Source organism: Equus przewalskii, chromosome 25 (genome assembly GCF_037783145.1).
Source record: "Equus przewalskii isolate Varuska chromosome 25, EquPr2, whole genome shotgun sequence".
Taxonomy (NCBI): domain Eukaryota; kingdom Metazoa; phylum Chordata; class Mammalia; order Perissodactyla; family Equidae; genus Equus; species Equus przewalskii.
The window spans coordinates 22,010,727-22,151,258 of record NC_091855.1 but is presented as its reverse complement, the minus strand read 5'-3'; the positions used below and the strand labels follow the sequence as shown (position 1 = coordinate 22,151,258).

The 140,532-nt window shown below is 50.5% G+C and overlaps 3 protein-coding genes across 33 annotated transcripts in view; 2 read left to right on the top strand and 1 right to left on the bottom strand.

Moving 5' to 3' along the window:
* The window catches only part of POMT2 (protein O-mannosyltransferase 2), a 43,417-nt gene extending 8,828 nt beyond the window's left edge, over positions 1 to 34,589 (top strand). Inside the window, exons 3-21 of one of the 2 annotated variants that reach the window (XM_070593274.1) lie at positions 3,890 to 3,994; positions 5,975 to 6,083; positions 7,843 to 7,951; positions 9,503 to 9,662; positions 11,007 to 11,113; positions 11,827 to 11,909; positions 14,458 to 14,567; positions 18,490 to 18,556; positions 20,801 to 20,870; positions 22,944 to 23,022; positions 24,173 to 24,324; positions 24,766 to 24,857; positions 25,934 to 26,010; positions 29,050 to 29,121; positions 29,427 to 29,486; positions 29,575 to 29,680; positions 30,663 to 30,803; positions 30,988 to 31,102; positions 31,956 to 34,589. In XM_070593274.1, coding sequence (XP_070449375.1) covers positions 3,890 to 3,994; positions 5,975 to 6,083; positions 7,843 to 7,951; positions 9,503 to 9,662; positions 11,007 to 11,113; positions 11,827 to 11,909; positions 14,458 to 14,567; positions 18,490 to 18,556; positions 20,801 to 20,870; positions 22,944 to 23,022; positions 24,173 to 24,324; positions 24,766 to 24,857; positions 25,934 to 26,010; positions 29,050 to 29,121; positions 29,427 to 29,486; positions 29,575 to 29,680; positions 30,663 to 30,803; positions 30,988 to 31,102; positions 31,956 to 32,061 — 1,920 coding nt within the window. In that variant the 3' untranslated portion in view covers positions 32,062 to 34,589. The remainder of the gene's footprint in view (positions 1 to 3,889; positions 3,995 to 5,974; positions 6,084 to 7,842; positions 7,952 to 9,502; positions 9,663 to 11,006; positions 11,114 to 11,826; positions 11,910 to 14,457; positions 14,568 to 18,489; positions 18,557 to 20,800; positions 20,871 to 22,943; positions 23,023 to 24,172; positions 24,325 to 24,765; positions 24,858 to 25,933; positions 26,011 to 29,049; positions 29,122 to 29,426; positions 29,487 to 29,574; positions 29,681 to 30,662; positions 30,804 to 30,987; positions 31,103 to 31,955) is intronic. The other variant, XM_070593275.1, reaches the window with a different exon arrangement.
* A 3,280-nt stretch (positions 34,590 to 37,869) lies between these two features.
* NGB (neuroglobin) lies at positions 37,870 to 43,321 on the top strand. The gene is made up of 4 exons (XM_008536432.2): positions 37,870 to 38,203; positions 39,709 to 39,820; positions 40,439 to 40,558; positions 41,976 to 43,321. Exons 1-4 carry the CDS (start codon positions 38,115 to 38,117, stop codon positions 42,108 to 42,110), a joined length of 456 nt encoding a protein of 151 aa, XP_008534654.1. The 5' UTR covers positions 37,870 to 38,114; the 3' UTR covers positions 42,111 to 43,321.
* A 6,486-nt stretch (positions 43,322 to 49,807) lies between these two features.
* On the bottom strand, positions 49,808 to 127,742 carry TMEM63C (transmembrane protein 63C). Of its 30 annotated transcripts, none has more exons than XM_070594309.1 (26): positions 122,322 to 122,829; positions 109,801 to 109,941; positions 91,714 to 91,774; positions 88,078 to 88,227; positions 87,334 to 87,496; positions 86,724 to 86,803; positions 86,185 to 86,266; positions 81,361 to 81,398; positions 75,449 to 75,591; positions 73,989 to 74,037; positions 71,681 to 71,789; positions 69,768 to 69,841; positions 69,065 to 69,145; positions 68,829 to 68,952; positions 67,904 to 68,037; positions 66,327 to 66,449; positions 65,712 to 65,865; positions 64,404 to 64,510; positions 63,066 to 63,152; positions 62,446 to 62,511; positions 60,214 to 60,376; positions 59,856 to 59,961; positions 59,254 to 59,421; positions 57,159 to 57,268; positions 55,628 to 55,696; positions 49,808 to 52,766 (listed from the first exon to the last, which is right to left on the bottom strand). In XM_070594309.1, the coding sequence occupies exons 4-26, from the start codon at positions 88,140 to 88,142 to the stop codon at positions 52,566 to 52,568; spliced, it is 2,496 nt and encodes an 831-aa protein (XP_070450410.1). In that variant the 5' UTR covers positions 88,143 to 88,227; positions 91,714 to 91,774; positions 109,801 to 109,941; positions 122,322 to 122,829; the 3' UTR covers positions 49,808 to 52,565. The 30 variants fall into 30 exon arrangements, with proteins under 30 accessions (XP_070450410.1, XP_070450411.1, XP_070450431.1 ...); XM_070594310.1 differs by having other exon boundaries at positions 122,337 to 122,494; XM_070594330.1 differs by lacking the exons at positions 88,078 to 88,227; positions 122,322 to 122,829 and adding an exon at positions 127,570 to 127,742 and having other exon boundaries at positions 91,714 to 91,771.
* Between the last annotated feature and the right edge of the window lie 12,790 nt (positions 127,743 to 140,532).

The window sequence follows — 140,532 nt, the reverse complement described above, 5'->3', positions numbered from 1 at the left end:
CAGAAGGCCACATATTATATGATTCCGTTTATATGAAATGTCCAGACTTGGCAAATCCATAGAGACAGAAACTAGATTAGTAGTTGCCAGGATCTGGGGGGAGGGAGGATTGGGGAGTGACTGCAAATGGATATGGGGTTTCTTTTTGGGGTGATGAAATGTTCTGGAATTAGGTAGTTGTGATGGTTGCACAACCTTGTGAAAATACTAAAAACCACTGAATTGTACACTTTAAAAATGGTGACTTTTATGGTATATGAATTTTATCTCAATTGAAAAAAGAAATGAGAGAAGGAATATGTTGCATAACGCAGAAATAGCTTGGGGAGCTGATAGTCTGCACCTCCTTTCCCCTCCCCGCTCCCAGCATGCACGCTGTTTGCCTGGTACCTCTCACATGTTTTACAATTAGAAATTCTGCCAGTCAGAGTTCATTTTACTCTTTTAAAAACAAACTCCTCTGAGAAGGCTAGTGGATTAGCTGTGGTGTTCTCCCAGTCCTTTCTTCCTAACTGTAGGCTGAGATCTTTGGCATCAAGGGGATGAGAATTTGCCTGTTATGAAGTGGGGGAGGGATCTGGAGGATGGAGGAATTAGGGATGAAGGCAGGGGTGGTAATCTGTGACAGATGGACCTAGAGATGCACAAGAGCATGGGATAGGGACAGGGAGAAGGCCCTGCAAGTGGGAGGGATGGAGAGGGATGTGGGATGGGTAGCCTATTTCAAAATTAGCTCTGGGCCCAGAGAAGGAGTAGAAAATGTTATGCCTCTACCTGTCTCCTTTAGAAGATAACAACAATAAAACTAAGAGCAATTGAACACTTAGTCTATTCTGGTCACTTTAAATACATTGTCTTATGTAATCCTCAGAACAACCCTATGAAGTAGGTACAGTTGTAACCCCATTTTGCAGATGGGGAAACTGGGGCACGGAGAGGATAAGTAGTTTGCAGTGGGAGGAAAGCTAATAAGCAGCAGAGTCAAGGTTCAGACTGGCTTAGAGTTTGCCCCCTTAGCCATTGCACACACCGCCTTGTGAACTTGCCTTGCCCCGTATGCGGACTACATCTTTTACTACTACAGGATTAAGCTACAGAACTTGAGGAACGTTTGCATTGGGCTAGCCTGGGAACCAGATCTCTGATGGAGGAGAGTTTTCATAGGAAGCCAGCCTTGTCTTTCAGCTGGGGACTCCCTGTCCGCCTTTGGGGTCCCCTAGTGCTGAGCACAGAGCAGACATGCATGTGGGAAACACTCGCTGATTGGTTTTTACTGAAGCCTGCCCATCCTCACACCCGGCCCCTGTGTGGAGGGAGAAATGGACGCTTCTTTCTAAGACTGCACTCCGGGAGTGTTCTGCCTGTGTGCCCACCTGACTTATTTAGTGAGGGTCCCGTGCTCTACCTGGTTGAAGGAGAGTGATGAGCAAAGTAGCTGTTATAGGTTCTGAGGCGAACCCAGTCAAAGAATCAAAAAGCCCCTTGCAGTGGCGAGTAGGAAGTTTTCTCCTGCAGAACTGAGGCCAGCACCTGCTGCTTCTCTCTGGCCCCCAGTCCTGGCCACCTGGGGGCCCCAGTCACATGGGTGCTTTGAAAAGAAAGAAAAATACGTGCACATTGTAAGAAATGTGATCAGTACAGAAGGAAGTAGAAGGCCAAAAACTACCTTTCCCCACATTTCTGTTCCTCAGAGGTAACCATGGTCACCACCTTCGTTAACAGTTTCCGATATATCCTCTCAGAAATTTTTTGTGCAAATATAAGTGTGTATGTATTTATATACGTACACATGAACAATTTGTATATACAAATGGGATCAGACTAAACTTGTTCAGCAACTTTTGTTTTAAACATGGTATATCTTAAATTCTTTCCACATTAGCACATAAAAATGTACCCCAGTCTTTTTAATGGCTGTTTTCCATCATACAGATGTGCCATAAATTCTTTTACCCCTCTTCAATTGGCTTTTATGTTATTTCCAGTTTTTAGCCATTACCAAAGACATTGCATTGACCATCCTTGTATGTCTATCTTTTCATAGTTGTGCAGGTGTATCTAAAAGGTTCTCAGCAGCCAAACTAAAGAGTCAGAGGATATGCACATTGAAATTTCTATTAGATATTGCAAAGTTTTCCTGCAAAAATATTGTAATCATATATACTCCTACCAACAGACTATGAGGGGGCTTGCTTCCCCCACACCATTGCCAGCACTGGTGTGATCATACTTTCCAAACTTTGTCAATTTGAGAGTAAAAAATGATCTATCACAGTTTTTATTTGCACGTCTTGATGAGTTAGGTTGAACATTTTCTTCATGTGTTTATTAGCCATTTCTCTTTTTTCTATGAATTCGCCCATTTTTCTAGTAGATTGTTCTTTTTTTAATTGATTTCAATGAGTCATTTAGTTAGGAAATTAGTTCAGGGCTACTTTTAACTTTAAGGGAACTGCCTTTTAGTGCCTGTTAAGTGCTTGGCATAGTACCAGGTGTTACCTACAGCCTCACCTCTAACCCTCACAGCCCTCTGGGAGGAGGGTTTTATTGCCTGTAGTTCAGAGACAGTAAGTGTCATCCACAACCAGAGAGCTAGTTATGGGGCACTGAGATCCAAACCATCTGTGCATTTCTTCCTACAGCCCAGCCCAGCAGCCTGGGAATTTATGCTAGCACCAGGTGGGTTTGTCCTCTGAGATCCCAGGTGGGAAGGGGCATCCATTTGATTGTCACATGTCAGTTTTAGTTCATCTAGCTATTTGGATGGCTCTGTCTTTTCAATATCTTATATTACTTTATATTAAATTAATTAAATTAACTTCTGAACCCTGGGATTCTTCTTCTAAAACAAGGCTTTATAATTTTTTGCTGCTGGAGTTTGGCTTCTATACCTTGACTTGGAACTATAGAGAGTGACCCTGTTTAGAACTACTTAAAGAAAAAAGTGGGCTGGTTAGTGGTCCAAATCCAGGCCCCCACAAGCAGTGTTGCTGGGAGGGCCTTTCCTTCCCCAGCCAGTGTATTCTGTCCTTCCACGCAGCCTAACCTGAGCCCAGGGGTCAGGCTGGGGCAGCCTGGACTGGTACAGATGCTTCCTATTTGCTGACAGTTTTTATATTTTAGCTGCTTCTGATTGCTTGTGTGGAACAGAGTATTTTACACTGTTGATGGCCAAGGAAAGACAGAAAGGAAGAAGCTGGGCCTCAAGAACGTCTTGAAGGATGCATGGCTCGCAGTCTCGGTGTATAGCTGATTTGTTCTGGTTTGGGACATTCCAAGGCTGCCCTCCTTTGCAATATTGGAAATGGGAGAAACCAGTGCCTTTTGGCATTTTTTCCATTGGGACTGTTTTCTTCCCCTCTGGGGAAATGTGTCTGTCTTTGTGCATTTCTCTTTCCCATTTTCTTCCCTTCTCCTCTTCCTGGTGTTTAGCTCCTTGGCCGCTTTTCTCCCTCCTCATTCTGACTTGTAACCCCAATTCCCTTTCAGTGGGCCCGTCTCCCAGGAATCAGCCCCTGCCCATGGCCTCCGCCATGAGCTGTCATGTTTTATTTCATAGCAAATGAAATAAGGCTGAAGGAGAGAGCCGGCCCTTCACTGGCCCTGCCCTTCCAGTTGTGGGATTTTTTCTTCCTAAGTGTTCAGTCTGCACTGTTCCCAAGAACTTGGCCTTGATACAAGGGAGGATTTGTTCCAAGCAGTGAGCTCTGTAGACAGAAGATTCTTTGCTCTGCAACAGCTGCAGGAGGAAATGTCACATTGGCAGCTCCTTCCGTGGACAGTTGTCAAGAGAAGCCAAAGTCTGGGTGCAGCTGTGGGGAAGTTCAGGGGACAGAGGAATCTCCTTACAGGTCTCTCATCTTTTTGTTCGTTCTCCTTTTCTCCTCAGATGCTGATAGGTCTTGCTGGCTACCTGAGTGGATATGATGGTACCTTTTCATTCCAGAAGCCTGGGGACAAATATGAGCATCACAACTACATGGGAATGAGAGGAGTAAGGCTTCCTGACTTGATATAGATTGACTCAACCCTGGGGCCACACTGAGTCAGAAATGTTACAGTTGGAAGCCCTGGAGTGGTGGCAGGTGTAGATAAAGGGACTTTGGGGTGGTGGGGGAGGGGAGGAAGATTGGAGCCCCATCCTGTAGTAGAGATTCAAGTGTGGAGATTCAGAACTGGGGTGGGTAAGAAGGGAAGGGAGGCCACAGATACTACAGAGATTAGATAGATAGGAGCGAGCACACACTGTCACCTGTTACCTGCCCCCGTGAGGCATCAGACTTCAGGTTGGAGAGCAGCCTGAGACCCAGGCAGCCAGGAGTCTCCTACAGCCCTGACTTTGGCAAGCTACCCATTCTTCCTCTCTGCGGCCAGAACTGCTTGAGCATTGCCTACCTCTAGGGCCTTTTTTTTTTTTTTTCCTGAGATTTCAGTATCCTACACCCCTGTCACCAGGTTCTCGCTTCTTTCCCCATGAAGGTTTCAGGCACACACAAGGGGTTTTCCAGTCGTTTAAGGGAGGCCTTGTATTTGCTTTGAGTCCCACTACCAGCCTTGATGGAGGGTGGCGGGGCCTAAACACCCCGCTCTATTGAGACCCCATACTTGTAGCTAATGAAACCTGCAGAAACTGACTCCAACGTGGAGCTCTCAGAGAAGGCGGCATTTGCAAGCTCTTTTCCTTGAGGAGCTCAGAGCACTTGAGATAAATGCTGTGTGCTTATTTGGGCTATCATTGGATGATTTGCATGGTTGTATCATACCGTATTAAACAGGGAATGTCCCCTACCCTCAAGTTCATGTTCTTAAGTGATTCTGTGTCTTCCTAATGACTTTTTAACACCACATAGCATACATAATTGGATATAGCCTGACTCACTGTGGGCTTGCTTTGGAAACTGAGACAGCAAACGTAACAGCCTTGTTCCCTTTCACACTAGGACGCATTGCTTTCTGTTGACAGAAAGTGACAACAGAAATGTGAGAATTTCCATTCCCCTGGGCTTGTTTGTTTACTTTTGATGAGCAGGTAGGGAGGTAGAGATATGGCTGGTGGTTCAAAACAAAACAAAACAAAAAAACAGCCCTCCAGCTGCTAAGTGTCAAACAGTCCTTTTTTTCCAAAATCAAAATACAACCTGTAGATTAAAAAGTGGTTTCTGGTGTGATTGAAGAAAAGAGCCAAGGGAGAAATGACATTAGAACTCTCTAAAATATCAAGACACCTTCAAGGAGGTCTTTTTCAACTTGTACCCACAGTTTTGGAATGGAAGGTAATGTTTATGGAACACTATCCACCTGTTAATGAAACTTTGGCTCATTTAATCTTCAGAGGAAAGCCTATGCGGTAGGAACTCTTATTTTTCACATTACATAGATGAGGAGGCTGAGATTCAGAGATGTGACTTTCTCGAGGTCACAGCTAGCAGTGATGGGGCAGTCCAACCCTGGAGTCCCCCAGTTGAAACCACTGTGCCATCCTGCCCACACCTTGCTGAACTTTGCTGATTTCATGTCAGTGCACAAGATGGTGCTCAACGGAATATAAGTGTTGTTGATTTGATGCTTTAAGAGGCACTACCCCTTTCTTATATATAAATGGTCCAGGTGATTTTCAATCAGCAAGTCATGCCTTCATCAGGGTCCTCCATCCTTTTTTTTTTTTCCAGAGATTTTATTTTTCCTTTTTCTCCCCGAAGCCCCTTGGTACATAGTTGTATATTTTTAGTTGTGGGTCCTTCCAGTTGTGGCACGTAGGACGCTGCCTCAGCATGGCTTGATGAGTGGTGCCATGTCCGCGCCCAGGATCCGAAATGGCAAAACCCCAGGCCACCGAAGCGGAGCGCACGAACTCAACCACTCAGCCACGGGGCGCCAGGATCTTACATCTTAAACATTAGTTTGTACTAAGTCAAGTAGGTCCCTGATGCTTAGTTTAGCAGGTTACTTGACTGCATCTCTTTTCCTTCTGTAGTTCTGTGCTTCCCTTGGTTCATTGCTGGTCCCCTTTGCCTACCTCACTGTACTGGAGCTGTCCAAGTCCCTCCCGGCAGCACTCCTCACGGCTGCCCTTCTCACCTTTGGTAAGTTGTCCTGTACCACCTTTCTTGGGAAATTGACTGCCACACTATAAATATAGCTGGAAATCAATATGTTCAAGGGGCCCATCTATGGGCCTGGTTCTTAAGTAACTTTAGGATTGGGTGAATGTGCTACAAATCTCATTTTATTCACTGGTTATACTTACACATATAAGTACTTGTATGTAGCAAGCCTTTATGTTATTGGAGGGGAGCGTTGGCATGGGTAATCCCAAGGAATAGATGATCTCCCACTTATCCACATTTGAGTTTGGAATGGACAACAAGATAAATTTGTGTTTGTGTTTGAAGGAGGCTTACAACTCTAATTCTGCTTCTCTTAGGTTACCGTCAAGATTAGTTTGCATTCCTTAAAGTAATTTCAACTGAATGCAAGGCAAATGCCTCAGAAGTAGCTGGGCGGCAGGGGATAGCAAAATGGGAACTTAAAATATTTTCTGTGGGTAATCCTCACATGGATAAATGAGAGATGAGCCCTAGAAATTGATCCTGTTGCTATTCTTGTTCTTATGAAAGCGAATTCATGACCTCATAGAGCTTAACATTTAAAGAAGTCCGGACCAATTTAAGTGGGTATTTTAGGGGCAGTTCTGGCTTTGTTTTGACAGATATCTTGTGAGATTATAGGGTCTCCCTGTCGAGGACTGGTGGCTTTTTCCTCATGTGTTTAATTTCCCTTTTCAGTTATTTATCCATTCAGCATTTATTCATTTTTCATTCAACAGCTATTTTTCAAGCATCTACCCTGTGCCAGACCACTTTTTTTGGTACCAATGAGGTGCTTTGCCATCATGTAGCTTACCCACTAGTGGGGCGGACAGTAAATAAGCAAGTAAATTAATGTCTGTAATGTGGCATCCTCAGCAGTAGATGCAATGTAGGAAACAGTGTGGGGTAAAAGAGAGAGTAGTGGGGATGATTCCATTCTATGTAGGAAACAGTGTGGGGTAAAAGAGAGAGTAGTGGGGATGATTCCATTCTATGTCGGGTGCTTGGTGAAGAGCTTCCTGAGGAGGTGGCCTTAAGTGGAGACCTGAGTGGAGCGAAAGATTAAGCCACACAGGGAACTGAGGGAAGAGTGTTCAGGCAGAGGGAGCGGCTTATGCGGTGTTCCTGGTGAAGGCAGCATGTGATGGATTTAAGGAGCAGCAAGAAGGCCAGTGTGGCCAGAGTGGAGGGAGGGAGGCAGCGGGTGGTGGGTAGGGGGACCATGCAGGCTCTGGTGACCGTCACAAGGAGTTTCTTAGTCTGAGTGAGACGCGAAGACATTGGAGGCTTTAAGCAGGGGCATGATGTAATGAAATTTGTTTAAAAAAAGTCACTTTGGCCTCTGTATGGTGAAGAAACTCCCAACAGAGACTCCGTGTAAAATGGTGAGGCCCTATCCCAGTGTAGGCAGTCTGTGGCAGAACTCCCTTTCTGACGGTGGAAACAAGGAGGAGCCCTCATCTCGGGACTGCTCTCTCTGACTGAATGACGTGATCCTTTCTTGGGTCAAGGGCCTGAAAGCAGTGTGAGATGCTGTTTCATATCGTTGGGCTTTGGTGTGCTCCAAAGCTGTGGCCTTCCACCTACCCCCCCAATGACTCAGTGATGACTCAGTGGCCCATCTGGTCTTGACTGCACAAATGATTACATGCAATTAGTTCAGGGGGCACCATTTCTTATTGCTGGGGTGTTTGGTTCTCAGGGGGACCCCTCTCTGGTTCCACTTTTTGACCACTGAGCTCATGTTTTTCAGACACAGGATGCCTCACTTTGTCCCAGTACATCCTCCTTGATCCCATCTTGATGTTCTTCATCATGGCTGCCATGCTGAGCATGGTCAAGTACAACTCCTGTGCCGACAGGTTAGAAACACCATTTTTGGGAAGGGGGGTCAGAAGCTGTGGCAGCTCCAGAATTTCTGTAATGGACAGGGACAGGGTGGGTGCCTCGAGGACTTGTCTTGAAGCTGAGTTTAAGGCAAGCACACTTTTTTTTTTTTAACTTAGATTGCCCATTTTAGATCATAAAAATAGATTTTAAAAAGTTTTCTATGCTTTTTTTTTTTGCTTTATATAAGACTAAGAAAATGTCAGTTGTCTTTTTCAAGAATATTATTATTATTTTTACAGAAGGGGTGGATTTGGGTAGGGGTTTGTAGATAGTATGGAGGGGTCCTAATGCCTTCCCCCTGCCCCATCTTATAAGCCACCCCTTGACACCAGTGCTAATTAGGAGATCCCAGAACAACCTTATCCTTCATGTTGTCTGTCCTGGAGGGGAGGGCACCAGGATTGGTACTGCCTGGGAACTCTTTGTCTCCCTGCCCTTGGTGGTTGCAGCCAGTCCTGACCTAATGATGGGAATAATGTCTATATCGCTTGGCTTGAATGGTCCATACCAATCAAGAGGGTCCCTGCAGGCCCTGGTTGTTCTAAAGCTGTTCTGGAGGGCCTGATCGTCCTCCAGAATGGTCTTTTCCGGATCGTCCTCTGCCTCGGAGAGAGTAGAATAGGTCATTCAGTCTATTCAGACCAAAACAGCTGGCTCTGCCCAGGGTTTTCCAGAAGTTGGCTTTGTTTTACCATGGCCAAACTCATTATGTTATGCTAATAAAGCCTGATGCGTGACCACCAGCCCTCTCTGGCTTTGGGTTATCTTCTACCGCATCCACTTCTGCCTGCCATTTCTTGAATACCTACTATGTGCCAGGTGCTGTGCTGAGAGCTGGAGGTACACAGGTACATAGGTCTTGGCTAGTGAGGAGCCGGGTGATCAGAGAATTGCAGCACAGAGTTCTGGGTGCTATAGGTATAGCAAACCTTGGAACCAACTCCTGGGGTTAGAGCCATGCTCCTCTGCTTGCTAGCTATATTACTTAACCTCTCTGTTCTTCAATCTCCTCATGTGTAAAAAGAGGGTAATAATAGGACCTACCTCATGGGGTTGTAGTGAAGGTCAAAGAGTCAGTATGTGTAGAGTTCTTGGAACAGTGCCTGACACGTAGTAAGTACTCAGTAAATGCTGGCTTTTACCAGGCCAGAGGTGACACAAAGGAGAGGGCTGACTGAATCCAGCGGGCTTCCCTGGATTTTCCTTTTACTTCTATGTGATTGGTCACTTCTGGAGAATGAACCTCTTGCTTACTTTAAGCCCTGTGCTTAGCCAGGAAAGCTGTGGCCCCTCTCCCCAGAAGAAGGTCCTGCTCACTCCCACACTGTGCTTCCTGCAGTTTCAGGGGCTTCACTGACCACCCCCTTGGAGCCGTGCTGTGGTCCCCTGGGGTTGGGAGCCCTTGAGATGGAGGGCTCAGCCCCGCCTCTCAGAGTCAGAGAACCTCTGCCCATTCCCACTGCTGCCCTTGCTTTGGGGTTTGATTCCAGCTGCGAACTGCTCTCTATCTTGTTGGTTTGCAGGCCCTTCTCTGCCCCCTGGTGGTTCTGGCTCAGCCTGACTGGCATTAATCTGGCTGGTGCTTTAGGGGTCAAGTTTGTTGGCCTCTTTATCATCGTGCAAGTGGGGTGGAACACCATTTCAGACCTTTGGCACCTGTTTGGAGACCTCAGTCTTTCACTGGTGAGAACCCAAGTGTTTGTAGAAATGTCTTTCCTCCCTAGTATTGCTCACAGAGCTGGTGGCCTTTCTCCGCCTGTGCTGTAGGCAGTGGAGTGGCTGTGTTCGGGGCCTGAGGTGGGCTGGATCCTGCCGCCCTCTGTAGGCAGCACAAGAGCAGGAAGCGGGCCATTGCTGAGAGGCTGGAGAGGTGTAAAAAAGGGAGAGGATGGACTGACATCCTTGGAATTCTCTTGTAGTGTTCGTTTCTGTGTTGTTTTTAAAATGCTCTACAAACTACCCAGTCAGGGAATTCTGTCCACCTGGGTTCATGCCAAATATATGGCAGATACTGACTGCATGGGACCTTAGGTAAAATGGTGGGATGACTTTCTGAATTTACAACTTTCTTTTCCTGATCCAGGGTCTCCAGATTTGGAGGCCAGTAAGGGCCTTTAGGGGTTATTACACTATTGTTTATTAAGAGCTGATTTTATGCCAGGCACTATGCACAATGCTTTACCTTCATATGTCATTTACTTCTCATAACAGTCCTGTGAGGTAGGTAGTTATTACCCTTTCTTTACAAATGAGGAAACTGAGACCTCAAGAGGTAATAGCTTTCCCAGGGTCATATAAATAATAAAAGGTAGATCTAGGATTCAGGCTTAAGGGAGGCTGACTCCAGGCCTGAACTTCTTTGCTATAATGCATCTCCATCACCTCTGAACCAGAGTCCCAGCAAGTTCATTTTTTCATTCAGAAGATATAGACAGACCATCCACTGAGTGTGAAACACAGAATATGCAGATGAATAAAACAAAGATTCCTGCCCACTAGAGACAATGGAGAGGGAGAAATAAGTAAACAGGCAATTACAACCCAGCCAGCAAGTGCTGTGAGAGCAGAGGACGGCACCAGACCAGTCTCAGGTGATCCAGGAGGGCTTCTGGGAGGCAGCTGAGGCCTGAAGTTAAGATAAGGAGCAGTTGTCCATGTGATGAGTGGGGCTGGCACAGTACAGGGAGCATGGGAAAGTACAAGGATTTCAGTGGGACTGGGATGTAGAGGGGACTAATGAGTGATGATGCTGGAGATGCAGGCAACGCTTTGTCAGCAGCACAGTGACAGCCTGGGGTCCTGGGTGAGGGCCTAAACAGGCAGCAGAGGGCTGGCCCAAGTTCAGTCCCCTGGAGTGCTTGGGTGGTAGGGTGTTATGGAAAGGCTTAGGTTTTCCACATATTCTTCTTTCTTGTTGGCCATTAGTGTTTTAATTTTTTATGATATGACTTATTTATAAAAACTTACATATTATGCACATATAAGGTATAAGGAATGCCCAGCACCCCACCCTGGCTCTGTTTGCAGGTGACTGTGGGAAAACACCTGACTGCTCGCATCCTGTGCCTCATAGTGCTACCCCTGGCTCTCTACACGGCCACTTATGCTGTTCATTTCATGGTGCTGAATAAAAGGTACAGCAGCGTCTTCCCCGCCTCTCGCGGCTGGTCTTTTCTTATCTCTAAGCCCGTGGATGAGCCATGTGATTTCCTGGGTCTGTGGTTGGGATGATAGGAGGGAGACCCAGGTTCTTATTCCTGTTTATTTCTTCCTATGTTCTATCTTTTGGGTATCCAGAGGACTCAGAAAGGCCAGCACGCCGACCTGAAGGAAGAGGAGAATTTCCTAATAGCCAAATTGCCCCTTACCCCTAAACAAAGTTCCCTGTGCTGAGCAGGGATGGGCCGCCGTGAGGCTGTGCAGTTGGAGCGAGGATAAGAACGCCAGCAGCAGCTCCCACTTCACAAGTGGCTACTAAGTGTCAGGAACTGTGTTCAGCATTTTGTGCTCATTATCTCATTTAATCATAACCATTTTGATTTAAAAAATTTTTTTTTAAAAAATCTTTCAAAAAATCTTCTTTTGATTTTTTTTAAATCCTCAATGTATAAATGAGGAACTGAGGTTAAACAGAGTTAGGTACTTCTGAAGGTCACCTGGCTAGTAAGTGGCTGAGCTGGGATTTGGACCCCAGTTTCTCTGACTCCATCACTCGTGTCTGTCCCCCGATACCACAGTACCACTCTGCTTGTACCTCTTTTAAACTAACTGCACAGAGCAGGGTTTCTAGGAAATCACAGGTTCACTCCATTAACTTGGCTCTCTTCTGCTCTTCCTTTCCCCACAGTGGTCCTGGTGATGGCTTCTTCAGTTCTGCCTTCCAGGCCCGGCTTTCAGGAAACAACCTTCACAATGCTTCCATCCCTGAACGTGAGTGTCTCTTGGCCTTTACGGAGGTAGAAAGGCAGAAGGGTTTCCTGGGAGTTCAGTTGGAAAGCATGTGTATGATAGCTTGAGTTTTTTTAGCCTGTAGATAACAAAGTGGGAGAAAGATCCAGTTTGAGTGGTATGAGCACTCAAGAGAGGAAGTCGGGACACAGGGAGTGCAGAGGAAGACGTCCTGAGCTACAACCTCTTTGACCCTGAAGAAGAACTCTCCATTGTGGCTGTGGAAGCATCCAGGCCTGCTCTGTGGGAAGGCCAACCAGAGAGAATCTGGTGAAAGAGCAAGGCCCTTCAAGGCTCATAGTCAATTTCTACCACAGTATTCTATGACTCACATCCATTCACTTATTCACAAATAGTAACTGAGCAAGTGTTAGCCACATTGGAGGCTGTGGATGGATGCCTTCCAGAGTATGGAGTCCGGTTTAGAGGATGTCTACCTGATATGACCATGTGTGTTAAGTACATAAGGAGGGGACACAGAGCTATGAGAACCGAAGGATGTGAGAGATCACTTCTGTCAGGAGGTTGGAGGGATCAAGGGACATAGAGTAAGTTGCCTTGGACTCAGGCCCTGGAAGAATGGGTAGATTTCAGCAGATGGAGAGGGAGGAGAGGGCGTATTGAGCAGCAGGGACAGCATGATCAAAGCCAAGAACAGGGCAAAACCTAAGGCACAGTGTATATACAGAGAAGTGCTGGAAATAAGGTTGAAAAGATAGGTTGGGCCCAGGTTATGAGTGTTTGAAAAGTTTGGATGAGGTGTTTGACTACATTAAACAGACAGTAGAGACCCATTGGAGGTCTTTGAGCTGGGAGGAGGCCAGAAAAGCTGTGCTGTAGGGAGATGACACTGGTCGCAAAGTATAAGATGGCTAGGGCTGGGTGGGATTGGAGGCTGGGGTGTCCTCTGGGAGGCTACTGCAGGGACTTGAGTTGGGCATGGTGGTAGCAGCCACAGGGAAAAGGAAACTGGCACATACAAGGAGATTGGACATGGAAAGAGAGGAAGAAAGATGTCACTGAGGACTTGAGCCCAGTCGCTGAAGGCTTGCCTTTCCTGGAGGCAAGCACTATGTATTTTAGCCTCCCTACTACCTTCCATGGTGACTAGAACACAGTGGGCCTTCCAAGACCATGGAAAGAATGAGAAATAGGAAAGCCGGTGAGAAATTTGGTTTTGAAAGGCAGATACTGAGTTCTGCATTTGAGAGGTTGACTTTCGGATGCTTGGGGAAATCTGTGTAATGGAGCCAATAGGCTTGTGGCTGATGCTTTCAAAGGAGGAACCAGCTGAGTAAAGTGGTAATTAATGCTGTGGCAGTGGCTGTGATCTGTAAGGAAACTGTAGAAAGAGAAAGAGGACAGGGCTGAGGTGAGGTCACTGGGGAATGCAGGAGGAAGGGGGTAGAGGAGGAACAGTCCATGAGGCAGTGTGGAGTTGAGAAAGGGGAACAGAGAGCCTTTCAAGAAGCAAAGGTGGTCAGCAGTGTGCAGGGCTGCATATGTTGGCCTGCGTGAGAACTTAGAAGAATGGAGCTGTGGAGTTTAGCAAATTCCTACTCGTTATTTAAAATGCCTGGCTCAGCTCTGATCTCTCCCGTCAAGCCATCCTCTTCTTACTCTTTGGGCGAGAATTCATCTTACCCTGCTCTGGGCTCCCACCATGTCACACATTGTCACACCTTTGCTGGAGCGTTTGCCCACTGTGCTGTGCTCATGAGTGTGTGAAGCCGTCTTCCCCAAGACTGGGCTCTGCTGGGGCTCTAACCAGGCCTCCTCCACCTTTGGATCCACTGTGTAATTGATACAGTGTGTTGACCAAATGAATGAACAGAGGAAGACAGAAGAAGATCGCTGGTGGACCTGTTTCAGTGGAGTCGGGGATGGCTGGGCAGTCAGTTTATGGGGGCTTGAGAAGAGGGGCAGTAATAAGGAACAGAGGCTTCTCAGTAACCCAGGGCCTGCAGGAGGAGGGGATGCTCTTGGGTAAGCTATTTGCTCGGGTGGTTTTGTTTTTTTAAATTTCATGTAAAAAAAAAAACCCAAACACCATTGAATAGTTACTTCATATGGTGCTAGATTCAAAAGGCACAAAAGGATGTATAGTCAAAAATTTATAGTCTGTTATAACATTACATCTTGGAGAGTATTCCAGATGAAGACATAAAATGCTTCTTCCTTCTTTATTCCATTGAGTGTACATATAGACTTTGGCTGAAGGACAAGTTGTTTCTAATCTTTTGCTGTTATAAACAATGCTTTGATAATAACATTGTTAGTACCCAGCTTCTTCTGAAGTCCTTGGGAGGGAGGGGGGCGCAGGGCATAAGTGAGACCCTGTAGTGGACTCCCTCTTGAGTAGGCTCCTTTGGAGTGAGAAGGCCACTGTGCCTGTTGCTTTAGGATCCCTGGGCCCAGTGAAGTCTGTTGGAGCGTTAGTGAGTCCTGTGGCTTCCGAGGCCCCTACCAGGCAGGGGCAGCCTCTAGCACTGTGCCAGCTCCCACCCTCCACTGTCTTCCTTCCCCCCAGACCTGGCCTATGGCTCTGTGATCACTGTGAAGAACCTGCGGATGGCCATCGGCTATCTCCACTCCCACAGGCACCTCTACCCCGAGGGCGTTGGTGCCCGCCAGCAGCAGGTCAGTGAACCTCTGTGCACTTGTACTGGAGCAGCACCAGACTGGTCGCCGTGACGGAACTCACCATTCTCTTTCCTGCCTCCTGTCCTTTGCCCGCACTGTTTCTGCTGCTTGAAACATTCTTCCTCCTCCTGTGCGCTTCTCTTTCTTCTGGCTAACTCCTGCTTCTTTAGACTTCAGCTTAGGTGTCCCCTGTGACCACCATGACTCACCTCTACCTAGTGCCGGGTTAGGTGTCTCGTATGAGGGGCTTCCCCGGCACCCTTTGCAAGCCTGTGTGGCAACCCTTTTCACATCAAGTTGTGAGTGCTTCCCTCCTCCTGTCTCTTTGCTATTTGATTGCTAGCTCCTGGAAGGCTCCGCTGCCTAGCACAGTGCCTTGCATGAAGGGGATGATGAGTAGAGTGTAGTGGTTATAAACACAGACCTGACAACCAGACTAGACTGTCTGATTCCATTAGAGTATGACTCCTTAAACTTTCTGTACTTCAGTATTCTCATCTTTAAATTGGGGAAAATAAATAGTACCTCTCTCGATCCTAGGGTGGTTGTGAGAATTAAATGAGATAATACATGTAAAGTGGACATTGAAAGGTTAGCCGTGAGTGTTATCTGAATGAGTGAGCGACGCTGTATCAGTGTGCATGTTAAGGAGCTTTAGGTGTGGCTGTGGTAGATGGTACCTGAGAGGAAGAAACAGGATGTTGGAGAGGTTGGTGGGGCCAGATTGTGGAGTGGCCTCACATGTTACAGTAGATTTGACTTCATTCTGTAGATACTGGGGAGGCATTGAAGGTTATTAAGGAACGGCAAGATGTGATTAGATTTCTAGTTTGGAAAGATAGCTCCAGTAGGAGTGTGATGGATTGACAAGAGAAACAGACTGGAGGCAAGGACCCAGATAGGAGGCAATAATCATGACAGAGGATGGTGAATGGAGGCAAAGACCATGGGGATAGAGGTGGGAATTGATTCAGGAAACACTGCACAGGTCGCATGTCAGGGCCTGAGAACTGATAGATGTCAGGGATGAGCTAAGTCCAGGTGTATAGTTTGGAGGTCAAGGTGTATGTGTGATAATGCTGTGTCACCATAATCAGAAATGGAGGAGGCAGAATGGCTCTGGAGATGAGAGAGTTTCCTTTGCGTATTTTAGGTCTGGGGCTTCTCTCAGGGGAGAGGTGTGTGTGTAGCATATGGGTGTTAGTGACACAGTGGGATGGTGACATTGCCCAGAAAGGGTGTGCAGGGGGAGGAGGGCCAGTGAAGGAACCCTGAGGAGGAGCAACATGAAAGGCAGTGTTAAAGGCGCTCAGAGTGGTGCTGTAGAAGAGGCTGAGAAGGAGGGCGTGAACAGGGAGGCTGGAGGAGAGCTGGAGGGGAGTCTCCAGGAGGAGGAGATGGGCAGCGGTTCAAGGGCCACAAGACCTCAGAGAAGGTGAGGACTGAGAAAGAGGCCTGTGGACGGCGACAGAGGAGGCCTGCAACTCTGACCAGGATGGTTTCCTCGGAGTGGGGAGGGCAGAAGTCTCAGAGGCAGGGACTTGAGAAGTAATGAGGGATGAGGAAGTGGAGGGCACAGGGCAGGCTCTTGTTCTGAGAAGCTTGGAAGGGAAGTTTCTCTTCTTGCAAAACGATCAATATCTTAACTTTGCCAGAAATTTTGCTTCTCAAAACGCTTCATTATTATTTCCTAGTTTACTAGAAAGTTGACGCAGAGTATTGGGTTTTAGTATCAATTTCTCATTCTTGATTCTCCACTTATCTCTCGCTCAGCGGTTCTCAGCCCTGGCTGCACTTTAGAATCCCCTGGAGAGCTTTTAAAAAGTTCTGATGCCTCAGCTCCACCCCAGAGGTTCTGACCTAATTATCTAGGATGGGGCCCATGCAGTGTGCATTTTTGTTTTGGTTTTAAGGTCTCCAGAAGAGTCTAAGGTATAACCAGGGCAGAAAACCACAGCTAGGCCTTCCATGGCGATACCTTGCTACAGGTGTCATGTAGAAGATAAAGTTAGAGACGTGGTGACAGGAACATCTGCACTATGCAAAGGGCGAGAAGGGCCAAGTTCTGAAAGGCTCTATTAAGCTTGTAGCCCCCGTGTGGAGGCATGAAACTGTGATGGTACTGTAGAGAGAGCTCACTGGGCCAAGGCACAGAAGTGTCTGGCTTTGTCATTGGCTGAGCCACTGAGCCTTTCTCAGCCGCTCTCCTCCTCTGTAAATTGAGGGGATTGGATTACATAACCTCTAGTGGCCTTCCCTGCCCTGTCATTTAATGTCTTGTCAACAACTCTAGGTCTTGATTTTTAAATGTTTTTAAAGCATAACGTTTATAAAATAAAATTAGAAAACATAGAAAAGTATAAAAAAGAAAACAAAAGCTACACGTAATCCCAGAAGATCAATGTTTATGCACATAGTTTGATGGACAACATCCTGTTGTAATAGGATACCTATGTTCCTAGGAGACCTCATGTTATAAAAAACTCTGCTCTAAAAACAAATGTTTTAGTGGGAAAAAGAGGCCATGGACTACACTCAAAATAAAGAAGTAATTTTTCTTATAGGAATTTTAATAATACTGATTTTTGTAAAAAAAAAAAAAAAAAAACCCAAAATACACAGAGTACACGCACGAGCACCACAAAACCTTAACTTCTTTGAGCAAATCCAAGCTGGGTGGACTATATGTAGCTTTTGTTCAAGAGTGTGCACTTAATTTCTCTATGGCTCCCAAAACTTTTTAGCTTCTTGTATATTCTTAATACCATTATCCCTATTTTTTTTCTGAAAAAACAAAAGCCGCTGAAACAAAGCAGCCACAATACGTGTGTACTTCTTTTCCTAAATGCTAAGTCCAAATCTCTTTGCAAGTAAATCAGTCATGTTTTGTCCACTTGGAGTTATAAAACTCACATCGTAAGAGAAATGCCTCTATTTCTGTTGTTTCTGAGTGTTTATGTACTTGTTTACATAACTGGCATAATTGTATATGTCTCTATCCTGGGAGCATTGATTGTGGTTTGCTGCCTGGGGTTGAATTCTGTCTCTCCAGCTGGTAAGCTGTGTGACCTTGAGCAAATTACTTAACCTCAGTTTCTTTGTAGGTAGGGTGAGGGTGAGCACAGTACATACGCATAAAGAGAAGATTTGCCCAGCGCTTAGAACAGTGCCCAGTGATTAGAACAGTGTGTGGCGATAAATGGTAGCTATTTTTAGCGTCAGCATTTTGTAAGCCTTATCCTGTGCTGGTAAAAAAATGCTCTGAAGCATTTCCTGTGGCTGTGTAGTATTCTGTCCTGTGGACATACCATCATGTTAACTATTCCTCTATTCTTGGATGTTTATACTGTTCCCAGGCTTTTGCTGTTAGATTAATTGCGGCATTACATGCATGTGCATGTGCACATACACACATATAATTTTAAAAAATAAGTGTATACAAAATGGCTATGGGCTAAAAACTTTAGGCTTCTAGGACCAGATATTTATGGATCTTTTTAGTTTCATTTGACCACATTCTAGAAAATATAATAGCATGAATTTTTCATTTAGAAAGTTTGAGGCATGGTCTTAATTACTTTTTAAAATGAACTCTTTGTGTGCTGGAGTCTGTTCCCTAGGGTATTGTGGTTCCTCCCTCTAGGAGGCTGGAACTTTAAAGCAAGATGCAGAGAGATACAAAGAGACAAATCAAAAAGGCTCACGTGGGAAAAGACCTTTAAATGTGGAAGGAAGGAGAGAGTTCTGCTCACTGTGCAACTTCTGAGCCCCACTGGGAAACACGGGCTCTCGGGTTGGTGGCTGGGGATTCTGAACGAGGCTTAGCAATATTGGTTTGCTGTTGATTGTCCTGTGGCCGGCTGTGCTGATAGTGATGGTGTTCTCCTCCCCTCTCCTCCTTCTCCTCATCCCCACCCAGGTCACCACCTATTTGCATAAGGACTACAACAACCTGTGGATTATCAAGAAACATAATACGAACTCAGGTAATGTGGTAGGGAACTGATGCTTCTTGTGTTGTTACCTACTTTGAGCCCTCCTTAACGTTTCTCATGCCTCCCCAAGAATGCTACTGTGATGGGCTTTCCTGAGCAGTCTTTGGCAGCATCTTTACTGATCTCAGTTACCTTCAACAGTTATTTATTGAGCGCCTGTACTATGTTCCAAGCACTGTTGTCAACCTAGGAGATAAGCAATGAGCAAGACAGATAAGATCTCGCTCTTGGAGCTGTCCTTTTGAAGCCAGAGAGCAGGGCCAAGGCTCAGACTTAATCCAGAAGAGGTTACCTGAACATGCTGCCAGGGGCTGGTGAGTGGCCCCAACTGAGGCTGCTGAGGGCAGCCCCATGGCAGCTGCTCTCATTGCTAATTTAGAGCTTACCAAGCCTCGCAGACCTCAGCATATGGTGCAGCTCAAGTTGTCTTGAAATGCAGAGTGCTACATTCACCCCGGGACTGGGGCAGTCAGTTATAGATGTGAGGGCCTGCCAGCCCTGTGGCTGGGCTTGTCTAGGCTGGGGCCTGGGACCTCACTTGGTGCCTGCTGGTCTGCCCCTGACTGGCCGGGCACAGCTGCTCTGAAGCACCCCTCTCAGGCTCTCAGGGCTTTATCACATAGCCTATATTCGGATCTTCCTTTCTGTGGTCAGACAGCTAGCTACCTGCAAGCTGTGCCTTCTGCTGCAGCTGAGAAGAGAACAGAGAGCATCTCCTGCTCACCTTCTGAGCCCCTGCTGATTGTCCTGTGCCACAGGTATTCCCTGTGACTCCTCAGCAAACACCACCTGGCTCAGTCTGTCTCGAGTCAGCTGCTCCTAAGCCTTTATGGGGAAGTGGGCAACTGCTCATCTAAATTCACCTTCTTTGTTCCTTTCCCCAGCTCCTTTCATTGCTGTGGTTTTTAGACTAGAAATGTGGCATACACAACCACTGTCTCTCTATCCTACTTCTCAGTAATATACAGGATGACACCATTGATCAGGGTCTCTTTCTATACTTTTATAATACTGGTGTTGATTGTGTTTTGATCCAACAGGCCAAACATAGTGGTCTATCACAATGAGGGGTTATGAGGGAAGACCCGCTTTACTTCTGAAGTCATGTGGGCATGGACCAAATCTTTCAACATCGCTGGTCTGTTATTGCATTGTGGCTTCTTGGTTAACGTGGTTACATTTCACCCACGCAACTAAGGATTGGTGTGAAGGCAGATAGCTACAAGCGCTTTGAGAAGTGGGAACTGTATAGACTAAGGTATTTGTGTTTTTGATGGTTATAAACACCCCTCCCCCTCAAATCCATGTGAAATAAAACTTCCCTCCCCATTGACTTATGTGGTTTGTCATCTTGCTGATTAATCTTTTTAAGAGACCTTAAAAGCCAACATAGTTATGGGCATCTCTACAGCTGAGCTATCTAATTCTCTTGAGAGCCAGTGATTTGTGCTGGCAAATTTCTCTTTCCTGACCTTGAGTTTTAGCCTCTCACTGTTTGGGATGGAAATTTGCAAGGATCCTTCTCTGTTGCTGTTATTACTGCTGATTCCTTTTCCATTGTCATCACCTTTCTAGATCCTGATTGGTCTTGACTTCTAGATGATACGGAAGTAGTCCTTTCATTTCATCATTTTCTTCGCCTCACACATAGCAGGTGTATGGCGAGACACAAGATAATCACTAGCAAAATGCACGAGGTTTACCATTCAGTTTTTGGGAGAGCTGGGCAACTGGTCGTTTGCATGGAGTTAATCTTTCGAAGACTGTATTTTCACTACTGAACGGAAAATCTTATTATTTGGCTTCCCAGCTTAAAAATCCTCCAGTGGGGGCTTCAGTGACTGTCAGATAAAGGCCACGTTTCCTAGCCTGGCATCCACAGTCTGGCCCCACTTGTTCACATCCTCATCTATCCCACTCTCCTTCCTGCTCCCCGACCTTAACCATACGAAACCGCTTGCCATTGATCACATGAGTTTTGTTCTTTCATATCTCTGTGCCTTTCCCCGACTTGTTCACCTGACAAGATTCTCCCCCTCCTCTAAGAGTCTTTTCAAGACACCCTTCTCTAATCCTGAGACAGTTGGGGGCCCTTTCTCTTTGGTGTCACAGTACTCTGTCGGGGCCTCTAGTACATACCACATTGTACGATAACTCTTTACCTGTAGGCCCTCAATTCATAGTAGCCTAATGAGGGAATGATTTCAGATATCAATGTTCATTTCTTCTTGGCAGATCCCCTCGACCCTTCTTTCCCAGTGGAATTTGTAAGACATGGAGACATTATTCGACTGGAACACAAAGAGTAAGTGAATTTTCTGTTTGGGATAAATGAGTGATGGGCACCAGAGGTAGGGAGTTCTTTAAAGATGGAAACAAACAAAAGTCCGATTTGCATGAGGCTCTACTAAATGGAACCAGACTGCTGTGCTAGACATATTTAAGTTGTCCTTAGTCTTTTATTTGGCATTTTATCTCTAGGAGTGAATATGATTTGAACTTATTCATGTTTAGAGGGTGTATGATATTGAGAACCAGGCAGATCCATCGACTCTGACCCTAAACGTGGCCCTAAGGTGAATTGGCTGAAGAAAATGGATCCTAAAGATTACAGGGCTATCTTAAAGATTATGACTCCAACTTTGGAGGAACTAAGGTGATTGACAGTGGAAGGAATTGTGAAATTACTTAAATAAAAATTTATTGACTTAAAAAAAAATACTGCTGTGCTAGAATGGGAGAAGCATCTCGTGCAGCCTGATGAGATGAGCAGGCCGGCCTCTGCGGCCTCGTTTGGCCTTGGGGAACTTTGAACGTGGAAGGGACCTTTCAGTTTCCCTTTTCCTAGAGGAAAAAAGAAAAAATTTGAGTTGCCCAAAGCTGCTTCTGAAGTGGCTGCCTTTAGGAAGATGATGGAGTCTCTTTCTGAGAATATGGCAAGCTAGTTTATTTAACCAGTGTTCTCACTGAAAATATCTAAAATGCTGGAATAACATAAAAACATCTTCTTGAAAACATCAAAAAACTTACGGTAAGGAGTTACGAGATCGAAGTACCTTTCACTTACTCTAAGTGAAAGGGGGACTCCCGAGAAATAAGTGGGGCGCTGCAGCCGCTTTTGCCTTGATCCCACAATCTGGAGTTTTGACAGCCTCTTGCGAGAAGGAATTTTAAAATCAAAGCTCTAGGCTCACCCAAAGTGGTCAATTTATTAAATGATTCTTCCCCCAAATTTGGAACCCCAGAAGACTTGTGGTAAGGATAAATCTGCCCTATCCACCTGTGTCTGGGTGACGCTACTTTGGGACAGAGCAGAGTGTGTGTGGGAGGGCTTGGGCCGGGGGCGGGGTGGGTGAGGGGACCATCTCTGCTTTCTGAGAAGTTGTAACTACCAGTTGATCCTCACATGGATCTGCAGCCCAAATTCATGTCACCTGGATAGTCTCCAAATCTTCAAGCCGTGAACTTAAATGAATGTGATCACAGACCGGTAATGTTGCCTAGGTGCCTGGCTAAAAGCAAATGAAAATCCTCTTTTGGGAAAGACGTTGTCATCCTTTCCCATAAGTAGTTTTTCAGTGACAGTGAATAGTACACAGTAAAAAATAACTAAGCACACAAGGAAATAGGGTACCAAAACGAACAGGAACAATAGCAGAAGCAGCCCTAAAAAATTTCATATACTAGAATTATCAGATACAGATTTTTTTTTAAAGCAGGGGTTATATATATAGAAAAGCTATGAGCAGTGGTTTTTTCTAGTTGGTAGGATTATGGATAATTTAAATTTTTATTTTATTATTAACTTTATTTTATTAATTAAAAATTATGTATTTTATTTTTTGCAAATTTTTACAATGAAATTTACTTCTTATTATGGATAATAGTAAGGATTATTATAAAAAGCACAAAGTAAATAAAAGCTAAATTAAACCCCCACAGATCCCCACTTTATAAAACTGGTGATGGGAATAGAAAGAATAAATGGGAGGGAGGAGGTTTCCCTATCTTAGGCATAGAGTAGAGATTACAAATTTTAAATTTCTTCTCAAACCTACCTTACAAGGCAGGCAAGCTAAGTGCTTCAAAGCCACCAAACGTGTTGTCACACCTCCCCCAACCTGAAGTTAGTTATCCCCTTTCTTGGCATGGAGTCCAGTATCCTACTGTCTGCCCCTCCTGGTTTGGGCAATTCTCCAATTCTCTGGATATTTCTTGTGAGTAAATAGGCAAGAAGTTCCTGATATGTTGGACTTAATAGCTCAGATTCTAATTGTTCTTATCCTAACAGATGACTCCGAATATCCTTGGAAAAAGAAGAAACATTGCACATCTGTTTTCTTCAGGATAATGGCGCTTCTCTCTTTTTAACTTCCAGGACTTCTCGGAACTTGCACAGTCACTATCATGAGGCCCCCCTGACACGGAAGCACTATCAGGTCACTGGCTATGGCATAGTAAGTGAGCAACTGGAGTGTGAGCAGGATGTAAAAAATTGTGGGGCCTCGCCTAGGGCCTTGTGGAACACATGGTGGAACGCATTCTCCCCCAAATTCTGGAATGTTCCTAAGAATTGGAGGCTGCACAGGAACTCTCTTAACATTTGGGAACTTTTTGGCCAGGCTTGCTGTGGGAAAAGCAGCCTGTGAAGTCTGTTTGTCTCCATCTCTCTCCTCTCATAATAGCCATGCCATTTTTATATTCTGACACTTAATAAATGTCAAATATGAATACTATTTGGGTTCCTTTTAAAATCACGTTGGGCATAGAAGCCAAAGATCCACAATATGACCCCGGATGAATATATAAGTTTATTCTTTGCCAGATCCCAAATTCTCATTGGCTTTATTTTTAAGGATTACTTCCCTGATCTGCAGACGGATGTTAACCACATTGCTTTTGGATTTTTACTCCCTTGGGGTGATGCAGTTAATAGAAGAAGCTCTGTGAGTCTTATGGCTTGGGGAATAATTTGAAAACAAAAACAACTGGTCGGCAACTAGACCTGTGACTATGAATTACGTTCCCCTCCAGGGGCCTTGGTGCATCAGTAAACATTCTGAATTCCTTTAGACGGACTTCCCAACCCTCTTTCTATTGCTTGTCTCATAGTATGCTAGAGCCAAGACTCTGAACTTCATCTTTTTCTTGTGGGCATCTCTCGAGGCGAATTAGACACAACTGTCTTAATTTCCAAATTATAATATCCAGACCAGACCTTTCCGGCTTAGATGAGTGAGTGTCCAGATGGCCAAGGCCCAGATCTATTTCTGTGGGCTCACGATGGTGTCTTGAGTTTGGTCTATAGGCAGAAACATCTATTTAGGATTTAAACTCTAGTCCTATGAAGTAAAGAATTGGACTTCAGATTCCAGGAGTTATACTACTTTTCTTAGTTGTAACAGTGAGTGCTGGGGCAATGTGCATCACTTGGAATATTTCTATGGCCCTCTTGTTCCCTTTCCCACCTCAACATTGTGGCCAATTTGGTCTTTGACCTGTGTAATGTGGTGACATCTGAAAGGGTGCACCATCTTCCTTTTCTGACACATCTTCTCTAAAGTCGTCTTACTTTCTTTGTATTTTTTTTCTTGATTTATGTGGCAGAATGGGACAGGGGACTCAAATGATTTCTGGCGGATTGAGGTTGTAAACAGAAAATTTGGAAACCGGATCAAAGTGCTGAGAAGTCGGATTCGCTTCATCCATCTGGTCACAGGTTGTGTCCTGGGCTCTTCGGGAAAAGTCCTGCCCAAGTGGTGAGTCTCTGGGGTTTTGATGTCCCAATCGAGGCTCATGTTTTCCTTTCACGCTACAAGGAATATACCAAAGCTTCCATTTCCCAGTTGTCAATGTTCACCTCATGTTGCTTATTTTTGGTGGTAGAAGGAAGGAGAAAAGGTATCAGGTGTGTTATAGAGCACCGAGCTCCACACCTCCTTTGCTTTTTATGTGTTTTGATAGTTGAACATTCATTCATCTGGCTTGTGATAACTCTCTGGATCTATGTGTCTTTCTAAAATGGGAATACTGTAAGCCAGACTACTCCCAGGATAGTCGTGGAATAGAAAAGTGTGAAATTGAAAAAAGCGCGGCCACTGGGTTGAAAAGAGAGGGGCTCCATGGATTTAAGAGCAGTTGACAGTGCTACTCTCTGGTGGGTTTCAGGTCTTCTGAGAGACATCTGTCACTTTTCACAGGGGCTGGGAGCAGTTGGAAGTTACATGCACTCCATACCTGAAGGAGACCCTCAACTCCATCTGGAATGTGGAGGACCATATCAATCCCAAATGTGAGTGAGGTCACTTCCTGGGCTGGCTCTGAAGGGAAACATTTATAAGTGACTCTTATCTTAGAAAAATAAACCTTTATAGACTCTGCTGCCACTTTGTCTTATTGTTGCCATTTTCTTCCCTTTTTAAACCTGATCTCGTCATATGAGTTGTCTCTATAGGTAGCTCCTCCTTCTTCCCGTCCACTTAACCTTCCATTCACCCTCTCCCTAAAGGGACCAATGACCTCACTCGGGGCCAGAGCTAGTGCCTGTTCTCATTTTCCTTACCTCTCACTGGATTTGACTCTTCTCCTCCTTGCTGCCTGTAGTGCAGGTCCATCTGTCTCATCTCCTTCTGGGCTCTTCTATCCCCTGCACCATCGGCACCTCCCCACCTCAAGACTTAGAGGCTTATGTCCCCACATAGAGCTCCTCCCCTCCCCACATCCAGCCAACACTTTTACAGAAGGTGACGGCCACAGTCCTTGATCTGATCCCCGTGTCTGTACTCCCAGGCTCCAAATTCACATTTCCACTTTAGTGTCATCTTCAACTCAGTGAGTCTTTGGGTTTGTCCTCTGTCCTCCTAAACTACCCCTTTCAAGCTTCTGCTTGATTTCTCCTCTCTGTGCTTCCAATTTCATTCGTTTTACCACCTAATTCACAAACCAACTAATTAATTGACTAATTAAACAACTCTTTACTGACTGTGATGGGAACCATGCGGGGCCCTGGGGATATATTGGTGAATGAGATAGACTTGTTCCCTGTCCTCACAGACCTCTGCCCAGCAGGGAAGAGCAGGGAGCCAGGACTGCAAGGAAGGGTGACTATACCGAGAGCCTTGGCAGCAGGGGGCGGGCCTCATTGTCTGTTACCTTGTATGTATCAGAGTGCCTGATGAGTGCTTCCTGCAAGCTGGATGAGGGGTCAAGCCCTGGGCCACGCTTTCTTCTGCCTCCTCAACAGCCGCCTACTTGTTAGTTGGTAGTCGGCTCGTGGGGAAGGCTGCACTCAGACTCTGGCAGCAGTGTGCACGGCCACGAGAGAGAATGTGTGATGAAAGTTTTCTCTTCTGTCATTGCTTTTTCTAGTGCCAAACATCAGCCTGGATGTGCTGCAGCCCAGTTTTCCTGAGATCTTGCTGGAGTCCCACATGGTGATGATCCGGGTACTGTGGCCCCTCCCATTTGGTGGCTTCTCTAAGAGCTCTTGGCTATCCACGAATTTGGGTCACAAATCAGTAGCCATGGTATAGATCCACTGCCCCCTTGTGGAAGACTCTGAAAGTGTTTTCACTTACTGGTTGACTTGATCTTCAAAGGCATTTCCCTTATCACAGAATGATGATGATGATGATGATGATAACAGCGATGATACCAGGGAACACTTCTGTAGCTCTTATGTGCCAGGCACCACTCTAAGCACTGTACCTTTATTCACTTATTTGAAACTTATTACAATCCTACACGGGTTATTGTTCCTGGTTTACAGATGAGGGAATGGAGGCACAGAGAGGGTAAGAAACTTGCCCAGGGTCACACAGCTAAATGTAAGAGGTGGATCCAGGCTTCAAAGCCAGGCTTGCAGGCTTTCAGAGTCAGTGCTAGTTACCACTACGATCCTCTGCTTTTAAGTGAGTCTCATCTGTTCAAGTGGCAGAGCCCCTGAAAATCAGAGTGCTCTTGGTTGAAGATCATAAGGCATTGACAGTTCATTCCATCATATGAAATCAGGATCAATTAGGATGAATAGTGCATTTGAGCGTGTTGTTTATGTGCAGCATAAAATCTGAACCATGAGCCCACTCCTGTTCCCAGAAAGAAGCACACTGTGTAGGGGGCGTGGTTTATTCTTTGTAGGTTCCCTAAGACTCATCATCTGTACTCTATCATTAGTAGCTGGCGGCAGTCGTTGCATCAAAGGTTTAAGACCAGTTGAGAGAGGAAATCTTTAAATTGAGAAAATTCCACCTACCAGCTGAAATTTTACCCTGTGAATTGGAGAAACTCTGCTGCAGTTTTGATGTTAGGGGGACCCTTCCCTCTGGTTTAAGGAAAGCCAGCATTCTGCAGGAAGCACGTTTAAGGATCGCTGTGTCTGAAGCCAGGTCTGTGGTGCTCACTCTGCCCGCGGGGTGCAGAGCGGGGCGGCAGTCAGGATGTCCCCTGCTGAGCCACTGTCACGTGGACTGCCCTGCAAGTGACTGTGTAAGCAGCACTCGGTAAATACAGTTGACTTATTTCACCAGATTAAATTAAGAAATTCAAATTTTGTCATTTCTGCACATTGAGAGGTGATGAGTTGACATTAAACAGTCTCTGGGTCACTTCTTCTCTGACTCTCTGCTTGTAGCTGTCAGTGTGTCCTGATGGCGTAGCTCTTTTGAATATGTGCCTGTCAGTCAAAATATCATTCTGGGTCTCAGTAGGATTTTAAGACTAAATCTAAATAGTCTCATTTCTTCTTTCTGTCATTGTCTAAGAGGTAGAGTCAAGAAAGAAAAGGGACATAAGGGACCTTTCTTATTCAACTGATGTAGAGTAAGGATGGGGAGAAAGATCAAAATAGCCTAGATGACAGAAAACGCAGGGGAGAGGGCTTTTCTGCTTGCTGAGTGGAGGGCCTCAGTCCCGGGCGGAGAAGGCTGCTGTCCCTGGTAAGGTTAGCTGGAACAGGCTCACTCTAGATTTTATGCATAGAGAACAATGTGCATGCAGATGCCTATAACGGTTTCAGATTTTTCCTCCTTTCTGTTTCTTGGTTTAGGAAAGGAGCTGGATTTCTCAGAGTTTAGTGTGGTGAATAGGATGCCCTTTTTTACAGCTCTCGCTGGAGTCCCTGAGTTTGGGACTGAACTGTGCTGGTTTAAAGGAATTGATTTCCCTCAGCAGCTGCTCTGGGGTCCAGAATGATTCCTTCTTTTTTCTGAGGCCCATCAGATGGCCATAGTGGTTCAAGGGCTGTGCAGCTGGCCCCTTTGGGCCTGACACCCCCTCTGACTCTTTTGACCTTGAAGGAGCAACCCAGCCACCATTGGGAGGCCTGCAAGTGATTCCCAACCCCTCAAGAAGTTGGATTAATAGGGCACTGGGTGGTGGTTCACTGAACCAGACCTTCTGGATCTTTCTTGGGTGGTTCTCAACGGAGGGCGATTTTGCCTCCCAGCAGATATTTGGTAATGTCTGGAGTTGTTTTGGGCTGGCATAACTGAGGGGTATGGGTGCCCCTGGCATCTAGTGAGTAGAGACCAGGGATGCTAAATGTCCTACACTATACAAGACAGCCCCACGCCAGAGACTTTTCTAGCCCGGAATGTCGGTAGTGCCAAGGTGGAGAGACCCCCCTCTCCCTCAGAGCACCCCGCTCCTCCTCTCGGGAGATGCCGTCTCAGCTTGTCCTGATGAGGTGACGCCAGGCCTCGTGATTGGTATCCAGGATCCTGATCCCTTTCCTTCTTGCTTTGGCGAAGGCCTGATCTTGTGTGGAGACAGGTTGTTGGATAACCTTGGCTGCTGGATTAAAGGGGCTGAGTCTGGCTCTTCAGGCTAAAGTGTGCATTCTCAGCCGTGTGCTGTCACTCCCAGCGGGTAAAATGTGTTCTTGGAGTGCAAAAAATCCTTAACTTTTTAATGTATAACACATAGATGTTCGTACAGTATTTAAGCAGATTTACAGTATAGCTATGGTATTACAATGTCATAGAAATGCTAGGACAAAAAGTCTAAGAAGTCTTGGGAAGAGGGGAAGAATGAAAAGAAGTTGAGAAACACTAGGCTAAAGTAACTTTTTCCAAGTCCAGGAACTCATTAGAGTTTCTGGTCTTCTGTTTGAAATTGGCCTTCTGAGAGAACAAATAAGGCAGCCCTTATTTTATATCCCCTACCAACGCCCTCGACCCCCTATCCTTCGTCTGGAAGATGGGTGTATGTTCTGTGCTGATAGGAAACACTCTGTCCTTCCTCTTTCTCGCCATCATGGAGGACTGTACCTGGTGGAAACGGAGGCTTGCTCGCGGGGAGCAGTAAGGCAGCTGTGTAAGCAGGTGGACAGTGGCTGAGGATGAGCACCTGCTGCTTCCCAGCGAGGGAGGCACAGGACGGGGTTTCTCTCAACACTTGGCCATATATCAGAGATACCCGTGCCCCGCATTTCTGCCAGCCCTCCAGGTCTCGGTCGTGACTAGCTTTTCTTTGCCACTTTCCTGCAGGGGAACAATGGCCTCAAACCCAAGGACAACGAGTTTACGTCCAAACCCTGGCACTGGCCTATCAACTATCAGGTAGGGCCCAAGGCTGGAGCTCCTCCCAGGAAATGGAGCCAAGAAAGAGACCCTGAGACTTGGTGGAGATGGGTTGTGCTGGGGTGACAGGGTGCGGCCTTGCCTAGCACGGGGTGGCCAGAGACGGGGCTCTGTTTTCTGCCCTGATTCTGACCCAGCCTTCCCAGGGAGCCCGCACAGAATTTGCACATTCTGAGCATCCTGTCCAGGCTCCCGTCGGTGAAGGATAAGCAGTCTTCTGCCCCCGGCACATGTGTGGCTGGATGAGCTGGGCCCTGGATCAGCAGGTGTCCTCTGCTCCCCAGGGCCTGCGCTTCTCAGGGATCAATGACACGGACTTCCGAGTGTACCTGCTCGGCAACCCGGTGAGTGCCCCGCGCATCCCGGTTTGGGCCCTCGGGCCGTGCCTGTGGAGCCGCTTTCCTCTCACCTCCTGTTCTCCTTTCCATGCAGGTGGTTTGGTGGCTGAATCTCTTGAGCATTGCACTCTACCTGCTCTCAGGGAGCATCATTGCTGTAGCCATGCAGAGAGGGGCACGTCTGCCTCCAGAGGTTGAAGGTCAGGCCTTGGTCTCCCTCCCCTGACCGTGCAGCTGGCAGGGGTCAGCACTCAGGGGGCCTGCCTGCTGAGGGGCTGTCCTTTGCCTTCACCCCCTGCTCTTTCCATTCTCCTTTGCTTTTTAAAGCTCACAGTCACCAAATGCCCAGGGCTGTGTTAAACCCTACGTCCTCCCAACAAGCCTATAGGGGAGGGATTATTACTCCTATTTTATGGATTCGAAACAAAGGCACAAAGAGGTTAAGAAACTTGTCCCAGGACATCTACTAGTAACTTACAGAGCTGCGGCAGCCCGAGCAGTCTGACTTCAGAGCCTTCACTTTTCACCTCTGTGCTCTATGCAGAGCTGCCCTTCTGTTCTCTTCTGCTCCCTCCTTGTTCCATGGCCTTCTCCTCTACTGGGGTAGGGAGGAGCCCCCAGGGCGTGGTCTGTGGGTTCCCATCCTATGCTGCCTCTGGTGACTTTAGCTGCCAGGCCATGGACCACAGCATCTGAGACATTCACACAGGCTCTCTTTGCCTCTGCAGCCCTTGTCTGAACAGCCTTAGTCCCAGACCCCCTCTCTCCCCCCTCCATCCTCATCTCTGCCTCTCCCATCTCACCTCACCTCGCCTCTGCCCTGTCTGGCACTGCAAAGATCTGTGTGGCAGCAAAGATGTGGGGGATGGAGGGGAGGGGGGAAGCTGTCTGTAGGGTGTGCAGGATTTGGGGTTCTTTAGAGGCTGGGCTGCCTCCTGCTGTGTTTGATGCCCCTGCCATGGGTGCCAAGGCCTCACTGGGTCGGGGAGTGAGCAGGCCTCTGGAGAGGCAGTTGCTCCTCTCTTCTGCCAGCTGCTGTCGGGTTGTTCAGCTTGGTTCACCCGAGGGAAGGAAGGACCAATAAGGGCATGTGGCTTCTTCAAGTCCCATGGAGCTGGACTAGACCCCGGGATCTCTGCCCCTCCCTGGCTGCTGACTGGGGCTGTGCTGCTTGGGCCCCAGGGCTGTCCCAGGTCCTGCTGCGAGGAGGCGGTCAGCTCCTGCTTGGCTGGACGCTCCATTACTTCCCATTTTTCCTGATGGGCCGGATCCTCTACTTCCACCATTACTTCCCAGCCATGCTTTTCTCCAGCATGTTGACAGGTCAGTGATGCCCACGTGGACTTGGGTGATAAGGGTGGGGAGGGGGAGGAGGAAGAGGCATCATGGAGCAGCCATGCTAAGAGTGAATCTCTGCTCCCCTGACCTGGGGTGGCTCCTTTCTGCTGCATCGCCAGAAGTCATCCTCTGGCAGACTGGTGCTAGGTGTCTCTCCGATTTCTGCCAGGTGTTCTGTGGGACACTCTCCTGCGGCTCTGTGCCTGGAGCCTGGCCTCCTCTTCCCTGGCCAGGGGCATCCACGCGGTGGGAATCGTGAGCCTGCTCCTGGGAGCTGCCTACAGGTGAGCATGCCCTACACCTTGCAGCGCTGCCTCCCACCCCCAGCCCTGATGCCTCAGCCCCGAGTGTGTCTTACAATCCCCTGGGATGCTTTTAAAAGCATACTGGTGCCTGGGCCCCATCTGAGGAGCTTCTGATTCAGTTGAGCCCAGTTTGGGCTCCATTAGGCACAGTTTTCAGAGCTCCCCAGGTGACCGTAATGTGTAGCAGATGGAAGAAGCTAGGGGCTAACTCTGTGTTCTTTCCTCTTGCCCAGTATTTGTGCCATCCCAGCACACTTGGAAGGGAAGGGCGCCCCTCTTCAGTCACAGTCGCTCTCTGCCGAAACAGCTCTCTGTGGGGTGAGGGAGAGGGCGGGTAGAGGGGCGTGGCGGGGAGTGTGGTGTGGCTCAGAACTGGAAGGGGGCCGTTGTTTGGAACCTGCTTCTCCTCTCCCCATCTTCTTGTCAGTCTTGCGGATCCCCTATTGAGAATCACTGGCCTTTAGGGGCCAGGGGGCAACATAAAAGCGTGAACAGGGAATGATGGCGCCTGTGACCTGAGAGCACTTCCCATTTTAACAAATACTCTGGGCCAAACAGCCCATGACCAGACCCCTGGACTCGTCTCTCTCCTGGGCCTCTTGGGAAGAGCACTTGTCTTGTTGTCATTGTCAGCATCTGCTAAGCTCTCAGACTACAGTGTGCCGAGATGGCGAACTCGGACAGACGTGGTGGTGAACAGGAATGGGTCTGGTGGGTGGAGAAGATCTGATGAGCTCCAGCAGGAGGAGCTGCGTTTCAAAGATCCATTGGGCCCCTTGCCTCCGCTGAGGCCCTGGGATGCCAATGGCCTCCTTTGGCTTCTCTCTCACAGCTTCTACCTCTTCCACCCTCTGGCTTATGGGATGGTTGGTCCCCTAGCCCAGGACCCCCGAAGTCCAATGGCAGGACTAAGGTGGCTGGAATCGTGGGACTTTTAAGGCCGCTGCCAGGACTCCAGCCTGAATCCAGGAACTTTCTGGGGACATCTAGCTGTGGAGCCAGTCCCTGGACTCTCCCAGCTGTGGAGGAAGCTGCCTGAGGAGCCTGAGGAATTCTGCTGCCTGCCAGGACCAAGCTCTGGGAGCATACCCGGAATTTAACACAACACTGGAGAGTCACGGCTCTGTCTGCCGAGATTCCACTGCTGGGGATGGCTCAGCAACAGAGGACAGCATCTCTCAGGCCCATTTCCCCGAGTGTGCAACATAAGGGAGGATGAGTGTGAGAGAGCGTGTGTGAGTGGGTGGGAGTATGAGGGTACATTTGTCCATACACCTGTGGAATATCGACCGTGGCTGTGGACAGCTGAGTGTCATAAACTCTAAGAAATAGTCCAGGGCTACAGTAGTATTTTCTGGTATTTTTTTCACACTGGATTTGGTTTGTAAGTCAGCTCCATCAAAAATTCTCTGACCTCCAAGAGGGCTACGATTGCTGACCTCACCTTGGGATATCACTGAGGGCAGAGCCCATGGGACTGGCAGAGCTGTGTGCCCTCCTTCCCACAAATAAACAAATAGAGCTGAGCGCCCTGGAGCGGGAGGGCGGGTCTCCCAGCTGCTTCCCCATGTGGCTGCTGCTGGGAAGTCTCTTCTGGCAGCAGGTGGCTGGACTTCCTGCCTGCAATGTGCACAGGGGACCGGGCTCCAGGGCAAGGTGGCCGAGAACTCACCAGCCCTTGGCTCGCCCTGCTCGGCCCTTGGTTCCTCGCTCTCTGAGAATGTCACATCATGAGAGTGACGGGAGGAGTGGCATCCTATCCTTGGCTGCTCTGTGTTCCCGGGCCCTGCGTGCCAGAGGTGGTTTCTCACTGCCCATCCCTTTCCCTTTGCATCCAGCCTGATGTGAGGATGGGACAGATGCATTCTCCTGATGGCTGGGAGAGCCTTTGGGGCCCCTTTCTTAGCACTTGAGGTAGATGTGCGGCAGAGCAGGGGTCTGTGTGGGCTGGGCTGGGGTCCCAGTGGGGTGCTGGGGTGTGGACTGCTCCTGCCAGTCTGGGCTCATGTTCCTGTCACTTGCTAGGCATTCCCCATTTTTGCTTCTCTAGTCCTTCCCTTCTGATACTCCCTGTCACGCCATTTCATTTTCCTTTCTCTGTGTCACTGTTCTGCCAATCTCTTTTTCCCCAGAGACCCAGAGCATCTGGAAATGCATCAGCTTCTACTTTCTACCACCTTGAAGCCCAAACAAGAGGCTCAGAGCTGTTTCTTTCACTTCCTCCCCAAATGAAAGGGATTAAGAAAACCCTTGGGTCAGACCCAGACCAACCCAAGGCCCGCCCTTCAGCTGGCCTCCCTCCTCCCAATGCATGACAAAATATTTATTTTGTCTCGGAGGACTGTGATGCTTCAGGGTTAATGATGAATCTCTGCCACACTCCATCTTCCCTCCTCTGTAGCCCACACCAACTCTTGACAGGGTCAGAGCTCTTTACAGCATCTTCGGGAGGCGGTTGCCACGGAGACTAGAAATTGGTCCCAGGGACAGGCTGTGCTACCTACTGGGTGGTGAGGAGGGAAGCTTCTGGCCATGCTTGGATGTTCAGACCTACCATCATTAATGTTAATAGAGGAAATGCAGCAATGTCAAAAGCAAGGCAGGTTTGTTAATTAGATCTGGGGCCTGATGACCTCCTCTCCCTGGGCTACAGTCCTTTTGACTTCCCCCAGCAGGAAGCGCTGCCTGTGTGCTGAGTCTGGGCTGCTTGCTTTAATTGCATTTCTGGAAGGGAAGGAGAGCAGGGATGGAGAAGCTCTGCTCACCCCTTCCATCCCGCCGCTTTCCCTCCCCTCCGCCCCATAGGCAGAGTTGGTTTCTTCTGAGCTGGGTGGGGGCGGCCATCTGGGTGGGCTCTCCTGCAGGTAGAATGCAGGAATCTGTGCTTGGCTCTGAGCAAAGAGCAATGGCCCACAATGACACCCAGGAGGTGGCTGATGTTCCCTTGTGCCTTCTTATTTCTTAATAGGATCTTGTTGGAAGGGAGGAGCTCTGAAGGAGACAGAGGGACTGCCACTCTGAGGGTGAGGAAGGCGAAAGCTCAGCCGGCTTTCTGCCCCTCCCGCCCTCTTAATTGGCCACCCTGGGGACCAAGGGTTCCTCTGTCTCTTCCACTGCTCTCCAAGGATGGGAGAATTTTCTGTCCACTTCCCACTCTTCCTCCCTGCCTAGACTGGCAGCCACTTCTCTGGGGACAAGGCTACATGGGTTGATGCAGCTTCCAGTGCTCAGATTCTGTTGTTGGGAGATGCTGGGGAGAGGGGCTGGTGTGGTGCTCTGAAAATGGACTCCAGCCCCCAGGACCTGGCAGAAATGTGACATGCCCCACACATGTGCTGGTGGAGAAAGAAGACATTTGTTAGCCCAACCTCCAGACAGCTTCTTGAGCCACATTTTATATTAAAAAAAAATTTCCACAGATAATCAGAGGCCATTTACTTTTGTAATAAATAGCTCTTATTTTCAATGCTGTGTTGTTCTTTTTGTACTTAATTGAATCTGACTTGCCCTCTGGCTCCCAGAAAGAAGAGGAGAATGTTTTGACTGCTAGAACCTTCCCATTGTGTCTGAGTCTGAGGCCATTCTAATCCCAGCAGAGGCCCTGGGCTGCGCAGGTGCGCCTGATCACCGGGGCGCATGGGGCCCTCCCAGGTGCGAGGTTACTTGAGTAACATTGGTTATTATTTTGATTTACTTAAACTTATTCCAAAATAAGTAGGAAGCTGGACCTTACTTTTTTCTCTTTTAACCTGCCCATGCAAGTATAGAAAGGAGTGAGAGGGAGTCACAGTTGTCCCTTCTGAGACAGCTGAGTGGCCCAGCTTCGTAGCAGCGTCCCTTCTGCTTACCTGAGACTCCTGTCGTGACAGGGGTCTTCTGTTACCAGCCATGAGGTTTGGGGTCCAAAGGAGGTAAGAGCAGACTTCTGTTGGACGGTGGGGGGGAGGGGAGAGGAGTGGCACTGCACTGTGAAATTGGGGGTCTTCTGGGCTGCCTGACTCCCCCTCCCCCTCAGGACCAAGAGCAGCTGGAGGTGGGGGCGGAGAGGTCATGCACATCTTCAGCAGGTGAGAAATGCCCAGCATAGGCAGGTTAGAAAAGGACCAAACACTTCGTGACTGGCGCGGCTTCGTTTACCAAGTCTCGACACAGCCGTGACCCTTAATCCTCATAAAGGCCCCGTGCAGTCAATGCTGTTTTTGACCCCATTCTACCCATGAGAGATTAAATTACTTGCCTAAGGTCCCATGATTAGTACATAGTAGAGCCAGAACTAGGCACCAAGTTGGCCTTTCTCTGCTTCTCCAGCTTGGTCCCGGGACTAGAAGAACCTCCCAGCACAACCTGGCCGCCCTGGGTCCCCTGGGGAGGAGGCCTGGACTCAGTTCAGGGGTGCCCAGATTCAGCATGTTCCTTTGTACATTCTGCTTTAACACATCGACAGCTCATCTAGGGCCCGGTGTTTCCAGGTGCACCTGGACCAGCCGTTTTCTGGGAGGAAAAAAGCCCTGATTTATAGTATTTGCCAATTTCCATGGTGTAAATACTCTCACCATGGCCGTTTCCTGCTACTAACCTGGTGTCACTGAGAGATGCACGCATTTGCCTCTCACAAGCCTTCTAAAAGCCAGTGCCAGTATACCATTGACCCAGGCCCAGGGACCTGGCTTTCTCTGAGCTGTGGAGACAGCTCTCAGTCACAGTCCATTAAAGTGAGGGAGGCAGTGGAGCATGGCGACCTAGAGGATGGGCCGGAGTCAGACCTGAGGTCAAATCCTGGCCCCACCACTTATTAACTCTGCGACCTTGGGCTAGTTCCTTAACCTCTTTGCCTCCGTTTCCTCAACAGTAAAGCAAGGGTATAATAACAGTACCTACTTCATAGAGTTATTGTGAGGATGAAAAGAATTAATGATGCAAAGTGCCTTGCACAGTGTCTGGACAAGAATGCTCCATAAATGCCAGCTCTGTATTGTTGATGAGACATGGACCTCGATGACAGCACTGGCTCTAGACAGAGATTGATTAGAACCTCCTGCCCAAGTCTCAGGCAGATGCCAGGTGGGGAGGGGAGTCCCTCAAATGTGGACTGAGACCCTCCATCTCCTGGTTGGAATACACCACCCTGACTGCTTAGGCCCAGCCAGATTCTCAGGGCTTTTCTCCAAGCGGAGCAGAGATTTTAGAGTCCCAGGTGTAGACTGAAGCCAGGAAGGGCAAACGGTGGAGTGGGAAGCCTTAGACGAGCCAGCTGGCCTGCACGGAGCACCAGGCATCTGGGCACTGAAAGGTAAAGGTCACTGGAGACATATGTGGCCTCTCCCCTGTGACCTGCTGACCTGGCTGCAGGGCCCAGGATACCAAACTGGAAGTCTAGTCCCTGAGTACCCTGGCCTTCCTCCTTCAGCCCTCAGTCCCGTCGCGCTCCTACTTGGGGACCTCTCTCTTTAGGACACAAGCCAGGCTGCCTTACAGTCTGCTCCTGCTCCAGCCCAGAGCCCCCAGAGATGTGTGGGGAGATGGGGAAGAGAGGAATAGGGTGTACTCCAAAATCCTGAGTCCTTGGAAGAGGAGAACAGCTGGACGGTTTCACTGGGCTTGGCTGCGAGCGGGAAAGAAGTGTTCTGCCCGGGCCCTCAGTCCTGATTCAGGGCCAGAAGGAGAAGTTCTAGAAGGCAAGGATTCAATGCTCCACGCCTAGCACAGGGTGCGGCATGGAGCCTCAGCCTGTTCATAACCCCGAACTCCCACCTTGTATCTGTGGCACCACCGGAGGTCCAGAGACCTTGCTACCAGCCCCCTTACTGCACCACTGAGGAGACGGAAAGAGAGCAGAGGGCAGACCGAGGGGAGATAGGCTCAGAGACGTGAGATTATGAAAGATAAATGAGGGTTTTGCTCTTCCAAACATGCCCACCAGAACTGGGCTGGGGCTGGAGGAACTTTGATGCTTGAAAGAGAGAGGTTTAGGTCGAGTTGACAGGTGACCAACTTCACACGCCGGATGGCAAGCTTGAGATTCTGTTACCAGAACTTCGATTTAAAGTAATAAAGAGTACTTCTATTTAAACTTTTAAAAAAGTTTAATTGTAGCGTAGTAGAATGTTCCAGCCTAACTCCCTCCATGTCCAGGTGGTGCAGTGCTCCTGGCTGCTCCGCCTGAGGCCCCACCCACCAAGCAGACTCGGGTCAGACCTGGCGCTCACAGATGAGGTCTCAGGAGAACCCAAGCCAGGCTGGAAAGGGCCACGGTCTTGGCCCTGTCCCTAAGGCTGAGCACACGTGTGGCCCCCAGCCCAGGCCCCCAGAGCCAGGGTGAGAGCAGAGGGTCCCCCGGCCTCTGCCTAGTCACACAGGGAGGCGCCCTGGCATCCCCTGGTCCACCCTCGGGGCAGAAGGAAGGAGACCCTGTGCCAAGGGGCTGGCAAACTCATGCCTCCAGGCCGTGTCTGAGGGGCCTCTGGAGACGGGGCTCCTGCAGAGCCTGGCTGAGGCGATCACATTCAACACGCTGCCCTAACTAGCAGGCGGTAAGTTATCACCAGCTTCCACAGGGGAGGCAACTGAGGCCCAGAGAGGCTCGACGATGTCTGTTAAGCTCTAAAGCCCGTGCATTTCCCATGCCACCAGGTCGTCCCCGGCCAGAGCCGTTGCCCAAAGATGCGCGCCTTGATGGACGGGAGGGGGCGGGGGCCGCGGGTGCTTTAAAGCGCCCCAGCCGGGCGGCGCGGGGCGGGGCGCTCTCGGAGGCGCGGGGCGCAGGGCCGGCGGCCGGAGCGGGGTCCCCCGGAAGCGCCAGCTGGGCCGGCACGGCGGGGGCGCCGGCACCGAGGGCTGCGAAGGAGCGGTTGCTGGACCCCGCCCGGCCGAGGCGCGGGGGCCGCACGGGGTGCGGAGGGGCCCACGTCTCCGTGGAGATGGCGCGGCACGTGCCGTGACGGTGCCCGCGCCCCGAGGGTCCCGGCCTTGCGCCCCGCGTCCCCGGGCGAGCATGGAGCGCCCCGAGCCCGAGCTGATCCGGCAGAGCTGGCGGGTGGTGAGCCGCAGCCCGCTGGAGCACGGCACCGTCCTGTTCGCCAGGTGAGGGCGGCCCGAGCGCCCCGGGGTGCGGGTGGCGGGGTGCCTCGGCAGGACTGGGTTCCAGGCGGCTGGACCGGCACCGGAGGAGGGAACACTGGCCCGCTGCCTTGGCTCCGGGGCGCCTCCAGATGTGCGCCAGAGGAGCAGGGCCAGCGACGGGTGGCGCAGCCCCTTCTCTTCCCCTGGAGGAGAGCGCGTCTTGCGAGCGAGCGCTGCACATCCCGCTCCCAACGGGGCTCGCTGGGGGCCGGCGGGGGTCTTCTCGGGCGGAGCTGCGTACTCTCGGGCCAGCAAGCGCCGGTCCCCGCTGCGCCCTCTCCCCGCCGCTGTGCCTCGCGTGTGTTTGTTTCTTGGGTGTTGACTGCAGGGGTGCGCGCCGCTGCCAGTTCGGGGAGATGGAGGTGCCCCGAGGGCCGGTGCGGGGAGGGTGCCGGGCGCCTGGCGGGGCTCGGGGTCTGAGCCCCAGGAGTGTGCGCTTCCAGCAACCAAAGAAAGGATAAATCTTTCCGAAGAAAGGATCAATCTTTCCGAGGAAAGGACCAGGCTAGAATCAGAGAACTGCCAGGGACGGGAGGACAGATGGCCAAGGCTCGCCCCTGGGGAGAGGGGTAAAGCAGGTGCGCAGAGCGCAAGTGGGAAGGGGAGGCCGGTCTTCAACCTTGGCTGAGGGTCTCTGGGTGACCCCCTCTGCCATCACCAAAGAGCCAACTCTCTCTTTCACCGTGGTTTTTCAGGACCCCTGACTCCCTAAGCCAGCCCAGAACTTCTGAGGAGCCTTTTGCAAAACCTCCCCCGCAAACAAAAGAGGAATAAATTCCCCATTATACAAAAACTCAGTGAGCTCTCCCAGATGTGGCTGAGGGCTTCTGCTTGTGCCTCCAGGCTTTCCTCAAGCCCTCTGTTTTCTCAGGCACCCTCTGGGGCTCTGCTACTCCCGAGCTGTGTGACCTTAGGCAAGTTACTTAACCTCTCTGGGCTTCTGTTTCCTCCTCTATAAAACTGTGATAACAGTTGAACCCACTGCTTAGGATCGTGAGGAATACACGAGTTAACCACGTGTAAAATACTCAATGCTCAGTTAAGTGTAAGTAGTTCTTAATATTATTACTATCATCCCTGGCTGGAGCCCCCTCAGACATGATGAGACTGGGAAGTTCTGACTCAAGAGTGGGAGGGGTGGGGAGAGAGTGAGGGGGAGAGAGAGAGAGGTGTTTTCCTCTCCCCACAGTGTAACTCCAGGCTTCCTGTCTGAGGACCCTTCCCGTCCCAGTCCACACCCCTTAACTGTTCGTGGAGGGCTACTATATGCCGGGTCCGGTGAGAGGCCTGGGACACCCAGCTCTTTCCAGGATGCCAGCGGAGGAGGCGAGAAAGGGGCGCCAGCAAAGCTGGCAAAGGGGTCAGTGCCAGGTTGGAGGGTGTGCCATAGTTTATGGCTGACACTGGCCCCGTCCCGCCCCTGCAGGGGCTGGCACCGGGGCTGACACCCGGGCCTCTCCCCACAGGCTGTTTGACCTGGAGCCCGACCTGCTGCCCCTCTTCCAGTACAACTGCCGCCAGTTCTCCAGCCCAGAGGACTGCCTCTCCTCCCCCGAGTTCCTGGACCACATCAGGAAGGTGAGGGGAAGACCAAGCCCGGTGGCCTCTGGGGTCCAGGAGGGCGCCTTCCTGGGAGAGAATGAGGGCCTCGGGAGAGCGGGAGTCACTTCTGCCCCAGGCCCTACGTCCGTCGGGGGGCGTCTGCTCCTTTCGGGCCGGGCCCGGCCCAGTCGGGGGCTCCAGCCAGCCCTTTCCCAACCCCACGCTCAGCAGCTTATCCCAGCGCTGTCATTTCCCTCGGCCTTGTCCCCTGGCTTCTGTAGGTGGTGTTGGCGCTGACCCACGAGGGGTCTTCTGCCTATGAGAACCAAGCTGGGATTTTCTTGGAGGCTCGTGATGCCCACAGGCCCTCAGTTTCCTCTGGTCCCAGGCAGACACCAGTGTCCAGCAGGCATGTTTAGGGCTTTGAGCCCTCAGACGAGAGGGGCTTCCTTTACGTGTAACATTAGTAGTTTGGCCACCACGTGTTCGGCACCTACTGTATGCAGACAAAGGTTGCTTTGCATTTCTGATCCTGGGAAACTGAGGGTGCTGGTGGCCTCTCTTACGTCTGGTTGGGGTCCCTGGGTTCTGGCCTGGGGTTGTGGGAGGGGGCTTGCTCTGGCTTCTGTTTCACCTCGGCCCCGGCCTTGGCAGGTGATGCTTGTGATTGATGCTGCCGTGACCAATGTGGAGGACCTGTCCTCGCTGGAGGAGTACCTTGCTGGCCTGGGCAGGAAGCACCGTGCGGTGGGCGTGAAGCTCAGCTCCTTCTCGGTGGGTAAAGGGAATCTTCCGCTCTCTGGCACTCCTGACCTGAGGCCACCTCTCTCTCCCAGTCCTCCCCTATCCACCTGTTCTCTTTCCCCATTCCCACACTCTCAGATGACCAGGCTGGGGGCCTGCATCTGTTTCTTACCTGCTGTGTGATCCTGGCCCTGCCTTGACCTCTCTGAGTCTCCAGATTTCTCCAAACCATAGAAAGTTAAGGAGCCTTTGGGATTAGCTGGTCTGCTCAGTTTTCTATTGCTGCATATAAAACCATCCCCCGCCAAAACTGGCTTAAAACCACGATTTCTGATTCCTCTGGGATCAGCAGGGTGGTTCTCCTGTTCCACGTGGTGTGGCTGGAGTCACGCATGCACTGCGCTCTGCTGGGAGCTCAGCGGGCGCTGCGACGTCCAAGACGGCCTGTCATCCTTTGGGATCTCTCTCCCTGCGGCCTCTTGTCATCTGGGAGTGTCGCCACGTTTCTTTACAGGGTGGCAGCTGAGTTCCTAGAGGACAGGCCCCCGTGTGCAAGTGCTTGTCCAGCCTCTGCTTGCGTCACTCTTGCTAATGCCCCATTGGCCGAAGCCTGTCGCACGGGTGAGCCCAGTGTCAAGGTGGGAGGACCCTGCTCAAGGGCATGAATCCTTGAGGTGAGGTTGCTGGGGGCCACTGACACGACAGTCTACCACATAGTCCAGTCACCTTGCCGGATGGTAAGCAACTTGAGGAAGGGACTGAGTTTGTCTTGTTGTCCTCTCTGTCCCCAGAACCAGCACAGTGCCTGTCTTTCACGGATATTTAGTAAATATTTGTGAAATAAGTAAACCTTATTTTATTACAATAAATAATAACAAACGAGAGCCATTATTATTGTTGAAGGCTTATGGATAGAGGCTGTGCTGGGAGCTTTTTACAGATGATCTCATTTAATCATCCCAACAATCTGATGCGTTGGGACTTTTGCTTTCCCTGATTTACGGATGAAGCAGCTGAGGCTCAGAGAGGTTACATAACTTTCTCAAGGTCACACAGCTCATAAATGGTGGAGTCAGAAAGTGAACTCAGGTTTATCTAGTTGCAGAGCCTGGGCTCTTAACACCATGATTGCTGCCTTGCAGAGGAGGACTGAGGCCTGGGGGCAATGACTTTGCTTGGGCTGGGCTGGGAGGTCAAAGGCAATGCCTCGGCCACTCGTGGAGTGATGGCAAGGCTGAAAGTGGAGTGAAGGGTTCTGTTCACTATAAAGCCTCACAGTTAAGGGGGAAGGTGGGCACAATGTGGTACCCAAGGATGGGGGCGCAGTCCTGCAGGAGAGCAGAAAGGCCCAGGAGTCCCTACCCGCCCCAGGCCTCAGTGTTCTCCCCCATGGAATGGAGCCTCTTTCCTGCCTTCGGGAATAACAAGGTGCCCCTTGCCTCTGCAGACGGTGGGTGAGTCCCTGCTCTACATGCTGGAGAAGTGCCTGGGCTCCGCCTTCACACCAGCCGTGCGGGCCGCCTGGAGCCGGCTCTATGGGGCCGTGGTACAGGCCATGAGTCGAGGCTGGGATGGCGAGTAAGAGGCGGCCCCTGCCCAGCGGCCTCCACCCGGCGGCCCCCGTCTGACCGTCTGCCTGTTTATCCATGTCTGCAGTAGCCCAGGCTCCCCTAGGCCTCCCTGCCTCTTGGTCCTTGTCCCCTTGGCCATCCTGGAGGGGTGATGGAGCAGGGCTGGATCTCAGTTTCCCGGACCCCAGCTGCGGACAGGAGTGGATTTCCCTTCAGGAAGGGGCTTCCGGAGTTCCCCACACCCCCAATAAGCTTCTTCCCTCTGGCATCCCCTCCTCCGCCGAGGGGAGGAGCAGCGTTCTGGTGCAGAGGTGGCTGGGGCCAGGAAGGGGTGGGGCTTTGAGGGAATGGCCTCTTCTGTCGGCCGCCCTTCTCAGGTGAGCCTGGGCCAGGGGACAGTGGCTCAGCTGAGGCTGAGCTTCCGGCGTGCCCATCTGGCCTGCCTTCAATGCCTTTCTCTCCCAGGGGCATTTGCTTCTCACAAGGAAAGAGGGGGGACAGCTGTAGCCTTCCTGGTGGAATTAGAGGCTCAGGTAACTGCTGAGGAAGGAGAGGTGGCCTGATGGGGCTCATGTCGGTCTCAGGGGCCTACTCGGAGGCCACCTGACAGAATAGTTTTTCTTTGCAGTGTCTCCCTTCCCTCTGGCACTTCTGGTGGGAGCTCCCTTATTATTGCTCACAGGAACCAGCCAGGGTGGGTGGCGCTGGGGAAGGGTAAGGAAGGAGGTGGCTTCATTACAGAGAGACCTGAGTTTGGTGGCTCTTGCTCACCACCCCGCTCCAGCAGGGCCTGGGTCTTCTCTCCCCTGACCCTCCTTTCTGCCTCTGCCTACACCAACTGCTGGTCCATAGCTCCTCATATACATCTTGCTGAATGATGGGGATACATTGTGAGAGATGCGTCATTAGGTGATTTCGTCCTTGTGCGAACATCATAGATTGTATTTCACAAACCTACATGGTATAGCCTACTAGATCCCTAGCTATATGGGACTAATCTTATGGGACCATCATAGATGCAGTCTGTCGGCCGAAATGTCGTCACGTGGTGCATGACTGTATAACATCCGATGTGTGCCTATACTTAGGCTGCTGGATAGAAGAGAAAGCAGCAGTGGAAGCTCTCTGCCCTCACCCTGAGCCGTCTGCAGTTTTTTGTTTTGCTCTGTGCTGTGGTTGTATAAACTCGTGACGAATAAACCTGTTCTGTGTGCCTCTCTGACCTCCGAGACTGGTCTTTTCTTGGGTGTCCGCTTGTGGCCAGGTGAGGCTGCAGGGTGGTGGGTCTAGGGCAGGGTGGGAGGATGAGGTCAGGAGAGCCTGGGCCAGAGTGGGTGGAAAAGAAGGGAGAGACCTGGGGAAGCCAGCAGTGGAGATGGAGCTGGGAGTCTGTGGTGGAAATTGGCTGGCAGGGTACCAAACCTAGTTCCTCTTCCTCCTGGGCACACAGCTGGACTACATTTCCCAGACTCCCATGCAATTAGATGGGGCACGTGACCAAGTTCTGACCAATGGAATGTGTGGATGTGTGTGCCGCTTTCGGACCTGGCCCCCTAAAACTCCTGCATGCTCCTCTGTGCTTCGTTATCCTTTGCTAGCTTGATGCAGACCTCAGAGTGATCTTGAGGACGATGTGTTGAAAGTGACAGAGCCACAGGGTGGAAGGAGCCTGGGTCCCTGAATCACTGCTTGGAGGAGACCGCCCACTAATCAGAAGTGCCTGTAGCGGGTGCCCAGGCACTTCTCCAGCGTGTAGAGCAGGGATTTACCCCTTGTGAATTTACAGGAAAGAGACATTATGTTGTGTTTGTGCCATTATACATTTGGGGGTTGGTTTGTTATGACACACTCACTATTCCAGAGTCTGAAACAGTTCATTGGTCAGGGGTCTGGGAGCCCACCTGCTGATGGACAAGGTGAGACCAGGGATAGGAATGGACCAGGTACCGGGATAGTAGCAAAGGGCACCCAAGACTTGTAGGGTCTCTGAGGAAAGCCACTAGGTCCTCCCTCCTGGGAGTGGCAGGTGCCAATCCCAGGGCAGGCTTTGTAAGGAGAGTAAATGAATTAACCTGGGGTATACATTGGCGTTGAAGAGCAAGCGTGAGTGTATGTATGTATGTGTGTGTGTGTGTGTGTGTGTGTGTGTGTGGTGGTCAGGAGGAGCAGGCAGACAGTGACACCAGGGGCATGGGGAGGGAGCAGCATCAAGATGGGCATCTTCTGAGCAGGCTTGGGTTAACCCCCACATGCTCCTGGACCCCAAGGTGTGGGAGGAGGCTGCACTTGGGCCCACTGCTCTTGCCTTGAGGCTTTGCTTTTCTCAGCCAAGACTAATGTCACTGGTGCCAGCAGGGCCTCCCCAGCTCCCGGCTGGGGCCTCATTTTTGTTAAGCTCAGATGGCCAGGCCTGCCAGGCTGTGTGACTGCAGACACTGAGTCTGGAGCATGTTAGGAATGCTTTCCCACTGTGGCACTGAAAGCATTTTTCTTGAGCCCCACAGTCTCCAGGGAGAGAGAGCCTCCTCTGCTGTGTAAGCTGATAATGGCTCAGACACAGGTGGCCATGCCAGGCCTACGGCTCCCTAAGGTTTGACACCCACTCAGGTGACGGGGTGTGACCTGGCTTTGGAAAGGCCAGACACCCTCCTCTAATGTGTCTTGAGCCATGAGTGCTTTCACTTCTCTTAAAGGCCACCCTTCTGCTTATGCATGTGTGCATGTGTGTGTGTGTGCAAGTGTGTGTATATGGGAGGTAGTTGTTCCTCTTCTGTTCCAGGTCTCAGCCCTGTAATCTTCTCTCTCCTGTATTCCTCCTCGTTCTGTCGGCCCACATCTCCATCTTATACAAAGAACCACCCCTCCCTCTCCCCCTTTCCCCTCCAGCTACCACTCTGTTTCTTTGCTTTCTTTGATAATAAAACTCCTCAAAAGGCTTGTCTTTCCTCGCTGTTTTCATTCCCTCGCTCCTTTGAGAGAATGGGAACCTGTTTCAACCAGGCTTTCATCCCCACCCCAAATCTGTTACCATCAAGGTCACTGACAGCCTCCATCCTGCCAAATTCAGGGCCGCATCTCAGTCCTCATCTTGCTCTTCTGTTCATCAGCCCTTGGAAGACTTGATCACTCTTTCCTTTATTTTGAACTTTTTATTATGGAAAAATGATAACATACACAAAAATCAGAGTCTAGGGAATCTCCACGTGCCCTGCTCCCAGCATCAGCGACGATCCACTCGAAACCTCCCCCCCCCCCCCCCGCCCGCTTTTATTTTGCAGGAGAGTTTAAAGCAAATCCCAGACGTCATGTTCTTTACCCTATAAAGTCTTCCATATGAATTTATAGCTGATACTTTCTCACCTATTAACTCATGTCATCACTATCCCTACCAAGATGAACAGCATCTCCTCAACATTGCCTAATGCCCAGTCCAATATTCAGATTTCCCTGATGTCTTAAAGATGTCTTTCTGCAGCTAGTTGTTTCAACTCAAGACGCAATCAAGGGCCATGCATTCCATCTGGTTGTGTCTCTTATTTTTTTTTTTTCTGCTGAGGAAGATTGGCCCTGAGCTAATATCTGTTGCCAATCTCCCTCTATTTTATATGTGGGACGCTGCCACAGCATGGCTTGATGAGTGGTGTATAGGTCACTGTCCGTGATCTGAACCTGCAAACCCTGGGCCGCCAAAGCAGAGTGCACCAACTTAACCACTATGCCACCAGGCCAGCCCTGAGTTGTGTGTCTTAAACTTCTCGTTCTCTACTAGCCTCTCTCCCATTCTCTCTTGCCATGGATTTCTGGGAGAAACCTGGTCATTTGTCTAATGGCACATCCAGCATTCTGCCTTGGCTGATGCTTCTTCCTGGCGTCTTTGAATTCACTCCTCTATGCCCCATATTTACTCTCGAGTGCAGTTAGAGCTGGGGGCTCCCTCCTGCTTCTCCGAGTCCCTTTCTTTCCCTGGCCTTCAGGACTCCAGGCTCTGCTGGTTTTCCTCCTTCCTCGCTGCTCCTCTTTCTCAGGCTCCCTTGGGGATTCCCCTCCCCATCTCCCTTGGAATTCTTACCTCCACTTGCTCCTCTAGAGGTCTTAGCCAGTCCCCTGCTTTAACCACCACCCAGATGCTGATGACTCCAAAGTTTACGTCTCCAACCTAACTTTCCCCTGCTCAACCCCTGTGTCCAGCCACCTGCCCAGCATCCCCACGAGGCATCTCAAACGTAACATGAGCAAAATAGATTTGGTATTTTCTCCAGACTCGTTCCTTCCAGCATCCTCTGCCTCGGTAAACCAGTTTACCCAGTTGTTCAGGCTGAGGAACTGGGAGTCATCCTTACTTCCTTGCTTTCTCTCAGACCCCACATCTAATCCATTGATGAATCCTCAGATGCTATTCTGAGTTTCTCTCTCCCTCTCCTCATTCACCGCCCTGTCCTTGTCCGACCTACTGTATTCGCTCCTGGATGCCTCCAACAGAGCCCCAGTGGGGTTTTCTGCTTCCACCTTGTCCCCACCCAGTAGCCAGAGTGATCGCTTCAAAACCTCAGGTGTTGCCCCCCTGCTCAGAATCTTCCAGGAGCTTCTCATATCACTGGAATAAACCCTGGAGTCCTAACCATGGCCTCCAAAGCCCGTCGCCCTCAGACCTCACCTCTTCCTCTCTTTCCCTCTCTCTGCTCCAGCCACCCTGTGCTCCCCGTTGATCCCGCCCCTGTGTTTGTTCCCTCAGGCCCTCCAGATCTGCCCGGCACCCCCTTTGTGCAGCTTCTGCTCCCTCCCTGGCTCATCCCCACAGAGCTTGTCCTGGACCGTCCCATCTCCAGTCACTCCTCCTCCCCTATCCTGCTTTATTTTTGCTTCAAAGCACTTACCCCTACCGGATATCCCATTCTATAAGTTTGCTTATTGCACTTTTTTTTTTTAAAGATTGGCACCTGAGCTAACAGTTGTTGCCAATCATCTTTTTTTTTTCCTGCTTTTTCTCCCCAAATCCTCCCAGTACATAGTTGTATATTTTAGTTGTGGGTCCTTCTAGTTGTGGCACGTGGGATGCCGTCCTGGCATGGCCTGACAAGGGGTGCCATGTCCGCGCCCAGGATTCGAACCAGCGAAACCCTGGGCCACTGAAGCGGAGAGCGCGAACTTAACCACTCGGCCAGGGGCCGGTCCCTGCTTGTTGCACTTTTAATCTTGCAATCGAAATGGGAAGGCTGACATGAAAGCCACTTTGGGCTCTGTGTTTGGAGGAGAGAGAAGAAGAAATTCTTCCAACCATTCCTGAAGGTGATGAGGTAGTCAGAAGGGACCCCTGAGGCCCAGTGCGCGTCTCTCCAGCCCAAACAGCAGTACTTAACGGTAAGGTAAGTTGACTGTCCTAGAAGTGGTGCCAGTGCTAGGTGTTAATCCCTTATAAACCGCAAGGCAGGTGTTCATTCGGGCCTAACCTTTGCTTACCTGGCGGGCACCTGACCTTTGAGCCCCCTGGAGCCAGGGAAGGACGGAGAGCTTTCCCAGCTGTGGCTTTGCACTCACTCACGGGCTCCCTGGGGGAGAGGCAGTGCGGGGTGCTGAGACCAGCTCCCCAACTCCAGGGCGTGAGGCTGGGCTTGTTTCCTTACACCTGAGAGCATTGCTGGCTCCACGCTCCCTGCACACTGGAGTCACCTAGGGGCTTTTGTAAAACAGGGGTGCCCAGCCCCCGCCCCAGAAATTTTGGTGTGTTCGTGGATGGGGCCTGGACTTTGGGATTGTTGCCAATCTCGCAGGAGACTCACATTTGCAGCAGGGATGGAGGGCCCCAGCATCTGGGGCTTGAGAGATGCTGGGCTGCTGGTTGTCAAGGCTGGGGGACCGTCACGTGTTCAGAAAACAGCCTCTGTGGAGAAAGCCTGGAACCACCATCCCGTAAGCCAGGTGCCCCGTGCCTCCCCAGGGTGTGCCACAGAGTGGACTTAGAAACACGGAGTCACGGAGTCAGGCCAGCATGGAGGTCCCTCAGGACAGCCCTGAGCTTCCTCCAGCATGACAGCTTTGGGAAGGTGGTGGGGAGCCAGCCCTGGAGGTGCCCATAGCCTCTAGGCAGAGCCTCCTAGAGCCCAGGGCCTTCCTGCTTCCTCCCAGCCCTGTGGAGCCCAGCACGGCTCTCATTCGGGTGCTCCAGTGCCCTCTTGGGCAGAGCCCCATTAAGCCGGCGTTCTGGGCTTCCCTGGCACCAGGCCTCCCTCTTGACCTGTCCCGTTCTGCCCCCAGCCCAGGCATATTCGCCTGCTAGGCCACCAGGCCTCCTGCCCTGCTGAGTACAGAGAGGATTGACCCGCCCCGTCCTCCCTTCAGGATTTCACATGCGTGGGGCTGCAGCCCTCCCTCTTTAGCTTCTTTGCCCATCTGTCTGTTTACATCTCTGTCTCTGCCTGAGCCAAGTCCCCTGAAAGGTCTGCTGAACCAAGGAATGGACAGGGCCTGCGATGTGGGGGACCCTGGAGACTGCTGGCCCCTGGGAGGAGACCCTGGCAGGCAGCTGTTGTGGCGGAGTTTGTGGATCCAAGGAAAAGGCCCCTTATTCCTAGAGCAGCCATCAGCCCACCCGTTTCCAGGCAGCAGGGCACAGCCGCTCCCACCCAGCCAGGGTGGCCTTCATGCTTCTCTGTCCCCTGATGCAGCCCCCATGGTTCTCATCTGACTTGACTCAGAAAATAATTGCTTTCAGGGGAGAGGGGTCAAGGGATGGGCCTGGACCCATGCCCACTGATAGACTGTGACAGCTTGCGGAGAGGGGCTTGGGGGGTGGGCTGGCGAGCAGCTCTTGGGCAGCCTGTCCCTGAGACAGTCGTCCGTCCTCACAGGGAGCAGTGGGGAAGGAAGCCCCTCACCACACACCTCTGTGACCCCCAGCTGAATCTGCTCTGTTCAGTAATAAGCCAGAGTGGTCGACCTCATGGCCTCCTAGCCCTACTTTCTGCATGAGATACCAGCCCAGGGTCATCAGGCCTGCCAGAAGGTGGCCAGAGCCCTGGTCTCCTGGCCAGGACACATGATGTCCCCCAGGGCACAGAACTTTTCTCGTCCTTGCCACAGAGATGACAGCAGACATAACTAGCCTTTGCTTGAGGGTGTTTCTTATCCTGCCCAGGCCTGACCTGGCAGCCCCACATATGCCCCTAATGCCGAGCGTCTCCTCAACCTCCCCCAGCCCGTGTGCCACGGGCTGAGGCTGGTGCCGCCCTGAGCCCTGCCTGCTGCTCTTTCTGGGGGCCTCCACCTGAAGTCTTCATCTTGTTGAGTCCAACTGCTGGTCTGGCCAGCGGCCTTCTCTTGGGGCCCAGCACTCACCCCCGGGCCTCTGCTGCCAAGGGGAGGCTCCCCCGATGACTCTCTGGGTAGCTCACGGACCAGAAAGTCCTCCCCTACCACTCATGGAGCTCTCAGAGCATCCACAGCAGAAGAATGAGGCAGATTTGCTTCCTCTCCAGCAGACAAGGTGGCACTTGCCAGGCCTTCCCCTGTGCGGCCGGGGGCCAGGGAAGGGCGAGGGGTGAGGGGATGCCGGAAAGGGCATCTCTGGCCCCAGAGCCTGATGCCATGAAGCAAGGCATGGTCCAGTCCAGCAACCTCAGGGAGGTTCCTCCCTTAGCGGCTCTGCCTCCTTCCAGGGGCAGGGGAGGCCCTGCGGGGCCATTCTAGATGCAGAGGCACGGGCCAGCAGAGGTTGGGAGGACGTGTTTATTCAAGGCACGGTCATAGCATTAGTAACAAGAAGGTTCGGCATTCTGGCACATTCCTTTAGTGGTGGTGGCCAAGGGAAGTCCACATCCCCCACTGGAGACCCCAGAGGATGCAATGTTGCTGATAGGCACTTTGCTTCCAGAAGCGTCTGAGGAAGAGGCAGGCAGGTGTGGAGCTGCTCTAAGCCCAGTGGGGCACTTCTCGGGGGCTCTAGGCAATGCCGCGTCCTCCCCGGAGGCAACTCCCTCCAAAAAGGATCAAGTCTGGGGTCGGGGTGCTTTGGCGGACAGATGGGGGAAGGGCAGCGGGGAAGTGGACCTGTAGGGTGTTAGGGTAGGATGGTAGTAGGTGGAGGCCAATGAGTGAGACAGGTGTGGGCTGAGAGAGCAGGCCAGAGGGGAGGTGCCAGGGGAGGGCCTGGACATGGCATGTAAGAGCCAAAGCATGCCCACACCCACCACACAGTGACCATGAGAGGCAGAGCGGCTATGGTGGGGCCTTGCCCGTTGCCCTGGGTCTCTGGAAAGACTAGTGAGTGGACTCTGGAACTTTCCAAATATTCACACCACCTTCTCTCAGAACCAGACTGTACTCAACCCAAATTCAGAGGGGGAAGCCCCCAGCTGTGCTGCCATGTCGTCCGTTGGGTCCCTTCCACAGGCTGCTGGGTGGCCTGGGGGAGGGGAGAGGAGGGACAGTGGAGGAAGCAGCAGGAACAGTCCAGTGGGGGCTGCAGAGCCTGGGGGCTGGTGCCAGCAAGTAGTGCCCCGCTAAGGAGAGCCTGCAGGCCAGCTTCTGGCAGCACTGCCCCACCACACACCATGTGCACACTCTGGGGCTGGGCTGGAGCTCTCTGCTGGATCCCTGACCACTCTGCTGTGGAAAAGACCCTTCCCCTTGTTGGCTGGTGAAATGCTAGGGCCTGGATTTATGAGGGACTGGCTGGATATAATTTCCTGCTTATTCTTAACTGGACAAGGAGTAGGAAAGACTGCCTCCTCCCCAGCTGACTCAGACTCTCTGGAAAGGTCCTTCATGCCAAAGTGTAGGCCAAACCCTGGGAGGATGGCAATGTGTGCCCCTCGAGCACTGTTTCTCATCTAGGGTGACGCCTGGAGCTTCTGGAGCTGGGATGTGGGCAAGGATGGAGCAGGGATGAGGCCCAGGTGATCTGAGCTCACAGGCACCCACGTGCCTGGGACTTGGTGGGAAATGCCCAGGTGAGGTGAGTCTGGGGCCCACCTTCAGCAGGTTAGCTGCAGGGACCCAGACCTTTGGAGGAGTGAGCTCAGAAGAGTTCTAGAGCACGCAGTCTCCATTTGATTTGGCTCGTTCTGGTCCGTGAGGCCCCAGCTGGCCCTTCTCCATGTCCTGCCCCGCTGGGCTGCCTGGTGGTCCTGGTGGGGACCTGTCCCCAGAGGCAGAGGCGTGCACGGCCCCCACCTGTGGCAAAGATGCTGCGTGTCACCAGCATTGTTCCTACTCAGGATTCAGCTCCTCCAGGCCTCCGGTAGTGGCAGCCCTCAGAGAGCAGCCTTACTCTGCCAGAAAGGGGTCCTCCACGGAGGGTGCAGCCCCCACCTCCACACACCTCCAGCAGTGTATCTGCAATATCTGAGTCACGACCCCACTGGAGGTCACTTGAATGGTCTTCAGTCCAGGGTGTAGGGAGGCCCCAAGAGGAGAGGGAGGGTCCTACTTAGGGGCCAGGGAATGGCCAGTACCTTTAGTGGAAGCACGAGCATCTCACCCTAAGCTGCCACCCACCTTGGCCATGCTGGGGCTCAGGCCCTCAGGTGGGTGTGAGGCAATGACAGCTCTTAGTGGCCACATCTTTGACCTTGGGGTCCTCTCAGTAGGCCCTGGGGCTTGGGGAAGTATATCTGGTTTCCCATCACTCAGTGTTTTGGGATTAGCCCCCCCTCCCCATGAATTCTGCCTCTGCCCCTCCCACCTTATGGTAACCAGCCGCGGGTGCCTTCATCAAAACTCACACAGGTCCCGTTTAATGAGCCCGGAGTGACCACATCCCAGCGACCCTTGCAAGAATAGAAAGGAGAAGGGCTTCTACCCGACTCCTGAGGACATCTGATGAGGGGCAGGAGAACAGGACGGGGTTCAGTCACTTCCTCTCAGGTCTATGGTCTCAGCTGCCCCTTGCTCCAGGCGGTAGAGAAACTCTCTTTACAACCCCCAAGCAGGGCGACCTGGATGAGGCGGTCATCGGTGTCTTGTTGATGAGGCCCAGCACACACACCTTCGCTTCCTCAGACTGCAGGGGAGGGATGGGCTGGGAGTGAGGGGGAGGGGAGGGGGTCGGAGCAGCAGCAGAAGCTCCTCGGCAGAGCAGCTGGTGGAAGGGTGGCAAAGACCCCAGAAAGTCTTCGGTGGACTTCTTTTTGCTCCTGTCTTACGCACACCTTCTCCATCCTGACCCCAGGAAGGTTCCCCAGCCTTCAGTCTCTATGCCCAGGGCTTCAGCCATCTCTCCCAAGATGTGGTGCTTGCCTGTATCCTCCATCCCATCCTGGGGTCCCTCTGCACCACCCAGCGCCTCCCGTTCTAGCCGGTCAGCAGGTCGGGGCCTCCACGCAGCTGATGGCCAGGGTGGCAGATGTCTCTGCTGGGGACTTCCCAAAGTCTGCAGGAGGTAGTGGGGAGGTCTGGGCTGCCCTCCTGCCTGGCCCTCCCCTGGCCACCACTCCCAGCTGGAGTCGCCAGGTGGAGGCCTCGGGTCCTGGTCAGTGGTACTGGCTCTGGCCCTCCAGTTCCAGCCCTTCCTGGAACTTGGCCGAGTCCAGCTCCCTCGCGAAGCCCCTCACACCACTCTCCTCTTCTCCCTCTTCCAGCTGTCTGTTCATGGTGCCGTAGGTGTGCCGGGCTGGGGAGGAGGCTGGAGTCAGGTTCATCTCAGGCTCTTGTAGCACGGTGGCCACGTACAGCTGCTCGGGACAGAGAGGGGGAGGTGGGGGTGAGGTCACATCTGGGGCAGGGCCCTGGACACACGCTTTCCCCACATGGCCCACCCCTAGAGCCTCTGGCCCTCCGAGCCATGGATCCCCCCTTTCTTCCCTGGCCACCCTAGTCCTGGCCGTCCCACCCACCCAGGTGCTCTTGATCGTTTAATGAGCATGTCTGAGCTCCCAGGGCTGGTTATTGCAGATGTCCTAACTCCCAGACCACTGTTCCTTCAGCACATCTTCCACTCATTCTTGGTTCCAGAGGGAGACGGCTCAAGGCTTCCCTCCTCTGGGGTCTGGAGAGACCCGCCTTCCTGAGCTAGTGCACTTTCTAATACAATGTCAGAGGTGCATCCACGACAACCTCGGGCTGCGTCATTGGTTGGCCTGTGAATCAGGATTTGAAACTGAGACTGCTCTCTGAGGTCTTGGTCTTGTGACCTGTCAAACTGAGGAATGGTCCCAGGAATGCCTGGGAGGGCAGCAGAATAGAAAAACACAGAAGGACTAGGGACAGAGCTCTTCGTCATTCTTTGAAGTAGCTTTTAAACCAACTCCTTATTTTGAAAATAGGTAATTATGGGATAGAATTAAACCTTTCCTGTAAGAATTCATTTCAGTGAAACCAAGCAGCCTTCATTGATGAGGGAACACTTTTCCTACAGAAGAATCTAGACATTTGCATAATGCCAAAGTAAACCCCCTAGGTCACCTTTTGTTCATAAGGGGGAAAATGGTAACTGAACAATGGAAGAAGCCAGCTGTCATCCTCTGAATCAGGGATTCCCTTTGGCATCATTAATGGGAGTCAGTGAGATATTGTGCATCTCCTGGTCTGATGCACAGCACTGCCTGTAACGTGTTCTAGTCCCTAGTGTTGAACTCGAATCCATTGAGCCTTTGGATCTGACTTCTAGTTTTCAGGGAATACGGGAGATAGTGGAATTTGCTGTCAGTCATCATGAAGAAACAGCCAGAAAAATCCAGAAGGTGGGACATTCTGCAGACCTACTGGCTTGGTCTCTCCAATAAGTTATAACAAAGAGATGGTGCTAGGATTGAAGGGACATGCACAGGTGCCTGACTAATCTAGCACAGAGATGGGACTGCATCTTGGTTTGGACAAGCCGTGAAAGATATTTCTGGAACACTTAGGGCAATTTGAACAAGGATTGGGTATTCGAAGAGGTGAAAATTCATATATAGAGAAAGATGGAGATTGTTAGCTAAAAATGCAGGTTATAAAACAGTATGCAGTATTATTTCATTTTGGCAAAAATTATGTATATATATATACCTAGAAGAATATATACTAAGGGATCCGTGGTCATCTCTGGGTGGTGGAATATGGACTTTTTATTTTCTTATTTTTGCTTATCTGTTTTTTCCCCATAATGATCTACGATGTTCATATACCACTGTTGTAATAAGGAAAGATTAAAAAAATCAATTCCAGTAATTTTTTTTTAAGCTCAGGCCTGAGAGTCAGACAGACCTGGTTCAAACTTTGCTTTGCCACTTCCTTGCTTAGCAGTGTCCTGAGGTCTAAGTTTATTGACCATTTTGGGCCTCAGTTTCCCCATCTGTAAAATGACGATAAAAACACCTACTCTGTGCATTTATCATAAAGATCAAGGGCGAGAATGGCAAAGCGCTCAGGTTCCTAAGAAGATTTCAATAACCGATTGCTAACATTATTCCAGAGGGTCCTTGTGGACGGGCCCCAGGGGAGATGCTATGTGAAGAGACCTTCCTGCTGTGAAACCTTTGTAATCTCTCCAGCACCGAAGCTCCTTCTCTCCTGCCACCTCCCAGAGACAATTTGTCCCTCTATGTAGGGTTTTTTCCACAGCGAGGCAGACCTGTGGTTCTGTGCACCGAGGGTGGGCATGTTCACCCACTGGCACATCTATCACTTTCACGCAACTCGGTCTCCTCTCCCACTGGGCCCAGCCACCCGCTCCACATTTCCACCAGGCCGCAAACTGTCTTCAGTTCCCCACACACTCCAGATTCTCTCTTCTGGGACTTTGCACAGGCTGATCCTCTTCCTCGAATGTTCTTCCCCTACACCCTATTCCACCTGGCAACCCCTACTCCCTTTCCTGGAATCAGGTTAGATGTCCCCTCCTCTGGGAAGCCTTCCCTGAGTGCCAAGGCTGGCTGGCGCCCTTCTTCAGTGCTCCTCCAAGGCGCCCTGGCATTGAGGCATGGGCTGACCCTGTACCCAGCTCAGTGCACGCATCAGTGGCCCTGGATCCATGCTTGTGGCCAGGATGTGGGCAAGTGCTCGTGCCCTTCCAGGCTGAGCCATGGTGTGGGAGCCAACACCCAGCCTACTGGACTCCTGCATTCTGAGTCCGGCCTTGGCTCTTCACAGGCTGAAGGGCTCACTCATCTGGTGTGGCCTCTGCCTTACCATTTAGTGCAGACCTCCAATAGCTCCCTGCAGCTCTGTCTGCGTCGCTCTGCCTGGCACCTGTGCCCCTGGAGGCAGCCTTCGGTCCTGAGGCCGAGCCCCAGCATATCCCTGTGTCTACACGACTGAGCTCGCTGAGGCTGGGTTCACCCTGACATTTTTCTTCCTCTCTGAGGTGCTTCTAGGGACTGTCAGGGAAATCTTGTCTCTTCTCTCTTCCTGGTGCTTCAGCCAGGGCCACGGCAGCAATGTGACCTGGGCCAAGTCCTGCTGCATCAGAGGAGGGAGCCCAGGGGCCCCCATCTCCTCCCCAATACCCAGGGTGGGCACTACATGCTGGTGCCCCCAACGATGCTGCTGGAGTAACCCACCCTGTAAGCACCCCCCTCCTGACCTGTCCCCCAGGGTGAAGGCACTGACTCACAAGGGAGGTGGGCGTGGAGGAGGTGCTGCTTGGCTCCATGTCGTACACGGTCTCCATCTCCTCCTCGGGCTGCGGCAGCGGGGAGAGACGTGAGGGTCACAGAATGGCGATGTCTGCCCTTGCACCCTCCCTCTCCACATCCAGAGCAGCCTGGACCCTGCACCTGGGCCTCTCGTTCCCCTTAAGCTCAATTTATCTTTAGTTTTTCCAGACCTGCAGCCCAGCTGGCAAGGCAGAAGCCCAGGGGGACAGAGAGAGGACTGGGATGCTAAGGAGACTCTTCTGGAATGTTCCATTCCCAAGGACTGTAATAGGAGGAAGTAAGCAGGGTTGAGACTGGGGTTCAAAGATGAGCCTACTTTCACTCTAGGAAAACCTCTGACTTCAAACCTATCTTCTTTCCTCCTGGAACTTCCCCTCTATCTCAGGAATGAGATAAGGATCTAGGTCCCCTAAACCCATATGGTCTCGGGCCCCTGCCATCTTCCTTCTCTAGAATGGACACTTGGGCAACCAGATCACATGACATCATTGTACTGGGAAGACAGAGCCAGAGGCGTTGTCCACTCTGGTCCTTCACTAGCATGGCACACGGGCCAGGGGATGGAGGAGGGGGGCCAGGCAGGGAGGGCAGCGGGCACCTGTGCCCAGGGCCCCAGATATGGGGCCACTAGAAGTGAGAAGATCCTCTTCCAAGAGCCTCCCTCCTCTGACTCAGGAGGATGCCAGTGCTTTAAATCAACTTTCTTTTATTTATATAAATTCATTTAAAAAGGAAACAATTCACTATTATAAATAGAAAACCTACGTCAGTTGCCATAAGCAGAAGGTTAACTAGAAAAATAAATGTGTAACCATAAAGAATAATGTTATAGTCCACTGGAAATCATTCCAGTGTGCCTGTACAGACACTCCACGTTGGGAAATGCTGATCTAGCGCACACAGCATTACTGGCATGGCTCCCAGTGAGCGTGGATTGGCTCCCTTCTCCAGTCAATGGCTGGGCCCCACTGGCAAAGACCTGAAAGAGTCATGGGGCCCAGAGAGCCACGCCTCCCCTCCAGACAGCCGCAAGTTCAATATCCTGGGACTTTTAAAAGTGGGATGACTATCGTTCCTTCCCCAGGTCGTCATCCTTTATTACCCCCACCCTTTACTCTTTCTCTCCATCTTCTCTCTCAACCCTCCACCCCTTGGAATGGTGCTCACAGCTCAGCGGCAGATAGGCTCACATCGTAGGAGGATGGGCCAGCAGCCTGGTTTTTGGAGGAGGTGTCAGAGGGGGGAAGAGGAGAGGACAGCTGTCTTCTAAATTTCCCCACCCTGTGAAGTGTGATTCTGGGGGCCAGTGCAAGGACACACTGGCATGCACACATGCACACTAAGTTTGCACACCCCATAACCAGGGAGAAAGGCAAGAACCTTTCCTCCCCCTGATGCGGCAGGTGCCCAGGTCAGAAGGGTGCTCCAGAGCTATGTCCCCTAGGGGCCAGGGAGGACCAGCGGAGGAAAGGCAGGCTGGCAACTCACCTCATAGAGAGGTACCCTCTGAAGTTTCCCCATAAGACTGGCAAGGAAGGTAATTATGACGGCGATGACAAGAGTGGAGAGGGAAAACAAGGTGATGATGTGGAACGGACCTGCCAAGAAGAAGAAAAGGTCGTGGGTAGGAATCTGCCGCTGAGATACCACCCAGACTGAGAGATGCCTGGCGACCCCCTCAGCACCTCTGCAGGAGCTTGGAGCCTGGGACAGAGACCTTCACCCAGTTCTCCTAACAACTGGGATCAGTAAGCCTCCCACAAGGACATTAGCCATCTGTTCTATTTGACCAGTTTAGAATTTGGCATCCTGTGGATTCCAAGAAAAAAGTAATTGACTTAAGCATCCATTGAGTGCCCATTAAATAAATCCTTCTTGGGGCCGGCCTTGTGGCTGAGCAGTTAAGTTTGTGTGCCTCACTTTGGCGGCCTAGGGTTCACCAGTTGGGATCCTGGGGGCAGACCTATGCACCACTCATCAAGCCATGCTGTGGCGGCATCCCACATAGAAGAACTAGAATGACCGACAAGTAGGATACACAACTATGTACTGGGGCTTTGGGGAGAAAAAAAAAAGAAATATTGGCAACAAATGTCCTTCTTGCCCCTTCAGTTAATCTCCCACATCACGATCCCTGGGAAGTACCTTTGAGTTCCTTATTTATGCCACTGCCCCAAAATACAATCTTGGACCCACACCTTTCCTTGTAAGCCCTTCTGAAGTGTGTGTGCTCTGCTATCTGTGCGAATGGTGCTGAAAAGCAATCCAGAATTTAAACATCATTTACGTTTCATTTGGGGATATTTGGAAACTTTTTTATGGCAGCAGTTTCCTAAGTAGGTAAATATTAAGAATCGGTTTTGACAGTCAGAGGTTACTGCATAATGATGCTTATCATCATCTTTTTGTAATACCAAAAAATGGTAAACAATCTCAATATCCAACAGTGGAGAGCTGACGAAAACTGATAGAATTTCACGCAGCTGTTAAAAGGCATGTGCACAAATACTATTTCAATAACGCAGGAAATTGCTCAGAACATAGTGTTCGTGAAGCAGCTCAGGATACAGGACTGAATGTTATAACCTGGAGATCACAATTTTGTAACGGAACAATAAACCAATAAACTCCCGCCTGCTTTGCCTCCTCTCCCAAAACATATGCACAGAATGAGGTCTGGGAGCAAAAGACGTCAGGGTCTGGCTGAGATGATGGGTCGTTCAAATTTTGATGGTTCAATTTTTCCTATTTTTGATAATAAACAAGTAGTCCTTTATACCTAGAAAAAAGCATGATAAAAAAATGAACTCTGCTAGGTGGCAGGGAAAGGCTAGGGAGATGGGAAATAGGGGGCGTCGACAAATAGATAATGCACACAAATAATGGAGAGCTGACTGTTGGCAGACGCCATTGTGACAGGGAGAGTAAGAAAATGCAGACTTTCCCTTCTCCACTGCACCGAGAAGGTTAAGGTCAGGTGTCCCTGAGGGAAGGCCAGCGTGAAGGGAGGCAGAACACGGTCTAGGGGGAAGCAGGAGGACGGAGAGGTCAGTGGGAGCTTCTTGCCTCAGAGGGAATTCCAGTTGGTGGCCCGTGGGGACTGCCTCTGTGAGGGTGTCTCTGAGCTCGCCTGGGCATGGACAACAGCTTGATGAAGCCGAGAGTAGGGGAACAGCTGGCTGCTGGGACAGACTTGGCATCCTCCTCCAGGTTTTTGGCAACCCGGCATCTTGTAGGATCCCAAAGGGAATGTCATGGGAATGGAGCCCGATAGCTAATATTTTATTTCTTGTCAGCCTTGAGTCAGAACGAAGGAGTATGATGTTTCTTGTCCTGAGGGTCATAAACCAAAATGCGTACGGTTTGGACCACATTGGTCCAAGCTCTCCTCTTAGCTTCAAAAGCCTGCTGGCACTCTAACAGGAGTCCTTTCCGCCTAGAGAAGCCACGGAGCTCGGCCACGCTCGAGGAGCAGCGCCTTGCTTCTCCTGGGCTTTTTCTGCTCTGACGGAGTTGTTAAGGGGTTTCTGGAGCAGCGGGGGGCAGGAAGAGGCCGGGGTGGCCGGGCAGGCTTGGCACCTACCTAATCGTAGGATGGAGAAGAACAGCATCCAGCACAGACCCAGGATCGGGGCAAACATAGCCTGGTAGACAGCAGCCATGTGGATCTGCTCGTTGAGTTTGGTGGGTGCGAAGGAGTAGTACATGTTATAGCGGTCCGTGACGTGCTTCATGCACAGGTAGAGCAGCCCTGGGGGGCCGGAAGACGGAGGCACGCTCAGTGGCTGCTTTCGCAGTTGGGACCTGTGCTGTTCCAAGGCCCCCACAGGCCTGAGGAGCCATATTCAGGTCTATCAGAGCCACAGGGGCCAAGGACAGGCTGTGGGAGCCCTGTGGTGCCAACCTCGGAGACCAGTGGATTATCTTGAGCCCCCAGAACCTATTCTGCCAGTTTAGTGAAGAGTCATTCACTCACGCATTCACTCAACAAACATCCTAGTAAACAGCCATCCAACCTGAACCCCGCTATCCTGGCCCTGGCCCTGGCCCTGGCACCTCCCCACCCTGCTAACAACCTGTCCTGGGCTTTCTCGTGCTCCAGAAGATGGCCGGATGTTGTGGGGATCAAAAAACGCTCCCAGTCTGAGGGTGTGAAGTCCTGGGAATGCCTCAGGGATGACTCACCGAAAGGAACAATGATAGGGCAGGTAATGCTGTAAGCCATCACCACGCTGAAAACGTTCGACATCCATGCGTACTCTCGCCCAAACTGGAAGTCCATGGCCTGTCTCTGGGGCAGAAGGCGCAGGTTACCTTGGGGTGGCCTGGTCTCTTGGCTTGGCTGTTCCTGTGGCTCCTTGTTCGTCCCCTGGGAGCTGGGGAGCAGCTCAGGCCTGGAGGCAGCCTTCCTTCCAACCCTGGAGTCCAAGATGGACCCACCCTGCTGCACTGTGCCTCCCAACTTGGGTCCCTGGGTGCTTCCAACAGACACCCTTCCAGGGAAACTCTGAGGGCTGTGCTCAGGGAAGGGCCCGGCCCTCACCTGTCTGATGTGGACTCTCTCTGGCTCCGACCTCGAGAAGAAGAGGCGAGTGCTATACAGGAAGAGAGACCCCAAGCGCAATAGATCCATGCCTGTGCCGAGGAAAGCTGCGGTGATCACGTAGTTGACGAAGAAGGCGCCATTGTCTGGCAGGAACACACACCTGGGCATGGGGGGCGGGGGGAATGGAAGACAGCCACAGAAGCCAGAGCGAGAGGGAAAGGGCAGAGATGTTGGGAGGGAGGAGGAGAGAGAGAGAGAGGAAAGGAGCCGAGGGAGTGGGGACGAGGGGTGAGGTAGAGGCAGGGGAATAAGTTTCATGTAAATATGTGCTCCCAGCCGAATTTAAGTTAACAAGCGGTCCTTTGAGTAGGGATAGTGATGGCCTACAGAAAGTGTGGATGTGTTAGGACATACATGCACTGGCCTGATCCAAAGCAGGGTGTTTGACCTGGGTCTCCAGACCATGGAGAGTCCATGAGTAGAATTTTGGGGATATGTGACCTTGAACAGGGCAAAAAAATATATCTTTATTTTCACTAAGCTCTAACTACAATTTAGCATTTCCTTCAATTCAGAATGTGGGCAACAGGGGCCGGCCTGGTGGCGCAGCACTTAAGTTTGCACATTCTGCTTTGGCGGCCCAGGGTTCATCAGTTCGGATCCCGGGCGTGGACCTATGCACGGTTCATCAAGCCATGCTGTGGTAGGCGTCCCACATATAAAGTAGAGGAAGATGGGCATGGATGTTTGCTCAGGGCCAGTCTTCCTAGGCAAAAAGAGAAGGATTGGCAGCAGATGTTAGCTCAGGGCTAATCTTCCTCAAAAAAATAAAATAAATAAATAAAACAATCCTCTCATACTCTGAAAAAAAGGAATGTGGGCGACAAACCACAGCAGTGTCAGCTGTGGCTGTGAGTCTGTCATTGACTGAAGTCAGATGTTTTCATATCACGTTGTAGTTATTGCTGACATCTTACAATATCATTCAGGCTCATCACGACTTCAAATTGATGGTAGTCATTAGACACGCTGCTGAATTCCACAGGATTGAAATTTTCCTGTCTGCAGACTTGTATTTTATGTAGCTGGCCAACTTCAACTGCGTAGGAGTTATTCAGCCACCTAATGACGAAGCTGCCTGTTCTCACATTGGTGACCCAGGCATGTCTGTTGCTTGCCAATGCCCGCACCTACACAGTTCCCTCAGCTTCCTTGAAAAGAGAAATCCGTGAGTCTCTGGACATATTTCAGGACTCCTTCAAAAACTACCATTTCTTGATGGCATCATGGTTGAGTCATGGAGTCACAATTCTTCCCTTTCTCATACACAAACTGTGTTAAGATATTGACCAAGCCAAAGATGAATTCATTCACCCTGGGAGAAAACACCCCCAACTTATTACAGTTGTAGTTAGCAGCAGAAACCTTGGAGAATTCTGCTCCTTGCCCTATAATGCTAGCTATGAAAGCTTGCATGTCATTTGTGACATTATATCTTTGAAAACTTGGGTTTTCAACATTGGTAAACCCTAAAACCAAAAAAAATCGAAATTGCTGGATGTCCAGCATGACCTGCATGTTGCCTTGTCCAAGGTCCTCCGACCCACTCCAATTTCATATTCTTCTTCTAGCTAAGTGACATCCGCTTTCACACTGATGTCTTTAAAACAATAAAATGTAACTTTAGCTTGCCTGTATTTAAAAGGCATTGTCTCGTTATTAAATGTGTTAATAAAGATTGTTACAAGTTTGATTTTTAAAATATTTTGATAACTATATTCCAATACAATTGCTTTTCTTTGTAATCTAGGTATTTTGCATAGTTAAAGACCTCTACTCGGAGTATATATAAAACTGGCAAAATCTGAATAAGCTCTGTGGATTGTATCAGTGTCAACTTCCTGGTTGTGATATTGTGCTACAGTCATGCAAGGTGTTACCAGTAGAGGAAACTGGGTAGAGGGTACACAGGACATTTTGGGGGGCAATTTTCTGTGAATTTACAGTTATTGCAAAAACTTCATTCAGAGAGGGGGTCCCTGGGCTTTACCTGCTTGCCAAAGGGGTCTGTGGCACAGGAAAGGTTAAAAGGCTGCCTAATGGAGTTTTGCATGCATTCATCTCTACCCATGTGAGCCGATAAAGGATACACATATCCACCTGGTATGAGCCCACAGAAGCCCCAGTATACGTTGGGGGTGCACCTGGAACATGCTCTCTAGTACTCACTGGAACCTGATGGTAGCCTGGTCCAGATAGTAGATGTCAAAGAGCCAGCGTAAAAAGACATCCAAACTAGAAGCAAGAAGAAGGCAGGCCCTTTAGTTAATGAATTGATGAGCCAAGGCCTGGGGTTCAATTCCTCTTGGACTGGCTTCCCGCCTTCCATCCTCCCTTCCCCAATCACCAAAGACTCTTGCATCCTAACACTCCGGTTGGCCAGTCCACGCTGCCTCTCTTCCTTGTTAATGCTGGGCCACCCCTGCCCCTAACCTTTTGGCCTTTCAGCTCAAGGCCAGCAAACCTTTGCCAGCCATTTCCCCCACAGCACTCTCTCCCTTGTCTCAGTTTCTACTGCACCTTGGCTGAGTGTTCCCCACCTTGGGCTGTCAGTTAGCTGGGAGGCATGGCTTATTGCCCCAACTGGATGATGAGCCCTTTGATGGCAGAGTTCATGGCTGACAGAGCTCGCATGATACCTAGGTCATGCTAGGCTCATGACAGGCACTGGACTGTCAGTTGAGGAATGAATTTGCAGCAACTACAGGTATGCCTATGGTATCTGAAAGGGGAGGTTCCAACTCTAGGGTGAACCTGGCTGAGCGGAGGGATAATTGGAGGTGAGGTACCTGGTCAGTCCCATAGAGGGCAGAATGACCACCATGAACACCAGAAAGACGTAGCACTTGTGCACTATGATCAGATTCTGACCTGATCTAGAAGGAAACAAACAGAGACATGATAAGAACCAAAAGCTTAACTACAGAATGAAGAAGAAGAGAGAGACAGCTACCTGGCTTAGAAAATTGGTTTAATAGTGCAAACCAATGCCATCTCCATGGAGCACTGTGAGCTGTGCTGAGGCTGTGAGCAGCGGGAAAGAACAGCACGATCAACTAGTGATGTCTGCCCTGGGCACAGGAAGGGGAGACAGGGCACACATGTGCCATATACTTGACATCTCTGTTAAAGGGACATTACCAGAATGACTGCGGAGTTTCAATAATCAACAAAAGCCCTGTCCTGGGCCAGAGGCAAACACAGTAGGGATTTCTGTTAAGACAAACCTTCTGGCTTACTGCCTGGTAGGATGGTAGGAACTTGGTACAGGAAATAACTTTTGAGACCCACGCAGCCTTCAGGCCAAAGCAGGTCCACCTGCCTCAGGATATGATAAACGCTTTCTACCCAGTTAGCTCCCACCATGGAACTATTAGGGCTAACGAATGGGAAACTGCTCCCGATTGTTTAAAATGGGGGCACTGTGTGGGCTACTTGGGTGTACACTCAGACTGAGCTCATGGCTCCTCTGACGAGGTCATAGCAGCCTTCTCTTCTCTTGTTCTCCAGACAAGTCTTGCTCTCTCCCTCTCATGCTGTGCCCTCTGCCTGGAGTTCCGGGCACCGCCTGTCTCTGCCTGCAGCTCCATCCCCTCAGTGCATGGCTGCCAGCTAAGAAAGAAGGCCAAGGAGGGCTTGGTTTTGGCCCCACATCCCCTGAATGGTGGCCCCATCTCAGCATCCCTGAGGCCAGAGGCACAGAGACAACCCAGTCCCCTCTTTTGGGATGGTTTCAGCTATCAAAGCTATCCCAGGGGTCGGCCCCGTGGCCGAGCGGTTAAGTTCGTGCACTCCGCTTTGGCGGCCCAGGGTTTTGCCAGTTCGGATCCTGGGCGTGGACATGGCATTGCTCATCAGGCCATGCTGAGGCGGCGTCCCACATGCCACAACTAGAAGGACCCACAACTAAAAAAATATTCAACTATGTACTGGGGGGATTTGGGGAGAAAAAGCGAAAAAACAAAAAAAGATTGGCAACAGTCGTTCGCTCAGGTGCCAATTTAAAAAATACGTATATATATTAAAAAAAAAAAAGCCATCCCATATCACTTCCATTCCATATGCCACATGGGAGACCTGAGCACCAGGCTGGGGCGCGGGAAGGGGCTTGGTGAAGAGCAGCTCACCGGGTCCAGTGGGCCTCGAGGAAGGCAGACAGGTAGACAATCAGAGGCAATATCACCGTAAAGGCCCACAGCATCAGGGAGGGGAAGAACTGGGTCACAATTGGGTTCTGCAGGGGCAGAGCAGAGGAGGAGAGAGAGACATCAATGCAAGAAGCACTCCTTCGCCTCTGGGCCCCCTCGGCCTTCTCCCACCTTCCTGGCCTCTTCTCCTTCAGCTCAGTCCCAAGGCACGCCTGGTTCCCTGAGGCTGCACAATGGGCAGCCTTTCTCACCTGCCTTCTTGGGTCAGGGATCTGCCTGGCTGGGGGCAGGCAGAGACTGATACCCCAAAGTCAAGCAGCATCCCCGAGGGGTATAGGCCTTCAATGCCAAGGTCACTGTGGAGGCAGCCAGGGCTTCCCGCAGTGAGTCCACCCTAAGGCCAGAGCCAGCTGCTGTCACTCATGTCTCATACCTCAGGGAGATGACACTGCCTTTATTGTGATGTTGTGTGAGAAGCGGCGGAAATGAGGGAGGATGTGAAGGCAGAATCTCCAGGGAGCTGTGGCTGACACAGGTGGGCAAAAATAAGCAGCAGAAGTGGCACGCGAGCACATGCATGTGTGTGTGTGTGTGTGTTGGGAATAGGGATGGGGACAACATGGAAGCAGGCCCATTATAACAGCCCTGAGACTACAAAATTTAGAAATTGGCCAGTTCAGCTCCTCTGAACTCCCAGTGAGTACGAAGCATCCTCTGCCTCCAGGGATGGCTCCTGCAGGGCCAGGTGCTCAGAGCCTGGAGTGGGTGTGTCTGGAAGTGAGGGAAGTGGAGACAGATCTGGAGGTCCCACTTCTCTCGGAGAGCTGTGTTGGAACTTAACTCACTCTTCCCCACCCTCAACCCTATCCCTCCACTCAGGCACCCCAACTCTAGAGAACGTGGGAGAACAGAGCTGTCACACCAGCCACACCCTCTGCTGCATCTTTTGTACCTTTAGCGGGCTCTAGGGTGGCCCAACGTAAGGAAGACCTCCGAGCTCGCATTTGACTGGACCACTCATCCCCTTCAAATACACCCCAGAACCTGCCTGCGGCTCCCCCATTCTCCCTTTCCTCTCCAGCCCCAGTCCCTAAGATGGGCAATGCTCGCATTCATCCCTCTTAGAACAAAGGAAACTCTATACCACCATTTACACCACGGCCACCTCCTCCATGTTTAATTCCATGGCTCTGGCACTGCGTGCCAGTGGGCCCCCATCCCATCCTCGCCTGAGTTCTTCCTTCATCTCCCTGGGGCCCCCATGCCTGGCCTGAGCCGCGGAGGCACCTGCAGCTTCTCGATGGGGCGGGTGACGTTGTACATGTCGATGGTGTTGATGATGATGGCAGGCGTGGTGAGGAAGAAGAAGAGGAAGAAGAGGAAGGTGTTGATCGCGATGAAGCGGGCCCACCAGTGGAAGCAGCGGACCGACAGGTGCTTCCTGAGGAGAGATGGAGGGGGGAGACGCACTCAGGAGCTCGGGTCCCAGCACTTAAACAGAGCCCACGTGCTGTTTCCTGCATGCCAGCCGTGGACTCAGGCTGTCCAGGTCTAATTCATCCCTGTGGGCCCAGACCTGCATCCAGTGGGCCCTGGACCATCCCCTCAGTCACACCATATGTAAAGGCTCTGAATATATCCCACAGGTGAGCCAGAAAATCGATCTGAGTTCTTTCTACAGGAAAACCTTTTCCCCAGGAGTTGGGTGCCTTCCACACTTGTGGTGGGGCGGGCTTGGGGATGGGCAGAGGCTGTGGTGCTTAGGAGAGGATGTGGTCCAGCCCAGCAGTGGCCATAGGTGGGCAATGAATTGGAGAACAGGCCCTGATTCCTTTTCTGTCCTGTTGCCTTCTTCAGTCTCAGAGGAGCTCGAAGGAGAGGGGAGGGACAGAGGGGGCTTACCAAATAATGTCCTTGGGGTGTGGGGCGCGGGTGACCCTCCAGTGGTAGTTTTTGACGATGGGGGTCACCGAAGACTGCTGGGGGTGTACACCACACTGGATGTATTTGTAATCCTCCCGGACGCTGCAGAGATGGGAGGAAGAGACAGAGCTCTTGGGGTGAGGATGACTAGCTGAGGGGGTCCATGCCAGGGTCCCAGGGCTACGGTGGCTGTCCCACATCCACTTTCTGGGGATTTTTGAAGCCTTGGATATGTCTCCCAGGACATTAGAGGTGGGCAGTTCCTAAGGCCTCGTGGCTGGAGGAAAGGGGCATTAGAGGCAGGCGCTGTCCAGGAAGGGAGGGGACCAGACGGTTCTCAGTTAATGTCTTTTTCCTTAACAGCAGTGATAGCACAAAGACATGCTCTTTCTTTGAGGTTGACAGGGGAGCACTAATTTCAGCCTCCTCTTAATATCAATAGCTACCAATTATTGAGTTCTTTCTGTATGCCCGACACTGTGCTAAGTGGCGATTAATAGAATCCCAGTTGCACAGATTACTAAATTGAGGCGCCTGAAGACACAACCCACGAGGGGCAGGTGCTGACCCTGGAGCCCAGTCTTCGGTCTTCCAATTCACGCTCGTGCTGTAATTAAGCCTCAGATCCTCTCTACCAAGTGACAGCAAGTCAGAAAATAAAGAGTATTGTCTTATTTAGGTGTACTGTTTTATATAAGATGCACACTAAACATGTTTTATAGAACACATATCCCTTCTTAACTCTCTGGGAGGTGGAAGGGAAGAGATAAGTAACCAAATCTGAAGGATAAGAAATTTGACAGTGTAAATGACTTGCAAAATTGCACACAGTTGTTTGCAACTAAATTCTAGGCTGTTCCACTGTTCTTTTGTAGGGCTGGAGTGGGCAAGGACAGAGTGTTGTGCATGATCAGGCTCTCTCAGGGAGAGAAGGACCCCCATCATCCTCAAGAGACTGATTCTGGGGCTCTCATCTATTTGACCCAGTCCTAAGGATTCTTCCAGAACATTCCAGAGTGGACCTAATCCAGTCCCTATCAAGGTGGGGCTGCTGGAGGCTGGGGCAGAGGAGAGAGGAAGCTGTAAGGCTATGAATTGGAGGAGGCCTACAGCAGGAGAGGAGAAATGGCAAGCAAGGCTTCTCTGCTTGGATTCTGTCACTTGTGGTGAGGAAAAGGGTGATGTGTAATGAGGGATGAAAATGGATATTCTTATCCTGGAAGAGGAACCAAGAGGTCAAAGGCTACTCTGACCACCATTGTGCTGAAGCAAGGACACATGAAAGTGAGGAGTGAAGGGCCTGGGCATCTCTGGAGACAAGCCGAGCCTGGCAGCTGGGGGAGAACAGATGTGGCCATGATCTGGGAAGCAAGATGGCGGCTGCCTGTGAGGAGCATGGAGAGGTTGAGGGGAGGTCAGACTATGGCAAACTGAGGGAGGCTCTCTCTCCTCTTCCCTTTGGCTGGAATGGGGGTGAAAAAGGATGGTTTCAGAGAAGCAGAGGCCCTCTCTTGGGGCTGGACAGGGCACAGCAAGCCACTAGCCCTCATACTCACTGGTTCATCATCCTGGCATCCTGGAAGGTGACAAAGATCAGGTCCAGACGCTTCAGCCGAACGCGGTTGAGCTCGGCATTGAACTCGTCCGTCAGCTGCTCCTCCAGCTCACTATAATATTGCTCTGCATCTACCTGGGGCGAGATGTGGCCCTCAGAGTTGATGAGGCCAGACCTCCAGGAAGGCGTCACCTGGACATGAGGCCTCTCTCCACTCAGCAGCCCCGGGGGCAGTGGGCATGAGGCCTTGCTTCCATCTCCAGCTCCCTTAGAAGCCTGGCAAAGGGCTCAGGACCCCAGGTGGGCTCCAAGATCCCAACTCTAGAACGAGAAGAGGCTAGGACTCCAAAATCAGCTCCCTGCTCTTAGATCTGGGGAAAGTGGGCATTGCGGGGGTGGAGGGGGCTTCTGGACTTGGAGTGGACTCCAGGGGAGGGACAGAATGCCTTTGCAGCATTTTCAGGAAAGGGAAAATTTTTCTCGACTGACTAGAGTCCAGTGCTGCCCTGCAGCAGATGTTCAAGTCTTGAGGCCTCCTTCAAGCCACAGTGGTTGGGTAATAAGATGGAACCCATTGCCGTCAAATGTTCCTGTCCTAGCTCTTTGAACACGTGAGGCCTGGCAGCTTACGGCAGCCTGTTGTGTTCTCCCTGGTTCTCCCATCCAAGACCAGAAGGGGGCAGGAGCAAGGCCCCCTGGGTCACTCTGGAGGTGGCCCCAAGAAAGCCTTCAGCTCCTCTATGTGTTCACCAGGGAGGCAGGATAGACGGACAGGAAAGGAGGCGCTAGGCGCTGGAGCAGACTCGAATGGGGCCTGGGGCCCGAGGGTGTGGGCAAGGGGCACTGCCCCGATCCCTGGACAGAGCCTGGAGACCCAGTGCCCCAGCCCCTCCTCTGCCGTGTCCCCCGAGGCCCGTGCCAGTTACCTCTTTGAAGCAGGTCCAGCACTTGCAGAAGCACACGCGGGAGCAGGGGTGGACCTTGATCATCACCTTGCCCCTCTTCTTGGCCTTGGCGGTGTAGTAGAGCCGGCCTCGCATCGCATGGCGCCTGTCAGCCGGGGGCCAACGCAGAGAAGGATCTTGTGGTCAGGGGCCAGCAGAGCCATCTCCTCCCCTTATACCCCCGCCCCAGATCCAGACAGGCCCCACTGCAGCCTCACCTCTGATCATCCAATTCGATCAGGGTCCTGACGTCATAGCAGAAGTGGACTCTGGTCACTACACACCCAGGATAGGCCTCGCTGCAGCCACAAACATGGATGCTGAGCCAGCCTGTGGGGCTGCAGATGTGCCACCCCAGCCCCCGCCCAGAGCTGGAGCCCACAGGGCTGGGCGGTTCAGCTGCCCATGGTTCCTGGTTCTTAGACGGGAGAATCCATCCCTTGCTCCTAAGGCTGAACTTCAGGGTTGCTCCCTGGTAATCTGAGATTCGCCACATCCTTTTCAGATGACCCTGAACAGGGCCAGGGAGCAGAGCTGGAAATTGCTGCTCATAGAGAGATAATTAGCTCCTGGGCTACGAACTTGGATCACAAAAGATGTCACAAGATGACCTGCTCTAGAAAACTGTGGCCCAGGAGCTCCCTGGGCTCTGCAGTTGGAGCAACAGGGGAAAGGAAAATTAGCACCCCGCCCCGCCCCATCACACCCATGCCGTGCAGGAAATCCCTTACTTCAGAAACCCTGCTCCAGCCCCAGGGTATCCCCCATTCTGCAAGGCTGATCCTGAGCCAAGTCCAGGGAAGCCACCGCCTGGGGTGTGTCTCACCCCGCTGGCCTGTGCCAACACACTGCCCACACGAGGGTCCAGGCAGGGCTCCTAAGAGGAGGCAATCAGTGCCCCAGCCCACCCAACCCACTTACTGAAAATGCTTAATGATGATTTCTGGGTCTTCGATGTCCGTAGGGACATAGGTGATCATCAGTGTCCTTGTGACCTAGGTGGGGAGGGCAAATGGAGAAAGAAGACTATGCTCACACAGGACTCCTGGATGTCTGAGTCTTTGGGTGGCCCAGAACCTTCTGGAGTAGGCCTTCTATTCACACCAGGCTGCCTCCTGGCTGGGTAAGCCAAGTGCCAGCTTCCCTGGCCTGTGTCCCTGAGGCCAGCAGCTGCAGGTAGGCAAACCGTGTCTCTGTTATTCTCTGTGTCCCCTCCCCATCCACTGTGGGCCCCCTGCCATGGATGGCTGTGGTCAAGGAAGAGAGCCAGCAGCTGCAGATAGGCCCAGGGTGGAGGACCAGAGTTCCATGACCAGCAAGGACCGCTCACGCTCTCTTGCTGACCACATGGCCCCACAATGATTCTGGTCTCCCTGCAACTCCACTGTTCCACGAGAAGTCAGTGCCACATCACTGGGGCTGTCCCTAACGTTAGACGGGGCAGGGGAGTGGGGAGCCGAGCTAGACTCTGGGGAGGGGATGGAGAAGGCCTTTCAAACTTCTGTGAATGGGAAATGTCTCCCTGAGCCATCACCTCAGGGTGGGAAACTTGAGACACTGTGCTCCAAGAGAAGGGAGTCTTGGCAGAAGCTTCTGGTGACAAGAAGGAAAGCTGAAGTAGCTGGAGTCCAGACTGGTCACGTGTGCCACGCCAGGCAGGCTGAAGCATTCAGGGTAACCTTTCAGGGGTATGTGGATTTGGGTTCTGGGGTAGGGTAAAGTGAATGGGTCCTTTAGGATGGATGGCCTTGAAGGAGCGGATCCCACTCCACTGGACCTTTGAAAGGCCGAGGACAGGAGCCAAGGATGTTCCTCTTCACTGTTTCCCTTCCCCACCAGAACGTGGACAGCCTGCATGCCCCTTCCCTTGTGGTGCCCACCCGGGGCCCCTAGGCGCTCATATCTACACCCCAAAGGCGCCTGGCACACTTCAAACATCGGGACTGCCTGGGCACTCTTTTGGGTCTTAGGAGTGAGCTCAGCCCACGCGCAGAGCAAGAAGTGGAGAAGAGTTAAAGGCCCCAGATGCAGCCCTCAACCAGTGATGGACAGGGAGTGGTGGGAAAATGCCCCTCACTGCCACCCACTAGGCTGGGACGACTGTCCGGTGCATGTTCTACTCCGATTCCCAGAGCGCTAGCGGATAAAGCACCGGTTGCCCCCAGTGGCAAGCTGTTCCTTACCGCTCCCTCTATCTGCCTGCTGGCCCACTGGCTGTGGGTCCTCTCTTCCAGTCCCACTTCCCACCCCGCTAGGGGTCCTTCCTCGGATCACCTCCCAAATAAGCAAATGCTACTCAAATCCTTGTCTCATGATCTGCATGGGAGGTGGGGTGTGGGTAAGCCAAACCGAGACAGTATGGATGCATGGGGGCAGGAGCTGGGGTCTCTGACCTCAGAAAGACTGTGGAAGGGCAAGGAGCTTGGGTGTAGTGGGAATGGTCAAGGCTAGTCAAAATATTCACCCAGTGGTTCGGCAGGGAGCATTGATCACTTAGGATGGAGGTTGCCTACTGGTCTAGGGTTTGCTAACCCTCTAGTTTGCAGGTGGTGGGGAGGTCCAGGGGTCCTTGGGAGAGGCCAGGGCAGCAGGAGGCACCAGGGAATAGCTACTTACCAACCAGTCTGTAAGGGTTTCAGGGGTTTAACCACCAGGACTGTGGGGTGGGGGGCAGGTGCTAGGGGAGGAGGCTTGTCCTGCTCGGGGGAGACTGCAGCCCACACGTGCAGAAGGTGCTAAGCTGGGATGCCTCTGTGCCTGGGAGTGGGATGGTCCCGGTGGGACAGGCTCTAGCTGGGAGGGAGCAGTTGCGGTAGCTCTTGTCACTTATTCACCTGGTGCCTCTTCTTGGGCACAAACCCTAAGCAGTGATGAGTCATGAAGATGAAGTTGGTGAGGAAGTATAAGAAGGAGAAGCAGCTGTGCAGCCAGAGCAAGTTACTCCTGCCAGGAACAAGACAGGAGCAGTGAGACCATGCTCGCCCCCCACAGTCTCCCCTGACCACCCTCTCCCCTGAAAGTCTCCCCTGACCACGCTGTCCCCCCACAGGCCCCCCTGACCACCCTCTCCCCCCACAGTCCCCCCTGACCACCCTCTCCCCCCACAGTCCCCCCTGACCACCCTCTCCCCCCAGTCTCCCCTGACCACCCTCTCCCCCCACAGTCCCCCCTGACCACCCTCTCCCCCCACAGTCTCCCCTGACCACCCTCTCCCCCCACAGTCTCCCCCGACCACCCTCTCCCCCCACAGTCCCCCCCGACCACCCTCTCCCCCCACAGTCCCCCCCGACCACCCTCTCCCCCCACAGTCCCCCCCGACCACCCTCTCCCACCACAGTCCCCCCTGACCACCCTCTCCCCCCACAGTCTCCCCCGACCACCCTCTCCCCCCACAGTCCCCCCTGACCACCCTCTCCCCCCACAGTCCCCCCGACCACCCTCTCCCCCCACAGTCCCCCCGACCACCCTCTCCCCCCACAGTCTGCCCTGACCACCCTCTCCCACCCACATTCTCCCCTGACCACTCATGTCCCTCCTGGACATTCAGGTGGCTCAAGACAGTCCACCAGACACTCTAGCACCTTGGAAGGGGGTGGCGGTGGTAAGAAGCGGATGGCCCAGTCCCACTACTAAAGGCTAACATTCGTTGAGTGCTTACTATATGCCAGACCCAGGGTGGGACCAGATGCTTTATGTACATTTTCCCACTAGACTCTCCACCATGTGAGGGTGGTACTCTGACTATCTTCATTTTATCCATGGGGAAAAGAGGGCCAGAGTGGCAGGTGACCTGCCCAAGTCACTCCTTGTGGTGGCAGCGCTGAGAGGTGAGCCCAGAGCTGCAGGAGCGCCTCGACTCTGCACTGCTACATCGTGCACCAGTGGCCACAGCTCAGGCCCCCACCACTGCCCAGCAAGCCAGGCGGCAGGACCACCCCACCTCTGTGGTGAGGGACTCTAGGGTCATATGTGGGCCCAGAGGAAGGCAGGCCCGGTGACTTGCTCCGCCTCCCCTGGGTAGGAAGAGAGGTGCCGCTTGGGCTTTGGGCTCACGTGATGCTGTCCCAAGGCATCTGGCCAGGAGGACTGTTCAGAAATAGGGCCCACCTTATTTGGTGCATTAGAGGAGAGAAAGGCTGCCTTGTTCAAAATATCTCCTCACCACTGGTCCCAAGACCTGACGTTTCACCTACCATCCCCCCTCCCGCTAGAGGCCTCGATCCTCAGTTTCCTCAGAGGGGGCAAGGTGACGGGGTCTCTAAGGAACATTCTAGCTCTCTGCCAGTATGGATTTGTGGACGTGGAGGGCTCTTTGCTGCCCTTTTAAAATCCACTTCTTGGAGGGCAGCAGTAGGCCCCTTGCACCAGTGGCCGGCCCAGGAAGAAGGTCATAACCTCTGCTCTGGTGTTAGCAGCACCCCTGGGGAGGAGTTGGCTGAAAGGGGAGGTGAGAGGATGCCATGGTCCCATTCTGCTGGTTTCGGAGTTTGGGGGATTGCAGGGGTGCAGGGGCAGGGGTGGGGGGAGAGGGGGTGGGGCAGGAGTATGCAGACCCCCCTCACACCTTCTGGAACTGCTGCTTCAACTCTGTCAGGAAGTCGGCCAAGCCCAGCCAAGACACCTGGTGGGCCGGTTTGCTCAGCATGGACCAACAGGGCCACCTCTGGCTCAGTACAAATGGATTTGGCCGCCAATTGGGTTGGCTGATGAACCCAGGTCATGTGGTTCCTTGGTCCCTCCACTGTAGGAATTAGGTCTGTACTTCACTCAACTATATGAGGGTTGACCTGAACCTATTCTGTGCGCAGGGAAACAATACCTTAAAACTCTACTAGCTACAGGGTCTTTGCCTCTTGGGAGCTGGACATATTAAGTAAATAGCACCATCCTCTCAAGTCTTCAGGAGTGGCTGGTTTGGGTAGTTCCACCCATTACAGACATGGAGACACTGAGGCACCAAGAGTCCTCCCCCACCAAGAGAATGCAAATCTTGGCATTCCACTCAAGACCTGGGTTCCCCAAGAAAACAGGCCTTTCTTATCAGCAAAGCAGTGCTCATGTGGTGGATCCACACGTTGGACCTTCTCTCCCCACCAATGCCCCCAGCCAGTAGAACGAGAGGTAAGAGGATCAGGTACCTACTCTGTGGAGACATTGACAATGGTGGTCCGACCAAAGTGACTATTCGGTTCTGAAAGAGAAGAAAATTACTGACCTCCAGCCTGGCTCCTTGATTGGTGTGGGGTGCCAGAATTCAAGGTTTCTGAATGGATGCCTGGGGTCTAGAGATGCTTGTCTATGTCCTGCTCTTCCTTCTAGTTCCCTGAGCTTATCCCCAACTTCCAACAAAAACAGCAGAGGCCTCGTCTTCTCCCTGGGTCTGCCGACTGGGGCTCCTTGGCTGTGAAGCCAGGCGGAGTCTTTGGCGTGGCATCCCCAGTGCACAACCGGCACACAATAGACACTGGGTAACGCTCAGTGAAGGAACCTGGGACCCGCTGTGAGCGGAATGATGAAATTAGCAACACTGTCACCAGTGGCAACAATCACAAGAACCCAAAACTCTAGAAAATGTGATGCTGCCTCATTTGGACAGAGTAAATCCTTCTGGCTAAGTGCATTAGTTCATTGGTGTAGACATCTCCAGGTTTTATGAAATGTGGCTAGAAATCCTGCATTATATGATCATTGCTAACACACTAGCTCTTAGGAGGAGAATCTGGAAAGACAGGGTCCAGAAGTTGTTTACTCCAGAGTGGTTATTTGGTGGCGTGGATATCATGTGCTACCTCTGGCCCAGAAACCTGAGCGGTCAGGGTACAGCTGGCTGCCACCTGGGCATTTAAGGTGCTATACTACAAGACCTAGTTGTACTGCCTCTGTCCATCTTTGTACTTCCAAGTGAACTACTGGCTATTATTCACTGAGTCCCTCCTATATCAAACACTGTGCCAGGCACTTCACACGCGCTGTCTCCCGGGCGCCATGACAGTTGAGGAAACGGAGGCCTGGGGGGGTTGGGTTGCCAAATATAAGATGAAATAACTTGCTAGATTGGGCAAAGGTATTTTCTGGGAAGTAAATGTGGGTTAAATTTGGAGAACCAAGATTTTTCTGTCCTTGAAACCCAAGCCCTCGCTCACGATGTTATTTTGTCAAAAGTTCTTGCCCTGTTGTCAAAAGTGTGGGTAGACATCTTATGAGACAAATTCTGCACTTGTGGTCTGCGTCCATCAGAGTGAGTACGGGGAGAAATCAGGATCAGGGGTCTTGGGAGTGGCTCACATGTCATAAAAGGGCCTCCACAAATACCTGGCCAGGTGCGGTGTGTGGTCACAGATAAACATTCAGTTCCAGACTGAATTACTACTACACGCCTGCTCTGTGCTAGGCCCTGGGCAAAGTTGTGACGAAGGAGGTATCGGCTCCAGTCTCCATGTGAGAGAACTGAAGCACAGGTTGCCTAAGGTGACGTAACTAATTTTGAGAAGTGGAATTAAAATTAAGATTTCTAGACTCCGAAGACCCAAGCTCTGCCCCGCCTACTAGGCAGCCTCTTCGGTCTAGTGGCCCAGGCCCAGGGCCCCCTGAGCTCCACCTACCCAGGACGGTTCCACTGTAGTTGATGGGCAAAATGATGCCCAAGGAGGGGATGCAGAGGATGAGCACAAAGATGATGAGATGGTACTGGAACGTGATGTAGATGCGGGCATCTTCTCCACACTTGCTAATCAGATCTTCATTCCTGGAAGAGACATACAGACAAGGACATTCCTGAGGATCCAGTGTGGCCACAGCTTAAGTCGGGGGGAGGTAGAGGAAAGGCAGAAAAGATTACCATCTTACCCGCACCTTCTGATTTTTCTTAGAAATATCGCCCTTCTCAAAAGCCTTGGTTATACCTGAATATATTTCACTGAATTTCACAGGCATATCAAAGATAGAGGTTATGTTACAGGTACACATGTAGGAATCCAGAAGCACTCTTGAAATCCAGCATTCATTCGGTCTTTTATTCCTCTTCAAACATTTTGAGTGCTTGCTAGGGTGCAGGCACCCAACAAACCGCTAGTGATATCAGGATGCATCCTATTTTTTAAAAAGTTTTTAATGCCTTAAATTAAAAAGGAATACTTAAAACCACAAAGAGATATCACTCTGCACTGCCAGACTGGCCAACATTAGAAAGTCAAACAATACCAAGTGTTGGCGAGGGTATGGGGCACTGGGAGCTCTCCCACACTCATGGGTACCTCCTCTGGCACAGCCACTTTGGGTAACAGTTGGCATTATCTATGGAAGTTGAACATATGCACATCCTATGACCTACCAATTCCACTCCTAGGCTTATATCCAACAGAAATACACGCATACATGCATCAAGAGACATGTATAAGAATCTCATAGATGCACCATTTGTCACAGCCCCACCAAATGTCTATCGAAAGTGGAATGGACACAAGAATTGTGAGATGCATACGTAGTGATACATATATAGAGATAATGAAATACTCTACAGAGATAAGATGAATGACTGGTCATAGCTGAATCTCACAAACACAACGTTGAGTGAGAGACACCAGGCACAAACTATACACACTGTATACTTTCATATACAAAGTTGGAAAACAGGCAGTATTGACCTATTGAGTTAGAAGTCAGGAGACTGGTTCCCTTTGGAGAAGGGGAGGTGATAGGGGATTGGGAGGGAGCAGGAGTTGGCAACGTCCCAGCTCTTCATGAGGATGGCAGTTGCATAGGCTTTGCTTTGTGATAACTGATAACTGAGCTGGACATTTACTTTTTGTACCTTTTTCTGTGTGTGTGTGTTATACTTCGATAAAACAATTTTAAGGCAACACATGCTTATCACAGAAACTTTGGAAAATACGAAAGAGAAGAAAATCACTCACATACAATCTTATCCAACCCAAGATAATGACTATTAAGCATTTTGGTCAATTTCCTTTAGTTTCTCGTCGTTATGCTGGTTTAACTAAGTAACTATCATTTACTACGATAAACATTTTGTGTAAATGTTTTCCTGGCTGCACAAGAACAATGGCAATAGGGCCTCTGTTTACGGAGTGCTGGTTCATGCCCAGCACCATGCTGCCCGCCCTCCTCCACCAGTGGACATGCCATGCTTGACTCACCCTTGTTCTCTGGCCAGGCTTGTAGGTTGTGTGTAACCTCTCACATCCAGTTCACGATTCAGATTTATTTTTAAACACTACTACAAAAAGCCTATCTTCAAGGTTTTCAATATCCCCATTTAGGGAATTTATAGCTCTTGGGGTTTTTTTTGTTTTGTTTTGTTTTGTTTGCTGAGGAAGATTCACCCTAAGCTAACATCTGTGCCAATCTTCCTCTATTTTGTATGTGCGTTGCTGCCACAGCATTGCTGCTGACAAATGGTGTAGGTTGGTGCCGGGGAAGTGAACCCAGGCCGCCAAAGCAGAGCGCACTGAACTTAACTACTAGCCTATAGGGTCAGCCCCTTGCTTTTGATTTTTTCACTGCAAGCAGGTAAAATATTTCCTGCCTTAGACTTGAGAATTAAATCCCAAGAATGGGGTGGATGAGAACCGGTGAGGAGGCTGCATGTTGGAGAGGGAGAACAGGGGAGAGTCTTGCTGCGGGCTTGGGGTGCCAAGATCTGGTCACTCAACAAAAATAGTGTGGCTGAGGCAGGGTGAGGTCTGAGAGTGCCTCCAATCATGTGGAAGGAGCAGAGGGCTGGAAGAGACCAGGAACACAAAAATTTCCTTCCTGGGCCAGCACTTCCTGCTCCCCCCGCTGGGCTTGCTGCTCCATCTCCACCGGGAGTCCGGGTTCTACGCAGCAGCCCATCTTACAGCTCCAAGGGAAGCCTGTCCTTCTGAGTCTGTCCACGTTCCTCCACTCAGTTCTTCCCTCCCACCACTCTTTCAAATGCTGCCACCATGATGGTCCAGCCAATCACCTCCTACTGACAATGCATTCTCATCTCTGTCCTAATCTTTTCCCCTCCTGTACCTCTTTCTGGAGACTTCCTGTACCCATTGTCCTTCTCTCTCATCTTTGAATTAACATCTACCTCTCTCTCTACCCACTCACACTTCTTCCCCTTAAACTACAACCAGGTTCAAGTGCTCATCCGTTACTCTAAAATAAAACAAGAATCTCCTCAAGCATCCGCTCCCTGACCACCTTCCCCTCACGTTCCATCCAATATCTCTACTTCTCTCCTCCTACCCACTTCTTGAAAAAGGTGACCTTCCTTCTCTGCCTACTTCTTGGACATCTCCTTGTCCTGAGACTGCACCCCCAATGGAGACCCAAATCACCCAAGTCGACGTGCTCTTCTCAGCTCTCCTTCCATTTGACCTCCGAACGGTGGAGGCTGCTGGCCACAGCCTCTCTGTAGCCTCGCACTTGCCTGGCTTCCCTGAGCCCATGTCCTCAAGGATGCTGCCTCTTCTTCCTGCCCCAACTGTGCTCTCCCTTGGGCTTTTTTTGATCTTGCCTCCTTGGGTGACTCATCTGCTCCCAGGACTTCAGCTACCACCTCTGTGCACCCATCTCCTAAGTCTAAATCTCTAGCTCTGACCTTTCTCCTAAGTTTTAATCCTGTTTTTCTCTACAGCTTGCTGGTCAACTCACATGCTTGCCCTGGCCACATCTCATCATTTTCCCAGCTCATCGTATCTCATCATCGTACCTCATCAGCATATCTCATCATCTCCCGACTAGTGGCATTACTATCCTCCCCAGAAACTAGATCTCAATGTCACCCTCTTTCTCAACCAGGTGGAAGCCGGGTGGAAACCACGACCCAGTGACTGCAGCCCTGTGACCTCCCTCCGCTGTGTCTCTTCCCCATTGTTTCCCTGGTCACCTCCACCTCTCACCTGGACACTGGAATAGCCTCCTTGGCTTCTCACCTTAACTTTGGACTTTCCCAACCGCCATTCAGCCCCATACTCCTGCCTTCAAACAGACATCATCCTGAGTTTCCTGCTCAAAGACAATAACTGACTCTCGACCACCTCTAGATCAAAGCCCAAGATCTGTGTGGCAGTCAAGGTTCCAGCTGATCCTTCCAGCCCCATCTTTTATCCCCTCTCTTGCCATGTACCCTTGCTTCTAGCTATACCAGAACATTTACCATTTCTGGACACTCCCTGCCCATCTCTGCCCCAAACCTTTGCTCACACAGTCCTTTATTTCTGATGGGCCCTACATCACAATGGTAGGAATTCTTCCCGTCCTTCAAGGCCCAGCTCAAAACTATGCTTCTCCTGAACCCACCTTGTAGGAACTAATTTCTCGCTCTCCCAAATGCCCTTTGACAGCAGTTATAACCTCCCCATTATGAATTATATGTAGCGAGTCTGTTAACCTTTGCTTCTCCAACTGGCCTGCATGGGCTTTGTGCTCTGGACCCTGGCTTCCTGGTCCCTGTTCGGTAAGTGTATTCAGCTCTCTTCCAGATGCCGCTCTCAAAGGGCACAGGATGCATAGCACAGCACCCAGCCTTCCTCGCTTCCCAGATGATGTGTTCCCTATGGAGGGGCCTTTGGGTGGGGTGGGGGTGGGGGAAGAGGACCCTCACCCAGACACACACACAGCTGTGCACACTGACCTCCCATTGACCTGCAGGTCCACATGTGCACACACGAACAGCTGCACACACCGATTTGCACCAATGCAGTGACCTGCATCTTTTATTTCATACTCATACACACACCACAGAGACACCTACCACACAAAGGTTTATGTTTTGCATGTCCACTACTCTCCCCAACACAGACCGTTTCTTTCCTGCCCTGTATCTACCCATTGACATGTCAGCAGACAGTGGAGAAAATCCAGGAAGCCAGCCTCAAACTATCCTAAGGGGTTCCTTTTCTCCCAGACCTGAGGATGTGGTCAGCTCGGGCAGGCCCATTCATCCCAGCTTTCCTTCCCTCTTTCCCATGCAAGGGGCTGGCTAATTTGCCATCACACCCCTGCTCATCATTCGTGAATTCACTAAGCCCAGGAACCTCCCAGGGTAACGAGCTTTAAATGTCCATATACTTTATTGGTTATTTTACAAAGGCAAAAATAGTAAATGCTTGTTGAAAGGTAAAAAGTAAAATGCCCTTGAAACTGTTGACAGGGATCGCCTCGCAGAGGGGGCTGTGAGGAGGGGCATGCGAGACTGGAGGCAGACTTTCATGTTTCTCTTACAATTATTTATGTGAGTTCATGCATGTTTCAAAAATAAAAGCAAAGCCAGAGAAGGTGCCAGGAAATAACAGTCTCCTCTCCACTCCCCCCACATGTGGCTGAGGTTCCTGGACCACGCACAAACTAGCTGGACCACGTCCTGGGGACTCTGATGAACGATGAAGGAAGACTGGAGGGCAAGGCCATGGGGAGTCCCCCCTCTCAGTGAGATGGGGGCTCAAACATCAGAGGCTGATGGCCCTAAGCCCAGCTTGGGATTCCCAGGGCCCAGTATACTGGTGGCTTTTTCCCCCACAGGGCCCCAGGTCTTTCATAGGGTCTAGGGGAGGAGAGATGCCCCAGTTTGGCTCATGGGGTGGGGTGGGGTCTTGAGACAATGTATGGATGCTCCCAGCAAGGCCCTTGAATGGTGGGCGTAGAGGCACATGGAGGAAGAGTCCTATGAGCCTTTGCGAAGAAGCAAATTAGCAGGCCCGGTCAGGCCCCCGGGTGCAGTTGGCCTCTGAAGAGCAGTGAGGCTGCACCCTAAGGCAGGCATCGCCAGGTGAGAAAGGACCCTGGAGGACGGGCTTGCAGGATGGGTCGGGCAGGAAGGACGGGGGACAGTAGGGAGAGCCCAGGATCGTTCAGGACTCCGAGGTAGAGGCAGACCTGTGTGCATGTGTGTATGAGTGTGCACATACCAGAGTGTGTGCTAGTGTGTACACACATATGTGTGTGCATGTATGCACATACACACAGTAGGGGCACAGAGCTCTGATAAAGGGCAGCTTGGCTGAAGCATCTGGCTGGTGTGGGGGAATCAGAAGAAAACAGGTGACTTGGGGTCTGGCTTTGCCAAGTGGGGCCTGGCACTGAAGAGATTCAGAAGGCAAGGCGGGCAAGGGCTGTCTCTTTGTAACCGGGCGCTGAGGCTGAGAGAGGAAGCCTGCCCTTCTGCCTGGTGGGGCTTTCCCATTTTGACAAATATGATGAAAGCAAATGGCAATGCATGAAGGACTTCTTTCTCCTGGTGTGGAGTTCAAAAAGCATTTTTATGAGCATGTGACAGTGGTCCTTTCCTGAGGGCTGCGGCAGAGAGAAAATGGGCTATGGGCTATGTCCAGTTCCCATTTCACCTACTGTAACCCCGAAGCGTCCTCTGCCTGGGCCAGGCTGTGGTGGTCAGTGGGGAGTGGAGGGCAAGATACGGAGCTCAGGCCCAGGGCCTGTCATGCAGGGCACGAGACTCCACCCCCGCCCCTCCCTCAGAGAAGGTAACGCTGCTGTCACAAGCTCAGAAAGCTCAGGCACTTACTTCATGGTGATGGTGTTGAAGAACCAGGAATAGAAGCCCTGGGGAGAAAGGAGAGAAAGCGTGAGAAAATCCAGGCTGGGCCTGTCCCACCCAGCTCTGGGGACCCAGGCGGCCGGAAGCCGAGTCTTGACGGGGCCTCCTTCCCAGGCGAGAGACAGCGAGAAAGAGCCTGAGTCCTGGAAGGAAGTCGGCTCCGTCCAGAATCAGCGGTGACTGCTGAGGGAGATGTCTCCCCAGAAGTGAGTTGATATTCCTGCCATCGGGCATCCTCTCATAGGAAATCAGGGCTCAGAGGGTGGGCTTTGGACCGGAGGGAGAGAAGGGACTCTTTCTGGGGGGGACATTTGGTGCTTTCCATCTGTCTGGCATTGCTTCCTTCTGGGAAATGCCCCTCCCCCATGCATATGGCCCGGGGGGCTGTCCATCAAGTAGGCATCTACCACCAGTAGTCAGTTGACCAACGGGAGCATGACCCAAGTGAGGCCAATTAAAATTCTCTTAGGGGATTGATACGGGTGTTGGGAAAGGTTTCTCTCCCTCTGGGTTCCTGCACCTCTGTAAACACCATGAAGTCAGGAGTGGCTTGGTGCTGTCTTTGATGCCACATGCAGGAGCTTGTCTGAGAAAAAAAGCCAGCTCAGAGGATAGAGGAACAGAGAGGGAATCCTGGTGGCAATGCTGGACTTCCTGGATCTAGCTGTACTGAAGCAGCTGCCTCTCCCAGATTTCCCCACACTCAAGCTGCACATTAGCCTTTTCCTGTAACACTAGTTTGAGCTGGGCTTCTTCTGTTGCCTCTGAGGGTCCTGTTGATTGTGCCTTTTTCTCGGGGTCTTGCTGTCTGGACTTTATGGGTGGTGGGGAAAGGCAGCCTTGCCATGGGGGTGCTGGGAGGGCCTAGAGAGGGAGTCAGCTTGCAAAGAGCATGCATGAGGTGGGCTGAGACCCACGGCTCTAAGGCTGCCAGATCAGGTAGCTGGTTAAATTACCCTGGTATGTGCTTCCTTCTGGGATCCTGGAGGGTTCAGCAAAATCTTGGAAAAGGCTGCAGCTCTTGATTGGCCCCATTTGGGTCACAAGCACATCACTGAACCAGCCAGGCCCCCTCAGTTGACAGTCCTGGAACCACACGGATTGGGGAATGGGTATTTCCCAAAAGGAAGCAATGAGGGGCAGGTAAGCAAGAAACAGAAAGAAGGTCCTTGCTCCCTTTGGCATAAGGCCAACTTCTAAGTCCTGTCCCTGTGCTGGGTTGACTGACAGTAGGAATGCCCACCCGGGGAGTGTCCACCTCAAGTGGGACCATTTCCCCAGCTACGTCCTGGGGAAGAAAAATGAAGACAGATGCCCAGGTACGAGTCAGAGCAATGAAGGGGAATAGCATGATGGTGGCAGCAGGGACTGCGAAAGCCCCCAGGGAGGGGTGGCCTGCTAGACAAGAGCTGGGCTGAGAGTCTGGCCACCCCTCCCCGTGTGGAGTGTCTTTCTCCACTGCCCACCTCTGGGCAAACAGGGGGGCAATTTGCTAAGGGAGCTAGTGGTTTTGTTGATGGCCCCTAAGGATTATGCACAGTAGAGGACACACGTCCCCGGGAGTCATATCCACCCCTCCCAAGACAGGTGCACAGGCGTACACCACACATGGCCACACATGCCCTGGAATTCATACCGCGCAGGACTGTCCAGAAAAAGGTGGAGGTCGTGAGCAGAAGTGTGACCTACGCACCCATGAAAATTACATAGAAACAGATGTGCAAGCGCATGTGTGACTATCTCTCTTTCTCTCTCTCTCTATCTCTCACACACACACACACACAAACACACACAGAAGGGCTGAGATGCAGATACCACTGCCCTCTTCTCCTCACCCCTGCAGGAAATGGCCACCAGCTCCCAGGAGCCAGCTCAGCCGACAAGAATGGGTGGCAGTGATCAGTTCTTTGCACCTATCTTGGTGGCCCCATCCTCCCACTCCCGCCACATGGGGTCATGACCCCTGCCCTGACTTGCACAGGTCACCATGGTGAGACCCCTTTGCTTTGCCCACACCGCTCAGCCTGGCTGTGCCCCGCCATCCTGGCTGGAGCATGGCAGGCCACCTCAGCCCACTGGCCCTCCTTGTCCAGTTTCTATACTCTTCAGTTTGACTGCCCCATCGCTGCCATAATGATTTATCTTCTCAGATGTTTTTAAAATAAAATGACCTTTTTGTCATTGTCCAAAAAGAAAAAAAACCCAACCAAGTGATGTTTCTAAAAATAAACCTGAGAGCCACCTTGCAAGGCCAGTGTGACCGTCCTTATTCTGTGGAGGAACCCCCAGGGGAAGAGCTTGCCTGAGGCTCCCTGCTCTGTTCGGGGCAGATCCCGCAGGTCAGGGGACCCAGTCTCTGGGAGGAATACGGCTCTACTCACTCAGAGCATCCAACAAATACGTATCAGATGCGAATTACACGACAGGCTGGACTGGGTGCTCGGACAATGGTGAGCAAGAGCAGGCCAGCGACTGCTCTCCCTGGGGGACCAGACACAATAGACTGATCGTGTAGGTGTATCATCACGGACTGGGTTATCAGCACTGAGGAAAAGGAACGCATTTCCCATGAGTATAGAAAAAGATCTGGACCCCAATGAGGTGGACAGGGCTCCCTGGGGAAGTGATGCTTGAGCTGAAATCTGAACAAAGTGTGAGTCTGTTCACTCAGAGAGGGGCCAGAGGGGAGGGGGAGAGGGGAGAGCAGCTGAAAGGCCCTCTGGAGGGAAGGAGGTGGCACTTTTGAGGATCTAAATGATAGGCAATGTGGCTGGGGGTGGGGGAGTTGGGAGGAGAAAGTTGGACGACAGGTGGGCAAGAGGCCAAACCGTGAGACCATGGCAAGGCATCTGCAATGTATTCCAAGAGCATCAGAAAGCCATTGAAGGGTTACACGGGGGAATGGTTGTGTCCCTGTTCATGGGGATTGCTCTGAATGAGGTAGAGGGCAAGTGTGGACCTAAAGAAGTCAGTCGGAGGCTACCACCATCATCAAGCAAGAAACTGATGGAGGCCTGGACGGGGGGATGGTGGGAGAGGTGGAAAGAAACAAAACTGGGAAGGTGAAAAGCACACAGCTTGGGAATGAACTGGCCAGGCCTGGGGGCCTGGGAAAGAGCCAGGGGTGCAGCTGGGGGTGGTGGGAAGAGTCTGAGACCAGGGATGTAGGGGCAGGCGGATGTGGAGGGAGATCACGGCGTCCTGCGGACATATTGAATCTGAAACGCCTTTACAACGTCCACGTGGAGAGAGTTTGAAAGCCACTGGATAAATGGGGCTGGGGCCTAGAAGACGGTTTAGCAGGAGACGGAAATTTAGGAGGGATTGGGGCAGAGGTCGCAACTGAAGCCATGAGCGTGGATGACGTTGCCCTGGAGAGAGAGAGTGAAGAGCAAGAGGGAGAGTCTGGGATCAGCGGTGGGGACGCCATGTGTTGAGGAGGAGCAAGGGGACAGAGGAGGAACAGAGAAGGCAGAAGGAAAACCCAGAGAGCACAATGTCATAGAAGCAAGTAGAAGGGCTTATTCAAGAAGGGGAGGTGGTTATAGGGTCAGAAGTTTCTGAGACATTAGATGAGAACAGAGGAAAGTCCATTGGATTTCATGGCATGGGACCATAGATGACCTCGGGGGCTGTCTGGATGGAGTGGTGGGAAGTGTGGTGTGGAAGCCACATTTGAGGGGGTTGAGGAGTGAGTGGGAGGTGAGAAGATGGAGACAGCCAGCCTAGCCCACTCTCGCAGGAATTTAGTTGTGACGGGGCAGAGGAGACAGGCAGTCGTGCGGGGTGTGGCATGCAAGGGAAGTTCTCATGGCTCCCTTCCTCTGCACTCAGGTCCCCACTCAAATGCCATCTGCCCAAGACCATCCCTGACCACCATCTGTAACACTTCAGCTCCATTCCGTTGCTGTTGAGTGCCTGCCTTGTCCCTTTTTTCCTTCATGCACTTGCCACCATCCCATATGCTTCTGTCTGGGTGTTTCTGACCCAGGAAGAAAGTGCCACAAAGCAGGACTTGGTCTGTTTTGTTCACTGCCCAGTCCCCAGGCCCCAGACCTGTGGCTGGCACACGGCAGGTGCTCCAGAGCAACTGGCTGAATGAACAAGCTCAAGTGGGGGAGTGGCATTCGACAGGAAAGAGAAGGAAGGAGCAGACCGGGCTCCATCAGGCGGAGCTGGGTGGTGGAAGGTTGAGCAAATCCCTGCCTGACATCTCGCATCATCTGTGTGAGTCCTTGGCTCAGAGTAGGGGTTTGGGGCAGGATTGGGGCTGCGAGAACAGTTGGAGGTTTGAGAAGAGCAGAAAATTAGTTTTAAAAATCCATTTAACGGGGCTAGCCCCGTGGCCAAGTGGTTAAGTTCGTACGCTCCGCTGCAGGCGGCCCAGTGTTTCGTTGGTTTGAATCCTGGGCTCAGACATGGCTCTGCTCATCAAACCACGCTGAGACGGCGTCCCACATGCCGCAACTGGAAGGACCCACAACTAAGAATATACAACTGCGTACCGGGGGGCTTTGGGGAGAAAAAAGAAAAAAATAAAGTCTTTAAAAGAAAAAATCCATTTAAAATATTAGAACTAGCTAACACTTACTTGGCACCCTAGGAAGTAGGTATGGTTAATATTTCCATCTCTCTGATGGGGAGACTGAGGCTTGGCAAGGCTGAGGAATTTGTCCAAGGTCACATTGTTAGAAGTGGTTGGGCCTGGCTGACTGCCAAGCCCCTGACAATGAGCATGCTCCTTCCGGCACATGCCAGGACTGCCTGCCCAGAGCCGGGACCCAGACTCACCTTGTCCTTGTGTTCCATCTCCAGGGAAATATCCGAGGGAGACGTCTTCTCACTCTGCTCCCCATAGATCAGCGAGGTCAAGCTGCCGGCCAGGAAAGGCAGCGGGGTCAGGGGAAAAGGAGAGAAAAGGCCTCAGGGGCCTGCCTTGCTGTCTCCCCCGCACCCTGGGCCTGGGCCGAGGGCTGCAGGCCCCTCTTGCCCAGCAGCAGACACACCTCAGCTGGTTTGCTGAGCACACAGCTCTGGGTACAGACATTAATTACCCCTGTCGCCAGGTGCCTAACACATCTTGGGAGTCATGGGATCCAGAAAGTCTGAGACCTGAGAAAAATGTGGCCTCACACCCGGAGATGGCTGGCCCCCAAGTTCCCTTCGTGCAGGGAGGGCCAGAGCAGGGGCAGGGCTGGGGAACAACATGCGACCTGCTGACGAGACACCTGCTGCAGCTTGAGCACTGGGCAGAGCCGTGTCCTGGTCATGGTGGCACATCCCCCACGGGAGCAAGCAGCTCACTCATCCTGACCCCCATCTCTCCTTACCTGTCATTGTGTATCAGCAGAGCCAGGCGCCCGTAGTCCCACGCAGCTTTCCGGAGGAAGGAGTAAACCAAAATGATGACCTGCAGGCCAAGAAAGGCGAGATGGGGCAAGAGAGCTGATGGATGCCTCCCGCTCGGCCCCTGGGCATGCAGGGCATTCCCATGGCGGAGAGCCTGTCCTTGAGGTCCCTGGGGGCTCCTTGGGGCTCCCCCACTAGGTGGCCAGCTCTGTCAGGGAACAGACTATGCCTTTTTCAACTCTGGATTCCCAGTGCCCAGCCGTTTCCTGACACAGGGTGGATGCTCAGAGTTTTTTGGATGAAGGTGCTGGTGGCATGTTTAGAGCTCTCGGACAAGAACACTCCTTGGAGAAAGCAGCAAAGGGAGAGAGGGAGGCCCAAGGGCACTGGCCTTTGGACAATGGCACATGAAAGAGAATCTTAGCAATTCTGCCCTTTCCTCCAGCCTCCTCTTCCCTGAGGCCCACCCACTCCAGCTTCCCTGGGCAGGACTGGCCTTCAGGGAGTTCCCACTGCTGTGGCTGGTGTCCAGTTGGACCACCGAAGCCTCTGCTGCATCACTGTCTGCCCACCGCAGTGCCCAGGACTCACCACCCACAAGATGCAGTTGAGGAACAGCACGGTGGGGATACCCCCGAAGGGCTGCCCCTGCAGGACCGTGTTCCGAGAATGGAAGCAGTCGGCCGCCGACATGTTCCTTGTCTTTTCCACCGCGTTCAGGTCACCCGGCGAGACAGCCATCCTGGGAGGCTCCCTGGTGAACGGAGGGGTGTCCAGGTCAGACACGAGCGCTCGCCCTCACTAGGCAAAATGCAGAAGCCTGCTGGGGAGGTGGGGGGAGGTGTGCTCAGTGCGCTTCAGACCCAGCGCCCAGTGCCAGCCTGTAACTGGTCAAGGCAGGAGGTCAGCCCCGCCACGGCCCACAGCCCTACCCTGTACGAGAACAGCTTCTTCACACTGAGGGCTGCGATGACAGGTGAGCCTGATTCCCCGGGAGCATTCTTATTTTGATCACTTCATCCCTTTACAAAAAGAGTTGTAAAATGCTCATCCAAATGGGTCTCCCTACGTCTACCTTTGTGAAGCTTTTCTTGTATATAAATGAAGAAACTTCCCAAAGGCGGGTCAGGTCTCAGAGTGAAAATATTCAGTTTGGAGGATGGAACCACTGCATTCATGGGATGCCGCACAGACGGGGCTCGCTGACAATCACCTCTAACATCCTAGGATGCTCTGGTCCAGTTTCCAGGAAAGGCAATGGCTCCTAAGACTAAATTAAGTATGGATGCGTGTGTCCGGCACACAGCAGTGACTCAGTAAACGTCACTGTCTTACCTCGAACTAACCAGGGAGATCAGCACCTGCCTGGGGACCTGAGCCAATCCAGCGAGCCTGAGCATCTTGGTAAGACTCAAATGCAGGGCTCACGGTCACTGGCATCAATGTTCTTCAGGCATGGACAAGAGCGGAAAGCGCAGGTGAAAACTGGAAGTGACAAGTAGCTGCTTGGACTTATCTACAAGGTTGTTCTGATTTCAAAAGATCACTCGTTTTGGCTCCAGCCCTCATCTCACCCTAGAAACTTTTCTCTCCAATTTGAGAAACGGAGGCTTGTTCATTCAGTCACTCAACAAACATTTGGTGAACAACTGCTTTATGCCAGACTAAGGCTGGTGATGCATCCGTGAACAGGACAAATAAAATCCCTCCCTTGTGGGATTCTAGTGGGAGGAGCAGTGCAGGGTGAGGGTGAGATTAGAGCTGTAGAGAGGGTGGTTAGGGAAGGTATCACTGAGAGGTTGACATTTGAACAGAGACTTGAAGAGCGGGAGCAAACCATGTAGCTGTGGGAGGTGGGGGGAGGGGGCACTTCAGACAGAACAAAAGGCCCAGGGTGCAAGCTTGCCTGGAACATTGAGGAAGAGCCAATAGGCCAATCTGACTGGACAGGGGAGAGCTAAGGGCATGGGGAGGGGAGGTTGAGCCAAGGAGCGACATGAATGACTCAGGTTTTAAAGGCATCACTTTGACCCTTGCACTGAGAATGAATGGGGGCAAGCAGAGAAGGAGACACAGAGAGGTCACTTAGGAGGAAGTTGTTACAATCCAGGCAAGAGATATGGTAGCCTGGACCAGGATGGAAGTAGTCAGATTTTGGAAATATTTTGAAGGTGGAGTCAACCAGATTTGCCGATAGATTGGATGGGGAGTGTGAAAGAGAGGAGCCCAGGACGACTCGGAGGTGTTTGGCCTGAGCAACTGGGACAACAGAGGTGCTGTTATTGGAGGGGAAAAACGGGACGTGCAGGGTGGGAAGCACAGGGTGGTGGGGAGATCGGGTGTTGGGTCTCAGACACGCTAAGATGTCGAGCGGGTGGCTGGATATGTGAGTCCACAATTCAGAAGAGAGACTGGAGACGTGGATGTGGGCATCAGCAGCCTGTGGATGACTGTTGGAAGTGCAGGACTGGATTGCTGAAGCAGCGAGTGTAGGGTGAGGTTCAAGGCCTGAGTCTTGGGATGCTCCACTACATAGAGGCTGGTAGATGAGAAGGAACCAGAAACAGAGACTGAGAAGAGCAGGCAGTGAGGAAGGAGGAACAGCAGGAGAGGGGGGTACCCTGGAAGCCAAATAAAGAAAATGTTTCCAGAAGGGAGGGACCAGTGGTGTTGATGTGGTCAGGTAAGATGAAAACCGAGAATTAGCGTAGTTAAGGCATTGTGGGGGTTATTGGTGGCCAGACTGGAAGAGGTCCAGGAAAGAATGACAGGAGAGGGACAGGAGCCAGAGGGCAGGAAAACTCTGGAAGAGTAAGGAGAGGCAGAAGTGGTTAGGATGGGGGAAATGGCAGCACGGTGTATGCTGATGGGAATGATCTGGTAGAAAATAAAAATGTGGTGATGAAGGAGAGAAGACAACTCGCTGGCGCAATGTGTGGATGGGGGTGGGGGCGGGAACTAGTGCACGGGCGGAGAACACGGCCTTCACCGAGGGCCGGAATGCTGACCCACGGGAGCAGGAGGGGAGGCAGGGGTCCTGGTGGAGCCTGGGGACGCTCTCTCCCACTGCTTGTACTTTCTCAGTAAAAGAGGAAACAAGGTCTCAGATGAGTGCACGCTGGTGCTGGCGGGCAGCCGTGGGATGTTTGAGGACAGGAAAAAAGGTAGCAATAGAAGTCTAGAGGAGTGAGCGAGTGGCTGGATTAGGGGAACGCAGTAGGCTTGGCAGGCAGCACTAAGGACCATTGAGATTCAGGGTCCTGAAGGTACAATAGGAGCAGTGAGACCCCCTGTGCCTTTCCCCAGCTGCATTCACATGCGTGGCTGCAGGAGTGGAAGAGGCAGAAAGCCAGAGCTAATTGGGGAGGAGGTTTTCCCAAGCAGGTGTGAGAATGAGACAAGAGGTCTGAAGGTATATGCAAGAGAGCAATTTTAATGATTGGCCACAGAATTTGAGCGAGGTGAGGAGAGAAAGGAGACACGAGATGGGTGAGGAACAGCGAAGGGTGCTGGAGTTCTGGGGGGTGAAAGAATTGCTGGGGACCAGAGGGTGTGAGCTGACAGACAGGAAGCGGCTGTTGGAAAACAAGCTGGGCGACCGAGATGATGAAGAAGGGATGGCAGTTGTGGGTAGTGATAAGGTCTAGGGCATGACCATGGAGTGAGCGGCTGAGCAGGGAGGGCAAGGAACTGAGAGGAGAGTGTGTCGGAAGGACCCTCTTCGGGGATATGTGGAGGTTGAAATCAGTTAGAATGAAGACAGGGAGAGTACCGAGTGACAGTGGAAACTGAACTCTTCAGAGAAGAAGGGGAGTGATCTGGGGGGAGGGGTTGATGCCTGTGAAAAAGAGGGGAGTAGGATGTCTGGGCTGACGCCTGTGGGTCCAAGATGGGGGGCTTTAGTGGACAGGAAGGAGGAAGAGTCTGGAAGTTGCAAAGAAGAGCTAGAAAGACGTCCCATTTCCGGGCCAGCGGTGTTGAAGAGAAACAGAAACCACCCCGAGAGGGTGTTAAGGGTCCTGGGCTCCTGGGGAGTCTCGGGTTTCAGTTCCCAGTGAGAAGCTGAGGGACTAAGGAGCTGGGGGTGTTTCTGGACACCGTGGGCTCTGTGACACTGAACCCCGGTTCCAACACTTGCTTGCTGAGTGACCTCGAGCAAGCTACTTGTCTCCACGCCCCAGCTAACTCATCTGGAAATGGGGATGGTGCTGGCAATTAGCACCCACCTCACAGTGCTGTTAAGAGGAGTAAGTGGATTGAGATTTGTCAATTGCGGAGAACCGTGCCTGGCACACAGGAAGCATCACATAGATATTTGTAAAATGGAAAGTGGATGCGGAGTTCCAGGGGGCACAGCGGAACATTTTCAGGAGTTGGGGAGGGTTGGGAGATGGGGATGGAGAAGGGAAAAAAGGAAAAAGGAATGGCATTCAGGAGAGCAGAGGTGGCCTGGGAGCTGGAGCTCCCAGTGCTAACTGACAAAAATAGGGAGAGGGGGTATCATGAGATGAGTCCTGGAAAAAGGAAGGAGAGCACAAGAACTCACCCTCCTACCCACCAGATCAGCATCTAACAGGATCAGGGAGTCTCCTGCCTCTTTTTAAGTTTCCCCACTTTTGCTCCCCTCTCTTTCTGCCTAGGCTGACCACCGTTTTATGACCCCAGGTCGCTGGTTACCTCATTTACACTAACATGTTCAGCCAAATGTAAACCTGTAATAGTTCACATCGAACACAGTACAGCTTAACAGTAAGCCCTCTGCCAGAGGGTCAGAGCAGCAGCAGTGGCATTTGGGGGTCTCTTGGCGGATGGGGCAGCATCTCAGCCGTCGCGGCATCCCGGTGAGCTGCGGCAGGAAGCTACAGTTCTGCGGGTGGCCACTGAGGGGAGCCCGCGCTGAGGAAGCCGGTGGAAAATGGGGGAGGGATGCGGAGCCCGCGAGTCAGAAGACCTTGGTGAGACTTCTCCTACCTGAGTCTGCGCTCAGTGAGGTTCCTAGTCACGCCTGGAGGCTCCACTCAGCTAGGGGCTGCTGCAAAAGAACAAAAGCAGTGTAGAGACCACGAGACTTAGGGACCCAGGACGGCTTCGCTGGCCGCATCATCCCTCAGGGCCCCTTTTCTCATTTTTAGGCTCAGGCTGCTCCTCCTTTATCACAGGCGTGTTTTGCAAATAGTTTCTCTCAGTCTGTCGCTTGTCTTTCACTTTCTTCACGGCGTCTTTTGAAGCACCAAAGTTTTAAACTTTGACAAAGTCAAATTTATCAAATTTTTTTTTATGGATCATGCTTTTTGGTATTGTATCTAAGAAACCTTTGCCTAAGCCAAGGTCTTAAAGATTTTCTCCTGAACGTGTTATAGTTTTAGCCCTTCCATTGACGTCTATGATCCATTTTGAGTTAATGTTTGTGACCGGTGTGAAGTAAGGGTCTAAGTTTGTCTTTTCGCATGTGGCTCTCCAGTTGTCCCAGCACCATTGGTTGAACCCTCCCCTTTAAAATGAGGGGCACAGCTTAAGAAGCCCCTCTCAGGGCTGCTGGGGACTGGAACCAGGCCAAGGATGTGAAAGCACTTGGTGAATTGCTACACAACCACAGGACATGTGACTGTTATAATTTGCTAAGACTCTGCGTGATGAGGGGAGGGGAGGGGTCCTGGGCTCTGGAGAGCTCTGGCTTCCATCTGGCTCTAAGCAGGGTTGAGTGCTGGATGCTGCTCTTTTCTCCCTCATTCTCTGTCATTCCAAAAGCATCTCTCCCTCCTCCTCTCCCTCCCTCCCTTTCTTCCTTCCACAAAGAAGGGTTGAATACCTACCAGGAGCCAGGCATCATGCCAGGCTCTGGGGGCCTGGCAGACCCCATTCCCACCTGCCCGAGGCTCCCAGACTCACTGGGGAGGCATGCAAGCATGCAAGGTACACACCACCGCACACTCTGATAGCCCAATAGCCCAGGTGAAAGGAGCCATGGGAAGGGACCTCCCTGGAGCAGTCTGAGAAGCCTTCTGTGAGGGAGAGAACTCCAAGTGGAGGCGGGAGGAGGTGTGGGAATCAGCACACTGCGGTGGGGAAGCATGGGCAGAGGGAACAGTGTTGGACTCAGAGGGGAGACTGAGCATGGCATTTTGGGAAAGTGAAAAGGAATAGTCATGGTTAGTGTGTAGGACGGATTACTGGTTTGCCTTTCATTTGCTTATTCATTCATTCAACAAGAATTCATTGTGTATCTACTCTTGCCAGGCCCTGTGTAGACCCTGGAAGTACAAATGTGAGGTCATTTTCAGAAAGCTCACAGGCTTTGGGATATGGGGAGAGGATCACTGTTGGGAGGCCTGGTCCAGTTGCTGTTCTGCCTGGGAGGACCCCCAGCTACAAGGTCCCAGCCTCTAAGCTCGGAGGCAAGGGGAAATGCACCTAGCAGGGTTGGGTCGGGTGCAGGCTTTCAGCTCACCTGGCTGCCCAGCCCAAAGGGGAGGTGAGGAAGGAGAAGAGAGAAGAGAGCCTCACCCCGCCCTCGCCACCCTCCTCAGCTTTGTTGGCAGCAAGTAGAGGCAGCAATGAGGGAGGCTGTTGCCGTGGAAACCTGGAGCAGCGCCCGCCTTTTGTTCTCACCCTAAACCATGCCTGGACGTTCCTTCTTTCTGGAAGGAAAGCTAGCTCTTGGGTGTGAAGGAGAGGGTCAGAAAGCTTTCCGGAGATCAAAGCACCAGCACTGGAAAGAACAAAACTTGAAAACCGAGCATGCTCAAGGAACACAGAGCAGGGGCACCAACCCGCCGGTGCAGGGGGCTCAGGGAACTCTTCCCTTTGGAGTCTGGGTTTCACAGCAGAGCACAGGGAGGCTGGTCAGGGCAGTAGGGAGCAGTGGGTTTTCTGCAACCAGACTGTCTGGGCTTAAATCCCAGATCCACCCTTGCTAGCTGTGTGACCATTAACAGTGACTTCACCTCTCTGAGCCTCAGTTTTCAAATCTGGAAAGTGGAGGTAATAACAGCACTGTCTCCCAGGGTTGCTGTGAAGATGAAATAAGATCCTTCACATAAAGCCCTTCACACAGTGCTTGAGGAATACATGGGATCAGTATTCACTAGTACTGTCATCATCGTCATCAGCTTGTTTGTGAGATGGTGGAGAGGGGCCCAGACTGGACCATTCTGGAAGTCTGGAAGAGGCAAGAGGAGAGACGTGGAGTGTGGGAAGGGCTGTCCATTACCCCTCAAACTGCAGCCTGTACGTGGCTGTTGCCTCTGGTCCTCCTGTGCATGAAAAGCAAATGTCAGCCTTGCTCTGGGGCCAAGGAGGAGCAGCGAGAGACGGTGTCAATGCTGTTTGGTGAGTCAGGATTCTCCAGTCCCTTTCTCATCTGCACATCTTATCCGACAGGGGAGTGCATGGCCTTCCTCCTCTCCCCTTTCTCCCCCATCCTAACCTCCCATGGCAAAAGCTGGAGGCTAGGCAATCCTAGGCCTGGGCAAACTTTCCCTCAGCAACCGGGCAAAGGCTTTGAACAGAACTCACTTTGTCTTTATCACTCCTCTGGCCCGTCGCTCACTCCCAGGCTTCCAGACCTCGCCTGGTTTCAGCTACTGCTGTTCTAACTAGCTAGGCCACACTTTGCTCCCCGCTTTTCCTTCCAGGTGAGCTAGACATCTCAAGGCCAAGTCCTCTGTGTGAGGAGCCCAAATCCCAGAGCTAGGGTGGTCCAGGAAGACCAAGGAGGGGCCAATTTTATTAATAGTTAACATTTATTGAGCACTTACCATAGGATAAATACTTCCCATTTAAGTACTAGCTCAGTTAATCCTCACAAGTACCCTGGGGTACTAGAATGAAAGAGAAAACTAAGGCCCAGAGATGTTAAATAACTTGCCTAAGACCACAGTGCTAGAGCTGGTCCTTGAACCCAGGCAGTTGGTAACTCTCTGCTGGGCTACTTCCTGGGCCCTTTGGGTCTCTGCTGGGCTGGCAGTGCTGGGCTGGGGGCAGAGGAAGGGGATGCCCTCGCTCAAGCCCCATCCAGGGACAGAACATTTCCCAGCCTTCCAGGATGGTGCAGTGGAAAGTACTGTGGACTGAGCAGTCTCAGGAAAGCTGGGCTCTGGGCCATCTATGTGGCTTGGGGCAGGTGCCTTCCCTTCTCTGGGCCACAGCCTCATCCTCTGTAAGATGAGGGGTTTCAGTGGGAGGTATCTAAGGGCCAGGCTGGACCTAGGATTCCAGATATCTCAGAGACACAGCCTGCATTTTCTGCCACTGCCCAGAGCCCACTCTGCTCCCCCCTCCCCATGAGTTCTCAGGAGCTGGTCCATAGGGCCTGCATTTTGATTTGGAGAGCAAATTACTATAGCCATAAGCCACATCCTAGGAGAAGAAGCTGTGGGTGAGGAGATTCCACCTTCCCCTCCCAGCCCTGTCCCCCCGAGAGTGCACAGAGCCACAGCACCTGCCCCCCGCCCCCGCCATCTGGCCTTCTCAGTCTCTTCAATAATTCATCATCTTTTTGTTAACAACAGGAAAGATTATTTCCCATGGTTCTGGACCTTAAGTAAACTGGAGCTCCTGACCATGGCCACCCCTTCTTCTCTGGGTCTCTCTTCACATTCCTTCCGTGCCCTCTGCTCTCAGATCTCCCCTCCACCCTTTCCAGGACATCAGCACAGTGGCTCAGGTTCCCTCTCTCTGCTAGGGGGCAGGACACTCTGGAGGAGGACCTGGGAAGGGGGTGTCACCCCGGTTAATGTCATCCCACACACACCATGCCAGCTGGCCATGAATCTTCCCCTAAGTATCAGTGAGCCCTTCCTTGCTCTAAACTGCCCTAGAGTCTCAAGCACCCCATATCTTCACAGCAAAAGATGGTTTGCCCAACTTTGCATATGAAGAAACTGGGTTGCCAGAGGGCTAAGAGATTTGCCTAAGGCTGGTGGATTTGGGATTAGAACTTGGGCTTTCTGGAACACGGGAATCACCTGGAAGGAGTTTACTGGATCCAGATACTCATGTCCCACTTCAGACTTGAAGAATGAGTCTCCAGTCAATTCTTATGTGCAGCCAGGATAAACACTAGCTTAAGATTCTCAGGGGTTTTTTGCAGCTAAATAAGGAATTCTAGAAGATCTGAAGGGTTTTCTGACTCTCCCTAAATAAGGAGGGAGGATGAAGAGATTGAGGGATAAAGGATAGAAGTTCAGGGCCCCTTAAATCATGTTGCAGTGGGGCAGCTCATGAGACTTTGTGCTTATATTCTCCTCTTGGGAGATCTCTCCTCCCCACTCCCTTTCCTCTGAGACTGTGGAAAGTTGGCTAGTGATCCACAGAGGGCCACACCACCTCTCCACTGGGATCCCCAAGTTCTTGCATCTTCCCCTATGCCAGATGCCACTGGTCTTGCCACTTTCTTCATGGGGCACCATCGTGCCTTCTATCCTGACCCCATGTCTCTTAGAGCTGCTGGCCCCACACTAACTGAGTTTGAGCCACTTCTTCCTGGGCCTAGCTGGGTCTTGGTCTCAGCACTTACAGCCCCTGGGCCAGCTCAAATCCTGTTCCCCAAAGTCTTCTTCCAATGACCAGCACAGTCTGTACTTTGTCCTCACCTTCTTTAAAGAGCTGGCCTTTGCTACCACTGCCTGGTGCTATCCTCCCATCTTCCCATGAGTGGCCAGTTGCTCAACAAATCTATGGGTTCCTTGATGGCAGGGCCCATGTCTTTTTCTTATACTTTCCATAGTACTCCCACAGTGACCAGGATGTAGTAGGTCTCAATGAAAGATAGATGGTCCTTTATCCAGGGCCACACTCAGGGGCAGGAAATAATAAAATTTGGGTGACTTGCACACATTTGCATAGTGTGCAGAAAGTACCTGAGTCACTCATTTTTGCCTCCCCACGGCACATCATTGGTTACCAAATCTTGCTCCCCAAAGTCATGTCATGGAGTGGACAGAACATAAGACTTTCGGTCAGGAGACTGGGTGTGAGTCTGGCTCTATTGTTTATTAGCTGCTACTTAACCTCTTGCTGCTCAGTTTTCCCCTCTACAAAATGGATATAATTATGTCCATCCTGCCTATGATAGAGTTTATGAGAGTTAAAGGAGATAGTGCATAGAGACATTCTTGTAAACTACCAGTACCCCAAATGCTGGTTGCTGCCTTTGCTATCTTCTTCCTAGGATTGAGGTCAGCCTTCCTCAGAAGCTCTTAAATAGCTCTCTCAGTACCCCCTGAAGTCCCAGCATGAGGTAAGTAGATTGGGATTCCATGTTGCCATCAGGCCCACTAAAGCAGCTAGGCAGCCAGCAGCTAGGACCCACAAAAGGACGCTCAGCACCATGGACAGTACCACGCAGAGCAACGCATTGCTGCTGCTTCTCTCTGCGGGCAGTCAGCCGATGCTCGTTGGTAACCCTTGTCCAATAATAAGATTTACAGCTAACACCTACTGAATGAGCTCTATGTGCCAGGTACTGTGCCAAGTCTCTTAATGCATCATCTGGGTTAACAAACCTATCAGACTGCATGTTGGATAGGGTCGACGGCCTTCAGCATCCATTTCCACCTCTTTCTAGTGTGCTTTCCTATACTTCAGAAGCTAGAAGCTTAAAACTACATTTCCAACACATCCTTGCAGCCGGGGCTCTGAATACAGATAAAGTTCCATCAATTAGAGGCACAGGAGATAGATTTATAAGGCGGAAGGGAGGAGGAGGCCATTTTTCTGATGCTTGGGCTGTGTTCTGCTGACAAGCAGTGTTGAGGAGAAGAAGGAGCTCTCTGCAGCAGATCGATGCCCAGCCTCTGGCTCCCGGGGAATGTGTGTGTGGGTGAGGGTGGGGCGAGAGGCAATCGTGGTACAGGCTGAAGAGGGTCCCTGATCCCTGGCTTACAGGTGAGGGGACATGAATTCATGGCTCCAGCAGTCCCATCCTAGCTGTGGCTGAGGACTGGTTTGTCTGGTGGGTCAGTTCTGCTCTGCTCTGCAGACTCAGATTCTAGCTCTTCCGATGATTTTGTGAGCATGTAATTCTCTGTATTAAATTCTGTTTTGCTTAAAGTTTTAGAGTGGCTTTTGCTTCCTATACAAAGAACAGGTAGGTTCTGTTATTATCCCATCTTATGGATGAGGAATCTTGGGCACAGAGAGGTTAAGTGACTAGCCCAGGTCACATAGCCAGGGAGCAAATAGGACACGAGCCTGGGATATTCGACTACCCAGCCCCCTCCTAATCACTCTGCTATATGCCACCCCCAAGGCAGAGAACAGCAATCCCAGCAAACAGGAATGAAGCCCCCAGGCTGAAGACAGAAGCTAAGTGGAGAAAAGTAAATGCTGATACAGAATTCTGGGGATGCGCTCCAGGCCCAAGTGGGCACAGCCCCTGAGAAGGCCTCAGAAGGAGAAAGGCGAAGGAGACGTGGACATTTGTGATGGGTCAGCCATAGCACTGGGCGTCTTCTTATGCTTGTCCCACTGACCATTATTTATGCCTCACAAGCAGGCTAAGAGGTAGCAGCCTAAGAGGTAGGAATCAGCATCCTCATTCCACAGGCAGGGAAACTGAGGTTCAAAGAGGTTAAGTAACTCACCTAAAGTCACACGACTGGAGCAAGAAAGAGGCGGGACTGGAATCTAAGTGTCTGGCTTCACTACATCATACGGCCTCTGAAGGCGCAACGGGGGAGAGAGTTGCTTAGCCCATCCCAGGAGGGCTGTATTTCTGGGGTACAGGAAGCCAGGCTCCACTCCCGGATCTGTACCACATCTAAGGGGCTCTCTGCTAGAGGGGAGGAAAGGCTGCAGGTGGCAGAGGGGCTGGAGAGCAGCAAGGGGAGAAGGCAGCCGTTTGGGCCAGGGCTGGGAGCTGGTGGATGGCTTCCCCTGACCCGTCTCACCTCTGGGACCCCTCTCCTTGCCAGGAAGGTTCCTTTCCTTGCCCTCCAGCCCCAGCACCCCCAACAAGGGGCCCAAGCCTTTCTGCCCATAGCCCCAAGTCGGTGAGCAGACAAAATAGTGTCCAAATGGGGCTGGAGGCAGGAGGAGAGGGAGGTGTGGGGGTGTCATGGGTGCCCAGGTCCCTGGGAGCTGGGCAGTGACTCAGGGAGACACCTGGAGGAGAGGGGCGACTCCTGACACACTATAAAGACAAAAGGGTAAAAACAGAGGGATATAATGCTGTTACACTAGATGATCTCAATTCTAAAACAAAAAAAGAAGAAAAGAAACGAGAAAGAAAGAAAAAACCAAAATTATACCTGTAGAAAAAAAGATCAGTTACCTCTGAGTGGTGGGGCTATGTTTTGTCAGGCGTCTTTTAAAACTTTTTTCTAAATTTGAAAAACTAATAAGAGCATGTATTATTGTTTATAATTAGAAAGAGTGATATTTAGAAAGGAAGCTTGGTATTTCCAGGCATCCGTACAATCAGCTTCATCTTCTATATCAAATCCTTCTGCCCTCCTCGAGAGCCCTCGCTTTGACCAGCTCCCGCTGACGCTTGTCGGTGGGGTGGGGGGAGCGGAGGGGCCCGATGGTTTCCGTGCAGGCTGCTGCTCAGAAAGAAGATCCAAGGCCTGAATCCGATGTCACCACCTCCCCTCTCCCCGCACGGGGTCCGGCTGGGCCACGTGCAGGAAGATCAAGGTGGCCACCAGGCCCCTGGGGTACTGCCCGGAAACCAGAGGCATGCTCCCTCCCCAGATCAATAACTCCTCCTGGCAGCTGTGGTAGGGTGCTGACTACAGCATCAAGACCCAGGTGCAGAGATCAGGGAAGGGGGCTCGGTGGCTCCCCCAGCACAGCTTTCGCTTGGGCAAGTGGGGGGCCAGCCTGCCGTGCCACCTGCTCAGCCCCTCCCGGCCTCCCCACCCCACCCCTAATCAAGCAGTGGAAGATGGTGGCCACTGAGGCCACCATAGGCAATTTAATTGGAGGGTGGTCGAAACCTAGACTCCTATGGGGAAGAAACAAAAGAGAAACAGGGGTCAGAGAAAGAGAAACAGAGCCTCCTGGGGTGGGGACGGGGGCCTGAAATGGGCCTGGCCTCTGGACTGTCTCTGAGGCGCCTGATGGAGGGCCTGGTGCGCACTTTCTTCCAGGTTATAAAGTGTGTTCACAGCCATCATCTCACCTGACCCCCAACAGCCCTGTCGGGGCAGGGGTGATGACTGTCCCCATTCTGACAAATGAGGATACTGAGGCCCAGAGAGGGTGAGGAGCCTGTCCAGGGTCACACAGCTAGCAGTGGAAAGGCAGGGCGGGGGTGAAGGCCTGAAGCCAAGGCCTGAGCTTTTGCCTGGCTCCCTGCTCCTTCTGACATCTGAGCTCTTGGCTCCTGGCCTGTTCCACGGGGAGGCCCTCTTGGCCCCAGGGACCCCCCAAGTCTTACCTCCCCCATCTTGCTACCAGAAGTCTCAGCTCCAGCAGACAGACGGCCCCTTGTCCCCTCAAAGACCTTGGCTTTTTCTGCTCCCTCCATTCCCCTCCTTTGTGGAAAGGCCTCCTGGTCCTCCTCCAATAGGAATGCTCCACCGTCAGGCCCAGCTCAACTCTGCTTCCTCCAGGCAGCCTTCTCGGAGCACCCAGGCCTCAGCAATCTCCCTTCCCCTAACTCTTACAACCTTCACTTATTCCACCCCGAGTTCTCCACAGGGTAGTGGGTGCTGAGAAAGATGTGTCTCTCGCCTCACCAAGCTCAGTCTAGAAGGGCGTGAAAAAGGCCTTGGCTGAGAGGCAATGACAACGTACAGTGTGAGGGGAGCTGCCTTGGGGGCATGGCTCCCACACGAGGGGCGCTGAGCCCGACCTGGAGTGTCCAGGGAGCCTTCCCGGACGAGGGGGCCTAAGCCGTCCCACGGGATGTGACAGGGTCAGCTGCAGGGGCTTTCTGTCCCCCTCCTTCACTCGGCCAACAAGGCCTGCCGACCACTCCAGCTTCATCTCACCCAATCTCCCCACATTTTCTTCCCCTGGCCTCCTTCGTTGTTCCCTCCGTGCCTGAAGGATGCCACCCTCCCTCCCACAGAAGATGGGAAGACTATGCTAGTCCTTCTGCCCAGAATGTTCCCCCTCCCACTAGTTAACTCATTCTCCCACTAGTGAATCTCAGTTCAATTTCTGCTCCCTTAGGGAAGAACTCCAGACCAGCTCAAGCCCCCACATTCCACGCTCTCGCATTCCAGGGCTCAGAGCATCTTGGGAGACAGACACAGTGTGGCAGTTAGGTGTGGGTCCCTAAGGAGAACTAGGCTCCTTGGGTCCAAATCCCGCCTCTGCCATTTCCTAGCTCCATGTCTTTGGGCAAGTGTCTTGACCTCCCTGTGCCTCAGTTTCCCTATCTGTGAAATGGAGATGTCAGTAGCATCTGCCTTACTGGGTGGGGGTGAGGATTACATGACCAGTTCACATGGCACACTAGAACAGTGCCTAGCTCATAGCAATGGCTCCATACAGTTAAGTATCATTCTCTTTGTTAGTACCTGGTACATTTGATGTTTATTTACAGGATGACACAGCAAATGGCTGACTCTCCCAGTGGATGCAAACCTCCTTGATGACAGAGCCCGCGGCTGTGTTTGCTCATTATTTTCTCTGCTGTGCCGGGTAGAGTTTAGTGCTTTACAAATATTTGTGGAAGAAAAGAATGATTGGCAGTGGGTCTCGCTGGCCCCTGTGATCTCAGACCCGGAGCATTTGGGCTGGAGGGGCTCTGACAAATCCTCTAACCGAAGCCCCTCCTTCCACAGACGAGCAAAGGTTGCTGCTGGCTGACATCCCCCTGGCTCCCCATCTCACAGGGCTGGGCAGCCCCTGCCCCTTCATCTCCCCGGGGAGTTCTGCTCAATCAGCAGACTGAGGGCATGGTGAAATCTTGGACCGAGGCGTCCATTTCTGTCTTGATTCAGAAAAAAATTGTGGCCCGTTGTGTTGTGGAGCAAATACATTCCCACCGCAGCTGGATGAAGCTGCAGGCTTCACTTCGACCCTGAGTTATTGCTGTAATTCCGTCTCCGTGGTAACAAGTCTGGACCAAGCCGTCAGCCAGCAAAGACTGGGCAAAGGGCTCCTCATCCGCAGACCCCTCCCTGCTTGTCCCTGGGCTAAGACGCCAGGGGCAGTGTTCTCCCCCCAGCCTCTTCCCTGACGGACTCCTCTGCAGGAATCCCAAGTGGACCGCAAGGGGAGGGCAAGAGGGGAGATGTCGCTGCAGCAGAGGCCCCCATCGGGCCCAGAGCCGGCCTAGTTAGAGCAGGGATGAGGGTGCCCGGCTGCAGGGGCAAAAAGGCAGGCTACTGGGTGCCATCCCACCCCAGCTCCTTCTGCTGCCAGGATGGGCTCTGGTGGATGGTGCCACACACTGCGGGGTGGGGGTGGGGGGAAACAGACAGACAGACCCGAGGCTCTGTAGATAGCGGGCTGAGCCCCAGCGCAGGCGGACCCAAGCAGCTGTTGATGATTCATTGATATGTAGATGAATACCTGCTCTGTGCCGGCAACGGATGAGGAAGTGGGGAGGAAAGATAATAGCAGGTGGATCTGCCCTCAGTAGGTGGGGGGACACACAGATGGACACACACACACACACACACACACACACACACACACACACACACACGGAATGACCCAAACAACGGAAAGCAGCCAATCAGAATAAAGAGTAACGGATGCTCCCTTCAGTGAAGAAAGCAAGATGCAATGAGCCCCTGCCTGTGTCTGGATTTTCTCTGGAAGGGGGCCCAAGACACTTGACAGTAGCCACCTGCTGGGAGTGGAACTAGATGGAGGCTGAGGCAGGGTCAGAAGACTTACTTTTCATTGTATTCTCTTTTCTACTTTTTGAATTTTGCGCTCTGTGCATACCTAACCAAAGCAAACCAAAAGCAAAGCCGAGGTGAAAAGCAGCTCCCGAGATGAATGCTAAAACAGGGTGTGACCTACTTCCTGCTGGGCCGGAGAGGAGGAGGGGGCAGCTCTGACCTCGAGGGCTCCTCCCCTCAGCATCTAAGAGTTCTCATCTGCCTGGGGGGGAGGTGTGTGTGTGTGTGTGTGTGTTTCTGTCTGTCTATCTGTCTCTGTCCTTACACGTTTTGGGATGTGTGGATATCCTAGGTTGAATAGTGTCCCTCCCAAATTCCTGTCCACCTGGAACCACACAATACGACCTTATTTAGAAATAGGGTCTCTGCAGATAAAATTAGCTAAAATGAAGTCATCCTAGATTAGGGTGGGCCCCAAATCCAATGACGGGCGTCCTGATCAGAAGGCGACGTGGAGACACACAGAGAAGGCTGTGTGACGATGGAGGCAGAGACCGCGGCGATGCAGCTACAAGGAAGGCTAAGGTTGCCAGCAGCCCCCAGAAGCTAGCAAGGGGCCCGGCGGGATTCTCAGCCAGGGCCTGCAGAGGGAGCGTGGCCCCGCCAGCTGTGTGACGCAGCCTCCAGCCCCAGAACGACGCGAGAATAAATGTCTGTTGTTTACAGCCACTCAGTTTAGGGTAATTTGTTGCAGCTGCCCTAGGACACTAATACAATGGGTCTATACATTTGTGTTTGTGTTTTTTGAGGTGTGAGTTTTGTGTATCTGTGTATGTTTTAAGGGGCATTTGGGTGGCTTGGGAATGTGTTTGTGACCATAGTTTGGGTTGTGGATGCCTGTGTGTGTTTGGGGTGCATGCATGTCTATATGTTCGCCTGTGTGCACGTTGTGTTGTGTACGTCTATGCATTGTGTGTGTGTGTATTCGTGTGTTTTGCTATGTTCGTGAGCAGATGCGTATACAGTCACTGATTTCTAGGGTCTCTCTCGGCCCTAACACCCCAGATGTCCACCCTGGGGCCACAGCTGCATGGGTTGGCCTCAAGGGGATGCTGGCCAACGGCGGTGGGGACGGACTAGCATCAGGGCCAGGTGGGAGCAGCACCCCCTCTCCTATAGGGCCCCCTGGTTTGGGGCAGGTCTACAAGGACTGTCCCCCATTGCATCCATCCTGTCAGCAAAAGGGTCTCCAGCTCAGGAGCGTGGGGCCAGCAGGAGCCAGACCTGCTTTCAGCAGAGCAGAGTCCCCCGAGAAAGATTCGACCTCCTGTGAAGCTGAGTGGCTTCGCCCCCAGAGCAGTGGTTCTCAGACTTCGGTGCATCAGCATCATCCGGAGGGCTGGTTCAGCAGACAGCCAGGCCCAGCCCTGAATTCCTGATGCAGTCGGTCTGGGGTGGAGCTGAGAATCCTCTTCTGTGCTCCCAGCACCCCTTGCACCAGGCCTCTGGAGTGCACTTATGCCATCCTGTCATGGTTTCTTGGGTCTGTGTACCCACGAGAATCTTGTGGCTAGACTATATAAGTGCCTTGAGTACAGGAAACAGAGTCTGACCCATTATTTTGCTGAATAAATGATTTCATGAGTGACAGGTGGGCGGCTGGGAGAGACAGATTGAGAGAAGAGGGTTGAGCCTGCATCTCTGAGCTCCTGCATGATGCTGACACTGCTGGACCAGGGACCTTGCTTCGAGAATCATCACGTTAGACCATATAATGGGATGGGGCTCCTCTTCAGCCTCCTCCGCCTCCCCCAGGCCACGGTGTGGGCACCCTGGTCTTTCAGGACAGGCTCTGGAAAAGTCAGGCTGGCAGGCTCAACCCTCTTCTCTCAATCTGTCTCTCCCAGCCGCCCACCTGTCACTCATGAAATCATTTATTCAGCAAAATAATGGGTCAGACTCTGTTTCCTGTACTCAAGGCACTTATATAGTCTAGCCACAAGATTCTCGTGGGTACACAGACCCAAGAAACCATGACAGGATGGCATAAGTGCACTCCAGAGGCCTGGTGCAAGGGGTGCTGGGAGCACAGAAGAGGAGCACCTGACTGAGCCATGGGAAATCCGGAAGGCTGCTTGGAGGAGGTGCTAGCCAAGGCAGCTCATAAAGGATGGCTAGCAGTCGTCACATTAGTTGAGGACTTACTGCCAGGCCCTGTGCTAAGACTCTGCAAGCAGAGGCTCTCTTAACCCTCACAACCCCAAAATGGGAATTATTGCCGCTGAAGGCAAGTTTGAGCCCAGGGAGTCTGCTCCCAGCAGCCACAGTCCCAGCGTCGAGCACATATGGGGCATCTGAGCTGAAGAGGAGCTGCCTTACGGAGGCGGGAAGCAGGGGACAGTGGGGGGCTGGAGAGGGCTGGGGGGACTGGGCAGGACAGTCCAGGAGGAGACCACAGTGCACCGTGCGGAGAGGGAAGAAGGCTCAGACGGTGTTAGGCTCCCCAGAGAGAGTTCGGGTCCCCCAGATGGAAACGCACCACCTCCCACCTCCGGGGCAGCAGAGAGGGGAGGGGCACCAGGCCCCATCTGTCTAAATGGGGCAGGAGCCTCGCTGGCTGCCTCGAGGCGGGAGCTGGAGAGAGGCGGAGGTGGCGGAGGGAGGGGCGCTCTCTGTGAGCGCAGCTGCTCCAGCGATGCGTGGGGGCCAGATGGCAGAGGCCACGGGGCTGGCTCACAGGGCTTCACAGACCTGGGGGCAGAGAGGGCCGGGAACCCGAGGGGCCCGGGAGTCACAGTGCTGCTGTCGGGGGCCCTCCATTTACAGGTTTGCTTGTGATGAGGGGTAGCCCTCGAGAGAGGCTGAGGGCGACCGGCACAACCTCCATGACTTACGGTGGCCCCCAGGCAGTCTCTGTGGGGCTCTAGGGGTCGCTGGCCCCCTCAACCAGAGCACAGGCCCCCCAGCCAGGGGTCAGCCTCATGATGACCTTGCTCCTGCCTCTTGGGTTGGGGGTCAGGAAAGCCACTCGGATCCATGCCGAATGAGGACTCAAATAGCGACCCGAATCCAGAGGATGGAAGCAGAGGAAATGCACTCTGGCTGCAGCAAGAGGTGTTCTAGTTAGACACAAGCAGGCACTGACCCGGGATGCTGAAGGGAGTTGTGGCTGTTTCTGGGGAAGAAGAGAGACCTGTCCTTCTGGCTCTGACAGACTGTGTCTCTGGACAAAATATGATGGGGATTTCTCTCTCCTTTCCTTCACTAGCTCCTCCATCGAATCTCACCAATGTTTAGTTCCCTCTCTCCTTTCCTGCTGGCCTCTCCTTTCTGCCTTCTTTGTCTGAGTGGGCCGAAGCCTCCCCCAGGCTTGTCCCAGCGTAGCTGGGGGCCTTTGCGCTTGGGCACACTCGATGCAGCCCAGCCGACGTCTACTGAGCCCTACACCTGCTGGAGGTGAAAGAGCCATCGGCTCTGCCCAGGGCACTTCCAGCAGGTGGGGAGGCCACACAGCGGGACCAGTGCCTGCACCCAAGGCAGAGGAAGGGCCATGCAAGGAGAAAGGAGCAAGCCAAGGCGACAGGGCTCAGAGACCACAGCCCTGGAGGTGAGGGAAGGCTTCAGGGGGGTGGCAGGTGGGAGTTCTAGGTTGACAGAAACCAGCGAGGACAGGGGCAGAGGGGACAAATGAGTGGAGGAGGGAAGCAGAGAGCAGAATATTCCAGAAATGGCAGGTAGCTTGGCTTGGCTGCAGAGGTCAGGTGAGAAGGATCTGGAGAGATAACAGGCAGGTTGGGGCCAGACCACGAGGTCCAGAACCTCAGGCTGAATGATTTGCATTCCGTAGGCAGTAGGGAGCTATTGAAGGTTTTGGAAGAAGGGCATGACATTATTTGGGCTGGGACTAGAGGGGTTTCTAGATCTTGCTCCTATCCTAGGATCTCATGAAAGGCACCTGGCCCTGATTCTGGGCCCAAGGGCTTCTCAGGGGCTCCTGAGGGGAGCAGACAACTGGCATCTTAAATGTCACTTTTTGGGTGAGGCTGGTCCTGATGACCCTATGTAATAACGCAGCTCCCCTGGCGCTCCCAGTCCCCCTTCCATTCTGTTTTTCCATCGCCTTGATCGCCTTCTTACAGACGTCATCCACAGCTTACGCTGTTTATTGTCTGCCCCCACCCCATTAGAAGGAAGGCCCCATGAGCGCTGGGTCCACATCTGTCTTACTTGCAGCTGAACATTCCAGGACCTGGCACAATGCCTGGAATCCCAACAAATTCATTCATTTGTTGAATGAATCAAGAGAGAAATACCTCTCTGCATGAACCAGCATGGTCTGGTCTGTTCCCTCCCTGTCACTTCGCTCCTGGCCTCCTGAGCTTGGCAGCCCCCGAGCGGAAAACTCTGAGAAAATCAGATGGAACTCGGCTGTTCCCTGCGGCGCCTCTCACCCCCACCAGGAGTCTGGGAAGAGTCAGGCTGCTCCTCCTCCCCTCCCCTGCCAAAAACACCACCCCTTTCCTTCATCTGGGAGTGGAGGCCCAACTAGGGAAAGCAAGAGGCTTGCAGGCCTGAGGCCGCTCCGCCCAGCAGCCTGGAAGAACAATGGTGATGGACTGATCAGATTCACTGCAAGCTACCCGGGGCCACCCATGCGGGCACTGCATGGGAGCTGTGCGCATTTTGCTCCTTTTTTTTTTTTTTTTTTTGGGTGAGGAAGATTGGCCCTAAGCTAACATCTGTGCCAATCTTCCTCTATTTTGTATGTGGGATGCCACCACAGCATGGCTTGATGAACAGTATGTAGGTCTGCACCTGGGATGCAAACCTATGAACCCTGGGCCAATAAAGCTGAGTGCACAAACGCAACTACTACACCACCGAGTTTGCCCCCATTTCGCTCCATTTTGGCCTCCCATCAACCCTATGAAATGGGTATTATCCTCCTGTTTTACAGATGGAAAAATAGAGGCTCAGAGAAGCTAACTGACATGGCCAAGGTCTCCCAGCCAGGTGAGGAGCCAGGTTTTGAACACAAGTCCATCCTACTCCAACCCAGTGCCCGTTCCTCCCTGACACACAGCCTCTCTTCCACCAGGGGAGCAGCTGAGATGTGGGGTGTGGAGCTAGCCGAATTCTCTGTCCAGGGCGCCAGATCACAGGTGGTCTCTGCTGGCCTTGGGCTTCCCCTGAGCTACGGGAGCCGAGCTTTTGGCCACCTCCCAGTGATGAATGAGGACAATGATGTCACGTCTGCCGTCCAGCCTGACTTCCTGGGAGAGTGTGTGTTATCACTGTGGGCACTGCCTGTTCTGGCCTGAGGCCAGGCGTCCTCCCCTTGCTCTGAGGTGTACCACGAGGCCCGGAGTTCAAAATAGGGCTCCCTGCACCCGAGGTCCCGGCAGCTCCCAGGGACACCAAACCTACCCCGTGGGCAGGTCCAGCACCCGACATCCAGGGCTGCTCAGGGCTGGGCCACGGTTGGGGAGGCAGAAGAGCTGGAGCAAAGCCCCAGCCGTGGGGCTTGAGGTGCCTGCACTTCTGCTCCTTAGGGACTCAGTTCACCCACCTGGAAGGTGGAAACCCTCTCTCTTAGCAAACATTACAGATTCCTTATTGCATGCAAGGAAAATGATAGAGTTTCTGTCTTCGAGGTCCTTCAAGGGCAGGTTAGAGCACAGTCACTACATAGGCAATAGGGAGCCATGGATGACTTTAGAGCAGGGGAGTGAGATGATGGCACTGTGCTTTAGGGAGGTGAGTCAGGCAGCAGAGTGTGGCTGGGGGAGAACAGCCTTTTGTAATGATCGGAGCTAAAGTGCATTAAGCACTCCCTGAGTGCTAGATGCTGTCGGCAGTGCTTTACAGTTGTTAACTTTAATCTGTAACCCTAGGGGACTGTTATCCCATTTTGCAGAGGAAGAGACTGACAGTACACTGAGATTACAAGGCTAGTAGGTGGTGGAGCTGGGAATTGAACCCATCTGAGTTCAACTCTCGAGCCTGAGTTCTTTGCCACAATTCGATGCTGCCTCTCGCAGTAACCAGACTGGAGGAACCAGGGTCTGGCAGGGCTGGGGCAGTGGGCGTGGCCGGAGGGACAGAAGCGAAATACTGCCCGGGGCTAAGACTCCTGGCCCCCGAGGGCTACCACAAGACCGACCAGGAAATTTAAAGGCGATGTGAGCATCAAGCCCTGTGATCCGCACAGAAAAGAACCATATCTAAGATGACTTTCATGGATGACAGCAACAATGTTCTTGGCCAATGGCCCGTACAGGATAACGTCTTCTTTCACGCAAAAGAGATCTTAGAGACACTCTCAAACAGAAATCTTATCACAGTTATAGTTCCCTCGACTACCCCATCCTTTCTTGATTTTATTTAATAACTTATTTACTGACCTAAATAGGGATGAAAGCCTCATTTAGATGCTAACCCGGCTTTAACACCTTCTAGCTTTGGACGTCTGATCGCTGCCCATGTCCCTTTCATGAAGGGGGAGGAGTGGCTGGGAGTCACCCAGGAGATGGAAGGAGACGGTAGGAGTTGGGGGCAGAGGCTGGAGGAGGCCCTCTTTGCACAGCTGGCCTGTGCTACCGCTGCCTGGCACGGTTCTCTCGTTTTTCCATGCACACGAGCAGCCGGTTCCCCAAGAGATCCGAGGAGGCAGCTGAGCCCAGGAAGGGCTAGCTAAGGCCCGGGGGCTTCCTGTACTGTTTCGACAAGATTACACCTGACTCCTCTGAGATGTTGAGCTACGAGATTTTAAACCAGACTATTGACATAAGTAATGCTTCAGAGGTAGAAAGAGATGGAGGGTGGATTATATTACTAAGATCCCTTCCAGCTCCAAGAGTCTATGAAGATGCCATCTGTCAGAATCCTTTCCCGAGGAGAACGTGTGGCTAGGTAGGGGACTCTCGGAAGAGCCGTGTCTGGGTGGGTTCTGGGCCTGTCCCAAACAGGGGTCAGCTGGCGAGAGCCACTCAGGAGCCCCAGCTGGCAGCTCAGCCTGGGGGTGTTTCTGCAGGGCAGGGGGAGTCCAGAGGATCTTCAGCCCCCTTCCGAGGCTTCAGGAGCCAGGGTCACGTGGGACAGTGTCCACTGGAAACGGAAGTGGGCCGTTCCTTGCCCCCTCTGGTCAGTTTGTAGGTTTAGGAGGGCTCAGGGAGGGCCTTCGTTCCAGCACTGACTAGACAGCCGCAGGCCACGGGCAGCGGCGGGCCACGCTCCCCAGGCTTGAGTGGGGAGCTGGTGCTGGGGGCTCAGCCCTGCTGGGTGTGGTGATGGCAAGGGCACCTACCTGGAGCAGTGCTGAGGCTTGGGGCTCAGCAGACGGCTTGTCACTGGCCCTCCGTCCTCTCGATCGGTCCTCAGGTGCTCCCAAGTGGCCCAGCCAAGTCCTAGCTCGATTCCTGACCACGAAGGTGGCTCCTCCGAGGCTCTGTGGCACAGGGACAACGAAGCACTGTCAGTGCAGGTGGGCGTGGACTCCAGGCCTCCTCCAGCTTCCCCTCGGCTCCTCCCCCAGCCCAAGCAGGCCAGGCCCCTCGCAGGTCCAACAGGCTTGTCAGCACCTTCCCACAGGCTTGCCTCAGGGAGCTCTGGTGGCAGGAGTTGGGGGGATGCATCCCAGATGCCCCCAGTCTGCCCCCCAGCTCCACATCCATCTGCCCACCCCTGGGGTGGCTGAGCTGGGGAGCCACCCTTCATCCCAGCTGAGCAGGGGCCCAAGGGGAGGGGGAGCATGGATGGAGCACTGCTCTGGGAGTCCAAGCACTTAGGTCTGCTCCGCCTCTTCCCCCGTGGAGCCGGAGCACCCTGCTTTCCCTCACGGGGGTGGGGGGCTTCAGCCTAGATACACAGACACTGCCAGCAGGACTCAGCTGGGAAGATCAGAGGGGGAGACAACCATCAGGTGACTTCAAGTAGGACTTCAGAACCATCTTGTGTGTGTGGGGGGAGGGGCTTGCTAAAATGCAGGTTTAAGGGCCCTACCCTAGCAAAGTGAATCAGAATGTCCAGGAAGGTGCCTGGGAATCCATATTTCAACAGCTTCCCCATGTGGATGCCCATGGAATAAGACTTGCTGGACTACACGCTGGGAAAGGGTCAAGAACTGCATGGATGAACCTTTGCTTACACAGCAAGGGGTCATCAGTCCCTTTCTTCAAAGCAGCATCCTAGGAGCCCAGACTCTGCTGACAGACCAGCCAGGGGGCCCCCGGGCAGCTCGCTGAAACCTCTCTACGTCTCATCTGCCTCGGGACGAAACGAAGATCGGAGCTGATTTCTTGGGCCCTTCCAGATTTAAAATTATGAATGTGAGAAGACATGGACCCACTGAGAAACGAATTTAAAAAGAAAGTTCAAGGCGAGGCATTTTAAATAGTATTCTCCCTTTATAACTGGTTTCTTCTTAAATATTCTTTTTAAATTCTGAAAATAACATGGTTATGGGGGAAAAAAAATCAAATCATTCAAAATAAGACACAATGAAAATTCCCCCTGCTATCCCAGACCTCTGCTCCACTCCCAGACATGAATGGTCAAGTTTCCTGTTTGTTTCCTTTACGAATTTTTCCATAAATATTGACAAATCTATATCTATGCCTGCATCCTTGTTTTAAACCCAACCAGGAACATCGTCCCGGTACCCTTTGTTTTGTTAGTTAACATACATCACACATCTACACGTACCAACGCAGACAGATCCCTCATTCTTGTAGCAGCTCCTAGCATTCCACTGAAAAATGCACTATAATTTACCTGAATCTATGCTTGTTGATGGATGTTTAGATTGTTTCTACATTTTTTTTAAAGATTTTATTTTTCCTATTTCTCCCCAAAGCCCCCCAGTACATAGTTGTATATTCTAGTTGGGGGTCCTTCTAGCTGTGGCATGTGGGATGCCGCCTCAGCATGGCCTGACCAGCAGTGCCATGTCGGCGCCCAGGATCCAAACAGGCGAAACCCTGGGCCGCCAAAGTGGAGCACATGAACTTAACCACTCAGCCATGGCGCCGGCCCCTTTCTCTACATTTTTGGTGCACAAACAAAACAGCAATGAACATCTTCGGTTATACATCTTTGTGCACGCATGTGAGATTCGCTGTAGGAGAAATCCCTAGGGGTAAGGAGTCAAAGGTTACACGGATGTGGAATTCTGACAAATTGAACCAGTTTGCACTGCCCGGCCGTGCATGGGAGCACTGGGTACCCCCCCACCCTTGACAGCACTATGCACTATTAAATTTTAAACTTTGCCCATACCAGAGTTGAAAAATGATAGCTTGTTTCAATGTGTAATTCTTTTTTTTTTTTTAAAGATTGGCACCTGAGCTAACAACTGTTGCCAATCTTCTTTTTTTTCCTTTTCTGCTTTTTCTCCCCAAAGTGCCCCGGTACATAGTTGTATATTCTAGTTGTGAGTGCCTCTGGTTGTGCTATGTGGGACGCCGCCTCAGCGTGGACTGACGAGTTGTGCCATGTCCGTGCCCAGGATCCGAACCAGTGAAACCCCGGGCCACCAACGCAGAGTGCACGAACTTAACCACTCAGCCATGGGGCCAGCCCGCATAATTTTAATTCTTTAGTTATCAGAAAGGGCAGACATTATTTTCAGGTTTATTAACTGATGAGCCTTTATTTGTTTATTTGTTTTTTTCTGTGAACTGTTTATATTCTATCTTACCAATTTTTCTTTTAAAGATTTTATTTTTTCCTTTTTCTCCCAAAGCCCCCCGGTACATAGTTGTGTATTTTTTGTTGTGGGTCCTTCTAGTTGTGGCATGTGGGATGCTGCCTCAGTATGGCTTGATGAGCGGCGCCATGTCCGCGCCCAGGATTCGAACCAGTGAAACCCTGGGCCGCTGAAGCAGAGTGCACAAACTTAACCACTCGGCCACAGGGCCGGCCCCATCTATCTTACCAATTTTTAAGAGGTTTTTCTAAGTTAAGGTAATTAATTGTCATTTGTCTCTTTTTTACTTTTTTGATGGCACCTTTCGCTTACAGAAATTTCAGACTTTTCTACAGGCGAAAATATTTCCCACTAGAGGATCCTAAAAATACTTGCCCCTATTTTTCACTAGTATTGTTAGAGTTTTCTTTCTCTCTTTTTAATCTTTCCTTCTTTTTAATCTTTTCTTCCTGGAATTGATTTTGGTGGAAGGAGTATGGCAGGGCCCAGCTTTATTTTTTTCCCCAAGGGGCTAGACAGTTGTCCCAAAGTCACGTCTGAATAATCCATTGCCTTCCCTCACCACTGCCCTCCCTCTGGATTCAGAATCTCAATGTAACTAGAGAGTAGGATGCATGCAGAGAGCATGAGCTCTGAGACAACTGCCGATTCAAATTCCAGCTTTGCTGGATCTAGAAGTTACCAAACCTTCCTGTGCCTCAGTTTCCTTGTCTAAAACTGGGGAACACAATTGCACCATCTGATAGGGTTATTATGAGGATTAAACGAGTTATTTCAGGTCAAGGGTGTAGAAAGATGCGACTATGTGCTGTCTACAAGAGACTCACCTTAGCTGAGAGAAAGGATGGAAAAAGATATTCCATGCAAATATAAGTAAAAGAGAGCAGGGGTCGCCAAACTTAGATCAGACAAAATATAAGGCAAAAACTGCCAAAATAGGGGCCGGCCCCATGGCCGAGTGGTTAAGTTCGTGCGCTCTGCTTTGGTGGCCCAGGGTTTTGCCGTTTCGGATCCTGAGCGCGGACATGGCATCACTCATCAAGCCATGCTGAGGCAGCATCCCACATGCCATAACCAGAAGGACCCACAACTAAAAATACACAACTATATACCGGGTGGGGGGGTGCTTTGGGAGAAAAAGGAAAAGTAAAATCTTTAAACACAAAAAAACCAAAAAAACCTGCCAAAATAGAAAAAGGAGGATATTATATCATGTTAAAAAGGTCAACTCTCCAGGAAGATATAACAATTATAACTACATATGCACCTAACAGCAGAGCACCCACATGTATGAAGCGAACATCGACAGAATTGAAGGGATAAATGGTAACACAATAATAGTGGGAGATTCCAATAACCCACTTTCAGTAGTGGGTATAGCAACCAGACAGAAGATCAACAAGGAAACAGACGGCTTGAATATGTTCAACACTACAGACCAACTGGACCCAACAGACATATACAGAACACTGCACCCAACAGCAGCAGAGTCCACATTCTTCTCAAGGGCACAGGGAATATTCTTCAGGATAGATCAGGGGTTAGGCCACAGGCCAGGGGCGCAGAACAGCGCCTGGCACATGGCAACTACTATCTGCTGTTGATTACTATGATCACCACTGTCTGGGTCCACTTTTCTGTTCCGTTGATCTGTGAGCCAGTTCCACCATTCGACAAATACCTATTACTATGCGTCAGGCCCTGTTCTAAGCGCTGGGAACCAGGAGTGAACAGCAGTAATAAGAGCTGTTCTTGTCACCTCTGGTCAGACTCACTGCTAGTTATGTTTAGCAATTTTGCTGATATTGTAAATGTTTCCTTCCATTACATTTTAAAAGAGGCTAAGGTTTCCATATAGAAAAGCTATACATTTTGGTTTTTAATATTGTTGGCAGTCATCTTGGTATATCCTTTTATTATTTCTAATGGTTTTTTCAGTGGACTATCTTGTTTTTTTCTTCAGGTGGTCAAGCTTATCTACAATTTTAATTGATAAATTGGTCTCCCTTTACAATTTCTATTTTCGAAATTTGTATTGGCTTGTACTTCCAGGCAACTGTGAAAGAATGAAGGTGATGGTGCTCATTTTTTTCCTTGTAGGGTATGGATATCTGTATACACACATATACATATACATACACACACACATACACACACACACATGCACATGCATAAAATCATGTTAAGCAATATCCATCTACTCCTATTAAATAAGAGTTAAAATTAGAGACACATGTTGAATTTTATCAAATGCCTTTTAGGCATTTTTGGCATTTATGGAGCTTTTTATTTGATTTTCCATCTCCTTTGAACTATTAGTTTGTTCAATTATGTGAATAGTTCTCCTAATATTGAACCTATATTTCTGGAACATAGCCCCACTTGCTTGCAGTGTATTCATTTTTTTTAACATAATGCTGTGTGGTTCTATCTGTTGCTATTAATTTATGAATTCTGCACTAATATTCATAAATGAGATTTTTTTTAGTAATTTTTCTCTTTGTTGTGCTGTCTTTGTTATGTTGTGCTGGCTTCGCAGAATAATTTGGAATCTTTCTTTCTCTATGATCTGGCACAGTTGGTACAACTTAAATAATACTGGAATTCTCTCTTTCTTGAAGGTTTGATAGAAATTAAAAGCCGTTTAAACCTAGGTTTTTCAGAGGGGAGCTTTATGAAGACTGAGTTTCTTCTATGATTATTGGTCTGTTGGAGTTTTCTAGTTTTTCTGGGGTCAAACTAATGATTTATATTTTCTCAGAAAACTATCAGTTTCAGCCGGTTTTCAACTGAATTTGCAAGTGTCTGAGCACAGTATCCTTTAAGAATTCCTTCTATTTTCTCTGCATCAGTGGCTATTTTCCTCCTTTTAATGTTCAATTTTGTATATTTGGCTCATTTCTCCCCCAACCCTCGTTAGATTATCTAGACTTAGAAAAATCATCCACTGACACTCGGTTTTTTTCCTGGACCCTATTTACCACATACACAGCCCAGAATCAGAGGAGCTAGAATCAGGGATGAGGAAGGCAGCCGGGGAGGGGCAGCTTGACAAATACAAGTCATTCAACAAACATTTAAAAAGTGCAAGGAGCCTGCCCATATATTCCCTGGCCTCGCACACCCCACGTCTCCCCAACATCCAGTTAAACCGCCCACTCCCACCCTTCCTTCAGCACCCAGCTGTCACCTCCTCTTGGAATTTTCCTGACTTCCCCAGAAAAAGTTAGGCCTTTCCTCTGACATCCCAGATTACTTTTTTTAATTTTGAAAAATTTTAAACACAAGAAGTTTAAGAGTATAAAAGCAATGCAACGAACAAATGTTAACACGCTGTCATCTTTGCTTTAGATCTTTTTTGTTGAAAGTGTTACTGACCAATGAGAAGTCCCTTTTTTCCCTGTTAAGTTCAGCTGCTCCTCTCCCTCTCCAGAGACCCCACAAGCATGAACTGGGCAGGTATTGCAAGATGTTTGCATCCATCAATCATAAATAGTACTGCCTTGTGATTTTTATTAGAATTAAATGCTCACGAATGGTATTATTCTGCAGTTTCCTTTTTTTGAAGTATTGGTTTTTTGAGATTTATTCACACTAATACAGAATGTGTGTGTACGTATATAAGCGTTCATGGAGGTATAATTTACATAAAATAAAATTCCCCAATTCTACCCATTTTAACTGCTGCAAAAATCACATTTTCAGCTGACTGTAGACACTGAGGTTGAGGCCTCTTTGTCAGGTTTCAAACGTGGCTGCCCTGGACATCCTTGGAACTGTCTCCTCACGCACACATATGAGTTTCCCCAGGTAACTGTGTGCAACTGGTCATAAGGAGGCACATTTTCAGCTTTCACTGCCATTGCCAAAACGTCCCCTGGCGCTTCGTACCGCCACAGTTGCCGCATTTCTGAAGCTGTCGTCCTTATCTGTTGACCTGCCTCCCTGCCCTTCCCCGTGAATTACCGAGGGCACGTGTGTGACGCCCACTGATAAATGGAGGGATGAGCTCACTGTCTAGCAGATGAGACGGCCTGGAATGGGACAAGCGCGTTAAAGGCTGTGAGACCTCCTCTGGCTGGGATCCAGGGAAGGCTTCATGGAGGAGGTGGCCTTCCAGTTGGGCTTTGAAGGGCAGGGAGACTCTGAACAGATGAGGATGGGGATGAGGACAAGGACGGGCTGGGAGGAGGAGGTGGGTGGGACAGTCCAGGGAATTTGATTTGCCAGAGCAGCGGTTCTCAGCCGAGCGGGGGATGAGCAGGATAGAAAAGCTGGGCACGCGTGCTTTGTAAAAACCTCAGGGTGGTCTGGCACATCCCCCGTTCCAAGTACGAAGAGCCTCCGAGCCTGACTGAGTGGGGTGTGAGGGAAGGGGGTGGGCCGACTGGACAAGTAGCCTGGGCCTAATCCCAGATGAGTCTTCAATGGCAGGCTCTGGGGACCAGTGAGAAGTGACCAGGTCAGAGCTGGGCTCGAAGATGACTCATTCGATAAGCAGGCAGGTAGCTGGGAGACCCGGCCCCTGGAATAAGGCCTCGGCCAGACAGCCTGCTCCTCCCACTCTTTCCCTCCTCTGCCTCTGAGAAAAGATCAGGGCCAGCTGGCCTGGGTTCCCTCCCCAGACCGGCAGAAGAGACTGAGACTCGGGCTCCTCCTGCTCCTCCACTCTGCAGCTCTGGGAGCCTGGGCCCCGGGCTTGCACATCGCTTCCCGTCCCCTGCATCCCAGATGCTCCACGCAGGTGCCTGGGCCAAGGCCCGGAGGAGCCTCCTCAATGAAGCCTGGAGCCAGGGCCTGGCTACACTGCATCTTCTCCCGCTGCCTCGGCTCAGCTCGCCTGAACACGCTTTCAGCATGTCCCGGGGTGTGGGGTGGGGTGGGTGGGGTGGGAATCCTATCCTTCCATTTTCCCTGCTGTCCTTCAGCAGAGCCCAGCTCTGGGCACCCTGCCCAGAGTGGAGGGGAAGGGGAGAAACGCACGACCTTCACTTCCACGTCCTTTTGTCTTAAGCAACTTCAGCAAAACCACGAGCAGCAGCCATAGCAGGAGAGCTGAGGCTGTGTCGGCCGTGCTCTGGGAGGAGGGACACGCCACTGGAATCACGCCTGGGGGCCAGTTTGGGTTCTGGACTTGTGTGTGTGTGTGTGTGTGTGTGGCTATTACAACCTCTCTGAGCCTCAGCATTCTCATCAATCACCTGCTCCGCCCCTCTCCTGGGGTGTGCAGAGGATTACAAAGTAATGACAAGGAGGGTGAAGTCGCTAAGTGGCACCAGGAAGCCTGTTGTTGTTCTGGTGCCTGAGAGGGTCTCTCTGAAGCCTGGCCTAGTTCGCAGCCCTGGGCACAGAGGTCCCAGCCTAGGAGGGACCCCTGGCCCAACACCAGCTTGTTTGCTGTACAAGCAACCTTGCTGTACAAGAACAGACAACCGCCCTATACCTGCCACACACACACCCTCTGGTTCTGAGACGACCTCTCCCTCTGCCAGGTCCTCAGGGATCTGAAGCTCTTTTGAAGGTAACAGCACAGTCCAAACAGTGTCTGGAGCCATCAACGTTGTTGGTCAGCCACTTCCACCAAAGTGTGACAAGCTAGACCAGAGCCCACTGGACAGCCCACCACTGAGCAGGTGAAGGGGCAAGCGAATGGAGAGAAGGGGGCTCCCAGTCACTAAGCACATGCTGGGCACCTTTCTGCTTCCTCCCATTCATCCTCTCGATGGCCCTATGCCCGGGGATTATTTCACCATGTTGGGAACAGAAGATCCGCAGAGGTGCATTAGCAGGTAATGAAGCCGGTGGGAACCCAGCTCCCAGGTGTCCCCCAGGCAGTGTGTCTGTGTGTGCCTTGTCCTCCACGCTCCCATGCCCCCCACGCTCCCATGCCCCCATCAAAGCACAGTTGTTTTTCCTACGGGGCCCAGGGTGAGTGTCCAGTTGCCCCTGTGGCATTTCCAGCCTATGGCCAAACCACTGCCACTCAGACACCTGAGGTGATAAGGCCTCCACATCAAAAACCCAACAAACAGCCGTATCCCCCGCCAATTGAACACAGGTCCACCTCGTGCATCTGTATCTCCAAAGATCTCAGGACGCCTTGCTCTTTTGCCAGGACCCTGTGGCCTGAGGCCAGTTACCCTCTGGTCAGGCACAATTCTGAGACGACTCAACCAGAGTGAGGAGAAGGCTCCTGTCTCCAGGGCCACCTTCCTTGGCCACTCAGGGATGGGGAGGGCAGGCTTGGCATCCTGCTGGAAGCTGGCCTGGCCCCTCTGTCTCTGATCTTCTGAGGACACCAGAGGCCCTGACTTGGCACAAATGAGGGCCTCCAGGCACGGAGCTGTGCCGTATCTGAGCCACCCCAGCCCAGCCCTTTCAATTTCTTCTCAAGGGTGCTCGTGCAAACAGCAAAGTGGAAGGGTGGGACAAGCAGAAGGGGGAGCCCAGGATGCTTGGGGCCTAGTCCTGCTTTCCTAAGTGGGTCTGTGCTTCAGTTCCCTTTTGGAACATTACTAATCACCAGGAGGGGACAACGGAGCACACCCTCCCCCCTGCCCCTGCCTCTGCATGTTTCAGTACCAGCCCCAGGGGTGCTGGAAAGGAACATGGCAACCTGGGTACATACTCTGCCCTAGAAACACAGGGTGTGGAGTTCTGGCCACGGGCGCTCTTCTAAAGAGCCAGGCTTGGTTGGCCCAGAGCAATCCAGAGAGATCTAGAACAAGGGCACAGCACTCCTCATGAGCAGCCCACATTCTCACCTCAGTGGCCCCAGGTTCTCATCTCAGCTCCCCCTGGAACCCTCCTTTGCATAAGCTGCACCAGCCAACTCATGGGCAAGAATGAGGAGTCTGATTTACACCACCCCTGCTGATGTGTGAGTAAGCCACAGACGCACGGCTCTCCCGGGAGAGAAGAGGAGAGAGCACGGCCCCACCTCAGGCGGAACAGTGCACTACAGGCTGCTGATCTCGCTCGAAACCTACTACTTTCCCCAAGCACTTTCATCACAGCCTTTGTCAGACCCAGCCTGCCCACGGGTCTGAATGCCCTGCGGACTCCCCACGCCCTGGACACTCTGTGCAAACGGCCCCCAGCACTTTATGCCCATTATCTCTATGGTTCTTCCACCAGCTGCTCCCAGGAAGAACCAGAGTAGAGAGCCCATGGGATTCAGGAGTCAGTGGGGAGGACAGGCCTGCAGGAAGGTCCATGGGGCTGCCCGTCACCAGCATTTCATGGCGTGGAAATCCTGTTCAATGTCACAGGCAGCCAAGGAGCGGGGGAAAGCAGTCCTCGAGGGCCAAAACACAACTTGAAGTGGGTTGGGGGAATAGCATGCCGCCCAAGCCTCGAAGGGCGCTCTAGACTGGCCATGTGGGAGAGGGGTCCTCTGTGGAGGGGTTAGCCTCATTTCCCCCGCCGAGGCCGGAAACACATGGCTTCAGCTTGGACCAGAAGCTCCAGGAAAAACGCTTCTCATCTGTAATAAACACCTGCTGGGTTTCCAAAGCCCTCCCACCCATCTGGGGAAGTGTGTTCATGCCCAGCTGTCAGGTAGGGAAACTGAGGCCCGACTGCCAGCCAAAAGGGGCTTCGCTCCAGAACCAGGGGCTTGCTCTACAAGTGGTTCTCCTCCATGACCCGGGGGCCTCTCCCAGGCCTGACTCTGCTCTGCTGGTCAGGAGAGACACACCACCGGCTTCCTGGGACCACAGGGCGGTGGCCTTCCTCCAGGAGAAAGGCTGGAAGGGACCCTTGAGGCATCCCAGCAGAGGAGCTGGACAAACAGTGGGTCCTCTGCTCCCTCTGGCATTGTACCGTCTCCCCATGGGCAGCTAGTCCTGATCTGGTTTACTGGGAGCCCCATCCCCTCCACAGGTCACCCCAGTGATCACTGGTGGTCAATATGCAGCCCAAGGCATGCGGCGGGATCCCCAGGGCTCTGTGCTCGGAGGGTGTGTCTGAAAGCAGCAACTCATGCCTCAGGCAGATGGTAACTTCCCTTCACTCAGAATAACGGGCTGGGCAGAACCACCATCCTGTGATGCTGGCAGAGAGATAACGGCAGTCCCTCAGCCCAGGGGCCCCCTCCCGGCTGTGATCACAGCTGCCAGCACCAGGGCAGGAGGGACAGCCGCTCTTGGCTCTGAGAGGCCCACAGAAATTGTGCATCCCCCATGGGAGCACGATGGGAAAGTAACCAAGTGACTTTGGCTCCCCTCTTCAAGTTGCTTCTTTCCCAAGTAACTTCAGAACATACCTTAAAGGAGGAGGAGAAAATGTTGGAGCTGTCCCCCATCACGGACACCCCCACCCCACCCATCAGAGGCACTCACAGCCTCACCTTCACAGGGCGAGAGAGAGGCTGTGAGGGGAGAGGAGGAGAGAGGAAGGGGCCTCGTCCAGTCCGCCCCTGAGGGGCCGGGGTGTCAGGAGGCCTGTGTGTAGGTAAGAGACCTGAAGCAATTGGCTGCATCCTCGGAGCCTCAGTTTCCTCACCTGCCCAACGACGCTGGCTGGCTCCAGCTCTAAAATAAAATATTGCTCTCTCCCTGCCTCAGTTTCCCTCTAGAGAAAGGCATCTGCCCCAGGGAGAAGGAGGACAAGGTGAATCCAGGAGAAGTTCGCCTCCAGGGGCATCAGAGCCGATGCAGCACATTTCTCCTGGGGACAGGAGTGGAGGAGAGAGCAAGGATAAGGCGAGAATCACAGAGTGTGATGCCAAGAGAAGGCGGACTGGCTCCCGGCCTCTTCTCCTGTGAGACTCAGGCCGTTAAAGGAGAAAGTCAATCTCCTTGTCCCCAGTCCTCCCCACAGCAGCCTGGGAACTGCCACACGGCTTTCATCAAGGCTGGTACACAAGACTGAAGCCCAGAACCGGGCTGCCCCTCTGGCCTTCCTCTCCCGGAAGCCAGCTCGCCATCTCTCCCTGAACCCCCACAGCCCCCTCTGGTCAGATGAGCATTTTTCACGAGCAATTTTCTCCTGTCCCCAGACAATTCTGATCCCTCCAATGTTCACACCCATGACATCCTGGGGGCCCATGCAGAAGTTGTAACTCTATTCTCAGGGATGAGGAAAGGGGGCGCTGGGGTGGGGGGTCCACCCCAGACTGGACCAGAGGTCTAGAGAGCAAGATGGGTCACTGGCCCTCCAGAGAGCATCGGGTCAAGGCAGTGCCTACGAGGCCAGCTCTGTACGACCTGCTAGGTGACCTTGGTGATGCCACAGCACCTCTGGGCCTCAGTTTCCCAGGCCCATCATTCAAATCCAAAGTTTCCCTCTCAAGGCCAAGGTGAGGATGGAGGCAAGAACCTTTCTTTGAAAGCATATGAGAAAAGGTGACAGGGCGGCCTGGTGGCGCAACGGTTAAGTTCGCACGTTCCGCTTTGGCAGCCCGGGGTTCTCCGGTTTGGATCCTGGGTGCGGACATGGCGCTGTTTGGCATGCCATGCTGTGGTAGGCGTCCTACATATAAAGTGGAGGAAGATGGGCATGGATGTTAGCTCAGGGCCAGGCTTCCTCAGCAAAAAAGAGGAGGGCTGGGAGTAGTTAGCTCAGGGCTAATCTTCCTCAAAAAAAGAAAAGAAAAGAAAAGGTGGCATCCTTTGCCTTTGGGGGCCCAGTAGCCCAGCCCATCCAGCACAAAATGAGACCCCCATCCAGCAGCAGCGCAGCAGTGACGCTGTCATAACTCCTAACGGGGGACTAGGCTGCGGGAGGAGAGCGCACCCCTCCCACCCCAGCCCAGAGTGGGCGGCACAGCCCCGGGGAATCCCTGGGTGGGGTGGTCCAGAAAGGCAACTCCCACCCGGCAGTCTGGCAAGCGGCCCGCAGACTCCAGGCAAACCTCCTACCCACTATCTCCCCCCACCCAGAGAAGACGGTCGACCAAGCCACAGCCCTCCCTGGTGGGTGGTTCATTCCACCCTGCCTTGGGTCCACGCTGGGGGATAGCCAGCGTGGCAAGGGAGTGTGGCGCAGTCTCCGCCACCCCCATCCCTCGCAGGCGAGGTCCCGGAAAGCAGACAGCAAGCAGTCCTTCCCCACCCCCTCCCGGTCCAGGACCCGGATTCTACGCCCCTTCTCCCGGCCGGATCAATCCTGGCTCCTACCTCCCGCGAGCTCACCACATCTGCGCGCTCACCGCCACGGCCTCAGACCCAGGCAAGGTGCTCAGGCCGCCGGGATGCGTAGACAAGCAACACGCTCCCTATCTGGGAGGAGACTGCCAGCCGGTCCTCCTCCTCGCGGGCCTGGTGAAGCCAGCCCCACCTGGCAAGGGACTGTCAGCAAATTCCCCTCTGCATCATCGCGGGAGTGGCATCCCAGCTCCTCCCCGGCAGGAGCCAACCTTGGCTCCGCCCCAAGGCTGCTCCTACCCGCCAAGGAACCCAGGCTGAATTAGCCTATGCAAAGACCCAGGCTCCGCCTCAAAGACTTTGTCGCTACCAGGAACCATCTGCAAATCACCATCGCAAATGCACACAGCTGCCAGTCCCTTGCTGCAGTCGATCCAGCATCCTCTGATGCTTTGGGCCTCGCTGCTGTCTTGTTACTCTCTACCCCCACTACAGCCCTCAGTGCCACTCCAAGCTCTCCTCTGAGACATGTCCGTCTTCCAAACCTCCCAACCCCGCCAGCCAAAGCAGGGAAAGGCACGCAACCGCACAGAGGTAGCAGTGCTGTGCCCCGCCCAGGGACGAGCTCCTGGCATCGCCCAGTGGCTGGTACCCAGTTCCGCCTCCTTCTTCCCCAAGGTAGGAAAGATCTACAAATTGGCCACAGCCCTGCCTGGAGGACCAAGGGACTGGGCCACAGCCCTGCATGTCTCCAGTTTCCTCAAAGTCCTGGCTACTCTCCTAGACATGATTGGTTTTGACGCTGGAGGCAGGTGCCGAGGTTTGAACCCCCCAAAATCAGCAAAGTCAAGGACAGATAAACAGCCGCTCCCACTCTCCCAGGCAGGGGCCTAGGCATGTCATCTCATAGATATTATCTAGTATGCGAAGTGCTGTAGCTAATGGGAGAGGAGGGCTGGTGAGCAGTCTGAAAGTGACTCTCTCTCTCTCTCTCTCTCTCCACAGTTTTGTGACAGTAAGATATTGATTGATTGTTGGAGTCGTTAGCAATATGATAAGAAGGCGTAGAGGAAGCAGTGTGAATACAAAGTCCTCAGATGCTGGGGGAGGGTCTAAGGGTGGCTATGCTTTCCTGGGTTGGTTCCCCATACCCTGTAGCACAGCACCCCCTCCAGGCTGCCACACCCTGGTTATGTCCCCACTCGCCGACCTTGGTTCTTCTGACCCAGCCATCCCATGAAAGTTCAAAGTGAGCCACAAGACAGATTCTGTTAAGATCTGTCCATTTCTTTACTTACTCACCCAGTCATTCATTCACTGATTCATTCATGGGACAGGAAGGCTATTGAACATCTATTATTGGTCAATAGGGCATCAGGGATCTGGGTTCTAGCTCTGGCTCAGCTGTTAGTGTGCTGTGCAATCTTGGGTAACTCGCTTGACCTGTCTGACTTTGTTTTTGTGTCTCATCTGTGATATTGAGAGCGCTGGGCCAGTTAGGGGTCAAGGCCCTTTGGCCCCAACACTTCTATTGTCCTCTTCTAGGATAAAGGCAGGTGGGAACGAAGATAAACCAGATAAATATAAGAGTAGTGTTTAAGAACTCTAGCTGCCTGGATTCAAGTCCCAGCTGGGCCCTCTAAATATGGGGCTCAACTTCTCTGAGCTTCATTCTTTGCATACGTAAAATGGGGCAATAATAGTAATAACAACCTTAGAAGAATGGTTGTGAGGCTTAAGTGAGATATTGTATACAAAGTAGACGCTCGGTGACTATTAGTTGTGCTTGTTGTTGCTGTTGTTATGGTGCTGGCAGGAGAGAGTAAAACCTGGACAAAAGCAGCCTGTCCTTCCTTTCTCTGCTCCCTCATCCCAGAACAAGTGTGTGACTCCAGGGACTAAGGGGTTTATGCGTGGAGGCAATAGCTGTTCCTTTAGAAAGGGCCTGTGTTAAGTAGAAGAACATGGTCTTTGGATCCAGCTGAACCTTGGTTCAACTCTGAGCTCTGCCTCTTCCCAGCCAGGTGACTTTGTACTAGTTGCTTAACCATGCTGAGATTAAGTTCTGCATCTGTAAAATGGGTGCATTTTGCAAATAAAAGGAGTCCAACAATAGCACCTACTTCACAGAGTGGCTTTGAGTATAAAATGCATGTCAGGTGCTTAGCTCAGTTTTTCACATACAGAAGAAGCCTGGTCAATGTTAATCTCTCCCTTCCTGGAAGGTCCCAGACAGAATGCAGAGAAGACCCTAGCACTGAAATCCCCAGGCATCCGTGGCTGTGTGTCTTGTGAGGAGTTTTGGGTATTCAAGCCCAGACCCAAAGCCAGTTTCAACACCTCTCCAACCCCCCTCGCTAAGGTGCCGTCCACCAGCTCCTTGGATGAGCCTGACCCCTGAACGTGCCCTCTGGTGGGAGCTGAGGCCCGAATGGGAGGCTGTAAGCAGGTCTTGAAAGGCCTCAAATACCAGGCTTAGGAGTTTGGACTTGACTTAGGAGGTAAAAGGGAGCCATGAAGAGTTTTGAGCAACAGCCAAGGGATAAGATTGTTGAGCCCACATCCGAGCCACTTTTACTTGGAAACAAGACCTGATGGGCATCAAGGATGTGCAATAAACGGAGATACAGAAGAGGAGGAAGGAGAAGCCATGGAAATTCCAGTGGGCTGTACGACGCTAAAAGAGATGACCCCGATGTCCCAACCAGCTAAACACCAACCACCTGGATGAGTGTCAGGCTGGTGGAAGGTGCTAATGAAGGTGTGTGGGGAGGAATAGCTACGGCTCTGTGGCCTTGGGAGGCCTTCAAAGAAAAGCTCGTTCTGGCCTGCGGATGCTGACAACATTTGTCATGCTCTCACTCGTGTGGACTGAGGTGGGAGATCTCTGAAAGATGATAAGTGTTATTGCCTTCATGACTGCTTTGTGAACCTCCAATGTCTCGTCTGGGAACGTAATCCAGAACAACAACAAAGAAACAAAAGGCCTCTGAGCAACCCAAACAGTTGGAACTGTCAAACGGTCAAGATGAGGTGCATTTTCTGCAGAGAGCATCTTGTGTCTTCAAGGAGAGCCTACCTACATTTACCTCCACACACAGTTTCAACAGATCCAGTGTGGCAGACATTGCTAAGTGCCCCTTCTATCCTTCCCTTCCCTCTTCCTTTCAGCAGTAGATATTCCAAAGTTAAAACCTGAATTCATGGTGACCCTGCTAGAGACTACATATCCCAGCATCCCTTGCAGCCAAGTGCAGCCATGGGACTAAGTTCTAGCCAATGGGATGTGAGTGGAAGTGATATGTTTCACTTCTGGGCCCCATTCTTAAAAGGAAGCTGCCTGCTCTCCACTTTCTCTTTCCCCTTGTGTAGACTGGACCATGGACATAGGGGTGGAGGTAGGGGGCAGCTTCCATGATGTTGACAAGGACAACACCCTAAGGTTGGTCAATCAACAAGACACATTAAGAATCTGAGTTTCACAACATCCTGGAGGAGAAAAGCCCTGGACTGCTGACCACTTGGGTCACCATGACAGCAGCTAAACCAATAGCCTAACTGAGAAGCCTAGTATCCTGATTGTCAAGCCCACAGCAGATGAGCAGGAGCATATTGGAAGGAGCGAGGGCTTATAAAAAAGCAAGCACAGTGAAACCAGAAGAGCAAACCGAGAGCAAGAGGAGATAGAACAACCGTCAAACAAACTCAGAAGTTTGGGGCCATTTAGTTCAGGGTCACTCCAAGAGGCCTTGGGGACATCATTGTATTAAAGGGTGATGTTGGAAATATGCTCAGACAACAATCCTGAATCATTAAGAGAAGCTTAATTCTGACTGAATATTTTATTTTAAAAGGAAAACAATTATATGATATATTTAGAAAGTATTTCTGATCAAAAATGGTTAACATAAAATTTTTGTGCATAAGGGTAGCATACCTTCAGCATCCAGAACACTTGGTTACCCAAAATGATATCTCTCCTAAGGGTCAGAAGGCAGAGATTTTGATTCACTGATATTTATCTTCTCCCCCACTAGATTATAAATCTTGTTAAGGTCATATTGTACCTCTTTTTTCTTTTTATTCCTAGTATCTAGCACAGTGCCCTGACTCAATAAATACTTCTTAATGGCTATGGGGGTGAAGTCCGTGTTACATTAGATGCCAGAGCTTAGCAGGGTCCCTCTAGCTGATTTAGAATCTTGACCAGTGACATTGCCTGAGGTCCTAGACCATTTCAGCAAAGAGCTGCAGGGGCACAACCCTTACTGCCAAGAGTGCCATGAGCCCACAGTGGTCCTAGGACCTCGCCCCTGTTGTCTAGAAATCATTTCATCGAAAACACTCCCCTGAGCTCACAAAGACCTACATGCTCAATGACGTTCATTGCAGAACTGACTGTAACTGCTAAAAACAAATGCAACTGTACGTGACCTACACAACTGTACATGGCCTACACAACTGTATGCGACGTACACAACTGTACATTCCCTTTCTGTGCGGCCCAGATGAGATGTTCAGGAAAATTCAAAACGAGAGGGCAAAGGTGGGAGACCCAGGAAAGAGGCAGCTAGGTGTGCTCACTGCCTGTTTCTCATCAGTTCGGCTCCAGCGATTTTAGGCTTCGAGAGAGGAGAGCTACACTAGTGTCCCCATCGCCTCGAGGCCGGGTGCTGGGAAGCCTGCTAGGTAGGGAGTAAGGGGGCGGGGCAGCGGGTCTGGAGGGGATGGGCATGAGACTCCTCACATTTTGCTGTAGGATTCAGAATGTAAACGCATACCACTGACAGGGACAGTATTTTCGAGGCAGAATCACATCACTACTCACACTCTAAGTGACAAACCAGATACTCTAGGGTGTTCTCTGTCCCCGAGAGCCAGATCAAGACTCTCCAAGAAAGTGGAACCGTTTCGGAGCTTGGGCTTCTGTCACCACTCTAATCTGCCTTTCTGAACAGAAGTGAATTTGATTTCCTTTGCAGAAGGTAGGGAAGCAATGTATTGGGATGGAAAACTGTTTTTCCAGTGTCCTCTATCGAACCAGACATCAGGTTGTGGGTTTTGAGAGAGGACAGGGCCTCAGGCGTAGGTCCAGAAACGCAGCACTGACCCCTCATCGGAAGCTAGTATTCCCCAAGTTGGTGGGTCCAGAATGGAGAAGTCAGGGCCCTATAGCCACTTGACCCTCCATGGCAGAGGATGTAGGCCTCCCCTCTACCGGTGCAGCCCTGGCCTCCCGGCCTCCCCCTCACCTCTGGCCTCAGGCTGGGGCCTCACTCACCAAAGCCCCACAAGGTAGATGCTCTTAGCTATCAGCGGCCTCTTTGACTAGTACTTCTCTCCTGGAAGACGGGAAATTCATGACTAGTGCGAGGTCACTGTCATCTAACACCCACAGCCGCTACCAATTATCAATATTGGAAACTTCTGGTAGGCCAGGTCAGAAGTGGATGTTGACGACATCACAAAGGAAGCACCACTGTCGTGACGGAACTCTGGTGACATTTGACAGGGAGGGTTTCCATCCAGAATTGAGCTAAACGGAGAATTTCCAGACCGATCTGGGGGTTTGAAGGCTGAGCAGCCGCACCTCAATTCTATCTTGAGCCTGGCTGATGCCCTGTAGGATTAGGTCATTAAAGAATACTTGGGTCCTCGTGTTGACAGTTTATTGAGGTTAAGGACCCGCCCCAAGCGCATCCTCATGGGGCAGAAATATCGCTTTCCGATTGAGTTTCTTCTGGGCTACAAAATGAAGATCCCCTGTCCATGGCCAGGCTCTTGAAAGCCACTCTGTTGTACTCATTCCACTGGGAGCTGGCATCTGTTTTCAGTAATGAACTCTTTCTTTGTTGTACAACCTTTATTAACTTTGTGAAATATAAGACACATGCAGAAAAGTATATATAAAAGCCAAATGAGCACTATAGTGAATAATCACAAAGCAAACACTGGTGTGACCCCCACCTAAGTCAAGAAATAGAACATTATCACCAGACATTTCCCTGTGTTGGTTCCCAGTCACAGCCCTTTCTCTTCTACCCACCCTCCACCCAGAGGTAAGCCTATCCTGACCTAAATGGTGAGCCTTCCTTTTCTTTATACTTTTGCCATCCCTGATCAATATAACTCGGTTTGATCTGTATTTTAAGTGGACATTAATGGAATCAGAGTCTATATGTACTTCTTGTTGGGCTTCTTTTACTCAGTGTTATATTTTTAAGATTCACCCATGTTGTAACATGCGGCTGTAGCTTATTCATTGTTATTGCTGTGTGGTGTGCCCTAAACTCTCTCTCCTCTCTGGCTGGCCTTCTGTCTCTGTGCAAGCCGAAAGTGAAGGTTAAGGAGAGTTGTATACTGCCTAGTGGACTTTTGAAGGCATGCCTGACACAAACACAGAGCCCATCTACAGAGACTGGGAGAGTTCTTTTCTGTCCTTGTTCCAGGTGTTTAAAGAAATCTCTATCAAATCACTAGCCGACCACAAAGCTAATGGAACAGAGACTTCAGTGGCCATATATACCAAAAAATGTAGATTTTACAAAATTGGTTCAGAAAAGACATTAAACAAACAAACAACTACTACTACAACAAGCAGCAACGACAAACCCTGGAGAGAGGAAGAATCTGATTCCCAGAGGTGCCACATAATAATATTCAAAATGTCTAGTTTTCAGCCAAAAATTAGGAAGCACAAACAGAAACAAGGAAGGATGGTCGATATACAAGAAAAGAGGCGATTAATAAAAATTGTTTCTGAAGAAGCCCAGACATTGGACTTCTTATAAAGATTTTAAATCAACCTTTTATATATGCTCAAAGAGCTAAAGGAAACCATGAGAATAACACCAAATAGAGAATATCAATAAAGAGATAGAAATTATAAGATAGAACTAAATAGAAATTCTGGAGTTGAAAAGTAGAATAACTGAGATGGTAAATTCACTATAGGGGCTCAAGACAGATTTGAGCAGACAGAAGAAAGAATCAGCAAACCTGAAGATAAGTCCATTGAGATTTTCCAGTCTGGGGAGAATAAGGAAAAAGAATAAAGAAAAATGCATAGAGCCTATGAGACCTGTGGGATACCATCAAGAATACTAATATGTGCATAATGGCAGAGGCAGAGGAAAAGAGAGAGAGAAAAAGACAAAAGAGTATTGGAAGAAATAATGATCTCAAACTTCTCAAATTTGATGAAAAACATTAAACCACACATCCAAGAAACTGAATGAACTACAGGTAGCATAAACGCAAGGAGATCCACACTAAGGCACATTATAATTAAACTGTTGAAAGATAAAGAATTGAAAGCAGCAAGAAAGAACCCACACATCATGTACAAGGAATGCTTGATAAGATTAATAGCTGATTTATCATTAGAAACCACGGAGGCCAGAAGGCAGTGGGATGACATATTCAAGATGCTGAAAGAAAAGAAACTGTCAACCAGAAATTCAAGAGCAAAATTATCCTTCAAGAATGAAAGAGAAATTGACATTTCCAGATAAACAAAAACTGACATAGTTCACTACTGGTAGACCTATCCAATGAGCAGTGCTAAAGGGAGTCCTTCATGCTGAAATGAAAGGAGAGAAGACAGTAATTCAATTCCATGTGAAGAAATAAAGAGCACTGGTAAAGGTAATTGTATGAGTAAATATAAAAGTTAGTATTAATGTATTTTTGGCTTATAGCTCTTCTTTTTCCTATATGAATTAAAAGACAATTGCATAAAACAAAAATTATAAATCTATGTTGATAGGCACACAATGTATAAAGTTGTAATTTGTGACAATAGCAACATAAAGATGGATACAGAGCTATATAGGAACAAAGTTTTTGAATACAACTGAAACTAATAATTAATTGATAGTAATCTGAACTAGACTGTTATAAATTAAGATGTTAATTGTAATTCTCAGAGCAACCACTAAGAAGATAACTAAAAAATATATAGTAAAAGAAATGATGGGGAAATTAAAATGATACACTAGAAAATAAATATCTACTTAACAAAAAAGAATAGTAATCGAGAAAATAATGAGCAAAAGTGGTATATGACGACACAGGAAACAAATAGCAAAATGACAGAAGTAAGTCCTTCTTAATCAGCAATTACTTTAAATATAAATGGATTAAACTCTCTAATCAAAAGTCAGAAACTGACAGAATGAACAAAAAAATGTCCAAGTATAAGCTCACAGGAGACTCATTTTAGATCAAAAGACACAACTAAGTTCAAATTGAAAGGATGGAAAAATATATTCCACGCAAACAGTAAGCAAAGAGCTGGAGTGGCTGTACTAGTATCAGAAAAAATAGAATTTAAAACAAAATTTTTACCAGAGACAAAGAATGACATTATATAATGATAAAAAGGTCACTCCATCAAGAAGATATAAAAATATAAAACATATATGCACCTAGCAATAGAACCCCCAAAACATATGTTGCAAAAACTGACAAGATTGAAGGGGGAAATAGACAGTTTGACAATAATACCTCACTTTTGATAACGGATAGAACAACTAGGTAGAGATCAGCAAGGATATAGAAGACTACATCCTTCTATAGTGAACACTATAAACCAAGTGGACCTAACAGATGTCTATGGGACACTCCACCCAACAACAGCAGAACTCACATTCTTCTCAAGTGCACACACAACAGTCTCCAGTACAAACCATAAGTTAGGCCACAAAACAAATCTCAGTTAAGTTTAAAAAGATTGAAATTATACAAAATATCTTCTCTGACCAAGATCGAATATAATTAGAATTCAATAACAGAAAGAAATCTGGAAAACTCACAAATGTGCAAATTAAACAATATACCCTTATGTTACTAATGGGTCAAACAATAAATCTCAAGGAAAATTAGAAATGACTTTGAGATGAATGAAAATGAAAATATAATTACCATAATTTATGAGATGTAGTGAAAGCAGTGCTCAGAGGGAAATTTATAGCTGGAAGTGCCCACATTAAAAAAGAACAAAGATCTTTAATCAATAACCTATACTTCCAACTTAAGAAACTAGAAAAAGAAGAGCAAACTAAACTCAAAGAAAGCAGAAAGAAGAAAACAATAAAGATTAGAGTGGAGATAAATGAAATAGAAAATAGAAAAACAATAGAGAGAATCAACAAATCCAAAAGTTGGTGCTTTAAAAAGAGCAACAAAGTTGACAAACGTTTAGCTAGACTGAACAAGAAAAAAAGAGGACTAAAATTGCGAAAATCAAGAATAAATGTTCTTAATGGGACAATAAATGGGACATCACCACTGACCTTAAAGAAATAAAAAAGGATTATAAGAGATTATTATGAACAAATATATGCCAACACATTAGAAAATCTAGATGAAATGGACAAATTCTTATACACACACTCTACCAAAACTGACTCCAGAAGAAATAGAAAATATGAATTAGCCAATAACAAGTAAAGAGATCAAATTAGTAGTCACAAACATCCAACAGGGCCAGCCCGGTGGTGCAGCAGTTAAGGTCACACTTTCTGATTCAGCGGCCCAGGGTTCGCCGGTTCAGATCCCAGGTGCGGACGTGGCACCATGTGGCAAGCTATGCTGTGGTAGGCATCCCACATATAAAGTAGAGGGAGATGGGCACAGATGTTGGCTCAGGGCCAGTCTTCCTCAGCAAAAACAGGAGGATTGGCAGCAGATGTTAGCTCAGGGCTAATTTTCCTCAAAAAAAAAAAAAAATCCAACAGAAAATGAAACTCTTGTGCACTGTTGGTTGGATTGTAAACTGGTACACCCACTATGGAAAACAATATGGAGGATCCTCAAAAAATTAAAAATGGAACTGCCATATGATCCAGCAATTCCACTTCTGGGAATATATCCAAAGGAAATGAAAACACTAATTCGAAAAGCTATCTGCACTCCCATGTTCATAGCAGCATTATTTACAATAGCCAAGACATGGAAACAACCTAAGCGTCCACTGATGGATGACCGGATAAAGAAGTTGTGGTGTATATATACAACGGAGCACTATTCAGCCATAAAAATGAAATCTTATCATTTGCAACAACATGGATGAACCCTGAGGGCATTATGCTAAGTGAAATGAGAAAGACAAATACTGTATGATCTCATTTATATGTGGAATCTGAAAAACAAAACAAAACAAAACCCCACCAAACTCATAATAAAAGAGATCAGATTTGTAGTTACCAGAGGCAGGAGGAGGGGAGGGGAACTGGAGCAAGGTGGTCAAAGGGTACAGACTTCCAGCTCTAAGATAAATAAGTACCAGGGATGTAATGCACAACATGATGACTATAGCTAACACTGCTGTGTGATATATAGGAAAGTGTATAAATCCTAAGAGTTTCAACACAAGGAAAAAAATTGTTTTTGCTTTTTTTAAAAAATTATATCTATATGAGATGATGAATGCCAGTTAAACTTATCGTGGTAATCATTTCACAATATATGTTAGTCAAACCATTATGCTGTACACCTTAAACTTATACAGTGATTTATGTCAATTACATCTCAATAAAGCTCGGGGGGGGGGGGGTGGCGGAAACTTTCAACAATGAAAAGTGCAGGACTAGATGCCTTCACAGGTGAATTCTACCAAACATTTAGAGAAGAATTAACACCAATCTTTCCCAAACTCTTTCCAAAAACAGAAGAGGGGGCACACTTCCTAACTCATTCTATGAGGCCAGTATTACTCTGATACCAAGGTCAGACAAAGACAGCACAAGAAAAGAAAATGACAGACCAATATCCCTCATGGATATATGCAAAAATCCTCAACAAAACACTAGCAAACCAAATCCAACAGAATACTAAAAGGATTATACTCTGTGATCAAGTGGGATCTTTCCCAGTGATGCAAAGATGGTTCAATACACAAGAATCTATCAATGTAATATACCATACTAATAGATTGAAGGGAAAAAAAACACATAATCATCTCAATTGATGCAGGAAAGCATTTGACAAAATCCAACACCCTTTCATGATAAAGACATTCAACAAACTAGGAATAGAAGGGGACTTCCTCAACCTGATAAAGGATATCTATGAAAAACCAACAGCTCACATTATACTTTTCCCCCTAAGATCAAGGACAAGACAAGGGTATTAGCTCCTGCCACTTCTATTCAACACTTTGTTGGAAGTTCCGTCCAGGGCGTTTAGGCAAGAAAAATATATGCAAGATATCCAGATTAGAAAGGAAGAAGTAAAACTCTGTCTGTTTGCAGATGACATGCTATTATATATAGAAAATCCTAAAGAATCCACAAAAACAACTATTAAATCTAATGAACAATTTCAGCAAAGTTGCGGTATACAAGATCCATATACAAAAAGCAACTATATTTCTATACAATGGCAATGAACAACCTGAAATTAAAATTAATAAAACAATTCCATTTACAATAGCATTGAAAAGAATAAAATACTTAGGAATAAATTTGACCAAGAAAGTACAAGATTTGTACACTGAAAACTGTAAGGCACTGTTGAAAGAAATTAAAGAAGACCTAAATAAATGGAAAGACATCCCATGTTTCTGATTTGGAAGACTGAATATTGTTAAGGTGGCAATACTCCTCAAATTGGTCGACAGACTCAACAGAAGCTCTGTCAGAATCCCAGGTGACTTCTTTGTGGAAATTGACAAGCTGATTCTAAAATTCATATAGAATTGCAGGGTGCTCCAAATAGCCAACATAATCTTGAAAAAGAACAAAGTTGGAGGACTCACACTTCTCAATTTCAAAACTTACTAAAAAGCTTCAGTAATCAAAACAGTGTGGTACTGGTATAAGGATAGACACAGAGATCAATGGAATAGAATCCAGAGTCCAGAAATAAAACCAGACACCTATGGTCATTTGACTTTTGACAAGAGTGCCAAGACCATTTGATGGTAGAAAGAATGGTCTTTTCAACAAATGGTCCTGGAACAACTTGATATCCACATGCAAATATTAATTTGGACCCCTACCTCACATCATATCAAAAAATTAACTCAAAACAGATCAGAGACCTAAATGTAAGAGCTAAAATTATAAAACTCAGAAGGAAACATAGGCGTAAATCTTTGTAACCTTGGAGTAGATGATGATTTCTCAAATTGACCCCCAAAGCACAAGAAACAAAAGCAAAAAGGGATAAACTGGATTTCATCAAAATTAAGAACTTCTGTTCATCAAAGGACACTATCAAGAGAGACATCCTACGGAATGAGATAAAATATTTACAAATCATATATCAGATAAGGGCCTTGTATCCAGGATGTACAAAGAACTCTCATAACTCAACAACAAAAAGACGAGCCAATTTAAAAAAATGAACAAAGGATTTGAATAGACATTTTTCCAAAGAAGATATCTACGTGGCCAATAAACATATGAAAAGATGCTCAACAACATTGTCATTAGGGAAACGCAAATCAAATATGACAACAACAAGTGGTGGTGAGAACGTGGAGAAACTGGTGATGAGCTTTGTGAATATACTAAAACCACTGTGTTGTATTCTTTAAAATGGTTTAAATGGTAAATTTTATGTTATGTTCAGTTATTTTAATAAAAAAATCTACCTGGAGTGGATTTTTGTGTATATAGGAGATAGGGTCCAATCTCATTTTTTACCCTTCAATACCCATTATTCCATCATCATTTATGAAAACAAAGTATCCTTCCTGAATGCTCTGCATGGTCACCTCGCCATATGTTGTGTCCGCATACGTGGGGTCTGTTTCTGGGCTCTCTGTTCTGTTCTCTTGGCCTATTTGTCTATCCCTACAACCACCATTACTAAAACTTTGTTGTGAAATTTGAAATCTGATAGAGCACCTTCTCCTACCTTGTCCGTATACTTCAAGAGTATCTTTGGCCTTTCTTGGCTCCTTGCATTTAGAACTATCTTGTCAAGTTCTAAAAACAAACCTGGTGATACTTTGATTCAGATTGGATCAAACCTATAGGTAATTTTGCGTGAATTCATGTCTTTAAATTATTGAATCTCCCAATCCCAGAATACAGTATATTGGTATATTATACCAAGAATATGGTAAAGTTTTATAATTTTTCCTACAGAGGTCTTACAAATCTTTTTTTTAAAATTATTTATTTCCAAATTCTTATTTTTTATACTATATACATATTCCAACTTCTGATGAGGTTATGTCCTGATAAACCCATTGTAAGTTGAAAATATTGTCAGTTAAAAATGCATTTAATACACCTAGCCTACCGAACATCGTAGCTTAGCCTAGACTACCTTAAACATGATCAGAACACTTACATCAGCCTACAGTTGGGCAAAATCACCTAACACAAGCCTATTTTACAATGAAGTGTTGAATATCTCATGTAATTTATTGAATACTGTATTGAAAGAATGATTGTGTGGGTACAGGATGGTCGTAAGTGTGTCGGTTGTTTACCCTTGAGATAGCGTGGTTGATTCAGAGCTCTGGCTCACAGCCACTGCCCAGCATCACAAGAGAATAGCATAGGGCATATCGCTGGCCCAGGAAAAGATCAGAATCCAAACCTCGAAGTACATTTTCTACTGAATGCATATTGCTTTCACACCACATTGTAAAGATGAAAAATCATAAGTCGAACTATCGTAAATCAGGGACCATCTGTATGAATAAAATGTTAAAGGTTTTTCAACTTCAGAACATTTTTTGCTGCTATGTACATAAGGATATCATCTGTACGAAAATTTTGTTTCATCCTTTCCTGTCTCTTATGGACTGAATTGTGGACCCCAAAACTCATATGCTGAAACCCTAACCCCCATGTGACTGCATTTGGAGAAAGGGCCTTTACGGAGGTAATTAAGGTTAAATGAGGTCATAAGGGTGGAATCCTTATCCAGTAGAACTGGGGTCCTTTTCAGAAAAGGAAGAGACACCAGGAGCTCTCTCTCTCTCCATGCACACACAGGGAAGAGGCTGGGGGAGGACGCTGCAAGAAGGTGGCTGCCTGTAAGCCAAAGACAGAGCCTCAGAGAAACCAACACTGTCGCACCTTGATCTTGGACTTCCAGACTCCAGAACTGTGAGAAAGTAAATCTCTGTTGTTTAAGCTTCCCAGTATTCTGTCATGGCGGCCCTTGCAGACTAATCCTCTATCCTTACCTTTTTCATTCTCTCTGGCTCTCCCTCCCTCCCATTTTCCTTCCTTCCTTCTCCCCTTCCCCTTTCCTTCCTTCCTCCCTCCCTTCCTTCCTTCCCTTATTTCTTTTGCCTTTCTGATCTGGCTAGGGTGTAAAATAGAAAATATGATAGCATCTTTGTCTGCTTTCCAACCTCAAAGGAAAACTTCTATCTTCCCCATTAGGCATGGTGTTTGCTGTAATTTTTATAGATTCCCTTTATCAGACTAAAAGAGTATCCTTCTGTTCCTAGTTTGCATTGTGAATGGATGTTAAATTTCACCAAACACTTCTGCATCTAATAAAATGATCATTTTTCTCCTTTGAAATGTGAGCATGGCAACTTACACTGACTGCCCTCACTTCCTGAAGATTTTGTTTAATTCTTTTTGTTCCATGCAGATATTTCAAACTGGAGTTTTATTTCTTTAAGTACAGTAAGCATATATTTCATAGCCTGTGATCCAGAATTCCAATGCCTCAAGTCTTTGAGCCTGTTTCTGTTGGTTGTTGTTTCTGCTGATTCTTGCTCATAGTGTCTTGTTTCTTTGTAGGCTCAGCTATCTTTGACTTAATTGTGTACTATCCAACTGGACATTGCATTGGGAAAAGTATTTGTTGAAATACCTTGAGGCCTAGGATGACGGTACCTTCCCCAGAGAGGATTTTCATTTGCCTCTACAGGGTGCCAAGGACTACCGTCCTGCAAACACCTTAAATCAAGTTGAAGTCTTGAGGTTCTCCTGATCACCGTGTGACAAGAATCCTGGCTGAAAACTTACAGAAGGGTTGATTTATTTCTAGTTCGCTGTTAGGCAGGAGGGCTAGTCCTCAGGGTTCGCAGCTTAAAGTAGCGGAGTTACACTCACCACTTAGGGTGGCCTGGCAGCCATAAAACACAACCCAGGTTTGCAGCTTTTTCTTCTAATTTGGCAATGTCTGTAGGGCTAATGCAGCTTCCTCACCCTCTTATTGGCTCTTTGGTGCCTTTAGTTAAAAAATGTTTAGTTCATTTGCCTTTAAAACAATACCTTTATGGAGATATAACTCACTTACCATAAAATCGCCCATTTGAAGTGTACAATGCAATGGTTTTAGCATATTCACAAAGTTGTTCAATCATAATCACAATCTAATTTTGGAACATTTTTGTCACTCCAAAAGAAAGCTCATGCCAGTCAGCAGTCGCTTCCATTCCTCTAGGCTATCCGTCTCTCAGCCCTGGGAAACCAATAGTCTCCTTTCTGTTTTCATAGACTGTCCTTTCTGGACATTTCCTATAAATGGAATCATCCACTACGGTATGTGGTCTTTGAAGATTGGCTTCTTTCCCTTAGCATAATATTTTCAAGGTTCATCCACTTAGCCCACTTACTTTTAATGTGATTATTTAAGGGGTTGAGTTTAAGTCTGTCATCTTGCTATTTTGTTCTCTTTGCCCCATATGTTCTCTGTTCTTTTCTTCCTCCTTTCCTGCCTTCTTTTGGATTGCGTCTTTTTTTTTTTTTTTTATCTCTGTTGGCTTATTAGTTCTTTCTCTCTTTTTTTTCCAGTGGTTGCTCTAACGTTTACAATATGCCTCTTTAATTTCTCACAGTCTACCTTTAAATATTATTCCATTTTACATATTACACAAGAAACTTACAACACTGTAATTTCTTTTTTTCTCTCCTGTTCTTTATGCTTTTTTGTCATACATTTTACTTCTACATATTTACAAACTCCACAGTACATTGCTATTATTTTTGCTTTAAATTCTTATTTGTCGTTTACATAAATTTTAAAATCAGGGGAAAACATCCCTACTTTTACCATGTCCGGTATTTGCTTCTTTGTGGGGATTTGAGTTTCCACCTGGTATCATTTCCCTTGAGTTTTCAACAGGTCTGCTGGCAATGAATTCCCTCAGCTTTATCATTGGATACAGAATTCTGGGCTGGTAGTTTTTGTTCAATTCAATTAAGTGTTGAAGATTTAATACCATAGTCTTCTGACTTGTATTATTTCTAATGAGAAGTCAGAGATTGTTCTCATATTTTCCTTCCTGTATATAACGTTTCTTTTTCCCTCTAGCTCCTTAAAAAAATTTTTTTTATCACCAGGTTTCAGCAATTTAAATACGCTGTGCGTTGGTGTGATTTTCTTTGTGTTTGGCATTGATTCCATTTCTTGGATCTGTGGGTTTATATTTTTCCTCAAATTTGGAAAAATTCAGCCATTACTTTTTCAAATATCTTCCTGCCCCCCCCCCCAAGAGTCTAATGTCACACACATTATTCCAGCTGATATTGTCACAGGTTACTGAAATGCTGTTCCTTTTTTTTGGCCTTTTTTTTCCCTTTCTGCTTCTCCTGCAGCCTCCTTAGAAGTCATCTAAATCCTGCTGGAGAGCCCCAAACCCTTCGCTGGAACTCCAGTCTCTATGAGGCAACCTATTGCTCCTATCAGATTTCTTTGTGTATTTGAAAAATAAAAAAGGAATGCAAAGACATAATCAACGTCAGGGTTCCAAAGAGTGGTTACCTCTTCTGAGAAGGTAGGAAAAGGTGATGGGAAGTCCATCATGGAAAACTGACCTGTATTGGCAATGTTTTATTTCTTAAGGTAGTAGCAAGAACATGGGGTTTTTTGTGTTATTCCTTATATCTTCTTGTTTGTTCTAAATATTACACGATTTAAAAAAAAAAACACACACAAGTACATGAATCTCTACGTGTTAGACTCTGAAAGTGTGATGAAAGAATTGAAATAAGATGTTTGGGCACTGAAGACCATAGGGGTCTAGCGTTTGGCTCCCTGGTACTGTTTCTCCTGTCCTTCCAAGATGCTTTCTTGGTTCTCTGCCTCTTCTCTGCTTCCTCAAGCAGCCAAAGGTGCTCCTCTGATAGACTGAAGAGGGACAGAGGTGTTGGACAGCGATGGGTCGTTTGTTGACTCTGGTGCCTCTAGGCTGGCACAACCTGCTTTCCAGAATATTTTACTCCTGACTTTATTACCAGCATCTTGTCAGTATGCAGGAAAATATGGCCAACAAGTAAATGCCTTTATGTGGCAGCGAGATGCCTCTTTCCCCCAGCCTTCGTTTCCCCTCTGAGCAGTGCTTAACACTCAGCGCTGTCCACCGCATCCTTTCAGATCCCTCTTTTCCAGCAGAGATCCCCCTCCCTCCTGTGTCTCGAGATGTGATGAGCTGAAGGACCAGCTCCCTCCGTCCTCAGCAGTCTCCTCACTAGCCTAGCCCCTTGCTAAGGCAGTAATAGTAAGAGCTAACATTTGTCATACTTCAGCCGTATTATCCCACGACCACCCTACAAGGTACATACTCTTATTGTAGTTCTCATTTAACCTTCAAAGTATCTCAGGTGAGGGCGACATCACTGGTACCATCTGTAACACTTAACAGGTGAGGAACCTGAGGTTCAGTGATTTAGGCAAGGTCACACAGGCAGGAAGTGGCTCATCCTGACGCTGGAGTTTTCCTCTCTCTGGAGTCTGTGTTTCTTGTGGATGGTCACAGGACAGCCTGGTCAATCCACAGAGCCATGAGAAACAATGAATCATTGTTGATTTAAGCCACTGCGTTTGGGGAGGTTTGCTGCACAGCAAGAGGTAACCGAAACCGATGCTGAAAATCAGACTGTGGATGAATATCGTCTCCATGAAAATATATGCACAGTGTGTTGTTAAGTGGAAAAAGCAGGCTATAAAACAATATGGGCAACATGATTTCATTGTTGTAAAAAAAAGGCACATAATCCAAATGTATTCAGTTCCTGATCCGGATAGTGTGTTTGATGTCGAAGGATGCTTGCATCCCTAACAGGATGCTGACGAGTTCAGATCCTGTTGCCTGGGAGTTGATACTGGAACCCAAAGGGGAGGTTAACCAGGTGTCAGACATCCCTCACTCTAAAGAGAGGTGGAAATCACTGTGGAGTGTGGAACTTCCTGGGGCATTTACAAGTTCCAGAAGCAGCCCTGCTACTCGAACCAGCACTGCCATCCCTCCCCTTCTTTCGATAAGCAGCTGGTCAGAGTAGTCGGCACCAGGTAGGACCGGCTATGTACTTTT

What these genes read in the sequence shown, in the direction of transcription:
- NGB (XM_008536432.2), top strand. Translation starts at nt 38,115, where the DNA reads ATGGAGCGCCCCGAGCCCGAGCTGATCCGGCAGAGCTGGCGGGTGGTG. An exon ending in GGCACCGTCCTGTTCGCCAG is followed by an intron (nt 38,204 to 39,708) that starts GTGAGGGCGGCC and finishes CTCTCCCCACAG; the next exon opens with GCTGTTTGACCTGGAGCCCG. An exon ending in TGAAGCTCAGCTCCTTCTCG is followed by an intron (nt 40,559 to 41,975) that starts GTGGGTAAAGGG and finishes TTGCCTCTGCAG; the next exon opens with ACGGTGGGTGAGTCCCTGCT.
- TMEM63C (XM_070594309.1), bottom strand. Translation starts at nt 88,142, where the DNA reads ATGCTCAGGCTCGCTGGATTGGCTCAGGTCCCCAGGCAGGTGCTGATC. An exon ending in CTGCTGATACACAATGACAG is followed by an intron (nt 86,267 to 86,723) that starts GTAAGGAGAGAT and finishes CCTGGCCGGCAG; the next exon opens with CTTGACCTCGCTGATCTATG. An exon ending in GCCCCATCGAGAAGCTGCAG is followed by an intron (nt 64,511 to 65,711) that starts GTGCCTCCGCGG and finishes CTGCCCCTGCAG; the next exon opens with AACCCAATTGTGACCCAGTT.